Genomic DNA, 131,446 nt, shown 5'->3' with positions numbered 1-131,446 from the left:
ATTAGCTCAACAGTTGTCTGTTCACCTTGGCCATCTGGGCAACCAGCGTGTGCACAGCTGGTACACGGAAGGAGCTGGAAACACTGCACCAGAGGGATGGGACTGAAAGGGCTGTAAAGCAGAACAGTATGGGACACAGGCAGGAGCCAAGGGTCCCAAAACCAGGGATGCTGGGACCCAGTCAGAAAACAGGCCACCTTCACTGCTAAGGAAACAACCACCCCCTTGCCCCCATCCCAGTTACTGAAGTTCCACCTGACCATTGCAGGCAGATATGCAACAATAACACAAGCTGGAAATGTTTTAGGAGGCCTTGTTCAACTTGGATGTAAAGCCAAACCAGTGAGAAAAAGCCTGTTGTTTTCTTTCTTGACAAACATAAGAACGTCAAGTTGATAAAGAACACCAAAAATTTAACCAGAATCCATATACCCGTGTGACATTTCACAGCTATGAGCCTGACTTAGATATAAGATGGCACCAATCAATTTTCCCCACTCCCAAGAAGATAGGACAACGAACCAGCGGACAGGAGATTTTTGGAATCAGAACTGAGCAGCCAACTTTGTTAATATGTGAGAAAACAAAACCCACCTCACCCCCCTGAGGGTTCATACTGCAAATGGAAATAAATCTTCTGGAGACTAAGTAGGTCAGACTTAAGAACATCAGGGGTGCACAGACTCATTTTCAAATTACAGTAAGAGCACACTGCTAATACCCTGTGCTGTAACAAGTACCAGGTGAATCTGTTCACATGGAATTCACTGCAAGGCTAGAACTGACACTTTAGTTTTCTCTGCTTGCTCAGCCCCTGAAGCACAGATGTCCATCACAGGACCAGGGCCTCAACCAACATAAACCAAACCAGCTGTGCTGCTGGTGCACATCTGTATCCAGGAAGGACCTAAAGTCACAGCGCATTATGAGTTGGAAGGGACCTCGAAAGATCATCTAGTCCAACGTGCCCCCCCGCACCTCCAAGCAGGATCACCCAGACTATATCACGTAGGAAAAAGGTTAAGGTTAAACCCACCACTTCAACAACTATGCTCGGTGTTTCTGCTCAACCATATGTGATAATTTTCCCGAGTGGACCACGACCTCTGGCTAAGCTGCGAGGGGTGCTCCGTGAGCTGCCCCGCTGTGCGGAGAGCTACCTGCAAGCCCGAGTACCTCGCTAGAAAGGCAGGGGGCTTCAAAGCTGTGCGGGGCCCTTTTCCCACCCGCAAGCCAGGATCCAGAAGCGGAAAGAAACGTGGGAGCGCCTATAAACGCCGACGTCAGCTACAGCCGTGCTCGTGAAGCCTTTAACCGGTCTCAGGCTGGAGCGGGAGGTGTTTGGGCACCTGACCTCGCACGTACGGAGCCGCGGGGGCATTTCCCGAGAGGCAGCTCTGCTCAGGCCGAGCACGACCTACGTGTCGGAGCACCGAGCAGCTAACGCCGCCCGGAGGGACCCGCGGCACCGCAGGGGAGGGGCGGGGCCGCGCAGCCCCCCCAACCTACGGGACCCTCCAGGGACGCGGCACACCCCTCCCCGCCTCTTCCTTCTCCTCCTCCGGCGGGGCAGCTCGGCGGGAGGCCCGGCGTTACCCACAGCACCCCCCTCCCCTCGCCAGCAGGCCTGGGCCCGGCGGAGCAGCTGCGCACCTGCGCGGGCGCGCCGCGCCCCTGGCCAACGGCCGTAACGGTCCTAACGGCTCCGCCCCCCCTCCTCCTCCTCACGGGGCTCCGCAGCCGGCACCCGGCCCCGCAGGTACCTGATCCCCGCCGGCCACCCCGCCGAGCTGGCACTCGGCCTGGCCCAGCCGCCGCGTCCCGGAGCCAGGCGACGGGTGTGGGGGTGCAATCTTCTACCCCTCCCCACCCCGCGTCCCCAGCCGGTGCCCCGGGCACAGGGAGGCGGCAGGGACGGGCGTGCCCGCCCCTCAGGTGCCACCGCCCCGCCAAGCCACGCAGGCAGGCGCGGGAGAGGCCTGTCCCCGGCTCCCACCGCCCCGCGCAGCGGCCCAAGGCGGCCGGTCCCCCCCGCGCCATGCTGCGCCGCACTCACCCCGCCCGCTGCCCGCGCTCCATGCCCCCGGCAGGCGCCACCGGCAGGCGCCACTGCCAGCCCCCACCAGCCCCCCAACATGGTGCCGCCCGGCACCCTGCCCCCGACCCCGCAGCCAATAGGCAGCCGCCCCGCCTGCCCCGCTCCGCTCGCCGCCCAATGAGCCGGCTGCCTTTCCCTCCCCAACGAGACGCGGCCCGCCTACCGGTAGGCCGGCCACTGGCGCCCTCGGCCGCTCGCCTCCAATAGGAGCGGCGGAAAGAGCGCCGGCGCTCTTTCCGCCGCTCCTATTGGAGGTGAGCTGCCGAGGGCGCTAGCGGCTGGCCAATGGGCGGGCGCGAAACTTAACCCCGTCCTGCCTGGGCGGGAAGTGGGAAGAGGGAGAAGCCTGAGGGAAAGCCAAAGCCATCAGGGGGCACTGACAATATGGACAGGGGGCCAGGGGCAAAGGGCACAACGTTCCCGGGGGAGGGAAGTGGCTGCCACCAAGGCCAAGTGTTACACCACACACTCCTGCCCCGCTACACCTACCTGCAGCAGCTCCAACATGTCGGGGTGCTCCTCAAGTCCAGGCAGAGCATGGACAGGGCTTTGTGCGTCTGGCACAAACAACCTACGAAAGGAATCCGGGCCCTGTGCTTACACATCCCCCTCAAGGAAATCACGCTCCCAGCACTGGCAGAATTTGGCAGGCATGGCAGGGAGGGCAGCAGCAAAAGTTAGCGTGGCACCAGCTGCATCTTATCTCAGCTGAAGCCAGCCCAGAACAGCACTGAAACCTTCTGCAACATGCCAGGAGGGCACCCCTATTCCTGTCATGCACCCTCCATGACTACATCCCCGTCCTCCAGAGTTCCTCATTTCTGTTCTGCTTGCCATTCCCTACCAGGTTTTTTGGTCCCTTTTGCTTCCACTGACTTGTGGGATGAATCACACAAGATCCCCTCCTGCCTTTCTTCAGACCTCTTAAAGGCAGCTCCTGTGGCTCTTCACCCACCATCCACATCTCCCCTGACTGCACCTGGCATTTTACTGTGCAAATTGTGGCTCAAGACCAGATGCTACCATTTTCTTTTTTTTTTAATTCAGGTGGGTAAAAGGGAGAAGTCAGCCCCTGTGCGTACAGTCAGAAGACGGTGACCTACACAAACTACCCTATATCCCAAAACCACTCTGTATCCCAGGTGAGAGAGGCAAAGGAATCATAGAATGGTCTGGGTTGGAAGGGACCCCAAGGATCACAGAGTTCCAACGCCCCTGCCACAGGCAGAACCACCAACCTCCAGGCCTGGATCTACACAAGGTTGCCCAGGGCCCCATCCAGCCTGGCCTTGAACACCTCCAGGGATGGGGCACCTACCACCTCTCTGAGCAGCCCGTTCCAGCACCTCACCACTCTCTCTGTAAAAAACTTCACCCTAATAAGCAGATCTTGAGGTCAAATCAGAAACGGGGAGCAACAAATCTCAGTTAGCAGGGCAATGAGGAAGAGATTTCCACTGTGGGAGCCCACCGGGGAGGAAGTGAGCTGCTACAGGAATGCAGACATGGGACCAGCTGTGAGGAAAGAGGGGAGGTTGTGGAGAGATGCGCTGTGGTTATGTCCTGATCTGTCTGGCTTCCACCGATGCCCTCCTAAGGCAAAGCAAGTTTCTCTCTGTGGAGCTGGAAACCGATCTCTCGCAGAGCCACAGGTGGAATCCATACACAGGATACCTTCCTTGTGCAATGTTATTGCTAGAGGGAAAGATACCTAAATAAATGTATATATATTAATAGCACAGTTTCATTGTGAGGGACCACATTCTTTGCTAACTCCTCACCAAATTAAAATTTTAAACCCAACTACAATTACGGTTTCCATTATTAATTAGCACATTAATATTTAAGTGCAGAGCACTTGACTACAGCTATGGAGACATTAAGAGCTAGAAGCAGCCAAGTGGATTAGGAGGTTGCGGGCAAGCCACAGAACTGGGGATGGTGGATGGCAGATGGCAGGAGGAGACAGACAAGGTAGTCACGATGGGCCACCATCTTCTAAAGCTGACAGGCAGAAGAGCTCTTTTATCCTTTCCCACGGAGGCAACAGACTCCAGGAAGGTGAAGGAAAAAAAGAGCTGATGGAGCTGGGGCTGCCTACAGAAATCCACAGGTTGTGGGAACAAGGACTGTCTCAGGCTGGAGAACAAGGTCTGACTGGGGAAGAGCAGTCGAAGGGCCATCTCCAAAGCCAGGGCTGGTGTGGGAAGGAAGCCAGAGAGGCTGTTAAATAATTCTATCTGCTCCACAAAAATCTCTGTGTGCTCAGGAGGAGAAAGCTTTAAATCAACATACATACTGTCACCAGATGCTGCACAGATCTTTCTATTCAAAGAGGTGTGTGATCCAGGCAACAGACTCAAATCAGGTTTAGACAATACAAAAGAAATTCCTGAGTCAAGAACACCACTTAGACCCAGCGAAGCATGATAAGTGTCACTCTGCAGATGATACCTATATATAATAAAATTGTGTGCCAGTGGAAACACAGTAAGCTAGAGGACCAGAAGTAATTTCAGACAGGGTGACGCAGAGGTCAGGTATCAAGCGTTGGATGGAAACTCTCCAACTAAATAGGTGTTACCCCCAACTCTGCATTTCTTCTTGCTCAGCAGCAGTGAGCAGAACAGGTAGTGATGCCCTGACTTACCTTGGACAATGAGTTATGGGACACTGTCAAACCTGACTGGTGAAAGAACCTGAGATAGCAGGACTGGCTCAACACTTGTGGGCAGCAGAGATCAGACAGAGCCTGGGGAAGGACGGGGCAGATGCGTTCAGGAGCATTTAATGTTCAACCATATCTCTAAGTACCTTATCTACCTGTCTGTTAAACACACCCAGGGATGGTGACTCAACCCCCCTCCCTGAGCAGCCTGTTCCACATCCTGACAGGTCTTTCAGTGAAGAACTTTTTCCTAACATCTGATCTGACCCTGCCCTGGCACAGCTTGAGGCCATTTCCCCTTGTCCCATCTCCTGTCACCTGGCTGAAGAGACCATTGCCCACCTCTCTGCACCCTCCTGTCAGGTCACTGTAGGCAGTGATAAGGGCTCCCCTCAGCCACCTCTTCTCCAGGCTGAATACCCCCAGTTCCCTCAGCTGCTCCTCATAAGATCTGCCCTCCAGCCCCTTCCCCAGTCTCGTTGCCCTTCTCTGGACATGCTTAAGAACCTTGATGTCCTTTTTATAGTGAGGGCCCAGAACTGGACACAGCACTCGAGCTGTGGCCTCACCAATGCCTAGTACAGGGGCACAGCCACCTCCTTAGACCTAATGGCCATGCTATTTCTGATATAAGCAAGCACGGAAAGCGAGTGTGACACGTGATGACTCAGTCAAGGTGAGCTCAAGTGGGTTTGCTGACAACCCAAGGAGCAAGCAGGCCAAGCAGGGCTTGCCCCTCTCTCCTGGACCTGTCCAAAGGGACGGACAGGACGCTGCTTTGTAGAAGACTCACCATGCTCCCAAAAAGCCAGTGAGCCTCAAACTGCTTTGCAGTGTCTAAATTAAACACCTTGTCCTTACTTGCGGTGTCCAAGCCATACCAGCTCACGCTAAGCTGCCAGCTGAGTTCTGCATTGTCACTCCCACGTCTGCTCCAGGGGAAGAAAATTAAAAAAAAAAAAAGAGAGAAAAGAGAAGTAAAATCCAAGAGGGTCGGTGTGTGACGGTGCTTTGAGCTCCCTCGGGTGACTTTGCCTGGGGCAAATCGGGAAATGCAGTGCTGAGGGGAAGAGCTACAAGAAGAAACTGCACCCCGAAGCCCACGCCAAAGCAGTCACACACAAGAGAGTAAAAGAAATAATTATCTGTTAAGGAGCATTGGGCTTATTTGCACAGCTAGACCAGCACTGTTATAATTAAATACTGGGGATCCCCCCCTACCCCCAACTTGACATTTAACTGGAAAGACAAAAGCATACATTTAACACTTCTCTTCCTTAATCGCTTTTAAACATCGCTGCGAATTAAGCCGTGTTTATTGGCAACACGGCTGACACGCAGCACTAAGATGTCCCCTCTCCACCTCAGCAGGAGAGCTGATAAGGGAACGGCCCAAGCTGCTTTCACACTCGCTGTGTCCCCACCAGCACCCTTCTTCTATACACGTGTTACCTTTGAGAGACAGCGCCATGCCTGCTCCTGCCCCTTCTCCTGTGTGGGAGCTGCCGAATCGCAGCCTCATCTTGCAGCTCACTCCAGACCAGACCTTCTCCTGGAGATGGGGGGGGAAAGAAGAGTCCTGGTGCCTTGGGAGAACGCGCCAGAAAGCAGCTCTGTCAGAGGAGGTTTCACAAAGCTCAGATGTGGTTGGGGTGGGAGCACAATCACCACCTTCCACATCCTTCCCACCAGAGGCTCTGCCAGGCCAAGAAGGAGAACTCGGGGATCATGAAAATCTTGGCAGAGCTGCAGGCACCCCATCAGCCATTTTTGAGACAGGGCAGAGTGAGGATCCTGAACACAGGCTTGAGAGCCGACTCGGGGAACTCTTAAAGTCTTACAGGACAGCTACGGTTCTAGGGCTGAGATGCTTTCATGAAAAAGACTTCCCCTCCCTCTCCTGGTGAGGTGGGACATCACCCAATCGTACCTAACCTTTATTTAAAAGGAGTGACTGACGCTGTTTGCCCTCCCTGGCCATAGGTTGATGGACTTACAAATAACATCCTGATGGTTTCCCATCAGGGCTGCTGCAGAGCATGGGGCGAGTTTATCCGTCCCCTTTCATTCAGAAGGCAGCTATACCACCTTTTCTTGGCCATAAATTCAGGAGGTAACCAAAAGGAAAGCACCAGCCCCCAGGGCCAGGGTCAGCTTAGTATCTGCAGCTGGCAGATAGTAGCACATCTGGAGCACAAGCAGGAGGGTTTTTGGGCAGGGTGGGACACAGGGAGAGAGCAAGCCCAGCCATTTCGGGGCTCAACTATTCACAAGTTCAGTCTCTAATCCCATTTCCATGAGCGTTTCCAGCCTTGGAAGCTGGATCTCTCCGTAAGAAATTTTTTAAGTGTCTATAAATACTTTCCATCTCCAAGCTTTTTACAGACAGACGTGCTGTATCTGCACAGAAATCTCTTCACCAATTGCTGAGGTAGGGCTTGTTGCTTGAAAACAGAGCAACTGCATGGCCAGCTCACCGCTCCCCATGCAGCACAGCACAGGAAATACTGATCGGAGCAGAGATGAAAGCACGGAGCTCAAGGGAGGGCTCACGTGGCTAGTTAATTAAGTAAAACCACACTGCAGCTCGGCCACCATCCTGGACCTGTATCCATCATCTTGTAGAAGTGAGGGGGTTTCTTTAAAGCTCTTGATACATGAGAGCTTTAACTTCCTCTAGGATGGAAGGCATCTCCAAGGAGGCAGCAAGGGTCTAACAGTAAGACCGGTCCACCAGCATCATCCCTTCCGAACAGAGCGTTAACGTACCCAACCTTGCCACCCCCAAAACCAAAGGTCAGCTGCTCCTTGCAAACAGCTCCAGCCACTACTGAGTTAACACGACAGCTAATTCCTACTGCACATTCCGTCTCTGCGCAGCCCAGTCGGGCTCAGAAGCAGCTTTCCCTTCTGCAGACAATGCAAACAAAAGGGAATTAAACACGTTACCATCCTTGGGAGGAAATTCATTAGAGCAGGCACTCCTCGAGGTAAGCAGCATGCTTTCAGTGCTCAGGTTCACTGTGCTTCAGGCAGGAACAGGAGTGCTGTTCTCCTGCCATGGGCTCCCGTGGAATGCCTGGCTGTGCTCACATCACCAGAAGCCCCCTCAGTAGCCACGTACTTTAAAAAAAAAAAGCACAGCACATTCACAACCAGACAAACATTTTTCCTCTTACATTTTTAAACAACAGCCCAGAGTGGAAGGGAAATATTTAGCATCCTGACTTCACCTCCGTGTGAAGCGGCTCCTCCTAATGGTTCTAGCCATGCAGAAGAAAATCCTCTGGGATATAAATCCCATTACAGGTATGGTCTCCAGATCTCCCCTCATCACCCTCTTTTTGGCAAGTGAGCTTTTGTGGGTTTAGCGACAAGATTTAAGAAAAAATTAATTGTTTCTAATAAAAGAGATAGAAAAGATTTACCTGTCTCATTTGGACTTAGAAAAAAAATTAAACTTTTCACTGGAAAAATTAAAGTTTTCTGTAAGAGAAGGAAATCTAATTACTGGCCTACAGATCAGGAACAAGCATCTGCAAGACCTGCAGAGCTTCCCGCTACACGTCTCCACAGGGTGTCACTGTTATTTCAGGTTTGGGTCATTTTATGCTGGAATCAGCCCGATTTTCTCTCCATGTTATTTTTGAGAACCTGCTTCTGGGAGAGCTGCTGCCAGCTGGTTACAGAGCTCCCCCTTTCTCTCCCACAGCCAGCGTTAAAATGCTGTCCCTTCAAACGGGGAGACAAGCACAGGGTCCTGGTGGTCTGAGGACAACAGGGAGATTTGAAATGGGGTTGTGACTGACATTCACCACTCCAAATGTGATACCAGTTTGCTGGTGGGATTCCCAGTTCCTGCTGGGTGACCATCTTTCAGCAGGTGATACAGAAGTCCGAGGGCTTTCCTTGATGGATACATAGCCACAACCACGGGCACCTCTGCCACTTCAAGGCTGCTGCAACTCATTCTGTGTTTTAAAGCCATTTGAGAGCTGACCCAGAGGCAGCATAAGGCTGCTTTAAGTTGCCAAAAATTATTTTCCAGACACGTTACTAACATGGCTGTGCTGAAACAAGGTCCCACTGTGCTCTGGCAGCTGTGCGACACACAATATCCCCACCCACCTACATACTCCTGGCGACAGCACAAGCCAGCTTCGGTTCTTCACCTTCGGATGCTCTCTGAACCAGCACGCTCCCATTCTCAGTGGTCCAGCCTCTCTTCTGCAATACTTCTGCTTACACAACAGCTCTCCTCCTAACCTGTAATTTTGAGAGAGTGATTGGAGGCAGGGCTCAGTTGTACATCCAACAGGGATGAATCCTGGGTCAGAAAACTTCTGCAATTATTAACTACCCAGCATCTCAGCTCATGATGTTATTCTGAACTGGGGCGATTTCATATCAGCATTAAGCACATCATCCCAAAGAGCGTTTCACAGAATCACAGGAATGTAGGGGTTGGAAGGGACTTCCAGAGATCGAGTCCAACTCCCCTGCCAAAGCAGGGTCCCTAGGACAGGTTGCACAGGGAGGCGTCCACACAGGTCTGGATTATCTCCAGAGAAAGAGACTTCCACATCCCTTGGGCAGCCTGTCCCAGGGCTCCCTCACCGGGAAGAAGTTCTTCCACATATTGGTGCAGAACTTCCCGGGTTCCAACTTGAGGCCATTTCCCCTTGTCCTGTCTGAGAGACTGAGAAGAGGCTGGCCATTTCCCCTGTCCCCTACCCTTCAGATACTGATAAACACTGACCAGATCCCCTCTGTCTTCTCCAGGCTGAACGGCCCCAGGTCACTCAGCCTTTCCTGTAAGCAATACTCAAGGACACATTTGGGTAGGGACCCGCAACAAACAAGCAGCACTCCGCGTACCCAGCCCCACAGAGGACAAGCTCTGCCTCAGGCATCAGACAAGCAATGATGCTTTTCAGCAAAGCCCTCAGTTTAAATTGCCCACGCTGCCACACTTGTCACCATTTATCCTCCCAGCCCTATGCCAGCCCTCCTGTTGTGCCAATACAGTGGCCCTTAAGCACGGCAAACTGAATCACAGAATGGATCTTTGTTTTAAAAAAAAAAAAGTAATAAAAATCACCTGGGAACAAAGTCAGCCTGTACTTAACCCAGATTAACTATCCCACCTAACTTGCCAGGCGGCTGCATGGTAGTTTTGCCACCAGGAAGAAGCACAGGAGGAGCAGTGGTGGGAAGGAGGCATTGGCCACTCAGATCAGTGCTGCTGGCAATAGCGGCCTTCAGTCTGTCCCTTTGGAGTTCAACCTGCATTAAAGTAACAAAGAGACAAAACCCCAAATCTCCAAAAATACCCAGGGGTCTGACTGCCCATAGATTTCAGGGTTCTTGTGTTCCTCCTACACAACCAGCTTGCTATCTCTGACATACCTGTCCCAAGTTCTGCAAGCAGACAAGCTCAGAGGTTGGGAACAGGCAGCTGGACTCCTGATCTCCAATAATCCGTAAGCTCTGCATCTCTCAGCTGGTCACTCAAGAGATCACAGTTAGTCAGAAGCTGGTCAGTGTGTCCTCTGCTCAGTAGCCAACCTTCCCTGCTGTAGCCCTTTTCAAAGGCTCTTCTATAGGTCATCATCTTCTAAATGACGACTACATTTTCAATTTGAGGGATGCTGGAACAGTTGGGAGGTGATGGTGGCAGGTCACATAAGGGGACAACCTTGCATTGGACAGGTGACCTTATGGAGAGCTGGGCTCTGGGACCAACACCAACTATTCCCAGCACAGAAGCAGGAGAGAAGGACATTTCCTCTAGTCACAGCTCTCAGGAGGAAAGCGAGGAGGATCGCACATCCCAAAGAATCTCCTGCACAAGGCCACATCTTACAGACCTTCCCCAGAGCAGCCGTTGCCCTACAGGTTTGTCCTGGCTGGACTTAGGCAGCTGGTTCTTGCCGCTTCCCCCTCTGGCAGCAGAGCAGGGCACGAGCAGGCCTCCAGCCTCACAGCAAGCCCTGCTTGCTACCCGGTGGTCTGCAGGACATGAAAAGGCTTTGGAACAGCTATGCTCAATGATGGTAGAGAAGGAATATTGACTGGGGCCACTGTGGCTATTTCTTAAGTCTTTTAAAAAAGAAACATCATGTCAGCTATTCGGTATGGCCTTCGAAAATTCAAATATTGACAGAAGGAAGTTTTCCAAGCGACGCCAGCAGCTTCTGCAGTAGTAGAAACACACTGGGGTGTCAGATGTGGGCTGCAGCACAGACCAAGCCCACCAGCTCCACATTGGTGGGAGAACTACCAGCTGAGCTGAACTACAGCAGCACTTGGGCCTGCTGTCAGATGTGTGCTGGAGCAGGGGGGGCGGTGGGGGTTGAAAGATGGAAGGGGGAGGCTCTAGTGCCCTGAGGAACTACAGTCGCACTTGCCAAATCCTGCCTTTTACTGGGAAAGGGAGAGAGTGACTTCACTTTTTAGCTCCCCTTCCCCACTTCCCCTGCCCCAAACAGACAGATGTGGCTTCGCCTGAAAATTAATTACAGATGGAGGCTGAAAAAAGTTTAAAAAATACCCCAAACCCAAACCCCTCCACCACAAGGCTTTTTCCTCTACAGACTCGAGGATAGATGGGGCGACCTGGGAAAACTGGCAGATGGAAAACCCATTACAGATGTGAGGTTTGGAGAATAACGCCGAGGGACAATTTGTGAGCTGTAAATTTTAGGTTTGGGGGTATAAATGCATCGCTTAGCAACAAAACACAAATAGGAAACAAGAAGCCTCACGAGAGAGACACTCAAATATTTTAGAATCCCTATTTGAGGTGAAGGCTACGTTACCAGGGACCCAAGGAGCTGCTGTTCTCAGAGAGAAAGACAGTGAGGGCTTTAATCTCATTTCCAGACAGAAATCTATTTAATTTACTTTGGACAAGGACAAGAGTTGTTCCTTTTGCACGGCGCGTACCTGACAGGACCAGAGCACACGGTGTGTCTTTAAGCAATTTACTACCCAGGAAAGATGTCTAATTAATGTGGGGGGAATGTCTAATTGATTGCGGGGAAGCTGCTTTATTGGGGTGTACGGTCATTGCTACCCCATGCCCAACCCTTGCTACGTGGCCCGGTGTCTTTTTATGCCGCTGCATAAATCTTCTCCTAAAATTCCTGACATCTCAAAGGATGGGAGTGGCCTCCATCTCAGGGAGGGGGAATGGGGAGAGAAGGGTGAAAAAGAACAGCTCACCTGGAAACAAATGCTGGATGTTTTATACTATTTCTTCAACATAAAAAGACAAGGATAAAGGGGGGGGGGGTGATGGGGGGAAAGAAGAGAAGAAGGTCCTGACCTGTAGAAGGTCAACTGTTACCGCTTTTGCTTTTTTCTTTAATCCATTAAAAGCCTAGAAACACAAAGTCAAGTGAAGCACAAAGCTTCCGAACGAGCCCATGACCAGAGCCTCACCTCCTGAGCAAGGCGCCATGGGAACACAAAGGTGAGAAACAGCAACCCACAAGAAACCCAAACTCCCTTCAGAAGTTCTTCTAAAAGCCCATAAAGGTAGTTCTTCAAACACAAACAGACAAATGTACACACACATGTTTATATGCAGAAAAGCCAGCATCAGGGAGTTCATCGCCTTACTATGGGGCGTAAGCCCACAACGTTACACCCCTGGGGTATACTGAATCAGTAGGAGCCTGTTCCAGCCCTCTCCTCTATCACTGAACATGACATCATTCTCTTTCTTTCACGAGGGAGGTCCACATTATGGAAATGACCCAGACGTTCCCATTTGGATTTGCTGCCAGAGCTAAAAGGGATGGTCCAGGCCTGGGGTTGGGGTTTCCTCTCCCCGCACCCCCCCCCCAATCTGAAAAAGGCCCCGAGCACAACCAAATGGTTCTCGGAATAACTAACGCTTGCAAGAGTTAAAATCGGAAGGGAAGTTTCTTGGCAGCTTGAAACTTCAGGGCAGTAAAACCAGCTGTCTGTGTATATTCTTTGCCTTCAAAATGCATGTAAAAACTAGAAGGACATTGGGCGCAGCTTGCTTCAGGTGACGGCCAGAAATTAGGAGAGCGAGCAGTACTCAGAGAAAAAGCATCCTAAGACAAAATAGTTCATGGCTCACACGGTTGTTGTAATTTCAAAGATAAGAGGACAGAGATCCCAGTATCAAAGAGAACTGAAAACTCTGCCTAGAAATGCCACTGGTCGCAGTCTTTGGTACACTAACACCACCACATTGAAGGTTTGTCTTATTTTAAAAAAAAAAAAGTCCAGGATATGTGGATAATGATTATTCTTCACTTCACTATGTCACTGTCTCCTGTCCTCTCACCTTCAGGGTTTGCAGATAGGGTTTTTGAGCTTCCAAGTGCTTGTCTGAGCTTTGTACAGGAGGAGTTATTTTAGTGGGCAGAGTGATGGCTGACGTTAAAAAAAGAAGAATATCAGATATTCTTGTGAAGTCTCCTTCTCTGGAGATATCAAAAACCTACCCAGACAGACATGATGCAGTGCAACCTGCTGTAGGTGATTTAGCAGGGGCTTGGACTAGATGATCCCCAGAGGTCCCTTCCAACCTATGATCATGTAATTCCTTTAAGGAGGGCGCTTGGCTTTATTTGCTGTTCCAAAAAGGTGAGGTAACAACATACAGGCCACCTGAAACGGCAAGTGTGAAGAGCTACCATGACAAACACCACCAAAGATGGAAGATCTATCAGAACATTGCAGGCTAAGGCTAACTTAAAATGAGGGAAATGAGTATTTCTATACAGACCTCAGTGATTTTCTAATTCAGCTCCAGCAGCTGAAACGACCAGATGCAAATACCATGGACAAAATTCAAAGAACTGAATCCAACTGCGGTTCATCTCCAGGCATTAAGAGAGACTTAAAATCCAACCGAACACCATTTCGCAGGTGTGCTACGAAGATGGCTTAAGTCAGAGAAGAGCCTCTTCCTGCTCTCTATCTGTACACCTGCCTCAAAGCCAACGCTAAGCCGTTCCTGGAGGACAGGCTTTTGGGAAATGGCTTGATCTTTGGCCAACAGAGTCATGTAAGAAAAGCTCATATAGGAAAGATTTCAGATAGTTTTAGCTTGGCTTGGGACAAGAGCCGAGACCGTAACTGTGCTGATGGTAGAGACGCAGTGCGTTAGAGGCACAAGAGCTTGTGCTCCCCTTTCCCATCTCCCAATCTAAACCCACGTCAGCAAGAACTATCAAGAATTCTTTCCTCCATTGTACTTGTGAGATGTTTGTTGCTTTGCAGACCAAAGAAGCGAAGAGGCATCTCCCCAGTCCCCGAACTGAAGACAAGGTTATTAAATCATCTATCTCCTTTACCAGACTCAATTTTAAGAAAATGCCTATTGCAGACATCACTCGGCACGTTAGTGCCAGCGGATGGCCATAACAAACATGGACCCAGAAGCTCTCAGCTGGGTTTGGTGGTTTTTTTTCTACAATCAGTTCAAACTGGTTGGAAATATGGTAAATACGTGCCAGAAACCAGTGGTCTCATCCAAGCAGAGACTCCCTGCTGCTGCTAATGCTAATAACGCCACCAACCCGGGGGTAACGTGAGCTGGAAAGTTTTACAGAGTTCCCTCAGATAGCCAAAGGTATTCATCTCTCAGAATTAAAAGGCAAGAGAAAGCCAGGGATATTACACACACACACAAAAAAAAAAAGCCCTCTCATTTTCTCTATTTTCCTCTCTCCAAAATTTACATGGGTCATAATTACATGACACTAGCAAAGTAAAACTCATTATTCCACCTTTGCCAGCTGCTTTTCCTCGCGATGAAGTTTCCTTCTCCATCACGGCCCCACTGTGAGCCTGGCTTGCTGCAGCACTGCTGCCCAGCTTGGCACACAATTTTTAGGGGGAAGAGAGTGGCATAGAGAAGGCATAGTGAGAAATGAGCCACGCTTTGTTGGATTCTTTCCTGGATAAAGGTAGGAACTCATACCAAACCACACGTCCCTGCAGCCAAAAGCATTCCCATGGCCAGTGATGTGACTCCAGGTCACTTGTCAGAAGGAACTTAACAAAAGGGGGAAAACACCCCCCACCCCACCCCCCACACACCCCCACCCAAAACCTCTCGGAGTTTACTGATCCTGTTGAGTGAAAACAGGCTGCTAAAAACTCCACTCTAATTAGAGAGCATTTTAGCGTGGAAACTGAAATCTCATCAGATATTCCACTGGAAAACAGAAGGAATGGCTTCTCCAAGCGCGAGCCAGCGCTGCTGCTGCTCAGAGAGGCAGAGGCAGGGAGCAGCCAAGGGGCCGGACCTGCTTGCCCAGCCGAACAAGCCTCACTTTTTTTTTGGATGCTGCTGAAACCTTGGCTTTGATACGCGCTTCATGCAGAGGAGATAGATGTTGGGCTGAGGAGATCGCAGGGAAATGGAACGGGCAGAGATAGGAAGGGAAAGGGGCTGCTCTGTTCCCAAAACCCCGGCTCACCCCATCCCTCATGAAAAGGCTCCTTCAGCCAGGGCTATCTGTCAGCCTCCAATCTGCCTTTCAAGATTACGATGCCCTTTGATTTTATTCATTCCTGCTGGAGGTTTTGCTTAAATATAAACAGGAGAGCATTTCAGCAGGAATTGGGGGGGGGGAATTAAATAAATAAAAAAATTAAAAGAAATAAGAAATTCCCCAAACCTCCAGGCACATTTTAAAACACATTAAAAAGGACACAACAGTAACAGCTTCATACATACCACAGCTGCAGTGATTTGGAGCAAAAGTACGGAACACTGAATGCGCTAGTGTTTTGTCTTCAAATACAGCCTGGAGACTTCACCCTCAGCAAGCCCCCCACAACACCCAAATCTCCCCTCTTTCTCCCTTATGGAGATGAAGAAATTCAGCGGTTCACCACTTTTCCCACCTTCATTTCTGCTCCTCCACGTGCTGGGCAGGCTGAGCTCCCAGAGAGCGGAGGCTTTTGTGAGGTCCCCAGGACTCCAGGAAACACAGGCAGCTTTACATTAGGATTTACAACCAGTAGGTGAAGAACAACTCAAGAGGTGTTTTATTACTTGTGATGGGGGACTATCAAAGAAGCCACAGGGTACTTTGCCAACCGTTTGACGGTGGTTTTTTTAGTTCTTATTGGCAGTAGTCTTGGTTATTGCTCTGTTTTTCTTTTCCCTCCCACTCGCTTATCTTTCATCTTACAGCCTCCAACACCGACTTCATCACACAGCACTATACGTTGGGAATCAACCCCCACAAACGCTGAAGAGATCGCAGACACTAGAATAAGGCAGCAGCACGAGCTCCTGACACACGCACAGGCGGAGGCACCACTCCAGCACTTTATCACAACACCAGTTGTGCAAACAGAAAATGACACCCTGGTCTTGAAGTTCAGGGCTCCCAGGAACACGGAGCCAAGGATGCTCAGCTCAGTAGCACCTCTTTTCAGTTCTGCCCTGCCAGTATGAGGGCTACAGCGAGATGAAAGAGGGACCAGAGACAGGACCCTTTGGATGAGCACCCCACAATTGAGAAGTTACCCTCCTCTCCATAAAAGATGATGATGACCCGAAACAGAACCAACCATCAGTCGATGTGGGTTGGAAGGGACCTCCAGAGATCACCCTGTCCAACCCTTGCCAGAACAGGATCCCTCAAGCAGGCTGCACAGGGCAGTGTCCAGGATCACAGGGTTTGAATGTCTCCAGAGATGGAGACTCCCCATTCTCTCTAGGCAGCCTGGCCCACGAAAGAAGTTGCTCCTCATGGTTAGGTGGAATTTTCTCTATTCCACTCTGTGCCCATTGCCTCTTGTCCTGTCCCTGGGCACCACTGAACATAGACTGACCCATCCTCCTAACCCCAGCTCTCAGGGATTTATCAGCATTGAGAAGACCCCCCCTCAGTCTTTTCTGGGCTAAAAAGCCCCAAGTCACTCAGCCTTTCTTCACAAGAGAGATGTTCTAGTCCCCTCAGCATCTCCATAGCCCTCTTCTGTCTCCTCTCCAGTAGCCCTGTCTTTGACCAGGGGGCCCAGCACCCCATGGACTATTCCCAAGGAGGCCTGCCCCAGGCAGAGCAGAGGGGGAGCTATATTCCATTTTAACCTTAACGTACAGGCTTTTCTCTTTCCCCTGGTCGGGGAGGGATGTTGTCTGCCTGAAATCAGCTCTTGTGTGTATCTCAAGCTAACGGTAAAGGCAGAAGGCTCTTTGGCACACAGCTTCACATCTCCTGGTTTGAAATGTGGCCGAAGGATGAACAGCTTTTCCTTTGGTAAGCACAGAGCTCCAACAATGCATCCCACCTTGCAATTAATGGCAACAACTTGGTTTCCTGACGTGGAGAACAAAACGTGGGTAACAAGTCAGAGAGCACATGGAAGCTACACATTGTATTCCCGAGCTTTTAGTGTTTCACACCCTGACCCCTAAAAAAAACCTGCTCCTGCACTTGCACCGAGAGTGGCATGAGTACAATTCCCATGAGGGGCAACACTGTCTGCCCCTGGGACATGAAAACAAAGGGAGAGAGGTAGCATACACTGTTAATCGATGCTGGAGGACTGCGAAGCAAACAAACCTCTATTAATCTATTCTGCCTTCTAAGTACAGATGGTTTACTCTTTGTAGCACTATTTCAAGTCAGGCCCAGCTGTTGTAAATCAAGCTGAAATGCTCATTAAACTAAAAAAAAAAAAAGACAGAAGGATTTACTCCATCCCTTCAGCATTCCAGGCAGTTCGCGGGGCAGAGCACCCACCCTCCGCGGCATGCGCATGGCATACTTGACCCTGGCCACAACACACAGTTCAAGCAGCAGATCTCTTTGTCAATGGCTCCTCCTCAAGCCAAGGCAGAGACTTCCAGGCTTAGCCTCTCTGAAACACAGGGTGCAGCTGTACGTAAAACATACCCACTGTCTGTGCTGACAATGACCACGATTATCAAACTGTGCACACAGTTCTTGGCACAAGATTCTTTCTTTCCTTCCCCCCTTCTCCACTGAGAGCTATGAGGCATTTTGGATTCCAAAACTGAATTTAAAGAGCACTAAAACATTTTCCTTCGGGGTTTTTTTTTTTTCTTTTTGGTTGGGGAATTCCATCTCCAAGAATCCCTTGTATTTCTGAAGGTCCCCATTACACCTTTTCCAGAGGTTACACTGGTTGTAGTGACCTTTTGATTCTGTGCAGGCTGCTAGGCAAATGACCAGCGTATCCCAAACATTCACCTTGGCTTTCCAGTCCCACCATCACTTTCTGTATCTGCTCCTGTTTATTTTCTATTTCACAGTACCTCTTCTCAGGCTCCCAACCATATTAATTCGCTGCTACGACCCTTTCTATCACCAAATTGTTGAGAAACAGTGCTTTTATGTAATAAAACATGGAAAAACCCAGAAGGTAGAAAGCTGCGGTCCAGTATAAATTGTGATGGCACAATGCACCATGCTCATGCCAGGTAAAGCAACAAATTTTCATTTAACGCACCAAATAATTTATCCTTAGCCAGGAAGACACTCAGTCTGACATTCAAACAGCCGTCTCTGTACGTACCGAGAAGCTGCCAAGTCTCCATACTCAAATGATCTCATAGACTCTGGAAAAAAAAAAAAGAGAGAAAGGAAAACATTTTACCATACTGGCTCAATACACAGGGGCATAAAAGGATGGACTAAAGCATTTTGGTGGTTTGATTATGATCACGAAGCCACAAATGAAAAACTTAAACAGAGGTCCTGCTTGAGTTTTCTTGCCTGCTGTAGTGCTATCAATGAAGACTAACCACCCCAAAACACCTCCCTCCATTCTCACTCCTACTCCAAGCATCAGAGTTACAAAGAAAAGGTATGTAAACAAATTATCACCATCATTGGAGAAGTTAAAGCATCGTAAGGACAGCAACATTCTCCCTGGAATCATCAGAAAAGGGTGATTCGTTCTCATCTACACCACCTTTCCCCGTTGGTGTCAGTGGGGAATTGCTTGCTTAGGAAGGGAAAGGAGAACGGGGGGACGGCCCGGGCACCGGCGAACAAGTGAACATTGATCCGTGTGCTGCTACCTAGGAGAAATATCTGTGTGCAACCCCATTGGGCTTGGGTGTCATAGCAAGTGCAGCTAGTTACTGAGCTCAGCTCGGTTCCCAGCTGTGTACTGGACCTGAGCCTCTGCTCAGGGAAATTTCCGTGCTTCAATTAGGCTGCAAACGATGACAATTTTACCATCTGGAGACCTTTGGGGTCTCTAAAAACACTGTGGTGCCTTTCATCACGCGACTACACATGCAAAACCAGCTCTGAAAGAGCAGTCGAGGTATGTCTTATCCTGCTTGGAAGAGACAAAGCCGAGCTGAAATCCTGGGTTTAAATAAGCATGGAGAGATTTGGATTTCTCCTCTGCTAGTTGCTAGGTCAAGGCGGGTTGAGTTTCCAAACATGCCATGTGTGCGAGCTCCCAGCTGACCAGAGAGTTGCAAGCAGACCCCCGCAGCACCGGAAACGATGTCCCTGAAGTGTTAAAGCCAGGCACCAAATACGCGCCGCCCGTCGCAATAAACACAGGCACACATGTCACTTGCTTCAGCTCACATAGTGCACAAACCGCACGACAGGGAGAAATGACCGGGAATACCAGGGGAGGGATAACGTAGAGTTTCTTGAAGCCTTTACACACTGTTACCTACACAGTTTAACTTCGTGTGTCACCACTGCTTTTCATAAACAACGCGCCTTCAGGTGCAAGAACCAGCTCAGAAACTCTCTCCGCCTCCCTCACTCCACCTCAGCCTCCCGCCGCTAATCCCGTGCGGCAGAACCTCCAGCACACGATGAGATTCATCCTCACGATTGAGGCAGCACCAATACCGCCACAGTCTGTCTGTCTACGTGTGGGGACCAACGAGCACAGCCATGTACATACAGACCGAGCCGTGCTGGGCTCTCACACCAGGCTGCACGCCTGCAGGTAGCTCCCACTCGGCGTACAGCTCTTGAATCTCTCTCTCTAGTCCCCTCTGCATAAATCAAGCAGCAGGGAGGCTCAGAAACATGACGAATACGTTGGCTAGAATATCTCCTGCTGTAAAGACACGGGGAGGAAGGGGGATACTAAACTAACCTTGCCTTGGATGGAAAAGCAGCTGGAATTTAATGTTCTTGGAAGCCAGCCCTGGCTGTTCAGACATGGATCTGCCAGGGAAGTCCCCAGCGGAGGCATTGCTCATTCTCCAAAACTAAAATGTCAAGAGAAAGCACTGGAAATCATTAAGCACTCTGTTCAACATTGCTTCGACAATCTCAGGCTGGGTGGGGGGAGAGAAAGCCCCTCTCCCACAAACAAAACAGAACCAAATCCTCGGTGTTCATACATAAGGGGGGGATCTTCTGGAATCTGAAGTGGGATTTGGCTTAATCACATCAGTCTGAAATCGCACGACAGCAAGCCAGCCTTAAAGAGAAAGAAAAACAGGAAAAAAAGAGCAGAAAGCAGGGAAAGGATGAATAAACAGAAGCGCGGTGGGCCTGGGCTTTCAGGGACTTTGCTATTGCAGCCCACCTCACAGAACTGCCCCTACTCCACCTGCACAGGGCAAGCTGTGCTTGGCTGCTGTGAACTCAAAGCAGAAGAGAAATGGTGATCAAATAGATGGCAAAGAAAGCCTTACCCTGGGGAAGAGCTAGCAAAAGCTACATCCCACTGGCACGAGCTCCATTTGGAAACGCGTCACTGCTTTCCTCGAGTTCAGAGTAAGGAAAAGAACAGAAAGAGGAGGTCGCTGTGCCACCTGCTGCAAAAACGCAGCTCCAGAAAATGCCTGTGTGACAGTTTTGGTCCTACAGTGATTCAGACACACATACCAGCCGGCTATCATGGAAATGCAGCTGTAGAGTTTGTACGTCCCAGCGCTTCCAGGCTGAGGGAAGATCTTCTTATGGATGTGCCTTTCACAGAATCACAGAACATCAGTGGTTGGAGGGGACCTCTGGAGATCATCGAGTCCCACCCCCCTGCCAGAGCGGGATCACCTACAGTAGGTCACACAGGAAGACCCCAGGGAATGTCCTGCGGTGTGAAAGTGGGGATGGACCCACTTTCCAAACCCCTGACAGAAAGGCACTGTCAGGGCCAAATTCTGATGCTGTGCTGTGGAAATACAAACCATGGGAGCTGCCACCTTTCAGCAGAAATAGATGGGGCTCAGTCATGCCCATAGAAATAACTAAAAAAAAAACCCAAACCCAAAAACATTGGCCATTTTTGCAAAAAGAGGTCAACTTGGCATGTGGCAAGTCAAACTGGAGAGGCTTTTTCTGCAGACAGACTCAGAAACCCTAACGGAATAAGGTTCAGTACTTTACAAGTTGGGTAAACTGGTTGCTTACTGCTGGCTCATCCAATAGGTGCCAGAAACTATTTCTCTTCTTCTGTCTGACCTGTAAAGCATTTGGCAATCCTTTCGGGATGAAAGCTCTATCATTGGGAGGGAAAAATAATAAAAATCACTACTGGATTCAACCAAAGCATTAAATTCTCAGGAATCAACTGGGAATGTGCTCCATGTTAGCCAAATTGCCTTTGTTTTTTCAGTTAGGATTAGCAACATCTCTTACAATGCCAGAAAACGCAGAACCACAGAATCGCTGGGTTGGAAAAGACCTTTGAGATCAGAGTCCAACCGTTCCCATCCTCTACTAACCCATACCCCTGTGCACCTCATCTACCCATCCTTTAAATACATCCAGGGTCGGTGACTCAACCCCGTCCCTGGGCAGCCTGTGCCAGTGCCCAATAGCCCTTTAGGTGAAGGATTTTTTTCCTAATGCCTAATCTGATCCTCCCCTGGTACAGCTTGAGGCCGTTCCCCCTCATCCTATCTCCTATCACTTGGGTGAAGAGACCATCGCCCACCTCTCTACACCCTCCTGTCAGGTAACTGTAGGTGGTGATAAGGTCTCCCCCTCAGCCTCCTCCTCTCCAGGCTGAACACCCCCAGCTCCCTCAGCTGCTCCTCACAGGATCTGCCCTCCAGCCCCTTCACCAGCCTGGTTGTCCTTCTTCTGGACATGCTCCAAGACCTCGATGTCCTTCTTGTAGTGAGAAGGTAACATCATCCTCCTGAATGGTACTACTGAGGACCACTGCACATGGATGAAGTATTTATAGTCCATGAAGCGTTTATAGTCCAATGACAACAGAATAATGGACTTTATCCTATTCCCTGAACACCTGGAGAGGTTCTGCCCAAACAGCTGCTCCAGGGCAGACGGAAGGGGCAGGTTTTGAAGCAGGCTAGAAGAGTGCTCCTCTGCTTACCACTCTGCTGCAAAAGCACATCAATATGAAGCACAAGGTGCACGTGAATCCAGTAGCTGCTAATATGGAGCACCAAGTGGGGAACAAAAGGATCCCCAAAACCAGTTCTGAAGGTAAGTAGGCACAGCCACGCAACTTCCCTGAGGGCTGGGAAAGGGAAGAAGAGAAGTCTGAGGTACGAGAGAGGATTTCCTGAATTTGCTTAATGTTAATTAATGGACATGTGCCAGCAGAAGAGATATTGCTTTAAAAAAAGAGGTTTAAAAATTAAAAATCAACAAAATGGGAAACAGCCTTTGAGCATTGGGATGGGACACGTCTTCCCAGAGCAGGCTTCCAGCAGGAACAAGCCACACTTATTCCAATATCTAGCAACATATGTTGGATTTAAGTTGACAGCATTTATTATTTTTTTTAAATCTGCACAGCCCACTGCCCCCAAGGGACTGGTATAGCCATTTTCATCTAATGCAGCACCAGGTCACCAAGACAAACATATTCACAGGGATTTCCTGTCGAGAAGTCACTAATACATATTTTTACTGGGAGAAAAAGCTCGCTAGTGACATCAGCAGAACCCTGTTTCCATTTAAAATGAAGAGTGGGGTGACTTCAGTTTTAATGGCAATAAAAGCCTGCTGGCAGCATCACCTAATTGGGAAGCCACTTGGGTTTTGTTTCAAACAGTAATGCTTCTGATACTGTCGATACTTCTACAGATCCAGCTCCACTTCCACGCACGCCGATGGAACTCGCGTGGGTCTCCATTCCCATGACTTGACCTTTGTGCTACCACAATGAATGCGTCACAGCTTCAAGATTTTAGCCTGATCCTTTAGGGAAAATTAAAAGAACATTTTTTCCATCGCTTGTAATTATTACATACAAACTACTTGTTTATCCTTCGCACACTGAGTAATTTTCTAATGCTAACAAAGGAACCAGAGTCCAGCTTTGGAGAAGTCGCGTCAGTTAAACTTTAAACTTCCACCTTCAGAGCAGCTGGGACCCCCGTGATTTAGAGACAGAGGCTCACGGTTATTTGAAACCTCAAGTTCTTTGAGGTTCAGACATCATAACTTGAGAATTTTCATCTTATGAACTTGAATTTTGACATGAGATGACATGACACAAGGAAAGCCATAGCATAAAGAAATTCCGGGCTTCCCTGCGAGCTCCCTGAAAGTGGCAGATTCGGTAAGAGTGGTCTCATTCTAGCTGTGCATGCTGGCCCTTCTCTCTAGTACAGCTGGACTCAGTCTCTTGTACTGCTTACAAGCTAGGACCAATATGGAATTTTAACAAGTACCTTTTGAAGATGACATTTCCTCCAGTACTGAAGTGTCTCGGCGACTGCTCCTCAGACATGGCAGCCTAGAGCAGACTTTCAGCATCACCAACTGCTGTCTCGTGGTGCTGCAGACACCGAAGTGGAAGTGTAACGTCTTTTGCCATCTGATTAAGGCCCACAAACCGCACCCCGCCGCAGTTAAGGGCTTGTTCTCCACCATTCCTTTGAGAAGCTGTAAGAGCAGCTTTCCCTCCTTGGTGGTGTGAAACGCAACCTTTTCTTGCCGGACAGTGCAGGCACGTTTGTTCATGTGACAATCTTCTCTCAGCTTTGGATGTTTCTTCTCTACTTGTAGCATTCCAGGACACGGGGTAAAGAGCCTCCTCGAGTTTCACAGTGTGGGAGTAATGCATTTTTGACATAATAAAGTGAATTAGGAAGTAGATTTAAAAGAGTAACTTAACCTTAAAATACGGAGCACTGGGTGCCCAAATAGCTATTTAAAACGAACCATGAGAAATTAAAATTCATCTACTTAGCAACATTCAAAACAGCACTGACTTAATCCAATTTGTTCCTCACTTGCCGGCAGCGTGTTTTTCCCTTAATCCAACTGCCTCTTCCATTTTCAGTGCCAATCCTTGACACTGCGGGGATAAAAACACAGAATTGAGATCCTCAGAGCATTCAATGTCATTATCTAACTAGAAGTGACAGGCAGAACAATATACTCAAGTGCCCATGCTTAACTGAAGGACTTGAGGAGCTGAAGGTGAACAAGTCTGACGCATCACGAACGCCTCCTTCGAAAGCGCTTCACACGCGCGCAGCAGGAGGGAAAGAAACCCCAGTTATTTTCTTGGTTACATCCAGCACTGAAAAAGAAACACTTCATTTAGGTAACACAAAGGCCCAAGTTCGAAAAAGTAATAAACAGGTAAGCCTCGCATGATTCACTCCCTCCTTTGGCTCTTGAAAAAGACCAGTAATACGGGGGGAGGAGTTAAGAGGTTTGTCTACTTTTTTTTTTTAATACTTGGACACAATCGATCTCCTTACCTCTCTGATTCAATCAAGCTACTGTACTCATAGTTTTCCTGGCCACTTTTACACCAACAAAATGGCAAGAGAAGCAGCTGCTTCCCCCTTGAGAGACTGGCAGAGGACTTAACAGAGCAGTAGGCGCTCTCACAATTATCCAAATGCATTATTAATCTTAAGTAAACCACTGTTGGGTAGCATTATCTGATGTGCTCTTGGAAAGCCTTCAGCTCAGTAAGCTTTGCCCAGAGACTTTTCTTAGAGTGGTTTTGATATTATAAGCTCCTGTGAGTGCAAAAGATCGTTGTGCCTGCATGAAGCTCCGCTGCAATCCCTGGGGCTCCGCTTCCATAGTCGCCTATCTGCAGCCCTGGCAGTACCAGGATTTAAATGATTTAGCTTTCCTGATGTTTTTGTTGCTCTGAGAGACACAGCAAGGCCACCAATGGGCTTTACCTCCACAAATCATCAGTGCCAAAGAGCTATGATTTGAATCAGGATAACGGATATAACTTCTGCCAGAAACACTGGAGCAGATGTGCTCTGACAAGTTCTCGCTTGATTAGTTTATGTGTTTAGGACCCACTGGGAAACGCCCTGGATATAATCGCAGCAGAGCTGGCGTCACCTCCAGCCTGGCACTGTCACCAACGCACACTGAACACAACACTTACTACTTCTCTGCTGTGCCTCAGTTTCCCAGCTGCAACGCAAAGACAGGGCAATGCTGGTTTCCTCCGTACGGCACTCAGACTGATGGATGAATTCCAAGGTACGAGCAGACGTGTTAACTGCTTGCCAGCATTAAGAAGAGGGCAATGAGGCACCGCCATGCTCCTGCAGAACAGCTTCTCCTAAAAAAAAAATATCTTAAAGCCATCAAGTCCCCTAACCTGATAGCTCTTGCATGGCCAAACATGACTGGAAGAGCAGCAGCACAAGGAATACAATTTAAAAACAAGATGCTGTGTAGTTACTCTTGGCTACCGTGGTAGCATGCGCACTGTGTCACTGCGTGATGGCTAGCAGAGATCCTCAGAGAGCTGAATGGCTAATACGTTTATCCTGGAATAGTTTCCTTATCCCAACACCTCACAAGTTAAACACAAAGCTGCGTGCAATAACCTCACACGTAGATGTTACGCATAGTATTCTGACTCCTAGAAGTAAGTAATAACACAGAGATGTCTCTGACAAGACGTAAACCAAGATTTAACACAAAGCCTGGGGCGCATTTCACACTGGCTCCAGGTCGGTGTGTTCGTGCCACACTGGTTCTGCTCTTCATCATCTTCTGTGGACAGCTTCGACTCCCTTTTGAAAAACAGTCTTTTTAGAATGGAGACTGAAAGCACCACATCTCCCCTCCCTCCACCCGCTCCCCAAACACACTATGGGATTTGTGAAAAGGTAAGCTTCATCCAGAGGGTTCCATGATCAGCCTTGCTTCCAGCTGACAGTCCCAAACCTCTCCAACAGCGCTGGAGGCGTACAGTATAGGACACGTTGGGAATGGAGTCTCATTTCTCTGTGGCTGTGGTATTACTATAAGCAAGACTCCAGATTGAGCTAAAACTGAGCAAGGAAATGGAGAACATGATCCTTGTGTTCTGGCAGGCACTTTTCTAGTGCATATCAAAGAGGTGCAGTACTAAAGACGGCAAATTGGCACAGGAGCAGCATCTCTCCAGCCATTATACCTGTAAGAGTTCAGGACTTGATCTGATGGCCATGAAGCACCTTGATGGACACAAACTCCTCACACAGGTGCAAAGACCAAATCCTTTCTAAAAGGACCATGATGATTCTTGAGCCATCCAACGGCTATGCAGTCCTTAAGAGATCCATTCTGCAATGGACAGTGGGGCTGCTGAGAGCTCCTTTCTAACGCCTTGTGCTGTCAAGTGAAGGCTTCTGGGTCAAAACAAGATTAGAGGTGGCATTGGTATGTGTTACTTCCTTAATTACTATTTAATCTTACCTGAGAAGCCCCTGCAGCTCCCAGCTGTGGTCACCACAGTGATCCAGATGACTGAAATAGCCAACAGTAAGTAGTAAGCTTCTGGAGGGGGGTTATTTTAAACATACATTTGAGTCTAGGCGGCATATTTTTGAACTTTATGTTTTGAGAGAAGTGTTTTCATTAATACACATTTTGACATATTACATCAAGGAAACAGATTAGCAGAAACATTTTCAGTATTTCAGCCATCATCACGTTGGATAAAACAAAGCTTTCAACCCATGAGCCAGTCAGTAACTGTCCCAAGTTACTTACCTTGCTGAAGTTCACCCCTCATCTGCACGCTGTATGTTTACTCTTTCCTCCAAAGCCTCTGACACAAGTACCGGAGAGAGGGTATGAGAACAAAAGCAGCACTGGGGACACATTATGACTTTCAGGCTGGTGGGGAATGGATTGCTGAGGTGAGAGAAACTACCTACACACAGTGTTTTGGATACATAGTCAGAAGTTTGTAAAATACTTGCTAATTGGACCATCTTGTTGTGAATAGACTTAGACAGGAGTGTGTGCTCATTAATGAGCACACTTCTGTTCCTGCACTGGGAGCTCAGGATTTGGATGTGCTCTTCCCAGTTCCATCACATAACGCTGCTGGGCTGTTCACAAACCCATAAATTCTCCTCTGAGCCACTGCTTTGGGATTGCTCCCATACGAGGCAGTGGCCCCCTCTTCTCCTGCTTCTCCCTCCATTTCCATTCCTCTTTGCCCACAGAACGAGCTGCTTTCTCCACTCCTGACAGCCGTTCTAAAACATTAAAAGACCTTCTGCAGAGTCAGGTAGTGAGCAACACAGGCCACAGTGTCCCCTCAGCTGTAACACACATCTTCAACAAGCAATGAATTAGCTGAATGTTTAGCTATGGTATTTGACCTTAGCACAAGCTGGCGCCTTATCCCTTCTCCACAACGAACACAAAGTTATTTCCCTACCTGAAAAGCCAATGAAAGATGTGTTAGCGTTATGCTGCTGTACGAGGTCGGTCTCCAGCTTGAAAGATGGCTCAGACTCATTTTGGTACTCAAACCCCAACCTCTGCATGCTTTTTTAATCTGATAAAAATCCCCCTTCATTTTCCCCTGTGCAGATCCCCTTTGGGCAGGCCCTTCTGAGTACCGCAGAGTAAGAACTGCAGCATCTGACATGCTGGAACATTTATCCAGGTACCTGACACACTTTATCATGTTACGTGTGTTATATACGAGCTGCTGCAAAGACATTTAGTAGAGGCAAATGTTGCACAGCAGCAATTCACAGCCTCTTGCACCACTGCAGGGAGACAAGCAGAAGGTTTTATTTTGTTCCTGCAGCTTGTCCTCCAGGACCAGATGGAACCTGTGCAGCAACAGACACTTCCCTCGTAAGGATGTGCATTTCAATAGTGATGCTCAATTAAAGTAAAATAAATAAAACTTTACTCACAGGTTAGAAGCATGGATTCGATCTTCACTCTGTTATAAAATGTTATCTCCCCAAGATATCAAGGCATCAGTTCACACAGAACAGTATCAACTGGATATCATCGGCTTCACTTTTTTCACAGAATCACATTGGAAAAGACCTTTAAGATCACCAAGTCCAGCTTTTGTTACCCAATATTCTCATTCACAAAACTTCCTACAAAGAAAGGGAAAAAAGACCATCTCCTCTTTTCAGTTTGCTTATTTCAGCATCTGTGCTTTGGTTTCTGTCTCTCCCACGGATGTGAAGCCCCCTCCCCCTCCCTGTGGCTCCTTCAGATGCAAAAAAGGAAAAAAACCAAAGAGAGATGACGTTACAAAACCAAGGAAGCTCTAAGTTCATCCTTCTCACAGTTTCAGACGGAGCAGTCAGGTGACGGCCTCACTAGCACCTGGTGAAGGACAGGAGGAAGCATCACCGCATCGAAAATCACTGCGGTTGGGAAGCAAGGAAGAGATGAGCTCTGTCTTCTCAGGCTGTGCACTGGAGGCCCTCACCTGTAAGGACCAGCCCAAGAGACAAAAACATACGGAAAGAGGCCAAAGGGGTGCTTGATGTGTTCCTTGATTTGGAGATGGTGGGCAGGGGGGGAATTGTTTAAGGAATTCTCGCTTCAGCCATTTCTACCAGGCACACAGAACGATGCTACAGCCCCAAAGCACTTAAAAGCAAGGCAGTATGTGCAGAGAGAAGTCACAGATAAACAACAGGGCCAACAGAGGAGACAGCCACGCCTGGAATCACCACTGTTGTGGTGAAGAGTTGAAATAGGGGAGGAAAAGCCTTTTCTCAGATGAGGCATCCAAACCAAGAATCACTGTACTCTGTGCCTGAGAGCACAGAGTCAGCATTCAAGTCATAATAAAGCAGCTCAGCAGAAAATCTGCGTGCCAAAACTGATGAGTAACAAAAGAGATTCGGAAATGAACAAGAAAATGGAAATACAAAATTGCCAGCTAATTTATTCTCTGTCTCTTAATACTACTGAGCACAAAGCAACTCCTTAAACTCAGTAATCTGGAAATCAGAAAAAGGAAGGGCACAAAAATCTACTTTATTCCTTCTCTCTCTGTAAATATACTTGAAATTTATTATTCCAGCAAAGGAGAAAAATGAAAAAATAAAATAGAAAAAAACCAGAGGAGCACAAGGCTCAAAACCCAACAAGCATTTAACAACCTGACCTCACAGCATCTCCCAGTGAGGGCTGCATAATCCTGGTCAGTAAAGCTTAGCAGAATTAAAGAGGCATGTGAAGTACAGAAGCCACCCTGAACAGAAAGCTATTGCAGGACAAGGCTTCACACACAATTCCTTTGCTCTTCGTTTGGAGTTTATTGCCCATGTAGCTAGTCTGTAAATTACAAACCAATCTGCCTGACTGCTGCTTTCAGGGAGTTTAATTTATCACACCACTAAGTACAGAGACAACAGGAAAGAGCAGAGGAAACTACCATGGAAAGAAAAAACCTGCATCATTTAACAGAGCGATGTCTAAACCCAAACATAAATCTCTTCTGTGAGCTGCGTTTCCCCGCTAGCTTTGGGACTGACTGTACCAGCAGCCTGTTTACACGCCTCATTGCAGAGGTTCAGCGAAGAGAGCAGCAGAAATTCCAGCTGATCTCAGCACCCCTCTGAAAGGGGAGTCCCAACTCCAGGTCAGGCAACCAGGCTGTGGTACCCGTGCAGTTTGTTTTTTAAATGAGAAAGTAAAACTTCAGACACGGGACGTCTTTAAAATCTTTTATTTCAGTAGGAAAGACTTTTGAAACCTTTACTGAAATTCATTGAAACGAGCTTCTGCAAACACACAATTTTCACACGCACACACAGAATAAAGTATTGAAAAAAAACCAAACCAACCCAAACTTGAAGAAAAAAAAGACCAGAGGACAACCAAACTGCACGTCACTCAATGAGATCATAGTGCAATCGCTCCAGCACTGCAACACCTCACACCAGCAGCGAATATTACAAATGGCTTGAGTCTACTGCCTGACAACCTGGATCCCCCCTTTCCAGTGATGGTTGGTCCTTATGGGATTATTTTAAGACACAGGTACGATTTCCTGCTGCTCCTGTACACGAGGAGCTTGAAGTGCCTGTCAACAAGGTACTCCCAAACCCTTTTTGTCCCTGTGCAGTTAACCAATTCATACGCTGCTTTTTAGTTTCAGCTGCAAACCAGCTTTGGAATGGTAAGAAATTCCTTTAGGAAACAGGGGTGAAGGTCAAAACATCCCCAAATAAAGAGAAATAATGAGCTGATCAGACACACGAGGGGAAACAGAGCATTTATGACACGTTAGTCGTCCAAGAGCAAGACTGGGCCGTACCCGTGCCGCGATCCACAGGAGCCTGCGGTTCGTTACATCTTTCCTCTTAGCAAGGTGGCTTCAGGAAAACCTGTGGCTCCGTGCTGCAGCAGGCACCGCAAAACCAAAGCGCTGCCTTCTCCCCTTTGACCTGACCCTTCTATTGTCTTGGAGGATTCTTAGAAAGCATAGGATTCATTTTCAAATTATCCTTCTATTTCCAACCTCTAAATCTCTAAACACCAAACTATATGGCTTTACAAGGATGTGTTCCAGGAAAACTAATATTTAATCGCTTAAGAACAACACATTTTTTCTTTCATTTCCTCTTCCAAAGCTAACGAAGTCTTGCTACTAAAACAATCTCTAGCAGTTGCTTCATGAGGGACAGTACTCTTTATGTAGTGTTGGCATTATAAATACAACATACAACACCGAGCTTAGGTGATATTAAGATTTATCCGAGCCGCTTCTTTCCCCCAACAGGTTTTTTCCCCTGTAGTATTTATTTTACAGTAACTTAAAGCTTGTAAGAAAAGAATCTCCTCGTAAGAATGTTCTGCAATCTTTACATCTAGGTGGGAGAGGCAAAAGCAAGCTCCTTTCTAATAACAGGAGCTCTAGAGTTCATGTCACCTAGACCATGGCTTGGGCCACCCTTCTGAACTCCTGCTTCATCTATTTAGAGACACACCAAGATAAATTAAATTTTCAGGGAGTTTGAGCTGCGTCTGATAAAAGCCCAACAAGCCCGAGCTACCAAATATCTCTGCATTTCTCCTGAGAGGCTATTCAAATACAGGCAAAATACTAAAGCAACTCAAGCCACGGCTTTTACTTTGACCCAAACAAGTAACTTCTGCAGAAAGGTAATGGCGGTATGGAATGTCACCCCACCCCCTGGTATGTCAAGGGGACACTGTGCAAGCCTCTCATTGTGACGCGCTCAGCACTGAACTAGAGGAATTGGTCTTCGAGTTAACAATAAGGCACTGACAAAAGTCCTCCTGAAACAAACCCAAGCACTCACCTCTTGATGCATTACAGATCTGACTGGTGGGTGTAAAAAATGAAAAGATAGACCTCTACAAATTCACTATCCACTTGTACAGATTCTTTTAACAACAACTTTCTCAGGCCAAACCACCTTATGCAGAAGCCACATCTAGAGAAGAACAATAAAAAAAAAAAAAGGCAATACTTAAATTACAAAACTGTTAAAAAGTTGTCCTTGTTGGGAGAATAAGCAATTAACTGATGTGATTATTACCAGCCCCGCTGTCCTGGTGCTTGCAGTAGGCACTGTGCTACAGCCAGCCTCAGAAAAGACTGAGCTACTAATGCTGGGGAGTGAGCATACCCAGAAACAGGACAAAGACTGAATAAAAATGCCATTGAGAACCAGAAGAAACAACATCTCTTGATTTATCTCATCTTGATTCAGACAAGATTTGTTACATTTCACCCAAACCACAAGATCAGCTTGCCTTTTATCAAAAGGGACTTCAACCCCTCAAGTGCCTCAGCAGCCCCTCAAAAAATGCAATTACTTCTGCTGGAAGGGAAAGCATTTCCTTTTAACATTTGTTACGTCTGAGATTAATAAAGGAGGATTATTGTTGAAAAATGTACAGATGCAAGTAGAGGAGGTTGATGTTGTAAGAAAAATTAGATGTATTTACTCCTAATGAGGAAAGGATAGCTAATAGAATCCTGCTGTGGCTCTTCATGCTGTCTTTTGCTCCCAAGATGTTTCCAAATACGCATACTTTATAAATGCTTCACTTCGGGGAAGTTGAAGAACTCTGCAGTTGTGTTTTGAGGGGGAAAGTTAATCAGCTCATCCCCCCAAAAAGACACCGGTTCTGCACGCAGGTGGCTGAAGCCTCTGCGTAACTCGGGGGGCTGCTTCGCGCGCCAGCTGCAGAGCTGACACGTAACATCTGCAGTGATGGCATTTTCCTTTTCAGATCTCACGTGGGACAGCATTTCCACGGGGAATTTGAGAGAGCTAACAGTAACACAAAGTGCTAAGGTTCATTAATTAAGTAATTATGTGCTTTCATTTAGCATTTGTAGCACCCAAATACTGAATCGTAACAGCCTGAGTACTATTCCTCCGACACGGAACGCCTGCAAAATGAAATACGTGTCTGGGATGAGCTGCATCTACTCTAATTTTTGGCAGTTTTCAAAACTGAACTCCCCGTTTGCTTTCTAAGAACATCAGAAGAGAAAAACTAGTTTGGATCAAGTTAAAAAGACAGAAACTGGCAGTGAGCATTCAATCATGGGTGCAACGTTAGGTGTTTCTAATGCATTGCACGGATTTCATCAACCCAGCGTTCCTGGTGGCTCGGTCTTTTCCCAAGGCTGGGATCTTGGTTAGCAGGCAGGAGGGAAGGAACAGTTACGTGCCAAGTCTCACTATGAAGATCTACTCAGAATGTTTTTTGCTCACGCGCCTCCAAATAAGAGAGCGGTAAGGGGCACCTTCAGTTTAAAAAAAATCAAAACATTAAGCAATCGAGTGACAAATACTAGCTGAAGCATTTCAGCAGTTATTAATGAGATAAAGAATAGGAGCAATACAATCAAAATCAAACTGCCAACTCCGAAGTAAGTCTGGATGACAGTCTTACCTGAATATCATGAGCTCGTTGCTGCTGTCCTCCTCTCTGCACCCAGATTTTGGTTTTCCTTACATAACATCACTATGCTTCTTTACAGTCTATTTGACTTATCGGACTCTTCCCAAAGCTTAGCTGAGGCAGCTTCCCCATCAGGGAACAAGATCTCTACCTCTGCCTGAGCACCATTTCTCTCCAAACACGTAAGATTTCAGTATTTCTGTGCTGCCCTGTGGACTATGTGGCTAAATAGGAGATAAACAATAGGAAAGTACTGAACTCCTCATTGTAACAAGTGCTAATAATGTTTTTAGCAGTATTTTGGCTACACATTTTAAGAAACTCCTCCCCCAATATTAAATCTCTCCCATGAAAAACAGCAAATCCAAGGGTAGAAAAACAAGGAAGAGCAGGAGGCCTACAAACAAAGAAAGTTGGTAACAGCACCAATCCACTAAATTATGATTTGTGAACTGTTTTCCCCACCATCTTCCTACCATAAAAACTTAACTCAAACCATCTGGAAAAATAAAAAAACCCCAGTTAGAAATGACATCATCTGACCTGGCTCTGTCTTTAGCAAAGCTGTGTGATGTCAGGCTGTGGCTCCCAGCTGCATGTTTCCTTTTGCTAACAGAAGAACAGATACAGTTATGTTGCAACGAACCTATAGTAGCTTATTTAAAAATTCAAAATCCACACACTATTCCCCACAACCCCTAAAAACATACACACGTTGTTAAAATACACTTAGTGGGTGAGAAGACAGACACAGTAATTTTTAAAACAAAACCCCACCCCCCCACACACAAAAAAACCCCCAAACCTAAAGTTGTGCAAATCTAGTACAGTAACACTGCTGGCCACGAAGACGTTGTCTTTACTATGCACCCAACCCGGGTAACCTTGGGAGATGCACGAATGGCAGAGGGATTCAGCACAAGCCAACCCCTTCCCAAAATACGTGATTTCAGGATCAGAACAGACTTTTTGCTCCCCATCAAAGTGACAACAAATAAATTGCCATGGGACACGACTTCCCAGGGTGCTCCTGGTGTAACTCTGACTGAAGCATCCTTCTACTACAAGAGACAATTCACAAGAACAGTTCTTGGAAACATGAACCCGCCTATTGCTCTTTACGTCACCATGTGGTTGGGGTTCTTGTGTTTTATTCTGGTTTCTTACAGCGAGATTGGATTATCCTCCTTCTTTTGCCCCACCACCCCCCCCCAAATTAATTATTTCCATTAAGAGGTTAATTTGAGTCTGGAAAACACCCCAAAAAGTGAATTTATAGGCTTCTACTCAGATGCAATAAACAAACTGTACATTTTCAAAATAATCACTACTGGTAGAAACCTTTATTAGATAGTCAGAGAACTCTGCCACAGACTGGTAGTAGGTAGCTTGTTTCTTTTTAAAAAGGAGTATTCATGGTGGAATCTGCAAGCGTATTTACGGCCACTAAACCACAATGTCAATGGAACAGTAACTACTTTTCACAGACTTCAAAGTTCTGGTATCGGAGTCATATTTTGGACAATGTTTCCTTGCTTTACAAAGATCGTATTTTTTGAAGAGTAAAGAAAGACTCATCATCCAGGAAACTGTATCTAGGTAACATCAAGGAAACCCAAATAAAGCAAGAATCAAAGTCTTCAGCAAAAAACACACATATAAAGCATGGCTCCCTTTTACAAGCATAATGGTTTTCTCTGCGTGTAATTTCAGTGACCAAGAATTATCCCTGTCAAGGATGAAGTTTTGATAGTCCCACACTTTTTCTCTCCTTAGGTTATCCTACCTTCTAAATAAATTACTTATTTGCCCAAAGATCAAAAGAGCTTCTGTATGGAAGGTCTGCTTTAGGCCATGTTATCAATACCACACAACGTCAACTACTTTGACCAAGACAGATACTAAAAATCAATTATTGCCAAATGAGAACATGAAGGCTTGAAATTGTGCCTCTAACTTTTTAAAACGTAGATCTTAAGTGATATTATGAAACACCATACACTAACAGTGGTCCCTAACTGAGAATTAACAGCTACCCAGAGATGTAAAGTATCTCAGTGAGCTATACCCCAGGTGCTGGGTTGGTTTTGTCACTCAACCTTTGTATGCAGGAGAGCAACAGGTGGAGAAACAAATGGGAAGGAAGAAAACTCCCAGCTCTGACCCAACAGTGCTTTCAGGTTTGCCTCTTCCACACACGTACCCCGACCACCCAAGATGCATGAACTACGTTTTTAACCAGGAATCAGGTAACGACGCACCAAAACTATTTTTGGTGGGTGAGTGCTCAGCCTCTGTGCCGCTCGTAGGGAATGTGGCTCCCATACAGTACTAAGGTTTGCAAACTTACTGCTGTTTTAAAGTTGCAGTTGTTACATTTCTTATACCTGTAGGTCTGAGAGGAATGACACTGCTCCAGGCTAAGCGCGCCTGAGACAAGCTCCCCGTTGAGAATGCCTGGTATAGTCTAAACAACATCTCTAGAACGTGTAGTACCTCTTCTACCCAGTTCATACACAGCTTTTGATACAACTCTTCACCACCGGTTTACTTGTTTTCTTAAGAATGCCTAAAAAGGTGAATTGTTTTCAAAATTAGTATAAAGTTAAAAGAAATTCAAACTAGCTACAAACTATTTAACTCAAGCACAGCACCGCCAGAAGGTTCACACACACTATTTGGTGTTTCATGTTGGGTTTTCCTTTCACTCTTTAAGGCAGTGGTTTCCACAGGTCAGTTCAGAGAAGATAACGAAACACGGTCCATGGCAATTCATGTTGCAACTCCATTTTTAATTTGGGGGATTCTATCCCCAACAACTAGTGGTTTTGTTCAGGGCTCCGGAGTTCAGAGATTGAGTTGACGGGCTCTGTTCTGGCACAAAGTACAGCTGGCACATTTTGTTTTCATCTGGACCTTGTTCTCAGTTATGAGATGTTTCAAACTGTTCCTTTGTTTGTTTTGAACGAGCCTATTTATTCGAAGGTCATCAAGTTGGCAGGAACCTGAAAACAAAAATATAAATGATAGCAGATTTTACTTTGCATAGCAGCTACTTATTCCACAGACTAGCCACTGGTTTAAATGCAGATCATCACCAGTTCTCCTCTCTCAAAAAGGAGGGGAGGAATGCAGCTGCCATTCAGCAATACAAACATACTTAGAGTTGTAGAAAACCCAGGTATACCCAAAATATTAAACTGGTTTATAATTTTATTATATGGCCATAGATCATCTTAATTTTGATGACATTTAAGATTAAGTTGTCAGCAAACCAACTTTAACATGATAAATCTCAGTACCAAGCTACACAAGCAGAACCTTCTCACTTGAGTCCCAGCTAGAGCATTCTTGGCACACAGGTGAGTGATTGATGTCAGCCCTCTAGTATTTTTAAGACTAATTTAAAAAAAACGAGGTATAAACACTTTCCTGGGATTTTCCCGTAGGAAACCTGAATGCCTGCTGCAGACATCACTCCCTTTCATGAAGATTAAAGCTCGTTTGCTTTACATTAGTTTATATCCCCATTTTCTCTCCATCAGGAATTTGTCTGACAGCAACATCTCGTGTTTACTCAGGTTATTAAAGAGCCACTACATTCCTGATGACTCTCAATAAATACCCACTTTGGTCACATCTGAAGCAAGGATTTCTTGCTTTGCACTTACCGCTTCAGTGTAGAAGCAAGAATGATCAACCGGGCTAAAGTTCCACCATCAAATTTCAAAATATCTATTAAAACAGTTCCCAATCTTATTCAGCTGGGTGGGTGCCTAGACCCTATAGAAAGTGCATTTAAACATCCAGCTGTTCTTAGCACACAGTTAACAAGCAAACACCATCTTTCTTTTTAACCAGTACCACAAGGCATCTCTCCAGGGAAAGCACTGTTCTGGAGTCGGATCATCATCAACAGGAAAATTTTACAGGGTTTTATTTATTTATTTTAAAACTCATTTGGTAAACCAACCTTTGTAACCTGATGTTTTTGTGTAGTGCTGCTTCTCCTGTGGGAGCAACCACGCTGTGAGAACCCAGAAAGTGCAGCTACACAACGGGGCAATACGCAACAATTAACGGGTGCTAACATTATTAAGGGGTTTTAACCTTTTAGCCATAGTTTTTCTTCATTAATCCTCCCTGCCTATTTCCCACCCCCCCTTTAAAGTCTCCTATGCCCATTTTCACTTTGCTGCCCTGTGTTCTACAGGAGACCCCACCAAGATCCTCAAGCCTGCTGCTTTTGCACAAGCTGGGGGCTGAATGCTTTAGGCGAATTTGTATGAGATTGTTAAGCCACATAGAGCAAAAGCTGTTCTCAGAGGGCAGAGTTTTCTGGCCTGCCTGACAGCCAACGCTCCCTTCCAAACTCTTTAGTGCTATTTGTGCTCCTATTCCCACCTTCTACAGCCAGGAACACGATCTCTTCTCCTTTGCACAGTCTCAGATACTTTCGAGGGAGCTTCTGCCACCCTGTTGACTCCTTAGATTTCTCTCAGAAGCAGAAATGAACAAGAGAGCCCAGAAGTATCTGGAAAAATCCTTTTGTTTTTCTCTTGAAATTCAATAGTGCTTTTACTGTACAAACACCAGGAACAAATGTGCAAAGGAAAAAGGAGATTTCAGGAAGACAAAGTAGTAACTTAAAAAGGATTTTTAATGAAAAAGTCAAGTAAGAATTTATTTGGGAAACGAATTTCATAGGAGTTGGAGTAGTCTTACCCTCCTTTTTGATCCATGGAAAATTCTACCTTTGCTTTCACAGTCTATTAAATGTACCCAGGACTATGCTATTTTTTTATATATATCAGAAATACACACAAACCTCAGCAAACATACATGCCCAAGCCCTGACTAAACAGCACTACGGCAGAGTTATCTGGGATGGAGAGCGAATGCTACAGTTTACAGCTTTTTATGTAACTACAAACCAACCTTTTTTAAATGGCCAATAACAAAAATACTGCCACTTGGACAAGTATTTTAAGAGCATTTCTTCCATTTCCCCAATTGCTTTAAAGTGGCCTCAAGATAGCCCCAAATCTTTCTTTGCTACCACAGCGGCTCTGAGCTGTTCACAAAGAGACCAAGGGGAAGGCGAAGGCACATCAATACGCACACGAAATCTCTGTATAGGCTGCTCAGTGCAGGTTGCTCTTCACGCAGAGTGACCAGGTACAGCTCCACACCCTGAAGATCTATCAGTTCTGGGCTTTTAACAGCTCATATCCCTTTCTAACACCTTGCTCTCACCTGTTGTCTGTTGCTTTGGCAGGCAGCACTCAGGTGTTTAAACCACAGCATTGCATTCATTCTGTTTCCAGCTTGGAATTTATATGAATTTCCTAAGAAAGAAAGGTAGAGAAAAAAAAAAACCTGATAAACACAAAAAATTCTACAGACTTAAACCTACCCACATTCAAATAAAACTCTAATTTTTTAATAGCAGTATGTTTATGTAACTTCACACTTTGTCTAGCATAAGTGCAACTTATTTGTATGACCTAGTGTGAGAGAAGTCCCAGCTTGCCTGCCTTCCTTTCCAACATTCTAGATTTCAACTAAGAAAGAGCAAAACAGTTTTCAGAGCCATGCAACAAAAATGTTTGGGTTTTTTTTTGCGTTGCTGTTATTGCAATTTGTTTGTGATAGAATTTCATCATTTTCTAACGAAGTGCAAAATAGCACTGAAATGCACTCTAGAAAGCTGCATTCCAAAGTGCTTGAAAATTGTTCCTAAACATGTTTATGTATTTCAGGCTAGTATTTTCAGTGCCTGGCATTACTTGGTGCTTGTTTGGGTTCAGAAAGGCCATGTACTACAGAACATTTCAGATTGCTGTTGCCAAGTTTAAGCTGATAAGCATTTACAATTTACGTGACTCTGTTGAGGGTGCTAAAGTAGATGCCTGGAAATAAAATGTACTAAGACTTGAAGTAGACAAAGGAATAAACAATACAGAGCTCCTTCATCAGGACTGATGATGATGTTCTGCCTACCTAGTATGAAGTGCTATGGAAAATGAAATTTTTTCACAGTCTACACTGAAACCAGGGTGTTATGATGGAGTAACACAAATCAAAGATTCTCTTCAAAATAGTCAAGACCTCTTGGCTGTTTGTTGTGTCCCCCCCCCCAGTAATAATGCTACATTTGAACAGATGGTTTAGTTTGGGTTTTGTTTTTCATTTGGAGAGGAGAGGGGACTGGTCGAGCCCCTAGTGTCTGCTGAATATTGAACTTCTTGTTGTATTGTTACTTCTATTTTCACGTATGTCAAAATGCCTCTGAGTGTTCTAAATATAGTTTAGAAGACTGCAGATGAATACTTCCCATAAAAATCACAAGTGGGTTTGTTAAGAGTGTGAAGAGCTCTTACAACTTAATGAAAACTCTAAGGATTCCCCACTGTCAATTGTTCCCACACCATTCCAAAGGCAAACACGACATGGAGAGCACAGTAGCATCCTTCCAATTTAATTTAGTTACTTAGGAATACCTCAGCAAAGCAAATGGTTATTCTGGGAATCACTGCCCTCTCGGTGCTAGCGTTGCTTACCCTTCTCAGAATCAGTCAATAAGAAGAGATCTGGATGCTCAGGGTCATCAGCCATCATCACCATCCAGCCCACCACTGATACACTCTTACTCGGCGTGGATTTGAACTGAAAACACAATCAAAGAATTAAACTAAAGCAAGCACTTCATAAAATTAAGGAGGTTTAAGAATTTTATATGGCATTGGTGAAAACAGAACGTACCACAATGAACGATATTCAAAACAACTGAAAAGGAACATCACAATCCCCCAAAACGTGTCAGCAGACACCTAAACTGCACTGTATGACAACACCACAGTACTGCACACATGTACACAGACTACAGTTCATAAAAGGGCATTAAATGCACAGCTGGTCCCTCTGCCGTTAGCAAAGAGAAGCATTAAACTTGTCTGTGCCATGATTATTCAAAGGGAACATGCGTCAATTATTATAATAGCTGGTAATTACAGCTAACAAGTCTTGTGGATGAGATAACACAGTTGTGTAATTAAATATTATGACCCGATGAATGAAGTGGATCCAACAAGGGTGTAGATTCAATAAACAAGTGAACATAACGTGTTCATTTACTGACAAGGTATTAAAAATGATGGGTCTTCCCTGTTCAAGGTGTACCTCACACACTGATATGTAACCCAGGCCTCTTCCAAGCACAGTACCAGTCTCTGCTACACTAGCCCCTCTTCTGACAGCTCCCTGGTATCATGCTTGGTCCCTGTATTCACCTGGCCAGTATTATTATCTACTTCTCAGGCTTCTTCCTCTTACTACCTGGTTACTCGCCATCAAAACCCAACTCTCTTCCAAACCACAAGCTTCCTTCTCCCTAATCTCCTTCCTTATCTATTAGTAGACCCTCACTATTCCCCCTCGTTACTTGCTCAGGCAGTCCCATTCACTCCCCACACCCAATTCATTCCATTTCTCTCCAGCCTTGAGGTGCCAGCTCTCCTTTTCCCACATTCATCGGTCCCCATCAATCCTAGCACTGGTGCCCTCTGCAGCACTTCACTTCCCTGCCCAGAAGGTCCAACTCTGCTATACACTGCTCCTTATCAGAGGTGCCCTTCTCCTGTCTTGTGAGATCCCTATTCTAACTTCTTTATTAGCACAGTTTGACCTCTGTTTAATTACATTAATTATTAAAAACCACAGATCTAGAACAATCTTGGGAACCTTTTAGAGACATTACACTGATCTATAGTTCTCAAATACTTCTGTTCTTCATACTAACAGCACATAGCTCGTTTACCACTTAAAGCATCAAGTGCCTTTTGCCTCATTTTGGAAATACTGCTTTGCCATTAAAATTTAGTTAACATTTGGTTCAGCAAAAGAAGTGTTACTGCTAATAAATCGGAGTGTGTCACAAGCAAAACAGTTTACAGGAATATTGATTATCTGGGAAAATATAATTACATTACAAATAAAATTCCAGTGCAAGCCCAATGCCAATTATACCAATCTGTGCCACAGATTAACTGGAGACCTTGCACATCCAGATAATTTTGAGTGCCTTGGACTTGTGCAACACGTTACAGTTTAAACCTCTGCTTAAAACACATTCAAACTCTAAATGAACAAATGTTAGACCAACATTTGAAACAAAAAAAAAGTATTTTAACTAAGTTGAAAGTAATTGAAGAGGCTGGTCTCTGTATTTCATACAATTCTGAAGGCATCATCTGTGTACTGCCCTCTCTATGTCACTATAGCTACGCTCAGGACCCATTCCATCACAAGTTCCTACCAGTACTGTCCAGCTGACATTTCTGTAACGTCAGTGGAAATATAAAAGCCTGGAAACTTTGAAGCGATGCTTGTACAGATAGCTTAAGTATAAAAGCAATGATGTCTGTTCTTAAGAAGGACCTCTCTGCCAAACTTCAAACTGGATGCCCCTTTTTTGATATTACTATGGATAAAACTGTGGGAAAAGATCATTCCTCAGTGTATGCGGTTCTACAGGTCTTAAGTAACCCTACTGCCTTTGGGAGGTAGACAGATTTGGCAACATCTCATTAACAGTAAGTGAAGTAACCCATAAAACAACATTTCATTGCAGTGAGTGCCGGATAATGTAACTTCTGTCCAACAGAAACTAAAATTTCTTTGAAGGTTCCAGTCAGCAATGAAAACATTAAGGAGTTCTTTCTTGAAAGAAGGAATAAAGACAAGGAAAGGGAATAAAATCAAGATACAGCTCATGAATTCTTATAAACAAAGTATGTATATACTCAGGACTTGCTATGGACCCACTGAAGGCATTGCCTCAAAAAATATGATAACAAAACTTATGCTTAAAAGGGACCTGCAAAACACAAACTTCCAAGGAGCCCTACAAGCATTAATAGGCCCTTTTCACAGAGGGAGAAATTTGAGTCATGGTTTCGATCAGTTACAGATCAACAGTGTACCTCTTGAGCTGCACTCACTTCTCGAGTCTCATGAAAACGGCACATTTGCCCTTTTGTACCTTGATTACACAGGCACACAATGCGTGAAGTCACGATGCCACCAACCCTGCCAGGCCTCGCTGGCTTCTCGTTCTATACAAAACAATTTGTTGATTACGATACTTCTCCAAAAAGTAAAGAGCTCCACACAAGGGAAGCGCTTCCTGCCAGCGTCAATCAGTCATCACTTGAAACACGCGTCAGTTCTCCATCCCCGTGCATGGCTGGATTTGTATTCCATGTTTATACAGTCCCCCAGGGCAGCTCCTTCCCCGCTGATGCATGGAGCCTTGCTAGCAGCAAGCCTGCTTTGTTAACATGAAGGGAATGAAAGCTTCATTGTGATTTCATGTTCCTGGTTACTCCTCTTGGCTGTTTTTTTTTTTCATACAGCCCACTGAAATGACACTCCTATTATACACAGAATATCCTATTATACATGGCTCTGGCACAAGGCTTCATGTAACTAATTTCTTGGTTTGTTTTTCTGAGCTCAAAGGCATTCATACATAAAGCTTTGAATCAAAAAATCTGAATCAGTCGGTAAACAGACCTTTCACTCCAACCTTTTGGCGCTTACAGATCTCTGCCTCATCTCCTGCTGACAGCTTTCTAATATTCAAATCGCTTTCTCAGGGGATGAACATACTTCCTACAATGACAGCATTCTTCATCCGAGTACTTCAAGGAAAGTGCCTGAGCAAAAACTCCCAAGTTTTCTGGAGCACCAATAAATGGGACTAATTCTGACTATAACATGCAATGGAAGGCCTGGAATGAACAAGGGCTCATGCACGAGCATAAGGGCTCAAAAAAGTCACTGTTGCTTTTCCAAGTACCCACAAACATGGAAAAATCTCTCATGCATGCTATGTTGTCACAAAATTGGCATGATTTCACCAGTCCAATCACCATAAACAAGTTTTTATGGGTATACTCAGAGTGTTCAGAGCAATTGCTTCCTTTAAGACTGGTTTTAAGTTAGCTAGTTTTACTATTATCCTTTTCTAAAAGGTGCAAGTGCTATGATTTTATCACAGAGTCTTGTTTGTGGGTACCATTTCAGCATAGGTGATAAAGCCTCAAGCATTCCATGCACATTCCTCTCAGCTTCTCCTGTACCACACCCCTCGGCTCTGAAGGTCACAGTTGTAAGAACTGAAACCTGGTTTCCTATTAAAATACAAGGCTTGTTATATTTCCTAGTCTGTCTTAGTTGATGCAGCATAAGAAAATTTGCCACATCGAGGTATCTACAGCATCCTCTTCCTTTGGATTAGAGTCACAGCTACAACACGCACTACTCTGGAAACACTCCTTTGCCTTTGACTATAGGCATAAGAAGAGGAGCTGGCTTGCCCTTGGCTAAAAAGGGACATTTCTTGCCCTTTTTGCTGGATTACACTGGGATTTTTATGAGGTAATTTTCCAAAGAGGTTGGCTATTATAAGCCTGGAAGAGCTTTGAGTGTCGGCACGTTCCAAGTCTTCAGTCTCAGCTGCCTGAAGCAATAGCAGCAGCAGAACAGTCACAAGCATGCCTGTAATCAAGACACATTTGCCACGAGAGCTCCCGCCAGGAAACTTTCCATAGCAGATTGACTTTTTCATTGCCAGCGTTCCTTCACATGTCACAGAGGCCTCAAGAAAGGAAGCTGAAAAGACAGACGTTGACATGGCTCCAGAAGATGCTTGGAATATTTTACTTAAGTGAGTCTCAAATGTATCAATACTTGAAAAAGGAACCCACACCGAAGTAGACAGCATCATCCTTTTTATCCACTTAATCTGGACAGTAACAAACCAAACCTAGATCTAACCTCAAAGCTCTCTAATTTTGCAGAGCGGACCTCTTGGGAATATCACCGGGCAGCATTTGTGCAGTGAAGATATGTACACTCATGCACCAGCTATCTGCAGACAGTTGACTATCTACAGTTTATCATCTTGATCAGCTTTCTGAAAAATACAACCAAACAGGAATGGATGCTTTGTACAATAACCCTGCAGTGAAATGGATGGAAAGGGAAGCAGCAGCTAGGCTCAGAGAATGACACAGGCACAACTAGCTGAACAAAGCTACCGATCACCTGTATTAGGCTGCTTAACAAATGAGAGGCTTCACCCAACCTCAGACTCCCACAGCACCTCCCAGGTTATTGTCCACCTTAATTTCAGCATGAAGATAATATTCTCTGTTGGAACCACCTGTGGAGCATAACTATGTGTGCTTTCACTCTGAACTATTTGTTTAAAGAAAAGACATTATTTTAACTGTGACTGCAGCTGGGAAATCAAATCAGAGACCTGAGCTTCTGTCCTGGTTTTATTCTACAATTGAGTGTCATTACTATTATTTCAATTATTGCAGAATCACAGAATGTTAGGCGTTGGAAGGGACCTTGAAAGATCGAGTCCAACCCCCCTGCCAGAACAGGATCATCCAGACTAAATCACACAGGAACACATCCAGGTGGGGTTTGAATGCCTCCAGAGGAGACTCCACAGCCTCTCTGGGCAGCCTGTCCCAAGGCTCTGTCACCCTCACAGGGAAAAAGTTCCTCCTTACATTCCCATGGAACTTTCTCTGCTCCAGCTTCCACCCACTGCCCCTTGTCCTATCTCTGCTGTCACTCAGAAGAGCCTGGCTCCAGCCTCCTATTAAACTGGTTTTATCTCAACCTCCAAGGTTTTCTCACTCTTACCCCTCTGATTCTCTCCCCCATCCCACCAGGTGAAGAATGAGTGAGCAGCTCTGTGGTGTTTAGCTGCTGGCTGGGGTTAAAACACATTGACTTTGTACCATGCTTTGCACCCCCCACCAGAACTTGGTATGTTTGCTGCCCTGAAAAGCTGAAAGCAAGACATCAGCTGCCTATAGACAAATCCAAGGTTGTGCTGGGTAGTTCAGGCCATTTCCACAGAGCCAACTGTTAAGAAAATAAATCAGCTCTGCTTTTTCACAACTCCTCCTCCATCCCCCTTTCCTGGGAACTGCATTGCTCAAACTCCACTCAGTATTATTTGCGAGCCATAATGCTGGTGGGGTTCAGGTTGGCCATCCTGCCAGGATCATGGATGTGAACATCTCCTAGCCTCTACCTGCAGATTTTGTTACCTGTCTGCTGGCACATCCTCAGACAAATAAACACAAGGATGCAAGACACATTTTAGCTTCTTAGGCACCAGTGTCTGTTCACTAGCAGTTTAGCTGTAGGTACCAGCACGTTGGGGATTTGGGGAACACTGAAAGTCAATTCAATAGGTTCAGAAAGCAGTTTCTGAAAGAGCAATCTAAACAGATGTGGTTGCATCTCAAGCAAACATGAAGGCTTTTGCATTAACAGAGGCTCAAGAGGATCAGATACAAGACTTGTTTACATTTGTTACCTTTTTACTTCATTTACTTCTCCTAAAGGGCAAGACCATTTCAGTGATGAAAACTGTTATCTGAAGGAAACTCATAAGCAATTGGACCACAAAAATTCAAGATACTTAATTTCCAAACAAGAATATTACCAGCTATGCAATTTTTCCAACTTCCCTAAATCCGTATGTTGGATTGTTTAGAAGTATTTATACACAGCACTGAAAAGCTTCGGACTGAATAGGTACAAATATGGTAAAGTCTTCCATCATTCAGTACTTTGACAGCAGACAAGAGAGACTTACAAATGCATATTCCATCCCTAAAATAAAACAAAACTCCATTTTGGCATAAAGCCTAAAGGCATCATCGTGTCAGTAACAGGAGGACAGAGTGTGACGTTACAGAAAGATTATTTTCCATTTCTTAACGTTTCCAGAAAAAAAAAAAAGAAACCAAGCAGCCATGGTAGTGACATAATGCCAGACAAGCTCTCCTGGTTCTCTCTTCTGCTTTAATACTTCACATTTCTGCTCATAACAGCTTGTAAAGTCTGCTCCTTCCAGCTACCGTTACTTTTAATGAGACTCCTTCTGTAAGGTTTGCACTGATACCAGAGGCACACACATCCAAACACAGACTCTTCTCTGAAGACACCCAGGAGACAGGGTGCTTGGCTAACAGCCCCTTGGCCTGGGCTAGTACTGGCTTAACTAGCAAGATAAATTAAGTAGGCGGAATTTCAATTTCACCTCAGCAAGCAAAGCCAGGAGGGATGAGGTAGAGAGACGCTGGCAAAGAAGCTATGCAAATATTTCTATATTTAATTAGCTATTATTAAGCTACTCTAAGTACTAGAATACTATTTAATAACAAACTACTTTCAACAAAAGTGCAAAATGCTTTTTTTTTTTGGTAGATTATGACATTATATACAAACCTTCCAGGCAGCAAATTCAACTATCCATAATATCTAGGAGTCTACCAATCCGAAGTCTCAGGCTTCAAAACTCTACCATCTAAAGATTAAAACATTAACTTAAAAAAACCAGTATTTTGTACCAGAAAGATCTAAGATAGCCCCTTACAAAGATTCTAGGAGTGCACCTCAGTCTGTGAAATTACATAAGCTTAATGCAAAGTAAACGTTCTTCACTGAGTTGTCATAAATCAAATGGAAACACTGGCCAAGGCAACTCTGAGTAACGGTCCTGAGTAGTGAATAAACTCAGAAAAACATCCAAGTATCTCAAATTCTACCCAGTTTCCTACATAGAATCTCCATCAGCATCCTCTTCCATTAAAATTAACCAGTGAAAACAGGAGCTACACACACCATAACATCCCTGCAACTTCTACAGAAAATTCTTTTATTACTTTCCCACATAAGGAAAGAATTTTTAGCTTCTTTCAAATTAAGTTGCAGCAGATAAAAGGAAAGCCAGCATCACATGATATGTAGGTCTAACACACAAAGAGTTCTGTACTCCGCTGTATATAACGGACTAGGATCAGATGAGCAGTCTAACTTTACCACACGCACAAAATCAGTACACGTTTAATGACACATGTAGTGACTTCTCAGTCTTCCTACATCTACACTTGTTTGGATTTCCAGTAGCAAACAAACAGTTGCAAGACTCAGATCATCAAAAGATATGACTTCTACCTTAGAAAAGCTGTCAGATCCAATGACATAGTTCCCTTCCCTATAGACCCACAGTTTCCAGGAGAGCCACAGTTTGTATGGTGCAGCATACAAACGCATATGGTATTTCCATTAGGGCATATCCACACGAAGTGACCGACTGACTGGGAGAGGATAGTGCTGACTAGAAATCATGTGAGTCCTAAACTACTCTCAGTGCTTACATCAGGAAATCACATTTTAATTTTGGCAGATGAGACTCGAAGACGCCTGTTTTACATACATGTTTTCTCTCTGTAGCCTTCAGAGATTTTGCAGCATAGTAAAAGAGTTGGGTTCCACACAGCGCTACCCAGTATTTTGTCCAAGATGCTACCTAGAGAGAAAAGAAGCAGGGGGGAAAAAAGTCAGCAGTAAGTGAAATGTTTCATAACCAGGCATCATTCTGCAAGAATATGACTGCACTACTTGTCCAGCCAAGTCACCAGCCATGTTTCCAAAGCCGCTGTTTCTAGTTATTTGTGTAGTCTGTGAGCATATTAAAAATCTAGAGAGCTGCAAGAACACATGCCTTCCCTCAGTAACCTGAGAAAAAATTTTAACATCTTATTCTATACTTTCTGCAACCTGTAGTGAACCATATTAGAGTACATTTGCTCTTCTTCCATTTTACGTACTGCCAAAAGGTATCCCCCTGGTATCATTAGTATCTATTTTGATTTATAATCAAGCATTTGCAATGCAAACACTAGGATTGATCCATTGATAAATCTTTAGGATCCACTCACCATTCAGGAATACAGAACATGCTCCTCATGTTTATCAGGAATTGTAAGAAATTTTTTATAGTGCTACACTTCTCTTCTACTCCTTGGATTACAGGTATAGCTTTATAAACTAAATAAATCTACCCAACAGAAGATTATAATACCTAGCAGTGACCCTAAACCTTAATAAGCAGGGCAGAGATGATCTCACACACTTGAGTTAGTTGCATGGTGGCCACTTTATTGTATATATAACTGAGTACAGGAAGAAGGCAAGAAAATGAATTAAAAATCTTACTGTAGGCTTTTTGCCTTCTTTCAACAAAGTCTTCCTCCTGAGAACACCTTGAATAGTAACTGCTCCTGGATACAAATGGACAGCCAAATCTTCAGATTCTAGGGAGCTGAAAGGAGCATGAGAAGATTTGTGTGAAAAGAATATTTCTCCTAAAGCAGTTTTCCAATCATTACCACAACCTAGTGCAAACATCTGCATTTTAATTTAGAAACATCAACTTTTTATTTATTGGACTTCATTGCGGAAAAAGACTTTGGCTGTTACAACAAAGTGCTGTTGTGGAATTTACACTCACAAGCAGAAAAATTAATTAGCCAAGCAGATAATCCTTAATTAAAAAAAAAAAATTAAAATTCAAGACACAACTGAAATACAAGAACAATTAACAACATTGATACTGTTGCTGTATGTGTTAAAACTTCTCCTTCAGCCCTTGCAAGAAAGATTGATTAGGTTTTTTTGTTAGAAACGCTGAAATCATTAGCACATCAAAACCAAAGCACAGCTCAAACATGCATATTATTTACAATATCTGAAAGCAAGAAGGGTGGGAAGGAGCAGTAATAAAGTGTAGAAACCCAAACCACAGCTTTAAGGTGTTTTAATGCATCTGGTGCTCTACTAATCATCTCCCCTGCGTAGGATCTAAAAGCAATGGGATAAACCAAATGCCAGGTACAGCACTGTGAAAAGAAAACTTTGTTTCGTAAGCCAGTCAGCTTTGTAATTTCAATAAAGCATTCCAAATCAAGAAATAGAAGCTATAACATAAGTTCTGTAAATTTCAAATCAGAGCATATAGCTAAATTGCTGAACCCAGCAGCTTTCTAGAAAAGCCAAGAAAACAGACAGTGTCTGAAATAAAGTAAGCTAGGACTTGCTGTTTTATCCATCCTAACATTCATCAACGTTCAAAGTAAACTGGAAATCTAGCAAACATTTTCGTGGCAGCACCTACTGAGAATGATATGAAGACAATTTTGGACACTGATTGATGTGAACATGAGTTAAATTCAGTGAGATGATGCTGGCTTCTTAACATGAGAAGAGTTTCATAGCTAATGGCCATCGCTTTCCCAATTACAGGGCCACACAGCTGGAGACAACGCTTGTATTTTAACTAATCAGAATAATCAGTTATATTACTATGTCAGCTGGCAAATAATACTACACATAATGAATCTAGGCCAATTTAAAGTGTTACTCCCTTTAGCTATGTTTCTTATTTCAGGGAAGAAGGAAAAAGAATTCCAGTACTGAACTACCATCTTGAATGCCTTCCATCAGCACAGGAAGCAGCTTTGCTGTCCACATGAGAACTACCGACACTGCTTCACAGTGATGGGTGGTTAGAAAGCTACGTCTGGTAAAACATCTTTAAGCCTTGAGATAAAGATCCAACGGATCAGAATTTGGATTTGCAGACCAGAATGAACAAAAAGCCCTTACGGTGATACAGAAGAAGTCACAGAAGAGGAAAGCTTTAAGTCTGAAGAAAAAGGTCTCTACCTTTATTTTGACACATAAGTTAGAAAGGTAATATCAGAAAACACCCACTTAATTATTAAACCAAACCAAACCACCAACACCAGAGGGAGAGCGTGACACCTCTGTGCAGTGGGAATTGTACCTGCTGGCCTTCATGTGGCCTCGATAGCCATTTCGTGACACTCTTGTCCCCGGACCGAGAGAATGGTACAACCTGTTCCTGTTGGATTCCATTATAAATTGTATGTATTACATATACTTTTATTCACACAAACAGCACGACTGCTAAAACAGCACAGCACTTTTATCTTGGTGTGCCTATCACAGAGCCAATTCTTTCACATAAGAAACAAAGGATGATTTTACTCAGAAAAATGCATGCAGAGGTAGGTAGCACGGAGTTTTATGTCTTCAGATGTTCTGTCAGAACTCGTAATACTGAGGCGTTTTATTGGCACTGAACAATAACACATTCCTAGAGCAAAGCCTGTGGTTAGTTCTTAGAGATTAAATCAATGTAAAGGAACCACCTTAATAAAAACTACAGGTCTTTAAGTTCTGGCTGCTGATGTTACTACCAAAATTGTTTTCAGATCCTATGAATATGTGCACAGATACAAGCTGCTGGGCTGAATCAAAAACGCTATCAAAATCAGGCTGACACCACTTAAAGACTGTTGTATTAAGTAACAGTGAAGTAAGCTAAGCAGCATTTCAATTCTCCAGTTCACACAAGCTTTAAACTTTATGTAAAAGCTTCATGTTTTAGAGTCCGTAGCCAGGACTTGTGTCATTAGAATATTTGATACAATTCCTTCTGCTACCTAGGGAATCTGTGTGTGGAGTATTACTTCCTGTTAGGCATATTTTGCAGACTTAAGCCCTCCCACCCAAAGATCCTGTTCCTAAACCACCAGGGAATACCGAATTCCCACTCAAACTGCATTGGAAGTAGCCATTAATAACACTACAATTATCCTAATTCTGCCAGTAGCTGTTAATTCCAGACAACTAATGCTTCTCCTTCACTTAAAAACTCTTTGTGAAGAATGGAAACAGACCAAAACTAGACAGGCACCTTAAACATCTCAAATGTTTTAACATGTGCACTTTAGTTTATTACCCACTACATTCCAAAAGAGGCTTCATCATCTGATCAACCAAGGAACAGACACAAGGTTGCCACATATCTCTAGGAATTTCACACGTGTTTTGAATGTCTCTCAGGAACCCAATTCCTCTCCCTGGAAGCAGGCAAGAGAACTCACCCTCAGAAGCATACAACTCAAATCGCACGGGCAAGTTTAGGGCAAGCAGAGTTTGGAGCAGTAATCTTCTGACATAACTGAGGTGGAGCAAATCTTTTACTGGGGCGAGTCTGGGCCAGCCAGTTCTCCGTGCAAAAGGGATGAAAAGCTTCTGCTTTGTCTCAGAAGTCTGCACAACTCTGGAGTGTGTCACCACTCTCTAAAAACATGAGCTTAAGCCTGAACCTTAGTAAAAATTTTCAATTTCTTAGGCTACTTAAGGCAAAACACACTGTTCACCACTTTGTCTAAGGTTTTGCCACATAACTTTTTGGCTTTGAGGAGTAACCTGAACTTGAATAGCTCCATAATGCAAGAGAGAAGGAATATTGAACGTTGCATCACAAAGCACACAGAAGTTGGAGATGTTCTTTCTGACCCTATTTTCTTTCTATGTTTATATGCAATGGTTTTCATTCTTACCTAATGGAACTGTATAAGGGTGTTTACACGTGTATGGAACAATATTTATAGCATGAGCTATCAAAGAGTTCACATTTGGCACTGAGGTAGTGTCAAAGACTTCTTCCAACAAATAACAAAACTTCAACTGCTTCAGTGAACTGAAGCGGAACGTAAGGTTTGCAGCAACAGCTTCCAATGCAAAGTTCTCTGACACAAATATCTACCAAACACATCTTTGTAGTGTGGTAGAGTCAGTCATCCATAGTGACTCTGAAGCTGAATTACCCCAAATTGAGTTACAGGGGCAAACTACACAGTGTATGGTGCATCTTACTACTGTGGAAAGATGACATTTCTACTTTTTGCTACATTAGACTATAGCTGTTAGCATTTTCCCATGTTCTCAAATACAACATGGGAGAGGACTGAAATGGTGATGCCACCTGAGCATTTGCAGGCATTTTTATAAAGAGCAAGATACTCATTCTGAACCACAAAATCAGACTTCAGCAAGGGACATTACTGTGTTTTCCCAAATAACAAGAAGTGAAGAGCAGATGGGTAGGTGGTGACAATGTCAACAGCAAAAGCAAATGGACCAAGAATGAATAAAATGTCTCAGGGAAAGTGGAGATGAAAACTAGGTAAGTCACATGAAGAACATTCACAGGATATGCAAATATATAACTAGGAAAATCATTTGGGGTTTAATGGTACCCTGGTTGAGCTATTTAGAAGAATACATGCAATGGCTGAGCATCCAGTTAGACAAAAGCTGTATGAACTACTAGTAAGCAGAACCTACATCTCTACTGCTTTAGCTTACTACGGTTTATTAATATTCTTACATATAATCACTAAAAGAAAGCATCATTGTCAGGACTGAGTGAGAGAGTGCAAGTAGCAATGTCTGAATAGAGAAATGCAGTTTGTACATGGCACTTTCTTACCTTTCAAATGCTGGCCACGAAGTCTCTTCACTGAGTTCAGAACCATCACTGCTACCTTGAAAAAGATAAGGATGAATGTCAATTTATTTCATCACCTATTTCAATTATGTCTGTTTCTCTTCCAAATAGTCAAGTTTAAACATGTAATACTTCATTAAAATATCACAACAAATATACTTGGTGATTTCCTTCAGGAATTTCACATAAACTGTTGCAGAGATTTGAGGAGATTGAGTCTAGAGGACCAATAATAAAGGTATTTTCAAAATTTAAAGAACATTCTAAATGTAAATTTGTCTGATCAACACAAAACAAGCACTTAAGGAATTATTTAAATAAGTGACCTTCCTTTTTATGAGATCATGTATGGTCATGACAAAGAGGTGTAATGTCACAATAGCACAAACCCATTGTGAATCTACAAGGCATTAGAAGGTTTTGCTGATTTGAGAATCTCTTACACTTATTATATGAGATCACAACAGTGTTTCTTCTCTGTTTCACAAAGTAATCCAATATGACTTTATGACTTCAAATACTTCACTTTAAACACTAAAAGTAGAGGAAGATCACAAAATCCAAGTATCTGATGCACCAATGCATGGCAGGTCCAGAAATAACATACTAAACAGTGAATCCTATCACCTTGGAAATTAGTATTTAAATACAGACACAAGGTAGTGTAACCTGTATTGTTCTTAAAAATCAGTAAACAAATCCATCAGTACACAAACACTGTTAACAGAACTCAGTAACATCTGATACTAACTGTACTACAAACAACATTCAAGCTGTTGTCTTGCTAGCTCTTCCCCTTTCAGACCAGAGCAGCTCCCCATCCCAGCTATCCACTTCAAGCCAACATGTGTTTTTGGCTCCTTAGCGCTAAAAGCCCACCTTTTGGCACACCAGCCCGACAGCTTGTTTGCTCTGCCTCCTACACACCCATATACAAAAGGAAGAATTGATTTACAATGCTTTTAAGACAAGCTGGAAAGAAAAAAAAAGAAAAAATCTAAATCAATACACCTTACTTAAAGGTTCCTGCAGAGAAGCAAAGCTGAAAAATGGGAACACGCTCCCGGGAATTTTACACAGAAAACCAGTAGGGAACAGTGCTACCCTGAAAAGCACAGATAATTTGTACAAAGGTAAGTCTGGGTATCAACTGAGTAAATACAGAGTAAAGATGGATGCAATAAAAATTCACACACAGCAGGAGTAATTCCAGCTAAGAGCCATGAAAATCTCAGCACGAGCTGAAGTTCTCTCTGTACAAAATCCAAGACAAAATGCATGTCTTTATCTGCTGGCTGATTCAGCTTGGACGCCTCTTTTCTAACCATTAGCTCACTCTCCTCATTAAAACAATCTCTCAGGCATACTAGATGATTCGGTCTCAGGTTATTCCTGAACCTTTCCTCATGGAAGGTCCTAGCCTGGTTCACACTGACATTACAGGAAAAGGGATTTGCATAGTACAGGAAAGCTGAGACACATGCAAACCCGATGTTCTGGTGGAGCTCTTTGCTCCTAAGGCAAGCAGAAAAGTCTGCAAGAAGGTCCCGGGAATTTTACACAGAAAACCAGTAGGGAACAGTGCTACCCTGAAGAGCACAGATAATCTGTACAAAGGTAAGTCTGGGTATCAACTGAGTAAATATAGAGTAAAGATGGATGCAATAAAAATTCACACACAGCAGGATTAATTCCAGCTAGGAGCCATGAAAATCTCTAGTCACAGAGATCAGCAGGTGACTAGTTATTTTCTAGAACTGTCTTTAAGATTTTACTACTTACATTCTCATATCAACGATCCTTAAGCATACAACAGCTTAGAAGGTTACAGCAGCAAGTAGCTTATCCATAAAAGAACAACAACTTCTACTTCTGTGACCTACACTTCCTCTGTAGCTGCGAGGACACCTTATGGAAGAGCTACAGTGACTACAGTTGAGTTAGTGTTCTGACTTCATGGGTCTGTCTGCACGAATTTGATCTACCAGCAGTCATTCTGGCATCACAAGGCAGGTGAGTAAAACATGATTAAGAAATTACTCAGAAGTTCTCTTCAGCAGTTTAGATCTGACCTGCACCGCAGAGAAGAGAATGTGTGGATTGAACTCCACATTGTCTATGCACTTTTTATACAGGAATACTGCCTGACAGATTGTGAAGTATCTCAGGCAAAACTGGAGCAAGCAGTTGGAGTAACCTATCCAGATGGAGCCTGCTGTTACAGAAGTCCTTGCAAAATCCCCAAACAAAGCATATAATTTCCTGGAAGAAACAACCATCACTTAAGATTTTCAGCAAATTCTATATCCATACCACAGTGGAAAGCTCCAATGATTTATTTCATCCAAACAAAACCACAGCTGCACTCTCTGCAAGGCAATATGCAAAATCTCTTCAAATAAAGTAGCAGCATGGTTTGGGGACTAAGAGACAGAATCAGATTTAACAGAAGGTATTTTGGGTAAAACATCCTAGTCTTTTGAGGAAGACTGTTTATATTAGACTAGATCATAGTAAGATCTTAAAGTTCTGAAATACTTTTAGCAGGTGGAATGACAGGCAGGTTTCAAGTATGATTTTTCAGCACTGTGATTTCTCAAGGAGGGGAATTCAGCATTCTGGACTGTTACAAAGACAAGAGTGGATTTTTTGAGCCATCCAAACACCAAGAAGCCCAAATGAGAAGATGGCACGAACAGGAAATGAACAACTGCACTCACATCAGAGTAAGGCACAGACTGCATTAATCTAAACACATCTAACAGTCCAGAATGGCAGATCCAGGATGTTTCTGCAGCAGCCTGATCCAGACCTGTCCAAATCAGGCAACTCTCCTATTTGTTCATTTAGCTTACTTAGGAATTTTGCAGTAATTCTGGCTGGAAGAGACTTTGGGAGGTCACTTGGTGCAACATATAACTCAAAGCTAACTCGGCAACCAAATTGCTGAGGGCCTCATGTAGCCATGTTCAAAGACATGGTATCTACAATCTCTCTGAGCAACCTGTGAAAAAAAGGTATCTCCCAGCACATAATTGAATTTTTCCTGGTTAGTGTGCTCTGCAAAAGGGTGGAGTAATTCCCACTTGCCCTCATCACCCAGCCAACGCTGAAGTAAGATACTATTAGGAAGTCTTATTTAAGTCCTAATTACTGCACAGATTGAGCTTTGCATTAACAAGAAACACAGCTTCAATATGACCAGAGCTCAACTGGACTCAGGCCTGCATGAGACGCGCACATAATTGGAACCCACTAACAATAGCATATGAAGTATTTTTTTAATATTTAAAATAGGTTGATATGCAAAAACTTTATCTGTAATGACATTTTGATGGCAACTATATTAGCTTTACTAAGAAGGCTGTATTTCAAACTCTGCTAAGTACTCTACAGAAAGACTTAAAAGCTAGCGTGGGTTTTTTTTAAATGCAAAACTCTAGAACAAGAGAGATGAAACACCATCATTCAGAGAGTGTTATTCCTTGGTACAGTATCAGTACAGTCAGAAGAGTTAAATGAATTTGAGGGATTCATAAACAAAAAGTTCATCTACAGAGAAATTGCCAATTACACCTTTAAATGCAATGGTAATTGCAAAAAAAAGTGGGCCAAACATCACAGCTGTTGATTTGTTGATGCTTATATAAGGTTTTTAAAAACTGTAACAAAAGCCTGGTAAAGGTTGAATTTTGGGATCTGACTAGCCCTCTGACATCTATAGGTTCTAAAAAACTCTGTGAGATTTTTTGCACTACAGAAGTGCTGAATACTAAGACACCCCCCAACCCTTCCTCTCCCAAAAAGCAGAATTCACATGACATCCCCCCACCCCAAAACAACACAAGTGAAAGGAACAGTTTTTAACTTACTAGAAGTTAAGATGCTGAGCCAAATTCTGTTTAAACATAAAGTGCACTATTTGACTATCACCTCAACTGGAAATATTTCATTCATTCATGACTTTAAAAATATATCACCTTCTTAAATTCTTCTCAAGTATGTACTCAATATTTGAGTTTTTCCAACAACCTCAAGCAGGTCTTCAGGTTAAATTTAATAATAAACCCTAGGTAGTATAAATCCTTTCTATTAAGTAACATTCCATGCAAGTTTTGGGTTGATGTAAGAAGCCACTTGACATAAACCACTTGACACAAACCACTATCTTCCTGGCTTTCTCTATTGCTGCTAAAATTCATTTTTGGGGGGTACAGGATTAAAATAAAATCAAATCAGTGCTGTGTTTACTACCTACCAGGAAGGCTTTTTTTTTTTTTTTTTTGTTCTCAGAATAACAGCAATTGGCAAAGGGTTTGTTTTTTTTTTTTCACCAGCCCTAATGATGTTTGTCTGAGAAGTTTCTGAATTGTTCATACAGAGCTCTAGTGGCACAGCTGAAGATGTCTGTAGATGTGCATATCAAGCCACACAAGCCCTGTGAGGGTAGGTTCCTCGTTATATGATAGGGAATGCCTGTGCTATTGCATACCCAACTCCCCCCAGGTCACAGCATCCACTCGCTGCCTAAAGTCTGAGGATATTGAACATTCAACACAGGCTTCCTTTATCCAGAAGTAAGTCCCCAAAGTTAAACAGGTGTTAATATAAACAAACCAACCCCAAAGAGTTTAAGACGTATTCAGACGAAAAATTCTTTCCCCTTCTCAAATCTGCAGCTGACACTCTCTTGGCTCCAGTTACACAGAGTTTCCAGAGCTCCAGTAACTATAGCTCACAACTGGCCTGACAGAGTCTGAAATTCTAATGAGAAAACAGAAACAAAATGGCTTGGACACTTGAACATCAATTGCTGTAGCTCAGTACACCCCAGCTAACATCACAGAGATGGACCTCAAGCCCTAAAAGTTATCTTATGCTTTTCTGACATCTATGACCATGCTGAAAATCCTCATGTGTATTTCAGTTCACTGCTATTTAACTATTGCACAATAAAGGTTAAATGGCTCCATTTTGGCTTGCTAATTAACCAAACAACAATGGTGTAAAGACTGGCAAGCAACTCAAGCAATATGCTGCCAGAGAATCAACCCGAACATCTAATGCCATTGCTGGTAACAAGTTTAATTGCAAAAAGCTCACAACAGCAAGTAACCAAAGGGATCAAGATGGGCTTTTGTACAGCTGCACTAATCACAAAAAACCCCAGAGCATGTGTCCTAGACCAAACAGTGCTAATAAGGATTGAGGAAGAAATGGAGTATCAAAATTCCTGTATATCCATCTCCTCCTCTCAAATCCAGCCATCTAGGCAGGCATTTTTAACCTAAAGCATTATATAGCTCTTGTATGAACTTATCCCTAAAGCAGTAGTTCACAATAGCAAAATGGGGCATTCACATTTAGAGCAGGTGCCACCTATATAACTCATTTAAATGGCGTATTAAAAAAACCCAAAACTCTTCTGCCTGAAACCCTAGCCGAACTTCTGCTCTTCTGACACAGACCGCTGCTGACTCAGAGTCCTAAATACCTGAATAGTATGTTACAAGGTAAAGAATCAAACAAACATTGACTATTTAGGGCCCTCCCCTACTGTTTAAAGCTGCCAAAAAAACTGGAAGTAAATGCACACACTGTACACCTACACCTATACTTCATTTATGTAAAGAGGAGTTCTACAAGGGATTATATTTAAGTGCATCAAGATGGTGACTCTATGGAGAAATTCACTAAAATGCTGATATTCTTGTATGCATTTTATGCCAGTTTTGGCTTGAAAATGTTTTGTTTTTACAAAGGCACTTTCTTACACTGATTAAACTGATTTAAAATACCTTTCTTTGACTCTGCAGCATTAATTTCTGATTGCATTAGAATAAAGGCTCAAGTTACTCCGAAGTGATTGGAACACACAAATGAAGGTAAATGTTCAAGAGCCTTAGTTTTTCCAGGAGCTTTCATCAATAACGTTGTAGATTAGGAAAAGTCATTGGGGGGGGAGATATAGCTTGAGAAAGAAAACACTCCAAAGTTTAGAACACAATTTGCACCCAATCCTGTACAAACATAATCCATAAAACATGTTTTCTTTGAATTTTTAAACACTTAAAATTACATTTTTAATTTCAGCAGAGTATTTCTGTTTATGCTTCAGCATCTGAAGTGGTGTACATGTGAGACTGCACCCTTAAAAAATAAAACACCTCCTAAAGCAAATTGACTTTGCACCCCGTACATTAGATGGTGCAAGAGAAGGAAAGCAATAGAGATGCAATAAATGAAAAGAAGGGTCTGTCTTACACTGTCCCTTTGTCTCTACAGAATTATTGGGACTATTAGACACTGTAAACAAATTCATCTACAGAAAAGAAATTTGGTAGTGTGTAGCTGAGTGACAAAGCGTTAGAGATGGTAGAAACCCAAAACTTCTGAGAACATCAATGAAGGTGAGTAAACATCTCTGTAGAGATACTTAAGAGTGTGCTTAAGCAAGAAAAGAATACTTCAGAACTATACAAAGATCAGGGAGTGTCAGAAAGACTTTTAAGAATACGCAGTTTAAGACTAAAAGGAAGTTTCATCATATATCTGAGTTTAACCACACACTAAGCAAGAGCATCTTAATTTATCCTACTTTTTGGTGAGGAGGTGACAGCAGGCAAATACATGCAGGAGAACAGCTGCTCAGAGTGCACAAATGGTGCCTTCAACCCAGCCAAGAGCAATGCTTACACCTCAGAAGGGCAAACTCACTCTTTTGAAAGACTATAAAGTGACCTCCTCAAAATGGAGGGATTGCAGAACCAAGCTATAACAGCTTCAAGTAGTAGGGATTCATGAGGCCTCATTAAAAAATAAATGCACAAACGCACATGGATCCATGTAAAGCATCACAACAGTACAGTGCCACACACAAACATCCTACAGACATGGTTGTTATGTTTGCTGTAAGGGCCGATTATATCATCTTCCAACATGAAGAAATGGAAAGGTCTGAACACCTCTGAGCCCTCAAAATGTTGGAGTGATTTAAAGTAGTATTAAAGTGATCTTTAAGGTGCTGACACATCAAAAACGCTGTCCATGTTCTGAAAAGGAATAATTTATCCCAGAAGTTAAGTTCTATATGGGTTTGTATCAAAGAAAAGGTAGTCCTGTCTCTAGAGCAACAGGTTTAAACCCACATTTATGGGCAAGGTGAGGAATAACACTCTTTTCAGTACACACATTCAGAAGAAGTTTTCTTGACTGTCTTTTGAAGTCCTGTTGTAGAATACTGTAAACCTCCGCTCTGCTGCAGTGACTGTACTGTTTCCAAGTACTGAGTAAATAGACTACTTCAAACATGATGGAGGAACTTAGCAGCTTCAATCAACTTCCTGAAATCCTGCTGAAGCAGCAGTACAGAATGCCAAACAACTTACATTTCCAATAATTCTTCAGTAATAGATACTGCAAGCCTCCAGACCTTACTCTTTCCCTCTATATGTATTTCTAGTACCTCTCCTAGTCTTTGTATCACTGAAACTTTCACAATCAAGCAGCAGCAAAGCCAACAGTGACAGTGGGCTGTCAAAACAGTGGTAAATCTAAAATATCAGAGTATAGGGAGGCTGGAGATGGAAGAGAACAGCAGAGGGGAAGTTCTAACCACAAATCCCGATCTTACAAACTGTCTAAGGTTGCTGTTTTACAAGTGATTTATAAAAGTCTTCTAAAACGGCAATTTTGTCCCAAATCGTAAGAGAGACAACGTCAAATCGATAAGGTCGTGCCTGAGCTACGCATGGGAACAGAGTTGAAAAATTCAAGATGTAACAAAGTGAAAAACCCCTGTATTCACCCAAATGTGTAGAAGGTGACTGGTTCTCAACTGTAGCTCATGAAAAAACTGTCTGCCAGCTCTGATAAACTTTTCTTGCGAGGCTCTAAACAGAGGTAAATAATTTACCTGGGAAAAAAAGATCGACTGTAGAGAAGTTTCTTAGGTCCTTAGACTGAAAACATCACTAGAACACAGGCACTGAGAAAAGGGCAATGCTACACCTCAGAGGTGACAGAAGCCTGGATTTTCTTTCCCTAAATCCAGTGTAATGCTGAGAGGACTGCACCTGAAAGGGAGTAGGTGCATAAGGAGCTTTAACCTCTTGTGGTGCACAATCCCTGAGAAGGCAGCAAAGTCTGACCCCGCCTGACTGTGCTTCTCTCCACCGAGGTTAGCAAAAAAATAAAAATCACACCTGCTTTTTAAAAGTGTGTTATCCAAAGTAATGCACAGCACTACCAAAAAAGAAACCTTGTCACCATAAATGCGTAAAACCTGAACACCAAACTCTACTGAGCTAGTAATTTTGAGAAAAAGGACTGAGAGAGGTCCCACTTCTCTCAGGCGGACAGATCAGAGAGGCAGTTGTGCTGCCCACCCTCCAATTCAAGGATCTGTGCCATAACAGGAAAAAAAGAGCAACAGCTGTAATGTGAGAAGCTCAGGAAGCAGAAGTTCTCAGAGCACCCTAAATATTTTAAGATAAATAACCTACCAAAATGACGTAGATTCTAACATTTTGAAGTATCTGCAAGTTAAATTTCTATCTACTCCTGACAAAAGTAAGTATTTAGAAATGATGCTCTAAAAGACTGTCGGCAATTTACAGTTCTGTCGATTTGATGTGGCATTTTACATAGAATTTGTACCACAGACATTTTACTTCAGATTGATTTGGGAGTGGGGCGGGGGAGTGTGGGGAAGAGAATATGAAGTGCTGCCCTGAACATCCCTTCACCCTCATTCAAGGCAGAAGAGGAATAACAGCAGCTGTATCATTAAAAGTGGTGTAAAAAAATCTGCTAGTAGTTCCTGTTGTACAAATTATGCTGCCCTTCTCCACCTGCATTTCCCAAATTTTTTTCTAAAATATTATTTTTACCTTAGAATAGTACCACTGCTCAAACAATTGCCAAGTAATGATGCTAGTATCTTTATTAAAAGACCATGTCCTGCACAGCTATATTTGAAGTTCCTACCTATTGAAATTCCACTAGAAAGGGTGGAACTTTCTGCCTGACCCCGGGATGGAACGTGGGGCTCCATCACGCTGTCATCCAGTAGGTGCCTTGGTCCCGCGTTGGGGAATGTTGCGCTTTTAAATTCAGTCGTATTCATTTTGTGTATGAAACTAGAAATGAAAGAGGATAAAAATTGTTACAACATTATTTGTGATATGTCTCAAAAGCTGCTGCTTTAACATCCTGCACACAGCGCACTGTGAATGCCAAACAAAACCATGGCTCCAGTACTAAGCGATAACTGTACTACGTACAGGAATTGCTTGTCTTAAAACTGCACAGCACCCTTGCAGCAAAGAGAAAGTCAGGAGTACTTTAAAAAAATACATTCAATATCCTAAAGATATTTTTGTCTTATTGTACCACGCACATAACTGAATTTCATCCCAGTTCATAAAAGGTAAACTTACACAGAATCACAAGGCTGGAAAAGACCTTTGAAGATCATCAAGTCCAACCATTCCCATCCTAAGATAAACCATATCCCTAAGTACCTCATCTACCCTTTTTTTTGAACACATCCAGGGATGGTGACTCAACCCCCTCTGAGCAGCCTGTTCCAGGCCCTCACAACTCCTTCATTAAAAAATTTATTTCTAATATCCAATCTGTCCCTGCCCTGGCACAGCTTCATGCCATTTCCCCTTGTCATATCTCCTGTCACCTGGCTGAAGAGACCATCGCCCACCTCTCTACAACCTCCCTTCAGGTAGTTGTAGGTGGTGATAAGGTCTCCCCTCAGCCTCCTCTTCTCCAGGCTAAACATCCCCAGCTCCCTCAGCTGCTCCTCAGAGGATTTGCCCTCCAGCCCCTTCACCAGCCTGGCTGCCCTTCTCTGCACTCACTCCAAGACCTCAATGTCCTTCTTATGGTTAGGAGCCCAGAACTGGACCCAGCACTCGAGGTGTGGCCTCACCAATGCCAAGTACAGAGGCACAATTACTTCCCCAGACCTACTGGCCACACTGTTTTTGATACAAGCCAGAATGCCATTGTTCTTCCTGGCTGCCTGGGCACACTGCTGGCTCATATTCAGCCTGCAGTCAACCAACACCCCCAGGTCCTTCTCTTCCTGACAGTTCTCCAGCCAGTCTCCCCCAAGCCCGTAGCGCTGCATGGGGTTGTTATGTCCCATGTGCAGCACTCTACATTTGGCCTTGTTAAACTTCATCCCAGTGGTCTCAGCCCATCGGTCCACTCTGTTCAGATCCCTCTGAAGAGCCTCCCTACCGTCAGGCAGGTCGACACTTCCTCTCATCTTAGTCTCATCTGCAAACTTACTTCTCCCAGTACTAAGAATTCTATCAGCTCATGATCACTATGCCCCAGGCATCCTCCAACCTTCACATCCCCCACTAGGCCTTCTCTGTTGACAAACAAGTCCAGCAGGGTACCTTCCCTGGTGGGTTCATTCACCAGCTGGGTCAGTAAGTTGTCTTCCAAACACTCCAGGAACCTGCTAGACTGCTTCCCCCCTGCTTTGTTGTACCTCCAGGAGACATCCAGTAAGTTGAAGTCCCCAATAAGGAGGAGGGCTGGTGATGGCCAGACTTCTCCCAGTTGTTTAAAAAACAATTCATCAGCTTCCTCCTCCTGGTCAGGTGGTCTATAGCAGACTCCCATCACTATATCTCCCTGATTTTGTTCTCTGATTTCTACCCAGAGACACTCAACCCTGTCTTCACCATACTCCAGCTCCAGGCTGTCAAAGCACACTCTGACATATAGGGCTACCCCACCTCCTCTCCTACCCCGCCTGCCATGCCTGTATAGTTTGTAACCAGCAATTGCAGCACTCCAGTCATGTGAATTATCCCACCATGTTTCTGTGATGGCAATCACATCATAGTCTCTTTTAGATACAAGGACTTTTAATTCCTCTTGTTTGTTACCCATGCTGCATGCATTGGTGTAGATGAACTTCATCTGGTCCTGTCCCCACAGCCCACTGAGAAGAGGCTGGCCATTTCCCTGTTTGCCACACTTCAGATGCTAACACTGATGAGATCCCCTCTCAGTCTTCTCTTCTCAAGGCTGAACAGTCCCAGGTCACTCAGCCTTTCCTCACAGGGGAGATGTTCCAGGCCCTTAATCACCGTCATAGCCCTTCTTTAGACTCTCTCCAGGAGATCCCTGTCTTTCTTATACCAGGAAGCCCAGAACTGGACACAATACTCCAGGTGGGGCCTGACCAGGACAGAGTAGAAATACAAACTGAAGAGTTACACTGGCATTTAGTTGCTACAAGAAATAGCTTTGCCATTCACAGAGAGCCCAGTCTATCTGACTGGCTAGTCCTACTGTACCAGCCACACAGACTTCCTACTTTGACTAATTTTCCTTGGTTGGAACACCACCATCCTAGATCTGAGCTTACTCTCCCGCCACAAGCTGTTCTGCAAGTGAGGCATTCTGTATCATGCTACGTTTTCCAAGCAAAGCTTCTGCACAGAAAGACGTGATACATCACAAAGCTTAGGGTTTCAGGTTAAATAAAGTGCTGACTTGTATCCCAGACTGTGACACTTCCTATGTCCATGCGGTATCAGGTTCCTAGGCGAAGGGGGTGTCTGTGGTAGCAAGGCTCCTTCGGCTGCCACATTTTTCCGTCCACTCTGGGGAGATGCTCCAACCTCAGAGCCTGGGAACAGAGACAGACATTGCTCTTGAGTAACTTAAGAATTACTTTCTAGGAAAGCTGTGGAAGAGTTGCACAAAACTTCCTAAACTCAAACTGTGAGAAACAACCTGTAATAAAACTCATTGATGTACTCAGACTGGTAATTAAAAATACGTACTCTAGGGTTTTTTTGCACAGGATTAAAAAAAATAAAAATCACCACACATTTCAAAGAGACAATCTAGCTAGAAATATTTTCTAAGTCCTACAGGTTGCTGCCTTAGCCATACTGACATTAAACAGGTCCCATTCATTCGACGTTTTGAAACTCCTACCTTCAGCTACTTTTGGCATTGATCAAAAATAATGTACATTTTTGGAAGCATAAAAAGTTTACAAGAAGGCCTTTCTGTCTAGGTGCAACAAAGAATGAATATTTAATCGCTCTTCACCCCAAATGACACTAACAAGTTAGTGCCACAATATATACAAGAGCCTAAAGAACTGACTCGGTTCCTTGAAAGAATTTCTACCTTCAGACTTTTTATTACAAATAAACAGTGTTTATACTTCACAGTTTATTAGCCTCAGGCAAATATTTTCCACATTTGCAACTCAAAAATAATGCATTTGACAACCTGAAGTCTTCTCACATTTATTATGCATTTACCTACTAAATCTTCTCTGGAAGCAGCAGAGTGCGGGGTGCTGGTCCCTGGTTCTATCTTTAATGAAAGTCTGCATTAAAGAAGCATTAAAGATTACTTTATCAGAAAATCGAAGCATATAAAAGTTAACTTTTTGAAAAAGAATTTTTTAAATTCACAATCGAAAGCTGCTTGTTTCTACAATTTCAAGAAACACTACAAAGTTAATACAAACTGTGCCAAGTTATCTTTAGCAGGAAAAAAGTGACATGCTAGGTCATAATGCAGTGAGTCAGTCTATTGCTTTGGTTCATATAGACCAGGGCAGGTTTGCATACCACACTCAGGATCAGACTCAGCAGCAAAGCCTCGGCTACAGACCAGCACAGAACCTCTTCCGCATCAGTGTGCCGGACGCAGCTGGCACAGCCAGCTGTAAGCTGCCACCAGCTGCCACTTTCACCCTCTGGGACAGCAAAAGTTCTGTCCGAGCTGCTAACAAACTGTGGCAGAGTCACATGGAGGAAGAAGCAGGGGAAGAGAGCACTGCTCTGTGCTGGCACTCTCGCCCAAGGAAAACGTGGCCATGTACAAGCCAGGACATACATGGCCCTGGGACTGCTAGCAGATACATGAACCTTGGTGACGGTACCACTACCCAAGTGTCAGAACTAGGAAGAATAATAAGTGTACAACTGCTACCCCACCTTAGCTAACACATTTATACTCGCTACACTCCAGAACTCAACTTTTTTTATAAAGTGCACTAGCGTGCAAGGCCAAGTCTTTTGTCTTTACTGGTCCAAAAGCCAAAATCCTTCTTTTGCCATTTGGAAAATACATTATCAACTTGACTTCATCCATAACTCAAGCTTTTGTTATAACAGGCACTTTGTAATGCCATTTCCAACAGCTCTGCAAAGAGGGCAGGCTCCAGGAGCAGAGCGCTCCCGGCAGACAAAGCAGTTCTTGCCCACACAGTTTGCAGAACTAAAATCTTTGAAATCAGCAGGCTGGAAAAGCACCTACTTAATTTTTGGGAAGAAAAAGTTTTAAGGTTGGCAGCTCCTCTGCCTCCCATCCCTGAGCAATTTAACAGTGACTAATTACAACTTTAAAATTTAATTTTTTAAAAGAAAATCCTTTAGGAAGAAAAAAAACCCCATGTATTCAAGTCAGAACAGCAATGGCTGTTCTCTCATTTCAGCCTTTCTACAGGCACCTCAGGGGATAAAACGTAAATAGCCACTTATAGCTGGAATAGTTCTTCACAATTCTCTCCTTCCCAGCAAAAGAGTTCCGTTTGGAGATGTAGAGACCCACAGGTGTGAGGACAGACTTTCTGAACAGAGCCGTGTTTCTGCAGCACACACAACTGTCTTCATTCCCCTGCTACCAAAAAATGGGTTGTACAGGACAGAGACACTGTAGGTCCTTCAGCAATAAAACTGCCGCTAGTAGCAAGTCCTACCTAGTGAAGGCAGAGGAAGGCCGAGTGTGGGATTCGTGGAAACAATATGCCACTAAAAAGCTGCCACCGAAGTTAAGGATGGGTTTGGTTTTGGCTTTTTTCCTTCATGTGTTTGACCACAAAGGTTTATTGTCAAAACCCGGCTACAGAACATTTCAGCAAAGAGGTAAAGCCGGATGCTTGCACTGGAGCACACAGAGAACAATTTACAATTCCTAAGGATTTTAACATGTGAGGGGAAGTCGAGCATCCGAGCCCTCATTAACAGTTCTTTCCAAAAAATTAAGGGTCCTCATTTGCTGCCTCAGTAAATCCAAGTTGGGGCTACTAAATGGCAACCTGTATTCGTTCCTCTAGCCTGCATACCCCTCCCACCACTTGAATGTAGCTACACAAGCAACCAATTCAATACAAGTGAGGTGACAGACTTCCAGGGCGGGCAGGATGGGAATGGGTGGGGAATCTCCTCAAGGAGATCAGCCAGTGAACAGAAACTTTCTTCATATGCAACAGATTTGCTTTAGGGTTTTTTTTCCTATCCTCAGGGCTTGTTCCTGTATCGCGCCGGATATTTCCATCCCCCAGTTTTGCTGGGTGCCAAACCACTTAATACAGCAGTAATCTTTTAATTAAGGAAGTAGAAACCTCTTTCCAGGTGGTATACTGGGAGGAACAGGCAGGGTCACAGATGGGCAATATCTTGCCTCTCAAAAATGACATGTTTATAGTTTACTCACACAGTGTAATGTAATCAAAGAGAACAACATAAATTGAAAGTGAAATTTATCTATGAAAGAAAAAGCCTTAATGCACCTTCAGGAAGAGCTTGGGACTGGATGCACAGATGACGCTGTTCTGACAAAAAAATGACATAATCTATAATCAATCCCAAGACTAGTCATATTGACTGAACAGTGTTATGAGCCAAAAGTACCAGGTCTTCACTGGTGAACACTCAAAAGATGTTTTCAGATGAACTCAGCAGATCAATTGGGCCTGAACGCTAGGTCTGGATGCAGTGAGGCACGGAAAAGGAAGGAGATACGACATCTAGCATGCTGATAACTGTTAGGAGATCAGGACCCTGCTGTAACCTCAATACTTAAAACTGGTGCATCTGAGACACAAACCCCCTGTTACAAGTGAAATCTTAAGAGCTACAGGTTTGTATTCTAAAAGATATTGTGTAATTACAGTCAGTTATAACATTTAATACTTACTTGTAATTGTCATCTTCTACAAACTTTTGTAGTTCTTCTATGTACTGCACTGAGTTTAGGTATTTTTGGACATGAGGCAACAGAGGAATATCTGGAGAACAGATGACATTCATTATCACCCCACCATTCATTGGGAAGCAAAATTATTTTCCAGAAGCTATTTAAACAGAATCAGATCTCTTGCCTTGAGCGAAATGGAGGTACAAAACTGCAGTCCCTACTGATGCTGCAGTTCTGGCCTTCACAGCAATTCTCATGCATTGACATTCCCCACACCTGTAAAGCCAGGTACGTATTCCCCCAGAGCTGCTCTGCTTATCACAGAATACGGAGGGAAAAGTGAGAGCATGCCCCTGGCCAAACTGAAGGCCTGAACCTGGAGGGCTGTATCCGAGGACTCCTTCACAGCCCACATTCTCATATTGACCTTTCAAGTGTGGCCACAGGACTCTATTAGAACTTGAAGAGGATTGTGAGGGAGACCACCTCCTTTGAAGAAAAAAAAAATACACGATCTGATCTATGATCCAAACTATAAATGTCCAAATGACAAGTTGAATGTATTTTATGGTCTCCAGTAAAAGTACTACTCCAAAAAGAATCTACTATTTTTAGAATCCATAGCCGAAAAATTATGAGAGAGGAATATAAGTTTATAACGTGCTAGTAAAACTACTGTTAGGTATGAGGTATTCCACATTATTATCAGAAACTATGTACTGCAAAAATGTGTGATGTAAGCAAAAGGAACATTTTATTCTGTCTCCTCACACTGATGCTCTGACATAACCAACAATACCAGAATAAACTGTGATTTCTGGGCTGTGTGCAGGCTGAGGGACAGTGTTAGTGGCATTCAAAGACGCCTGCCCTTACTTACAGAATCACAAGGTTGGAAAAGACCTTTGAAGATCATCAAGTCCAACCAAATCCCATCCTAAGATAAACCATATCCCTAAGTACCTCATCTACCCTTTTTTTGAACACATCCAGGGATGGTGACTCAACCCCCTCTGGGCAGCCTGTTCCAGGCCCTCATAACTCTTTCAGTAAAAAATTTATTTCTAATATCCAATCTAAACCTGCCCTGGCACAGCTTCATGCCATTTCCCCTTGTCCTATCTCCTGTCATGTGGCTGAAGAGACCATCGCCCACCTCTCTACAACCTCCCTTCAGGTAGTTGTAGGTGGTGATAAGGTCTCCCCTCAGCCTCCTCTTCTCCAGGCTAAACATCCCCAGCTCCCTCAGCTGCTCCTCAGAGGATTTGCCCTCCAGCCCCTTCACCAGCCTGGCTGCCCTTCTCTGCACTTGCTCCAGGAGGACCTCAAAGTCCTTCTTATAGTGGGGAGCCCAGAACTGCACACAGCACTTGAGGAGTGGCCTCACCAATGCTGATTACAGGGGCACAATTACCTCCCCAGACCTACTGGCCATACTGTTTTTGATACAAGCCAAGATGCCATTGTCCTTCCTGGCTGCCTGGGCACACTGCTGGCTCATATTCAGCCTGCAGCCAACCAACACCCCCAGGTCCTTCTCTGCCTAACAGTTCTCCAGCCAGTCTTCCCCAAGCCTGTAGTGCTGCATGGGGTTGTTATGTCCCATGTGCAGCACTCTACACTTGGCCATGTTAAAGTTCATTACATTGCATTACAGAAGAGAAATATCAAAGCTCTTAAAGCTGTTCTCTAGTAGTGCAGCAGTTACACACCAGCTTACCATATTCACACGACTGCTGTAAATCTGAGATAATTCGAAGGATGTTGTTCATTAAATTTGTTCTTTGCTCGCTTTCCAGAATGCTCCCTGTTGATGGGTAGGCAGAGTCAATATACGTCAAGTCTGACAGATAAATACCTGAAATAAGATTAAATTAAACAGTTCCTTTATTTAGTGTCTCACATGTAGCAAAACACACTCACAAACAGTATTCTGAAGAATTTTTGCTTTCATTGACTAACGTACGCACAGGTTGACAACAGCCTTGCCTCAGAATAATATTTTGGATTTACCTATTAAATCATTTCAACAAGGTCTCCAAGAGCCTTCAGACCTCAGAGTAGATCAGTAATAAGGCCTGGACTTACAAAAGGACCTCACTGGGCCACCCTTGTCTGGTATCGAATCTGTACACTCCTCAATTGCTTCATCCTTAATCTTGTCAACCTTACCTCAGCTGGACTGGCAGCTGCTGAGGGCTCGAGCACGTTTCTGTGTACAAGGTTTCACTCTGCACAACAAATCACAGGGGGAGGCAGAGAAGATCCTTCCTCCCGCATCACACACTGTGCATAGTAGCTGACTTTGTTGTGAACAAAGATATATTTAGATATAACTATCGTTATATCTAAATCTAGAAATAATTACAAGGACACACACAACTGCTCATCAGCCTGATTTTCTGCCGTATCACCAATTAATTACTCCCTTGACAAATATGAAAAATACAAAACACACAGTGCTAAAATACACACCAAAAGTCCTTATGAGTTTAGGAAATGTACTACTGCCTTCCTCCAACTAAGCAATTAAACATTATTTTTTGTTGTTACTTTTTTATAACTCTCTAAGCTGAGCAGAAACTCAAACTGAACTTGAAGCAACACAGGAAAAGTAAAGTAGGCAACATCACTTGGACTGAAATGCAGTACAAGTCCTGCATTTCACATTAATCACAACTCCAATGGTCTGACAGCCTTAAAGGTAACTATCTCAATCTTCCAGCTGTGCTCTTCCCCACCACCATTGTAACCTTACTACTCCTCTAATCCCCCAGTGGCATAGAGGGAAAAATTCTCCCTTTACATACTAATGCTGCAGATAAACCACTTAATTTAATTCTGAATGCAACTCTCTTGAACTTCTCCCAAAGACTAATCATTTTTGTCTCAGCTAAGTGAAGCACATCTTGACCAGGTCTGCTATTGAAATGAATTGCTCTTCATCCCCAGCATCTCCCACAAGATAGCCAAATAAATAAAAAAAAGAACACAAACTTAAATAATATTTTAAAGAAACTTATTTCAGCAACAAGGAATTTCTAATAAACTATATTTTGCTTCACCTCTCAGCCTCATATAACCAAAATCATAACAAGAAGTTTGCCTTTACAGGTGGAAGACTATTAATACAACCTCACAAGAACAGCAGTCGTGTTTGTATAGCACCTACCCAGTACAGTCCTCAAATGCGAGTTGGGAAACTCTGGGCATCACTCCAAAATCAACACGTACACACGCGTGTGCACACACACACAGAAACAAATTAAAATACTTGTGGTTGAAAGGTGACATATAAAAAAAAATGAATAAAAAGGTATTACATATGACCTGATATACTACTCAATTTTCTATTCTGCTAGAATCAGTTTATTAAGAACCAGAAAGGTTCATCGGAAACATCAGGCAGTCATGTTTAATTGCCACGCTATCTAGGTTACATAAGCTGTCCCAAACCTAACTTTGCTAAGCAATGTCCAAAGAGGCCTTAGAAATCCCAAACCTCCTCAAGTCTTCCACTGACAGAAGTAAATCATGCCTACTGATTACAATTAAGGAAATTTCCTATGAACAGGCCCCTGCGATAATATGTATGGTTTAAAAAAGCCAGGTATTTGCAGGATTACCTTTCTGAATTACTTGCTCAATTAAGTACCGATTTTTTTCTTTTAGCTCAATCAAGAACTCTTCAGAGCGAGCTGTGCCTGAAACTTCCCTGCGGTGCATCTCTAGGGAGTCTAAATTCATTTTAAAGCACACTAGGGTAATTCTTTATTTAAGTGTAATTGGCACATCCTTTGTGAAGAAACCAAAAAGTCCAATGAAAGCAAACTGAATGAGCTTAAGTGCCGACTATGGACAGAACTGAACCCTGTACTCTGCTTTCCTCCCTGAGCACCATGGCTGTGGCTATCGCTACTTCTCACACCGCTGAGACGTTATCAAATATTCTGATGCCTACCCAAGCCCATCACACACACTGCTTTAACGCTTTCCACATGTATCAGAGACTCGGCACATTTAACAACTGGAGCTGTTTCTTATTAAGTAAACGTCAAGAATTGAACACGACATTCTGTCGAACATTCTTCTACACTATAAATGGTTCATTTTTCCTGTTGTACCCAGCCAGGCTGCCCCTTTTATTCCCAGCAACACAAATCGAGGTTTTTATCAGCCTGAAAGAATCTTTCTTCTAAATGAAGCCCAGTACTGTAATAACTTGAAAGACATCTTTAGGCAGCGTAGTAAAAATGTTTGATTTGTAACTGCCTGCTGAACTCTTGCACAGTCTGTTGCCATATGGTACCCTCCCTTCTGCTGGCAAACAATCTTTCCTTGTTTCTAACTTCTCAACCTCCCTCCCCCCTCCTTTTCTGGAGGGTATGGATAGGAAATCCGAAGGAGGAGTTTCTTCTGCTCTCAGTGTGTTCGTGGTGACATCATAGGTGGGCTGAACGTCTAAGTCGAGTGTGTGTTTGTTTAAAAAAAACTGTCCAAAAGTGATGTATATGGAATCTGGGTCAGCTGTGGCTGGTTAGTGCACTTCTGCATGCGAGAGTAAAACACTGCAGTTCCAAAAAACATTTCTTTCTCTCTTCTGGAATAAACCATACTGGAACACTGCTCTTTTTTTTTGTTTTTAAATGAATAGTTAGCTTGGTTATCGTATGGAGAAACCGAATTCCTCAATACATCCTGGACCTAACAGAAAAAGACAAAAGCCGTTTGCAACTCCAACTGCAGATTAACGATCCGCAGCATCGGGTGATATAGGAAGGAAAAGCAACTTGCTCTCTGGATTTTCCATCTACCACAGAAGCAAAACAGCCAGAAGATTTTTTTTTCCCCTTGGTAAGTTTTAAAGCTATTCTTACTTGCAAGTTTAAATTCTGAGCTATTTGCGAATTCTGCATACATACAACACGACAAACGACTGCAAGGAAACAAATCTCTCTCAGCCTGAGAGAAGTTTGACAACTAAAATATAAAACTCATTTTGTGGCATTTGGTAGACTTCGGAGACTTGGAAAGGATTAAAGAGGGCTCTGCATAAAAGCAGAGACTAACTTGTTCCAGTTGTAAGGATGAACAGTTTCAGTTGTTTAGCTACAAATCTTCGGCAGATCTTGTTAGCCACAGTTACACAAAATTAGTGCTACCAGGTTCTTTGCTAAGCATGTCATTCGGGTATTGTGAATGTATTAATGTGAAATTCTGATCCTAACAGAAAGGAAAAGCCAAAAATCCTATTGATTTCAGGGAAGCTGGATTTCACCCAACACCAAAGCACAGACCGAGCATTACTAGAAATAGAAAATGGATCCCTCAATAAAACCACTGTAAAAAGTCCCAAGTAAATCAATGCTCATCTGTAAGTAGCAATCGCTGTATATGATTTCAATTACATTTTTTATTTATGGTACCCCTGAGCAGTGGAAGCAGTCCGAGTTGTACACCCAACCAAGAAACCAGAGTCATACATTAACTCTGAATATAATCTAGTTTGTAGCACAAACAATCGTGCAGCCAAAAACCCAAAGACATTGCTGCAGCAGGCACTAACCCCTTCCTTTAACAGTCAGTAGAACGATGGGGAAATTAGCTGTATCTCCATTGAGCAGCAGCTTGTTTCTAAACGAAGATTCATTTCACAAACATGAAATGCAACATACAGGGGAACACTTCAGCAGAAAAGAGAGGGGTTTGTCTCGGCTGATTGGGTGAGGGAGGGAAGGGGTGCAGTTGCAAGTCAAGGATTAAATCACAAAAGTTGTTTACAAACAGAACATGAAAGATAAACCTAAAAGCCAAGACAAAATTGCTAATATGTATTTTTCTACTTTTTTTTGCCTTCCTTCATGCTTCCTTGGAAATTAAAATACAGTAACTGCTCCAGAACAATGGAAAAGATTTTAAGCCACCCATTTGTGTTAACAAACTCTGTGACATGTCCTCCACATTCAGAGAGAATGAAGTGGGCGATGCTAGACGAGACAAAGCGTTACAGAAAGCAAGCTTAATTTGCATTTAGTTGCTACAGGAGGAAAAAAAAATATGAAGCAGTCTTGGCAAAAAAGAAAGATGGATCCTTTCCAAGTTCTTGAGCCCTTTTTCTTACTATCATTTTGTGCTTCTTTACATGTTAAAGAGAACAAATCTAATAAACAACAACAAAACCCCATTTGAAGCCTACTTGTGTGCTTTGGACACCAGTCTCCATTCATTCATTATTAGCCAAGGTTTTGATTTACACTGCTTAGAACAATTTCTAAATCTCTCACAACTGAAAACAGCTGAGTCAATAATTTTAAAGCAATAACTGGCCATATGCAAGGTTTTAACTCTCTTGCTGTCTTCCAAATAAGCATTTCAAAATTTGAACTCTAATTTTAGACAAATACTGGAATACTAACATTACGCTGGTGCCACAAGAATGATCTGATGTACAATGGAAAAATGCGTCACTTAAAATTTTCAAGGAGTCCATTTCAAAGAGTTGAAATTCTGAATCTTTACACCTGCTTTATCGGGTTCTCATTATTGGTTTACTGGGCTTAGGTATTGTTTGTGTCATGACCTATTAGTCTGGTCCTTCAAATTTATACGTCGGTAAGTAAAACACCCTGTTAAAACACTCATCTAGATACTGAAGGCACGAAGCATCTGTTTTACAGAGAATTCTGGAGCCCCTAAACACCACATTTCCAAAGGTAAAACATACCACTCCATTGTAGCTGCCTTTCGAAATGGAGCAATGGAGCAAACAAATGCAATGGCTGCAAACAAATGTGAAGGAACTTTCACCAGAAAAACAGCACCAAAAAAACCAGCACCAAAAAATCTGGTTATGTTATGATATTTCGCTATGTCTTCAGAATATCTAGCATGAAGAGGTTCATTAATCTCTTCTGAAGAGAATTAAAAATGATGGATTCTTAGAAAAAGTGATAAATTTTCAATGATTACTTGAAAACCCCCTGAAGATTTTTACATCGCCTTTCCTAAAAGGCATCAGATTTCCATTAATCTCAAGAGAAGCAAAATTCTGTGACTCAATTCATCATGTATCTGACTAACAAAACCCAAGAACGTGTTATTCCTGGATCCCAGTCAATACAATTGAAAGCAATCATGTTATTTCAGCACAAATAGCGACTTGCCAGAAAAGCATTTGTTTATATAAGGGAAAGTAGCTTACCGAAGTACAGAGATACATCAAAAACTCACGTGAAAACTTCTCCTGTAAGAGCATTTTGCCCACATCAGTATTTATTCTAATGTTTTGGTTTGAAAAAAATAATCTGCTTTTAAGCTTCAAAAAAAAGCACCAAAAAATTGTCACTTATTCTGTGTAGAAACAGGGGAGCACATATGGTTTTATTGATTTTATCTGCCCTGACAAAGCCTAACAGAAAACAAAGTACTTCTAGTATCAGTAACAGATCTTTTGGATTAACTGGCATCACATTCAGAGAATCTTTACTCCCAGTATTATCGTTTACTTTCTCTTCCTGTTTCACACACTGTAAGTGGAGGTTTGTAAGAGAGGGGGTACTGTTGGAATTTATCGTTTGACCATATTCTTTTAATAAATATCCTGATTTATGTACTGATATGGGCACCCTACAATCACATTTACATGCAACACTTCGATTACACTCAGTTGTAACAACCTACACTGCCCGGGAGAAGCAATTTCTTGTCGGCTCCAAAAGACTAGATTCTAATTTGTGTGGTGGGTCTCTGAATTCCACATCCTGCTGAACATGAGTCACAGCAATACAACAAAGAACAAATAGTTTGCTGTGCAGAAAGCTTTAAAAAGTGCCAAATATATATGGGCTTCCACACTTCTTCACACCTGCAACCCTAGTTTGTAGGCAGTACACTATTTTTTGGGGTAACGCAGCCCATGCCAGCATAGTTCCTCAGTGAAAGTTAAAAATAGTAGCTATTAGTTGATTTTGCTCTTTTAAATTGGATTTTTGTTCTCTTAAGCACTTCCTAAAGTAGTAAACCAAGGAGTAATTTTGGAAAAAGAAAGTGAGAAGAGAAGGAACAGTATTAAACGTAAAAGTGTACTGCAGCCCCATCCACGGCTCTGAGTATTTCTGACAGGATGATGAAGTTTGTGTTGCTATGAATAGTTGCACATTTTCTCCTGCAGAAGCAATGAAAATCAGCATGCCAGAACATACGTAACGCAGCTTCTACAGAAGTCAGAGACCCAAAACTGGGTGACACAAACACCAAACGAAGCGACAATCTCATCTAATTTAGAAAGCATGACAGTTCATTAAGAGTTAAATAACATTTTAAAGCAATAGTATGTGTAATCACAATCTCCCTCGCTTATTTTCCAAGGGCTGCATCCCAGTATTCTGGCAGCCCCAATCACCACAAGAGACTCTAGACATGCAGGAAGCTTTGGCTTGAGACTCTGGTTCTCTCTAAGCTGACCCCGAAGCTTCAACAGCTTTATCTTCTAACAGTTATGACACTACCTAAACACGGGAATCTGACATAACAGTGTCTGATTAAAAACCCTAAAACTATTTCCCGACTCTAGTACTTGTCATTTTTAGGTCTTACATGTTAGGCTATCATTCTGGATAAACAGTTTATGTTTTTTTAAGCTGCTTGCCCAGAACATCAGGAAATTTCTGAAACGGTATTTTCATTTCCTTCTAAACTGATTAAAACTCCAGGTAAATATTTTAGTCAGAACCTATTTTTGTGTAGCAAGATAAGCATTAAGCTGCTCAAACATGCCAAGTGACATCATAAGACATTAAATTTCCATGGAAGCATACATGATCCCTACCAGGTGGGTTCTCAGAAGGAACCCATCCCTGCTTATCCAAATGTCTCAGTTTGAAATAATTCAAATGTCTCATGTTAGAGTTCTGTGGCGTAATCTGATGCAGCTGTTGCGTTTGGTTCTGCTATATTAGACCACAATTCATTTTATGGTGTGACAGCACACAGACAGACACAGAACCTTAACAACTAAGTGTAGAAGTTCACTTTGAACACATAGAATAGCAAAAGAAATGCTGAAAGGCGTCACATCCATTGTCAGAAAGCGAGCTTTGCTGCAGAGCATTTGGCTTTCAACAATTCACTTTTTAACGTATTTCAGGGGAAAAATGTGCTATTGTGGGGAAAACCCCCAGCCATTCATTACTTCACTAACTGTACAGTCTTTCAAAACTACCAGGAACTGAAGTGTATTTCACCTTTTTAGCATGTGAAGTAGCTATTATATACTGTGAAAATAATAAAATATCAAACTCGTTCCATCCTTAACCATGTGTTGTGAAGGCACTTCCCGTGCATCTGCAAACACTGAACATAAAAGCATTGAAAAATAATTTCAGAGATGTATGTGAAGAGGTTTCAAACTTCAGGCAATTAGTTCAGCTCAGCCTGGTCCAGTCAGAAACCACACACAGCCCTGTTTCCCATGTGTTTACTATTATTCATGTGAAAATTTAACCTAATGAACTTCCAACTCTGAGCAGTGTATAAGTGATTAATATTTCAAATGTCTGAAGTTACCAAAGAAAAATACACTATCAGCTCTACAGAGAAGTGATACTTTTTCCTACTTTATTTTAAAGCAGGAGTTATACCTTCAGCGGTGAAACATTAACAAAGCTTTTAACCAAAATCTGTTTCTTACAACAAATTATTCACTAGTAGACACCAAAATACTTATTACTACATCCTAGCAGTGCAGCATATAGAAATGAGTTTTAAAATATAAACATTCCCAAACTTTTATGTATTCCATTTTTACAGGGTAAAAAGTGATTCTGAGGATGTGTTACAAGGAGTTTTCTTTCCTTCCCAGAAGCAAGGCTTGCAATACCACTGTCACCCAAACAAAAAAATTATCTTTTAGGCAAGAATGGAACATTTGATCCATATAATTCCCAACTATGTGAGCAGCATGAAGTTTGTAACCCCTGCTCCAGGTGAAGTCAAATCCAAAGACTCTGAGGTTGAGCAGACATTATTGACAGTGATAAGTAGCAGTGACCTGACACAAAAGCCACATGATCATTTGTAGGATTTGCAGGCACAGCATTTAAATTAAATTGCTCCGGTTTTACTTTCTCTTTGTAACTACACAAAAGCCACCGTACCAGGCCTTGTAAAGCCACAAACAGTAATTTGGAATGGAAGGACAGACCAACAGTGGAGATAAGAGTGACCTTCTTGACAAAGCAAGTAAAACATGAAAAATTAGAGTTTTTTCCTGATTTAAGTGATGCTTTCGTTTATAATCTGAAGTATTTTTAAAAGTTAAAAATCCCAAGGTCTCTAAACATTCTTGATTTTTATCACTGCATTTTAATTCTTTACACAATAAAGAAATACATTATTTTCTTCAGAAGGTGAACAAAACCCTCAGTGGGGTATTTGCATGGCTAGACAGCTGATGCTTCAACGCTAGTTGGATAAAAATGTTCTCAAAGATACAAAAATAGTGCCATGGCACTTTTGAATATTCATCTCAAAAGGCAACCAGGTCAGGACACGCTTGCAGAGCAAACAGCATTACAGGCTTTCCTTGCAAATTTAAAAGTTACTTGACTATGTCCCTTTTAATGTTTAATACAACTGTTTTAAGCTCATCTCCAGCCTAACACTCATGACCAAAATAGCAGTAGACCTGTGTGTATTTTTCAAGTCTGCTATATCTGTGTATATATACATTGGAAAAATGTGTGTATATATGAAGAGGTGTATTTATAGTACTTTAAAAAATATACATCTCTCTACACATATCTAAAACTAACAGAGGGCTAGAAAGGCTTTTTCTAATGCAAATCCCCAAATTTATATAAATATCCTTGGAAGTGCTATCACTGCCTCCTAACTTCCCTTCCATGAAGGTAATGTGCAGGCACCCTCTATGTTCTGCAACCTATTGTGTTTAACTGCAGCGAGTACAGAACTAAGCAGTCAAATTTATAATGAAAGTGTAATACATCATCTAAGCAGAACAGTGTTTCAGAAAGTTTATCCATTACAACAAACTTTCCTACTAAATTCAATACCTAAATTTTAAGGGTTTCTGCTCAAACCAGAAAGCTCTTCTTTGAAGTTCACGTAATGGAACTTAACTTCAAGTAACAGGTCCCAAAGGCTTGTCTATGTAAACACAAGCATGGCAAACTCACTGGTTTAGGCAGTTTAACATGTACAGAAGCCATAGTTACGGCTCTAATTTAATTATTTTCTATCTGTTCCATAGTCTCTTCTGACAGTCATCACACCTGCTTCAAAATGAAGATATTTAAGTGGACTTTGGGTGTACTGTTGTTCCTGCTATTATCTATTGGGCGCTGTACAGAACAATCCACACCTAATAAAACATCCCAGCGGAGGCACCCTCGTTCAGCAGATGGTGGAGAGGAAGGGAAGAAATGCGGTTACACATTCTTGGTCCCAGAACAGAAGATCACAGGGCCAATTTGTGTGAATACTAATGCACCAGGTACTGGTAACCGAAAAGATGAAGTCACAAGGATGGACATAGAGAACTTGAAGGATGTCCTCTCCAAGCAAAAGCGGGAGATTGACATTTTGCAGTTGGTAGTGGATGTGGATGGAAACATTGTGAATGAAGTAAAATTACTGAGGAAAGAAAGTCGTAACATGAACTCTCGGGTGACCCAACTCTACATGCAACTCTTGCATGAGATAATTCGGAAACGTGATAACTCACTTGAGCTTTCCCAACTGGAAAACAAGGTCCTTAATGTTACAACTGAAATGTTGAAGATGGCAACAAAATACAAGGAGCTTGAAGTAAAATACGCAGCACTAACTGATCTTGTAAATAATCAGTCTGTGACTATCTCGCTGCTGGAAGAGCAGTGCTTGAGAATGTTCTCACGACAGGACACCCATGGGTCTCCCCCTCTTGTTCAAGTCGTGCCACAGCACATTCCCAACAGCCAGCCATACACTCCCGTTCTGCTGGGGGGGAACGAGATACAGCGAGACCCCGGTTATCCTAGAGACAGGGATGTAAGGCCACCACCTGACCCAGCTACTTCTCCTACAAAGAGTCCTTTCAGAGTACCACCACTGGCTCTAATTAATGAGGGTAAGTTGCTTATCACTATTTATCTACCCTGAGATTTCTCCATTTCAGAAGAAAACTGTCCTGGTTATAGAAATAGAATGAAAAAATAGATGGAAGTATCCAGTACTCTTGCCCCTGACTCTCATTTCCTCTCTTCACCTGACTCCCCTAAGGAAAGCATCAGTTTGCTAAATTCTAATTCTTCAAGCTCTGGCTGCATAAGATGAATTTGTTGAAATAGCCAATACTCAAATTCTGAAGAATTTACACCTTTGAGTCCCAAATTGTTGGGGTTTATCTCCAGCTGGGTTTGAGTTCCAGAAATGAAGACTCATTAGCATATAGTGCCTAGTATTTAGCCCTGTTTCTTTGAAGATGACTACAAGCTGTGTGTTACAGTAACCAGCAGTAGTAAAAGAAGCTCATTTATCTCAAATTAAATAATTTCAAGTAGCGGTCTTTTATACCAACACACAAACACATGCCCAAAGTTCATCCTGCTAGAAGAACTCTACTCCTCCTATGCTGAGCTGCTCTAAAATGAACATCTAAAGCCACTAACAGTCATGCAGTAAGTCTCTAAGTGTTTGGTGGAAATATTCAAGAGATAAAGATAAGTTAGAAAGGATAATAGAATCAAGGCTAGACCAAATTAGATGCATTCAGCTTTGAAAATTTAAAATAAGTAACTGCAGGCCCAGTAATTTGATGTCAGAAGGGGATGGCAAGTTAAACAAGTGCAATATTACAAGAATAAATTCAAGAAACTGTATCACATGCTGCATTCTTCAGGTCATCAGATAAATTCATTTATCACTAGAAACAACACCAGTGAGAAGAAAATTAACTACCCCTTAGGTGCCCTGAATTCTAGCATGATTCTCAATTTATTAAAATTTTGAGAAAACGGTGATTAAAAAAAATTCAGGATTCCGAGAAACAAGTTTCTCTCAGACATCCATCCAGGAGCCTGTTCTCGGCTTTTGCCAGCTTGCACAGCAAAAGGGTTCCTTGAGGTCACGACTTTTGTATTCTGGTTGTCGGGTTGTATGTTTTTCTTTTTGGTTTGGGTTTTTTCTTTCAAGTTGCTTTTAGTCACAGTCCAAAGTTCACCTTGGCTCCATGAGAGGACAAACATGTATTTGTGACTGATCTGCAGCATTACAAGCAACTAGCTGCTTACGTCAAGTACAACTATATTTATTCAGGGGCTGCAGAAAACTCAGGCACAAGCCCAAGTAAAATGCCAGATGCCACGAGCATTTGAGTTGCACACCATGACACGACCAAAACAGCCAATTAAAAGCATTATGTTAATGCCTGGTCAGACAGCAAAAGTATCATTCTAAATAATGGAGTCTTCCCAAAAGACTCACACTTTGAAGTTTCTTCATAAATGCCTCTCTCAATATCCGCCTGCTGTACCTACAAAACGAAGCTACAGCACTAAATAGTTCCCTCTAAATTATCCACCATGGTTTTCACTACCTCCTTTAGACCCAAAAGTTCAGAGTTTGAACCCATCTTTGAAAAGGATCACAAAGATGACTCAGGAATTTTACTTTAACATTATTTAACTTCCTTTATTTAATACTAGATTGAGTTGGAAGCTTAAGTGTTTCTTGCAGCCTTGGGAAAACGAGGGTTCAGAATTGCTACAGGTGGTAGAGCATCAATTATCAAACCCAAAACTTCTAAACTGCAGCACAACGCCAGGTCATCTGATTTTTAACTTAAGGTAAGCATATTTAATGCTGCATACACCAAAACTGTGTGTCATAAAAAACCCCAACAAACTTTCCAGTTAAAAGATAATGACTATTTAGAATGCATAAAGGTATCAAAAAAGACCAATGAAACCCAAACAGTCCCAATCTAGAAACAGGCCTGTCAGAGACTTGGCTATGACAGAATGAACATCTGGATGAACAAGTAGGAGATTTCTCCAACCATGTCTGAAGGAGTCGTACCTAAAATACTCATGTGCAGCAGCAGTTTACAGAACACTCAATCTGCATCTTCCTGCTGTGGCTGGAAAGTAAAATTCAAAACATACATAGGGAACAGAAGGATGAGACTACATTTTCTGAGGACTATTTTGATTAATTTGCATTAGAATTGCTTTCAAACTTGAAGAAGAGTATTCCCAGGAATTCCAGTTTTCACAATCATCTTACTCCTTGGAACCCAAGTGTTCCCAAATTTTACTGCCACTATGTTGCAGAAAGTAGCTTAACGCACACAGGGTACTTAAAAAAAAATCTCACACACACACCCCCACACCCACACCCACCTCTGCCACTTTGCTGCTAATACCTCTCAGGGAACAATGTAACTTTTTTTTTAATGATATGTCCAAATTGATTTAGGAATTTTCCTCTGCTATTGCCCAAAAAGTCCCCTGGATGAAGCTTACACAAGCATAGCTTTTATATCCTCTGCTCAAGATAACATTTAGCATCTTAAAATAGGTTTCAGTCATCATTTTATTAAGCATCCAACTTTAAATATTTCACTTTCCTTCTTTACTACAACTAATTTCCAACAGAGTATGTTCTATACTAAATTGTACATCAAAACACAAATTTAGAAGTGGAATATCTAACAGATTTTTTCAAAGTATTTCAACTTGCATCTGTCTTGGCAACTCAGCATACACAGACTGCAAGAAAAGACTTAGATAGGCATGAAATGCTTATTACTTACATCAATAAGATTTTTAAACAGAATAATTATGCTTTTTTCATTAGCCAGAGCACCCCCTCACACCAGCACTTTGGGGAATCTTACACTGTTTCACAAATCTCAGCATTTCCACTGAACAAGAAATGGATCACTCCTTATACAAAGAATTTACTTCTCAAAAAAGATTCAAGGCTGTGAGTCAAAAAGTTATGGGATTTGTTTGACTTACACTGAGAGCAGAAGTCTGTCACCTTCACTACAACGTTAACATAAACACATAGGCAAACCTGAGCATCAAAAAGCAAACCAATTTGCACCCTGTGACCTTGATGCCAGCTGAGTGATCAATGTATATTACATGAACAGAGTAGAGTGGTACAATTTGGGCTGCCCTAAGAGCTACTTAATATCACTCCAAACATCTGCATGGGAAAATGACTTTTTTCTCCAGTGGGAACCAAGTTAAGTAATACACAGCAGATCTAATAGAGCTATTCTTAGTATTCATTGAACATCACAAATAATACTACTTGTCTGTTCACACTTTTTCCAACACAATACTTACTTTATCATAATACTTCTACAACACTTTCCTTGTTCACTTCTACAGCACCCAAATTTATTTTAGACAGTCTGAGGAAAAGGAATGAGACCCAACTTAGCCCAGGAAATTATTTATCCCTTGGATGAAGTTTGCAATGCGCACAACCTAAGTGGGAATTTTAATTGTGAACATGAAAAAAAGCACTCATATACCAAAGCTACAGCACAAAAATGCTGGAAGAGTGACCAAAACCTTGCCAAATACCAACAGTGCAGTACTCAACAGCACTTACAACGACAGCTCAACATCTGTAGCATTCTGGGTAGCAGTGGCACAGTGCAAAGCTCCAAGCAGTCACCTTCATTAGATATGCAAGCTTTCTGCACTCTAATATGAAATGCTTTATGGATTTCTTGCTAAATACAGACTTATCCAACTGACAACAATCACTTAAAAATCTAAATTTTTGTCACCCAACCTTAATCTACAGTGAAGGTCACTTTCACTCAGCCTCGAGTTTTGATTAAATAACCTCAAAAACTGTCTCCTACACTTCTTTGCAAATTACGGTCTTCTGCAGCTGACAAATTTCCTCTGAACACCCAAGTAGATTGAAGAAAATGAGCCTTCTAAAACGCAAAGCAAGCTGTAGGTAATGTGCTTTCAGGTTTACTGAGTGTGAGGTTTCAAATACATTTAGGGCATGCACAACTAACTATCCATCAGAACGTATCTGGCTTTTCATTAGTAAGTGACCAGTCTCTAAATGAACTGAAGTAGTGACACATGAACATAAAACCTTTTTCTAAAAGTTAGAAAAAAAAATTCTAACCAAAAATTGAAAGTCAAAGTTTTCAAAGATATAAAGGCTGCACACTTCTTACAGAATGACCCAATGCTATTCTACAAGTAGCTGTAAAGCCACTATTCACATGGCCTAAAATAGAGCTCTCAAGCAGCCCTGAAAAAAAATGTGCGAGCCCTTGCAGCTGCTCAAAAGTCCTTTCCCACTGCCTGTGCATTGTATTCATCAGTATCCATCTACACGTATCACACCAGGATGACACATGAAATGTAAAGACTCCTATCCACAGCTAACAGGCTGCTTCCAGGACTCGGTAAGCACGTAAAGACCAAAAAACCAAGTTACACTGCAGAAGGACACTCCTTCACTAAATCCCACTACATGTTTCTTACAGCAACTCTCTGAGTATTCAAGGGTGTGTGGGGGCCGTCTGGGTGTCTGGGGTTGTTTTCTTTTAAACTTCCACCAGTTTCAAGTGAACCCACTAGGCCAAGGATATAAATGGATGTCTACCTTTTGTAAAGGCAGTACAGGAGAAAATAGCTAATGAAAACCATAAGGTGCTGCTTGAGTATAAATTTTAACATCGTAGACAAAGGTCAAAATTGGGTGTTGGTAGCTAAACTCTATTATCTGTTTAGCAAAATGAAGCTTTTGTTTATTTATATATACACTATTAATCTAAGAAAGTAACTTTTTACATCATTTTCCACAGTAGTTTTACCTTAACTGAATTACTGACTTTCCATTACCATTACAAAACTGCTCCTGAACAATGTGTGCAGCAGAGCCAAGCTTGAATGCTCACAGTATTTCTTTTCAAAAAGGTCCATTCAGAGACTGCCAACAAGCCAAGGAAGCTGGGCACTCCAACAGCGGGATTTATATGATCAAACCCGAAAATAGTAACGAGCCGATGCAACTATGGTGTGAGAACAGCCTGGACCCCGGAGGATGGGCAGTTATTCAGAAGAGGACAGATGGATCTGTCAATTTTTTCAGGAACTGGGACAGTTACAAGGTAAATTCTGCAACGCAGAAAATCAGCTGCTTTGTTTCAGTGTGGCAGTGACTTTGTCACAATCAAGAATGTTTCAAATGCAATTCTTCATTGCAAATGGTTGTGCTGGGTGATAAACACGGAAGGGTTGGAAACGGACAGCTGCATGATTATTAGGCAGGGGTAATTAATTTTATGAACAAAGATAACTGAAAAGAGTGGCTGTCCCTCAGAGGCATATTTCAGTGGGAATGTCCTATTTCAGTCCCTGTGTTACTGACCGTTGCACAAAGGAAGTTCTTGTCCGAAACAGCCTTTGTAATGTGCAGCACAACTGGCCAGGCATGTTATTCTAGACAGTGAGTGGGAAGTAGTTTATTACAAAGACCTAACTAAACACATGATTTTTATTAATACGTTGAGAACTAGAGTAAGCACTTTAGAAGGTTAATTGTCTCCTTTATGAATAAGCTCTCTCAGCCAATGAGTCATTCATTTAAGCACAGTTAATAGATGCACAGGATCAGGGCCTCAAAAACATCCCTTCTAATGAACTACAGGAAATAATTTCTACGTTTGAAATTAGGTAAGATATCTGGAGATGTAGGGCTGGTGAAGGGAAACACATTCTCGTGTGTTACTGTGATGTTATGCACTAGGAGGCATAACACCTAGGATGGCAAACACACTTCTCTGGAATAATTACATGTTGGACAGGAAATCTGAAAATCCATTTCGTTGGGTTTGGGGTTTTTTAATTACTATTGATAATAATAGCAGCAGCTATTCATACAGGATGGCTTCATACAGCAGCTGGCTCCATACATAGAGGACACGTAGGTTGGTTCCCTATGATGCTGTGCTCACTTTGAATGTGTTTACAAGTGCCACACACAATGTACCTGAGGAAAGAGCTGAGCCACATTTAACACTGATGGGAACCTGAAAATAGTATCAAGTACAGTCAAGACAACAAGATTACTATGAAGATTTTTCACTTTTTGCTTTCTTGGAATTTAATGATTGGTATGCTGATTAGCATATTCCTTAGTAGCAGTTATTCAAAGTCTTTGCTTCCCAGAAATGTAGGTGGTTGGGTTTTGGTTAGGGTTTTTGTTCTGTTTTTCAGTAAGGCATTATGGAGTGCCTTACAGTAACCGTAAACATTGTGAACATAATGCAAAGAAAACACAAAACACCAAACAAACAATAACTGGTGTCTAATAATGGCTCAAGCTTGGGCAAAATTACCCCCCAAGAGGCTTTGCATTAAGGTGCAGTGGCTGAAAACAGTATTCCTATTATCTAGCTTCACCTTTTAACTAACCCAGTTACCTCTGTGACTGGGTTTTAATTAAAGCCTGAACTGCTCACAACAGAGGTATCTCCCACACCCACATTTCTACTTCTTTCCTGATCTCTGTGTAGCTGCACAGCTACAGCGCTGATGCAAGGGAAGCACTGCAAACGTGGCCATGAGCCAGGAGAAAAGATCAGTACCATTTTTGGCAGCAGCATGATGCTAGATCAACTTAAGCCACTTGTGAAACTGCATCTTGAGTTAGGAATCTAGACTGCTTACTGGAGAGAGACATCCCAGAAAGTGATTCCAAGCAGGACATCAACTGTAGGTCCCACATCATCACCAGCCTGAAGAGGGTGGGAAGATCTCAAACTATTATGGGAAGCATAATTGCAGTGTGACATGCTGCAACACCACATTTGAACAGCACTGGTTTACAGGAGACAGCAGACACGAACTATCACTTCACAGCTACCACACTGGTAGCCTGTGACTGAAAGATGTCTCTATTTCATTTCTGATAAATATAGTAAAGAACACAGACGAATTATGTGATTAAAAACCAACACTACATGCATTAAAAAGGAAATAAGAAGTTATTTACCGTGAACACCCACCGAGACTGTTGATCCATAAATACCTTTTCTGACCTGAAAATACACCCCCTTAAATTTCACAGAATCACAGAATTGTACTGGCTAGAAGGCACCTCAAGAGATTGAGTCCAACCCCCATCTTACAGATGCCCCATGCTTTATCAAGATACATAATTGTTTCTGTTTCTCTAGTCTCTCTCTCTCTTTACTTTAAAAAAAGGACATCACAGAAAACAGCTAGCTTTGCCACCTTTACTGATTCTGACAGTACCTCATGCAGCCAGCAGTCCAACTGATTAAATGGCCAAGTGTGGGAAAATAAAGCATTTGTTCAGACATCTAAGGGCTTTCGGTATCCCAGTTCCACTGCTTCATAATATTCCTGCTCATTAGCATTTTGACAAACAAGAAAAACTAAGCTAACATCACCTTCTGATCTTTTTTGTGCAGAAAGGGTTTGGAAACATTGATGGAGAGTACTGGCTGGGACTAGAAAATATTTACATGCTCACCAATCAGGATAATTACAGACTCTTGATTGAGTTAGAGGACTGGAGCAATAAGAAAGTCTATGCAGAGTACAGCAGTTTCCGCCTGGAGCCCGAAAGCGAATTCTACAAGCTACGCTTAGGAACATACCAAGGAAACGCAGGCGATTCCATGATATGGCATAATGGAAAGCAATTTACAACACTGGACAGAGACAGGGATATGTATTCAGGTAAGGATGCCAGAATGCATGTAAAAAGTGAATACGACGGTTTCCATTAGTGACACTACCTTTAAAAACAGAATGAAAAAAAAAAGTAAATTCTGACAAGACAACTCTATTGAAAGGTGCTTCCAATCGATAGTGATAAAGATCACATTGACAGCCCCTGCACCACTCAGAAACTCAGATTCTATTACCCTCATGGCAGGCACCCTTGAGCAAGCTTTCTATTTAGCTCAGTGACATCAATACAACTTCCATGTGACTCTCGGCAGCCAGAATACCCGTCCAGGTGATCCAGCTTAGTGCTCTGGCCATGTAACAGTAACCAACCCTCTGAACAACACATAAGAAATGCTGCTGCACACAGCCATAGTTATGCCCCAAGGCAGATCACACTGCTTCGTTCTCTTGAAAAGATGGCTTTTTTGTTCATTTCCGTGCTCTTCCTCCAGCCTCCCCCTTAAAACCTTAGCTGTAAAAGAAAGGTTGGGGAGTGTAATACTTCAGCTGCTTTTCCTCAGCTACCAATAACCAAAAAGCTGGAAAAAACTTGCGAACTCTTAAATGAGTCTGTAACAGTAGATGCACAAATTACAAGCAACTCTACGGACCTGTGGCCCTGCGCTACTTGGGACTGTATCTGCTCACATTGTTTCCATCCAAGTATTTCTAAACAGCACATAATCCGAGTGCCTCGGATGTTAGCTGAGAGACAAACGCTGCTGGTAGCCTGAGAAGAGTTGATCTCCTTGGTTTTCAGCTGCCACGTTAAACACTGTGTCAATAATTGCCTCTCCAGCCACTGGCAGCTGTTACCACATCTACCATTTTAAAAAAGCAACTGGTATGACCACAACAGGCTGCGAAATACTTCAAAGTTCCCTCTAAGAATAAGCTAGAGCATGAAAGCCTTTGCTAATCTCTGTTTCATAGAATCACAGACTGGTCTGGGTTGGAAGGAACACCAAGCATCACAGACCTCCAACCCCCTGCCACAGGCAGGGCCACCAACCTCCAGGACTGGATCTACACAAGGTTTCCCAGGGCCCCAGACAATCTGGCCTTGAACATCCCCAGGGATGGGGTGCACCTACCACCTCTCTGGGCAGCCTGTTACAGCCCCTCACCACTCTGTGTAAAGAACTTCCCCCTAATATCCAATACAAACCTTTCCCCCTTTAGCTTTAATCCATCTCCCCTTGTCCTGCCATTGTCTGCCCTTTCAAAAAGTTCATTCCCCTCCTGCTTCTCCTCTTCAAGGTTGAAGCTCACCCATTTCTTTCTGTCCTGCAGGAAACTGTGCTCATTTCCACAAAGGCGGCTGGTGGTACAACGCGTGCGCCCACTCTAACCTTAACGGGGTGTGGTACAGAGGAGGTCACTACAGGAGCAAGTATCAGGATGGAATCTTTTGGGCAGAGTACCGGGGAGGTTCCTACTCTTTGAAAGCAGTTCAAATGATGATCAGACCTATAGACTGAGGAGGAAAAATCCCAACACTGCTCAAGTGATCACGTAGAAACTTCTCAGCGCTCAAGTTCCAGAAAAAAATAAAATATTTCTTTTTAATCATTATTTTGCACAGTCTGTCCTGCAAAAAGCAGGTCTACAGTTTTCCTGTCTTGTTTATTTTACCCTGCCATGTTGCCTTTTTTTTTTTAGAAACCTTTTCTACTGTGATAGACGGTGTTTTTTCAGACACACATTCACAAAAGCAGATGTTTGTGCTTGCAAAGCATATTTATCTTTGTTCAAGTCCAACATACTTTATGTCACTAAAGCTGGTCAAAAATTCCAGATATAGGACAAGACATAAGCTTTGTCCCTTAAAAAGCTTATTTTTTTTTCAGGTTGGCTCAATGCATAAGTGTAAATATGTGAAATGACATTGTCTTGCTTTAATGTGAAAATGGATTCGTTATTTAACACTTTATTTAAAAATGTTGGTATTACTTTCAATGAAAATCCAACTTCACGTTACTGTTTAAGATTGACTCCAAGAAGCTACAAAAAAACTCCAGAAGACATTCCAGCTTTACCAGCAATGTGCTTTTTGCAGCAATTAATTATTTCAAAATGAAACAGTGACTTAAACAGAATATGGTGTAGAGAATTCCTTAGGGTCTGCATATCTTAACTTCTGTAAAACATGTAGGCAGAATGTTCCTAACATAAGAAAAAATAAATAACAGTATGAAATTATTGATAAACTTAAGACAACCAAATTGTTTGGTACTTTTTATTTTTCCTTTCAAGCTCCACCCTCAGCCATCCTAATTAAAGAGAAGTAATTCCTGATGCTATGAGCTTCAATAGCAAAATAAGAAGTCCCGATATTAAAATCGTGACTTGACACTTGGACACTCCCTTCCCCTGCTCCAATTAGGAGCAAAAGGTCTGCACAAGTGCTCACACACACTAATTTAGGGAAGGACCAAGCCTCTGAATGTTAGAGGTTTTCCTCCAAGACAGCTTTCTGCTGACAGAGCCAACAGAAATCAGCTCTGAGTGCATTCTCCCTGCCACCCCAAACTTGGACCACTCTTGTGACACACACACACATTTTCCTTCCCCTGCGTTTATACAACTTTTTGATACAATTTTAAGTTTTCTACCTTCTAGATACCAGATTTCTACTGGATTTAATATGTAATTTAAGAAATTTATTAGAAAATAGCTTCCAACTTTTAATAAAAGCCACACAAAATGCTATATCAAAATAGAATACATCAGATATCGGAAACAATAAAATGTTTGCTGACAATACCAGAGTCTCCAAAACTAAAGCTGCCGTCTAGTATATACAGTTATTTAACAATCTTACTTAGCCACACAGCTTACCCGACTTGATATTACACAACACCTAAAAATACACTGCTCAGAGCTGTAACTGATGTATTTGTTTGGCACCTCCTATGTGCATTCAGGATTTTAAGGAGCTTGGCCCCTATTAAACATAAGAAATCCTAACAGCTGAAAGAACAATCTAGTATTGTTATGTTAAACGAGTCGCTATGTTCAACTAGTCAATACAAATTGCTATGCAAACTCTTGCTTGTCATTCAGAGGAGAGAAAACAGGAAGATGCTTTCAAAACACAGTTCTCTGGAGTAGATAAAGTTTCACTGGTAAGGAACGGCTGCAAGGGGTTGTAGCTCAATCTTTGTTCAGAAAGCAAAGCCAGAAATTTTCAACAAGGTTTCACTGGGGATGGGTGGGTAGGTGGGCGGGCAGTCAGGCTCAGCATACTCTGTTCCCAAATCCCAAGAATTTTAACTGACAGAAAAGTTTCTGGTAATTCTCAACTTGTTCTTCATACAAGGCATATTTGTTACAAGTATCTGAGACCTCATTGAGCATTCTAGAAAATGCTTTTTAATCGCACACACATAAAATTCAGACTCTGCCTATAGTCTGTTCTTTTCTTCTACAGTAGCTGAATAGAACAGCACTTCAGGCAAATTTAAAAGCTGAAGATACCCTCAAAAACGTACCTTTAATGAACGCTTCTGAAGCTTTAGTTCATTCAAACACAGATATTCTCTGCTTGGAAGAGTTCTTACCTTACCACAAGAATCTCTTACCTGCTACAAAACCAGGGTTTGCTTATCAAGTGCAGTCTAAGGTGTACTTGCAGAAATCCCTAAGGAAAGTTAGCCTGCACTCAGCCTTTACATTCAAAATCTTATATATTAAGACATCTAAAAAGTGATTCTACCCCAATTTATAGCTGCAGGATGATAACAATGTGATTTCATAACATACCCCCACGAAGCTCAGACTGGACAAATGCTGAGCTCTGAAAGGAATTCTTTCAAATTGTTGCGTTAAGATTATGAGGAGAGAAAAGCACAGTGTTCCTTTTTCAGGTGGGTTCATAGTCTGTACTACAATCTACTGCTTTCAAACACTTGTATCACATCCTAGCTTTTGGATTGCATTTTCTGACAAGGAGCTGAAAGCACTCTCAGCTTTTTGGAGGAGTTTTTCAGAAGAGGCTGCAGCCTCCCTCAAGCCAATTTTACCAAACATTCAGAAGCATTTTCTTGGAAGGACGTAGCTTTTGCCATTCCCATACTCAGTCCAAATTTAACCAAGCAGACCTTGAAAAAGTTTAACCTGTACTAAACCCGAAACATGTTTTTCACATGTATTTCCAAAGTCTATTGCAAGCTTTATCACTCAAGTAGCTGAATATTCATCAGATGAATACTTCAATAACTTGTTTTCAGCTTTTCTGTTTCTGGATATAATTCCTGAAAGACAGCTATAAGAAAATGTTTCACCAGGTAGCACTGCTTACTTAAATAAAAATTTTTCTTCTCAAGATATGGCTCAATTGTTTAATTGTGCAATCTCAAATTAATCAGAACTCCATGATAAGAGTCCCTTTGATAATGGGTTTTTATTCTAATGTGAAATAGATCATCACATATACAACTCCCATCTGCTTTGGCTATTTTAAGCAGTCAATACAACAGTGATGACATATCCCGCATCATGTCACAAGAGCCTAACACTGGTGTTGCACAGCTCTAGGCACTCACAATTAAGCTAGGGAACCCACCGACCATCAAGCAATCTGTACTTCTGTGGCTCCATCCCCATTGCAAACACACACACAAAAAAAGCATTTAAGCTTCATATTACAATGCTGAGACGGTCATGAACAATGCTCCAATGTTCAATATTTGATTGCACAAGGCTAAACCTAGTAACCTCTGAAGGGTAAAACATTCATCCTGCAAATGGCAGCTGAAATACCTTCATACGCTCACATTCCAAAAGAGGGTCCTTCCCGGCCAGTGCCAAGATTTCTCCAGAGGGGTAAATATAACTGCAGCAGGCTTGATTCTCTGCACTCTTCCACTGAGGTTTGGGGGAGCACAGCAACTGCAGGATCTCCTGACCCCCATCCCACCCCTTCATTTACCATGAGAGGAAATGGACCATAGGATTAATCCCCATCCGTGGTACAAGCCATGGTCACAATTTTCAACCACAAACCTTTTGGAAGGCTTTTCTATGTATTTTAAACCAGGAGCAGCACTAGTCCCATATATGATTTTACATCAGAAGTAACAGCAGAAAAAGATCCTTTTAGGAATTATAACCCAGAAACTTAAAACAGCAAGTAAAACAAGCAACTTAAGTTCCTTCTGTTCTGTATGACTCTCAACATTAGTAAAAATACCCTGAGAAGTAAATTGTAGAAGTAATCCTCCTGCAAACCTACGCAGCTCCTAGGGGAGATTAAAGCCTTGATCAAATCAGAAAAACTGGACTCAACAGCCAGTCTTCCAAGATAGATCCAGATTGGTCACAACTGTAGTTCCAAGGCAATTTTGTTCTTTTGCCACTTATTTAAACCTTACAAAATTAATTTGAGAGAGAATGCACCAGTGGGCATTTGCTATTCCTTTCGAGAATTAAATCAGGCTTGAGGATGTTCTTCACATCATTAGTAAGAATTGATATCGTATGAAACCAGGTCACATCACATTCTTTAACTACAGTGGGTCACAGCAAAGAGCATTTCTTCCTTTCTAAGTAGAAAAGAAAAACACATCTCCCATGCAAACTTGAGTCAAGCACAAGGCTTATTATAATGCAATACTGAGAGAAGTTGCTAATTCATTGAGGAAGAAAACTTAAAACACTGGTTTCTAACATTTCACCTGTTGGTAGTTTTGGATTAATAATGCAGTAGTAAGGCAGCATTTGTAAAGTGTCAGAGAAATACATCAAAGCATAAAGACTTGTCTGTACAGCCATAAGTATCAGAAGGCCACAGTAGCAAAGGTCAGATTGTCATGACTGTTTTTAGAGAAAACCCAACAGCAGGTTGGCTTGGGACTTTTATAATCAGCAAGAAAACAATTTGAGCCTGACTTCACACTTCAAAAATCATGGTGTGTTGGTAAAAAGCACCTGGAAAGACTGAAGCCACATTTCAGTACAAAATGACATTTAATGACATTACATTATGCTTGGCTTCTTTTTGGCCCCTTTTAATTCAAACCTAGTTTTAAAAGCTATGTCAACAAACAGGGAGGCCTGTGATTGTGTGCCACACCAGCAATTTCCACACACACTCACTTTGGTTCTTCCATTCTGGGTACAAACAATTACTAACAACTGAGTGCTTGAAAACACAGGAAATTAACAACTGCTAAGATCTGTTTGGATCTGATGGATGTTTCTGGGAGGGATGTAACAGGGAAATAAAAAAATTAAGACAAAATGAAGAACTCTGTGGGAGTACTTGTCATTAAAGTAATTGTTTCTCTACAGCAAAGTGTTTTTTTTCCTATTGAAGTATAACGCATTTCAATCTGCCCTATCGCACATAGCTAGAATGTATGCACTTTGGAGGCACCACTCGGTTCTAACATCAGTGATGGTACTGTTGCTCCTATCACACTATGAACTGACTGAAATAGTGTCATGAGGGGCACACAGATGACAGCATAAAGATTTCTAATCCTAAGAAAGTCAACAGCCTAGCTGAAAGTATCGAGCTTGAGGAACCAATATATTGCTGTTTAATCAGCCTTAGTGACCACAAATAATTTTGAAGTTAGGTGTAAGAGCAGTTCGTATCTGCAAAAATATCAGCTACTTAGTCCAGAAAAGGAAAAATAAAATCCAGTAAACACTTCCTTACTGTCATGTGACCACTGACATCTTATACAATCTAATACAAGGAGATACCAAAGAAAAGCTACTTTTAAAAAGCGGCCCACTGATCACTTTAGGCAAACTAAACTGAGACATTAAGTAACACCAGATTAGCTTGGCAACTAACCCAATACCTATTAAACACATTTATCTATTATTCAAATACAGAGGAAGATCAATTATTCCTAATTATACTACAAAGCTGAGTCAGCTGTAACAACACAGTTTCTCTTGTCACCTTAGGATAACGGAATGCAGCTATATCTCCAGATTTCAGTATGCTCCAAACCCAAAGGTCTGCATTTATCTAATCTCAGGCGTTGGTGATTTATACCCTCTCATACATTAAAAGCCATCGTTACTATAATGGTGAAGTATTTAGCTCTAAGATTGCTAGCAGACCTAACAGTTTAAGTATTTCTCCAGAAGTCAGGCAGTGTATCTATGCAACACATGGGAAAATAATTTCCTAGAAAACTGACACTCTATGTAAAACCTGAAGTGTTTGTGAGGTTTAGCAGGTATTTTCTTTCTGAACCTAGTAAAGTTATTTCTTGCCATATACAGAGTACCCAGAATCAACCAGATTCTTTACTGAAGTATTGAAATTGTTTTGTGAATGTTTCAGAGACGGTGTTTAGTTTGTGTAATCACCGGAGAGGTACGTTTGTCATTAGAATTTCCCACTAGAAATACTTCCACTTACCTAGATAGGGAATACAAGGAGTCATCTTCAAGCTGCTGATATAGTCTCTAAGTCTTTTGTAATTATCTTCTTTACTCATAACATACTCCAACTTTTCAAAGGTGGCTTTATCCTTCCGACTCAATAACTAAAGGGGAAAAAAAGGCAAAACCAGATGAGCTTGTTTGATTATGATGATTTCTCTTTTATAAGCATGGACTTTCACTGCTTCCCCCACTGCTGCTGTTATTAGTTGGGTTTTTTAATACCACTGGTCCAAAATGACAGCATTTACTCCTTAAGGATGAGTGCTTGTAGAGTTTACAGAGAAATGCAGCTATCTTGGCTGTTTAAACTAGCCTTTAAAAAAACAATTAACCGGGTAAAACTTCAGTGTCTTAGGGGATCCTTCTGAAATAACACAAGTTATCAAAAGACTAATCTAGCTAACACACATCAGAATTTCATGTGCTGTCCACATCAACAATACTTACAACTAGTCATTCATTCACTGATTATCTGTAAGTGAACATCTCTGATACACACTGAAAAAGTTTTATACTACTACAGCTTTGCAAAAACCCAAATTGAAAACATATGTTCTTATTCCTGATTTAAGAGCCATCTCAACAAGTAATTTTCCAAATTGCAAAACCTCTTAAGCTAAAGTACAATTTTAAGAACCATGAATGCAGATATACACACAGACATGCACTGGAAGGTCTGGAAAAGTGCAAGGGTTTCATCCGGCTCTCTTTATGGGAGGCATTATGGACTTGAACACAGGCTGGGTTTACTCTCCCGCCAACAAGCAGTTTTACTGGCTCTTAGTATTCCAGGAACATCCACTTCCAATACAAAACTTAAGTCACAGATCTCTTTTGTTGTTCATTCCTCCTCCCTTGCCCCCACCTCTTCCCTTTGACAGAATTAACAGCAACTAGGTTCTTTTTGTAAGATTGGGAAAGTTAGTTAAGATATTGTTTTTTTAAAAAAAAAAATCTAGCTGAACTTCTGCTGCAAAACCACATTAAATGCTTAATCTGCATTCAGGATTTAAAGAAGGGTATAAGATGTTCCTGCTACCCCAGTGTCACAGTAAGGTAAGATACTCAATAGTGCAAACATTGCAAGGGTCAGATCGTTCCTTTTCCAGTTGTGGATCCACCTCTGTGAACATGATAGACATGAACGTCCCTTCTGTAAAGCTGTAGACGCAGTACTGAAACAACGTGAGCTTCCGTGAGGGTAGCTAATGCCCCACCACAGGGAGCAGGGCCTTGCAGAAGAAAGTAACTTTTTAAACAGTGGCATCCTTCCTGAGATGTATCGGTCTCTGACGTTCCCACAATTACTTTACATCTTCAGCTTTGGTTCCAATATTCAGATGAACAGCATCCCATGTTCATTAAAACTGCAGACATCTGCCAGTTCCAGGACAAGGAAAACAGCAGACAGGCATGACTTCTTCCCAACCACCGGACCATGACATTCATCTTTTGATGTTTTTCTCCTCAAAGATGGTTCCAGTTCAAAAAGCCTGGACTAGCTTGCTTTTAATAATATTCTAAAATATTTTGCTGACATTTGGTGTCTGAAGGACCCTTGTAGTTTTGCAGATGGGAAGACAAGACTAAGAGGTATAGTAACAGCCTAAATTCAGACTTGAATGAAATGAATCGTGCTGCTCTCAAAACGTGCTGATTTGCACAGTCTTGTTCGAGTCAGAGAGACCATTTCAGGCTCTTTGAATAACACCTAAACAAGCTGACCCTGTATGACTTTCCCTCACAATGCACTTCACATCATGCCTCCTCTTCCTGCATTAATATGGAGAAGTACAGAGAATCTGACAATATTAAAAGCACTTCAGTTTTTGAGCTGCCTTTTTTTTTTTCTAAAGAACTTTTATACCTTTGTATCCTAGGCTCAACTGATGAAAAGAACAGTAGAGACATGCACATCTGCAGAAATACCAAAAGCTCAGGCTGATGGCTTCCAGTAGCAGAGAAGGATTCAGAGCCCTCCAGACTGCTCCTTCCTTTCTAAGTGCAGTGTGCCAGCACTGAAGACTACCTTTTTGAGATGCAAGAAAGGAGAGACGAGGTTTCCATGTGCAGAGTAGAGCAAGATCCCCTCACTTAACTTCAGATATCTGAGGATAACTTGTTTACACTGCCCAAGTCCTAGCTGGTCAGCTGCTTCTCTCCTTTTACGTGCAGGATGTCTAGAATATTCTGTTCTAAGTACTCTCTTAGAAAGGTTCATAATTCTTTTAAACTTTAGAGCATGGAGAATCACACATTAAGAGCATTTATTATTCTCCAGAGTTCAGAGGAGTGCAGCCAATGAGCAAGACAAATTTCAGACATACTGATAGAATACATGAAGTCCATCTTTAAGAACATTAGATTACCATGCAAATATTTAATGGCTTCTTTCAACTCAAGATTCCAACCATAGAAAGCCACTTCTTTTTAGGGAGTGAACATACTTGCAGCTATTCTCCTGACTTTGTAAGTCAAATTGCTTGTGCGTTGCTACAAGCTATCTCTGAAATGGAGAAGAAATCCTTCCTTACTGTTGGTTGCGGCAGGTTACTGTATTACAGGCTCGAATGACTTGGTGATTCAAACCATGGCTTGGCAGGCTCTCTCATGTGTCTTTCCTCAGCTTTAATTTACAGAAAATCAAAGGCTTATAAGTACTTCAAGAATTTATAGACTGAACATCCAAGAGGAAGACATCCCAATTAGCTTGTGACAGACAAGGGGCAATGGCTGCAAGTTGGAGCACAGGAAGCTCCGCACCAACATGGAGAAGAACTTTTACCCAGTGAGGGTGAGGGAGCCCTGGGACAGGCTGCCCAGGGGGTGTGGAGTCTCCGTCTCTGGAGATATTCCAGCCCTGTCTGGACGCCGACCTGTGCAGTATGAGCTGGGGAGCTGCTTTGGCAGGGGGTTGGACTCAATGATCTCTTGAGGTCCCTTCCAACCCCTGTGATTGTGTGATTGCTAGGAGCTACCGGCAACCTGAACTCACAAAGGCTTACACAGGTGATGCAGAGCACAGACTCGCTCAGGACTGTATGAGAAATTAAACACTCACAAAAATGTGGGAGATGTTACCTGGCAGTTCAGAGGTTGGACTGAGGGGCAATCTTTAAAAACTGATGTGTATGCCAACAGCACACACCTAATCCTCCCAAGTGTAAGCTAGGACTTATGGTTGGCCCAGTAAGTAGAACCTGGGGACTCCCAGTTCAGAATGGCATCGTCATGGTGGTAACTAATATGCTTATGTTAATATGTGGTTATAGTTGACATTTGTTTTCAGTCATGCAAACACAAGAATCAATCTGGCATCATGGTTATATGAAACATCAATTCTTCACCATAAGAAAAACTAGGAAAACAGAAGTTCTCCTCAAAGCCATTTTCAAGTGTTAGTTTCATTGAAATTTCTTTTGGGACATTTTGGTATTTTGGAACAATGTCTTAATTGTGAATTCACAAAATGTGCACAGAATTCATGATGAGTATCTTGGCAGGAATGAATTACGTTCAAATTTTGGTAACATTTATCAACTGAACAACATTACCCTTCATTTAACAGACAAAGAAACACTTTTTGTAACATGCGAGGACGTGTTGACATGCCTCACAAAGTTTTTAGCTCTTTTTAACAGTCTACTTACACAGAACCTTCACACAGGAGTATTTCAGGCACCTGATTATTTCTATTACACTTGAAAATGTCACAGTTCATCTGTTTATACAGCTGGATAACTACACAATGTATGGTTGAATCAAGCAGAGTGTTTTCTGAGCTCCAAGGTTTCAATGAGCTAAAGTCACTCCTAATATTCTTCTAATCAAGGATACAGCTACATAAAAATAGTAGTAATTCCAGTCAAAAACCAGATGTCAAATAAAAGTGTTTCCAAAGAACACCACTCTTCCATAACTGCACAAAAGCAGGCCTACAAATACACCACATTGTTCTAAGTATGAAAATAATTCTGAAAACTGAGGAAAATTTCTAGGTTTAGTTATCAAACTACAAATCTCTATGGCAACCAAATCAAGAGTTTCTGGACATCTGCTCTCCATAGCAAAAAAAAAAAAAAATTCCAACAGTATAAACCCCTAAACAATTAAAGTATGAGCCACTTTGGCATTCACAATTTTCCAGCAACTAAATGCAAAATAGCTTCTGGCCAAATTAGAAGCCTCTACATTTAGCAGAATCTGCAGGAAACTTTTTCAAAGGAAAAATATTTTTATGCCAGAATGGAAAAAAAAATTCAACAAGAAGCCGTAGACTTAAGAGGCACTAAAACCATTAGGCACATGGTACAAGAAGGTTAAAAGTAGCTGTAATAAATTACTGCATCCTTAAAAACACACTGCAGAATGTTGTATTCCTCTAAGGATAAATGCAAAACCCCTCCATTGTCCTGCTGCTCACTTACCGCCCATGTTTTAGTCAGCCTAAAGATGGGAGCGCTCTGTAAGCCTGACACAACTGCCATCAGAGCATGCAGATTATTCAGCTCATACAGTTTCTGAGGACAAAAAAAAATAATACAATAACAATTAACAACATTACAAGTGCTGTCAGTAATGAAGACAGAATAAATAAAAATCTACATATGAACTAATTTTGCGTGTTCTTACATGAAGTTAATTACCGTGAACTGCTGTGCACCTATATCACTTCTCTGGTACCTCCTGATTTTTCATTCCTGCAGCTATAAGGTTTAGGATTAGACTATACCAGCTGTTCCATACTCTCAGGACTTTTATCAGAAGCGTCAGAAATTTTCTGATATTCAAACCCACAAAATTCTTCATCAATGATGATGCTCCCTCTGTAAACTTGCGGAGGAAGAGTCCATCTGCCCGAGGGTAGGGAGTCTCTACAGAGGGATCTGGACAGGCTGGGTGACTGCAGGCTGAATATGAGCCAGCAGTGTGCCCAGGTGGCCAAGGAGGACAACAGCATCCTGACTTCTATCAGACACAGCATGGCCAGCAGGGCCAGGGCAGGGATTGTGCCCCTTGTACTAGCATTGCTGAGGCCACACCTCAAGTGTTGGGTCCAGTTCTGGGCCCCTCACCGTAAGGACATTGAGGTCCTGGAGTGTGTCCAGAGAAGGGAAACCAGGCTGGGGAAGGGGCTGGAGGGCAAATCCTCTGAGGAACAGCTGAGGGAGCTGGGGCTGTTCAGCCTGGAGAAGAGGAGGCTAAGGGGAGCCCTTATCACTGCCTACAGTGACCTGAAAGGAGGGTGTAGAAAGGTGGGTGTTGGTCTCTTCAGCCAAGCAATGGGTGATAGGATGAGGGGAAATGGGCTCAAGCTGCACCAGGGCAGGGTCAGATTAGGCATTAGGAAAAAGTTCTTCACTGAAAGCGTTATCAGGCACTGGAACAGGCTGCCCAGGGAGGGGGTTGAGTCACCGACCCTGGGTGTGTTTAACAGACGGGTAGATGAGGTGCTCAGGGGTATGTGTTAGGAAAGGACAGGAACGGTTTGACTCGATCTCAAAGGTCTTTTCCAACCTTGTGATTCTGTGATCCTATGAAAATTCCCTTCACAGTATTCAACAGAATTTTAAAACTTAACATGCCAAAACACATCACCCAGTTGTGAATGATGTAATCATGGCAGTACTTAACATTGTGAATGTATTTGGCACTGCAGGTTTATGTATCTATCAAAGCTGCATCAAAGCACTCCAAAAACATTGCTGCAGGATGAAAATGAGCAGGTAAGTCACATACCTGGAAAATCTCCCTGGCTGAAAGAGAACTTTTTGGGCTATGATGACTAAGACTAAGCCGTGCAAAGGAACAGTGAAATCAAAATTGAACATCAGGATAAACATATTTTCTTAAAAACTCTACAAAATACTGCACATAAGTGCATTTTCTTCTGTATTTGGAACTTCCCTTCTACTTCTTTCCCTCTGAGATAACAGGACAAAAAAGTCAGATTCTGAATAAATGCTGGATATGAGAGGAGATCTTAGATTCAGCAGGCCAAAAGTGATACAGCAAGGATAGTTTTCTGGCTAATAGTTTTGGAACAGGGGAAATTATTCTTTCTCCACTTCAGGCTCTGGTAGAAAACTAATAGCCTCTGATCAAGTCCTCCCATGCATTACACCAAAGTGCCACACTTAATGCTTACTGACAGGTCACCCTAATAGTAATTTCAGTCTGGGTGCCCCGAGTCTCATGATTCTAGCATGTGTACTGCCAAACTAGCATCCTTCCAAACCTACTGAAGAAGCGTTTCCCCCTCCTACTCCTCTTTCGAGAGGATTCTTTAGTAGGAGTGTGTAAAGGGCAATTGGGATTTTGTGGGAGATGTGTGTGAGGTGGATATTTGTCATACCCACAGTCCTACTATTCTTCCAAACAGTACTGCTGGTCTTTGTCCCTCCTCTTGTACAATAACCCCCTTTTTCCCCCCCCATACTCATTGCCCAAACAAGGTAGAGTTCATTGTCCCAAAGGACAACATAGCTGATTAAAAATTATAATCTAGCTGCTGCTAGCATTGAAACAGAAGTCATAACCAATCAGGGCAGTCTGGGAACTTCGGGGGAATGCCATGATGAAGTCCAATTAGTTCATGCATAAAGCAATACAGCATGAGATAGCATTAGAGGACGCTTAGCTATACAATGGATAGTTGGCAGCACAAAGAATTCACTGTAGAGAGGATTTACAGCTTCTCTGAAGAAAAGTTAATTAGTGCGACCTCTGGCACCAAGCTGCCTTGATAATAGCTTTGGTGTAAACATAAAATCCTTCTAACAGCACTAGCTGTAGTAACATCACATGAGCAGCCATATGTAAGCAAAGCCAACACAATAGATACAGTAAATTAACATATATTAAAAACACCCCATATGTAGTTCCTCACTTTTTGCAATTGTGGCTTTTGTAACTTGCAGGTAAGCAAAGCTCAACGAATTGTTGGAGCACATCACTGTCCAAAACCAGCAGCATTTCAGCAGACATTGCTGTCAGCAGCCCACCGATGAACTCGGGCACATTCGGGGTGTTGGGCCAAAAATTCAAGTTAAATTCCACAGAATGCACTTGGAAAAGTAATTAACAAAAATTTTACATCTTTTTCTGCGGCTAAGCTGAGGTGGTCACAGAAGTTAGCTGTCAGCCACTGTCTGACAGCAAAACCCCTCTCCATGTCTACAAAAATGTCCCTCTCTTCACATTACAGCGATAAAGTTTCATTGTGTTTGAAGGGCCAGGGCTCTGGGTCACCTACACACATTTATTATGAACATCATTCCTTAAAGGCTTTCAGGAAGCTATCACAGGATGAGGGTTCTGAAATGTTTTGGGTTTTTTAGTTGAGGCATATATTTGAAACAATACTTATTAAGTTGATGTTACTCATGCCACAGTTGAAACAGCAGATCTTGTCCTTCCAATAGTAAAAGCAAACAAGCTATTGCTGTTCTGACTGATACTGTTAGAACTGTTTCTACACACGGCATTTTGGTTTAACTAACATTAAAAACACATCTGGTAAGTTATATTATCTAATAAACAATATTTGAAATAAGGTATCTTTGCTTTTTTTTTTTTTTTTCTTCCTCTTTTAAACAAAGGCTTCCAGTTCAGGGCTTTGGTCTGTTGCTATTTCTGACAACTTTGTTACATGCAGAAGCCAAGCTGTTATTCACATCAACAGACCCAACCACAGCTAAATGAGGTATCAGATAAATATTTACCCATGTGTATTTTTGACCAGCTTAAGTATAACAACTTTCATCACGGTGAATCCCACCCCCCCCCCATCCAAATTCTTACCTTCGCAGTTTTAATATAGTGGCTCAAAACCTCAGCTCTTATTTTTAAAGTCTGTGCATGTAGAATCTCTCTCACAACCCAGAAGCTCACCTGAAAAGAAGAAATTTGCCTTTTTAAAATACAGAGCTTCACCATTACACCTTTAATATTTTTATTTCATAAATAATATACCAAAAGTCACACAGCATTCAACTTCCACCTATAAAGTTGAATACACACTAGAAGATGAAAATGCTCATACTATAAAATCCCAAGCAACATAACCCAGCTACTAATAGAAAGCTTTCTTAGAAGTATTTTGCTCTGTTACTCTGCTCATTCTTACCCAAGACACCCTTCAGCATTACATCATCAAGTAGCTGCTTAAATCAAATCACTAAATACAACTTATACCTAGAATAAAATCTTTTATCCTTTTACTCTCCTCACCTTCCCCAATTCATAACTGGTAGCCACAAACTCAATTTTGGTGGAGAGCACATGTTCCAGTGCCTGCTTCTCTCACCAAGTGTGTAGGTGAATACAACTTGTCTTTGTAACAGCTGTCACATCAGTAATGAGGAAACACACTGCCAGCATCTCTCAAAAAAACCCCAGAATCAGTTATGCAGAGGCTATGCAAACAGACTTGTTTTCAGCCAAAATGGAGGTTCTCCCACGAAAATAAAATCATGATGAAATTTTATTAAGAGAGCCTACAAAATGAAGGAATACAGAAACTAAAACTGAGTTATATCCTGTGGTTTTACATTTCGACAGATTCAAAGGTGCACTATCCAATTCTCAAATGAGTTGAACAGCTCCAACTACAGTTCACCAACACTGAAACACAAGCCTTCCCAATAAAAACAATCATCAGATCAGTGTCACCTGAACAAAATTGGAACACAAGGTGTCATGGTTTGCCCAAGCCAAGAGACAAGCACCATGCAGCCAACTCTAAGAGGGTGTAGGGAGGAACTCAGGGGGCGGGGAAGGGGGAGGGAAAGGAAAATAAAAAAAAGCCCAAAGTCTCACTGTTTACTGGGAGAGCAGAGAGGGAGAGAGAACAGTAACAGGGCTTTATAGCAAAATACACAGAACTGGTGATACGCGATGCAGTGTCTCACCGAACCCTATGGCTCAGAGCCATCCCGAAGCCAGACTGTCCCCAAACTGCACATCCTGGAGCTGTGTGCTCCTTCCCAGCAGCCCCCCTTACACCGAGCATGACATCATTGGCATGGAATAGCCCCTTTGGCCTGTCCTCCCCCAGCTCGCTGGGTGCCCCCAAACTTCTCATTAGCAGAGCAGCATCAACAACTGAAAGTCCTTGACTGCTGGGCAACAACTAAAGTCTCCCATGGGTTACCAGCACTGCTCTCATCCCAGCTCCCAAACACCGCATTCCACCGGCTGCTAGAAAGAAAATTAACTCCCCCCTAGCCGAATCCAGGACACAAGGTAGGCAGCCTCTGCTATAACCCCGAGTTCATAGCTTGTACTCTTTATTGCTCGCTACACCAATTGCTTGCTAATATACAGCAGCTACCATACTGACTTGTTAAGTGTTAGGACTAACTTCTCTGCTATGTAAAAATCACTGTTATATTCAGTATGGTGTGAAGGAAGATGGTTGCATTTTATAGTTACATGAATGCCTCATAAAAACCCTAGTTTGAAAGGGTTTTGTTATCATGTCTGACTTGGAATCTTCTCTCCTCTGCTTGCCCCACACCCTCTGCCCCCACATACTTTGGCACAAAGAAGAATAACAGAAAATAAACACCTTCGTGACTGCAATGAAACAGTAGCAAAGAATTAGAAAACAGTAACAAATACTTAGTCACTGAGAGTTAGTAAATAAGTATTAGCAAGACAGAGCTCGACTGCTCTTTACAAACCTGCTGAAAACAGTCTATGAAGAAATGTATGATCTTGTATGTAAGAATCTTTTAACCCACCACGACACTTTGATTTTTAAGTGATGTTAAACTACTTGTAAACAAACACTGCATGTGTATTTAGGTTCCTGCCCACAAAGCCAATTATTAAAGAAAAAAAAAAAGAGGTATCTCATTTAATGTATTTCACTTTGTACAGTATGACATCACTTCATGCAGAATAGCACGAGAACACCCACATCTCCAAACTGATTACGTTTTCAGTGAAGTCACAGTGATCTGATGAGAACTGGGACATCAAAACACAGCAGCTCTTTGGAACCAGAAAATGAAAGAATTTAAAAAAAAAAAAAACCCACCCACAAAACCCGCACAAACATCTTGCATGACAACTGCTTTCCTATGGTCTGCTTCTCTAAGGCTGTATTAGCCAGGAAAGAATTAGACATGGAGCTCAGTTTTCTGTTTCCTTTTTTTTTTTTTTAAAGCAAATTACCTCCAGATAAATTGTGTTACCCTGACAAATATAAAAATGGGTTCTTGGCCAACAGCATTACTATAAAATAAATACTTAATACATAAATGCTAAGCTATTTGAGACTACTTCAACATATTGTTAAACTTCAGTTTGATGCTGTGTTGCAGTTACACAAGTTGAGCGAACCAACCTTACCCTTGACCAACGACCAAGTTTGAGGAGATGTTTTCCCTCTGGAGATCAGGGGAATTTAAGTTTTTTAAATAGATTTTCCTATCATAAAGAATTGTGTAGAGACAACACATGTAATGCTGTGCCTTAAAACCCCAAATATCTTCAGTCTCCAGTTACAGGAGGCTGTTTACAGTAGGCTAGACTATGAAACACTTGCTCAAAATACAGAGCAATGCTCATTTTACTAAGGATGAAAAAACAATTCGCCATGTTGGCCCAGCATTCTGTGAAAGTTTATTAGTGTCTCAGTGACATAAGCACTGTGCCGCACAAGTACTCGTGTTTATTCAAGGAAGCCTGGTTTCCATCCTGGTCCCAGCCAGACTGAGTCTCAACACTTCCAGGCTCTTACAGGAAAAACAAAGCAGAACGAAATGCAAGACTTTCTTCAAAGCTTAGACAGAATAGCTGGATCCAGCCATCCAGTCCAGTGATGGAGTAAGCAGGAGATAAAGAACTAAATACACTTAATCATTTCCAACTCCAACCACCTCCACTCTTCTTTGATGTGTTTTTGTTGGCATTGACATCGGTCTTCAGCTTGGCTTGTCTATTCACTGGTATCTTTAGACAGCACCATAATCTAATCTATTCCAAATACTGTAAAATAAACAATTTAAATAAAACATTTTCTTTCAATAGGCTGTTAAATTTTATCCAGGTTCGTTCTTCACCTAAGTCATACATATTTGTTTCATACCTATTTGGTGGTTATTTTGCTTCGTGCCCTCTCTTGCTGCATTTAAATACTATTTCTCACTCTGTCCCACCGCTATCACTCAGATGACCCACAGCCCTGGGCATCAATGCTTTTGGTACCAGTTCGAGACACCATTTAACTGCTGACATGTGCATTTGTGTAACCATATTCTTCCCTACTAACATTAACCTAGAACAACCATGCTTCACTTCGGAACATAGCTTGTCTCAATTAAAAAGCTTAAGCTTTTTAAACAATCCCATGTTTGCTCTAACTGAAGCACTGATTTTATTATGCTGGTCCTTTTAAGTTCATAGCCACTGGTTCCAAAACTAATTTTGTTTTCTGTGCTAGTTAGGCAATTCTGAGGCTCACTCTTCAATAGAGTTTCTGGACTATTCCTCAAAAATGTTCCAATATGCCACAGAAAATGCACATACTGTAAAACGGACAGTGTTGACCTTGCATCGTTACAGCTAAGGAGAATCCCCCACCATTTTTTGGTTTGCAAACTGCTATCTTCCCCACATTGTTTTTTAATTTCTGATAACCCACATAAAAATTTCCTATCTCAATTCACTGCAACTCAGCAACACCACAACATTCAAGACAAACTTCTCCTACATAATGTGTGTGTTTGGTTTAAAAAAACCAAAGCAAACCAGTTTGAGATTTGTAAATTAAATTTGCCTTTTTTCAAGTAGGATCTTTTGCTTTGAAATTGTCAACTGGATTCAGTAAGTCAGAACAAGTTTCTCTAATATTTTTAACTCTGTACCAAAGTTCCACTCCCACTTAAATAAAAACCTCAAGAGGTTTTTAATAGGGGCAATCGTATCACCATGAGAGCTACAGCTGCCTTTACATAAACTATGAAAGGTTATCACACCAATGACATTTTCCAAAGGTAGCAAACAATAGTTTAATAAGGAGGCCAACTGGATCCTTTTGCCCTCTGACACATTTACCAGCCACAGCAGGAGTATGCAAGTACACAACTAACTTTCAGAAGAAAGCTGAAAATGCAGACATCGAGAGTCTTTTTAAAAAATATGTAAAGAATGTACATATTTAACATAGTAGATGGTGTTCATCTCTGGAGTACCACATAGAAACGTATGCTTCAAGAATAAAAGAGTCCTGGCATGGAATGATGCAATTGATTTCCCTTCCCTGAACTCGATCTGTTTTTACAGGCACGCATATAATTATCACATAACTGATGTTGGAAATACACTACTTCATTCTCAGTGGACTGCAATCAATTGCACATAATCATTACCGTCTCCAAAACAGTATCAGCATATCAATTTGCTGTGAAGCAGCTGTTACTGATTTAATAGTCTCTTTACTTACAAAGTGAGAGCTGTTCATGGTTTTCTTTTGGCAAGTTGGGGGCAAAAAAGGAGAGAGATGCATAATTTAAACCCAGCAAAATTTCAAAGCTTAGCAAAAGTTTGATGAAAAGTATTTGTGCCCGATGAAGCCAGAAGTCACAATGATTTCCCTGATTACTTAATTTAAGTCTAAGCATCAGAAACCCCCAGGTAAGTGGGGCAGGTGCCCAGCAGTATCTACACTTACCTAAGCAAGCCTCTGGGCTACAACCAAATGCTGAGAAAGCAAACCAGGCAAAGATGATGAAAATCACTTCACCACGCTGCCTTATTCCCAGCTGCCACTGCCTATCCCACAGGAATTCTTGGGTTTCGCTGCCTGAAAGTATGGCGAGTCCAGATATGACACTATTGGAATAAGCCCTCTGTGACGACACATTTGGAACCACAGGCCCACATCACATCAAAAGTTACCCTAAGTGCTGTCTCAGTCAAAATTTGAGGTACAAACATGAGCAATAAGGACCTGCAACTGAAACAATACCTGCCCTTTTCCCCTCCCCAAACCCACTAAACTAAGTCAATGCTGTTAACTTCTCCTGGTGCCAGGATAAAGGCTGACAGAAGCTTCTTGGAAGAGTTTTTTGCAACTGGTATGTCCCTCAGCCACCAAAGTTGCACACAGCAGTTTCCCAGAAAATTGGTTAGAGGCAAACCCACCCACCATCGGGGCAGACATTAAACTGGTTTCCTCTCTATTACTTATTCTTTGGCTCTTCAAGGCAGAGTGCCTCCTACAGGCTACTACAACTCCTATATCAATGTTTTTCAAATGACAACCTAGAACTGCCTTCAAATTTCTGCCTTTAAGACAGTCTGAGGGACAGCCTAAGCACTGCAACATCCACATGCAGTGGTGCTAAAAGTGTGGAAAGACAAGTGTGTCTACTTGTCTCGTTCCAGGTGATTTAATGGTGAACTGCAATGGCTTCAAGTACTTAAACAGGGTTGGATATTGTGAACAGTATCTCTGAAATGACAGTCATGTTTGCACACAGCTGATTGCTTATTCCTGTGAACAAGGTTTTCCCCCCCTTCCTTCTTGCTGCCAAGCACATTTGACCAATTCTTTAATATATCTGAAGTTGATTTTCCAGTTAGCCACATGCAGTACTGTATCCAGTTCTGGGCTGGAGACAGGGATCTCCTGGAGGGAGTCCAGCAGAGGCTACGAAGATGACTAAAGGACTGGAGCATCTCCCCCATGAGGAAAGGCTGAGTGAGCTGGGGCTGTTCAGCCTTGAGAAAAGAAGCCTGAGAGGGGATCTGATCAGTGTTGATCAATATCTGAAGGGTGGGGGACAGGGGGAAATGGCCAGCCTCATCTCAGTGGGCTGTTGGGACAGGAGAAGGGACAATGGTCTCAAGTTGGAGTACACCAATATGCAGAAGAACTTCTTCCCAATGAGGGACCCCTGGGACAGGCTGCCCAGGGGGTGTGGAGTCTCCTTCTCTGTAGAGATTGCAGCCCCAACTGGACACCAACCTGTGTGACCTGTCCTAGGGACCCTGCTTTGGCAGGCGGTTGGACTCGATGAGGCTCTGGAGCTCCTTTCCAACCCCTACAGCTCTGTGATTCTCTAATTCCTGCAGTTCTTTAATACATTATACAGTAACAGATGAGAAGTGAGGTTCTTGATGAGAAACACTGCCTAACGTGGCCCTCACTACAAAAAAAAATTATAAAACCAGATTATTCAGCAAAACAAGTGTGTTTCTTTGAAGAGATAACATACACAAAGAAGCAAGACAGCACATGTTGGAATCACAGGCACATCAGTGAGAAGAGTGTAAAAGTAGCCTCAGGCTGGATAGATAGTCCATTAGAGAGGCAACTTCAAAAGTTAGATCAGGAAAATTTAAACTAAATGCAACCAAAAAACCCCCAAACACAAAGAAACAAACGAAACTCCCCAATAACAAACCCACTTCCCCTAAGTTTCAAATTTTTTGTTCAGTCAAGAAGGGAATCAGACAAGAGGCCAAAATCCACACTCAAAGCATTTTGGTCATCAGAAGGTTAACAATATTTTAAGTGTTGTCAATGAGAAGTAATAGGATTTGGCCATATCCTGAATGTGAGCAATAATGAAAAGTGAGAAAGTACACTGTAAGTGATAGAAAAAAGTTGAAAAGGTTAGAGGTTTATTTTGAGTTTTGGATGATTAACAAAGATGTCTTCTGTACCCTGTCTCAGATCGACAGACAAGTCTGGAATAGAGCTTGTAAGTTTGAGACATTATGAAACATTTACAAGAGGAAAGATGAGAGCAACAGAATTACTTCATCTGAAATAAAAAAAAAAGATGGCACTACATTAAAATAATTAAAGTTTTCATAGAACCATAGACTGGTTTGGATGGGAAGGTGCTCAAAGTCCATCTAGTTCCACACCCACCAGCCCAGGGTGCCCAAACTCCCATCCAACCCTGCCTTGAACCCTGCCATGGATCCAGGGACAGCCCCAGCTTCTCTGGGCAACCTGTGCCAGGGCCTCCCCCCTCCCCAGGAAGGATTTCCTCTTCCCAGCTCCTCTCCAGCTGCCCTCCTGCAGCTGAAGGCCGCTCCTCTGGGCCTGGCCCTCCCTGCCCTTGGCACCAGCCTCTCTCCAGATTTCCTGGAGCCCCTTCAAGGACTGGGAAGGGGCTCTAAAGTCTACCCAGAGTCCCTCTCCAAGCTGAACCAGCTCAACTGTCACAGCCTGTCCCCACAGCAGAGATGCTCCAGCCCTCCCATTATCTTTTGAGACATGGCTAACTACATAGCTGGAGTCCTACAGGTTTAATTGTAGCGAAAGCTAAAATTATGACCTTATTTTAAAAGTTGATTTTACCTGGAGAAGTATTAGTAAAAAAGCCATAGATCTCAAGCTACCTAAGATTTTGTTGAACAGAGAGACAGAGAACAAGTTTTATATAGAAAAATTGTTCAGAATTTTTAAAGTTTGCCCAGAATCACCTTAAAAGGTGACCATATTGACAAAAGGCTTATATTTCTAGGAACAAAACCATTTATGTGGAGCAAAAGACACTTAACTAATACAAAGAATTTGCATCTAATTACTATTCCAGAAATCCTGCATGGTAAGCCTTTAACCTGTAATTCTCAATCTGTCTGCATGTGAAGGACAGTGTTCACAGAGGAAAAAAAAATCCAATTAATTTTTTTGCTGTTTCATCAATAACTTCTATTTACAACAAAACCAGAGCTATTTCTTCAGTACTGTCGTGGTCTTTCCATCTATCCTGAAGACATGGAACCCCTTATAGCAGATAGTTTAAGTTTTCAAGTAACCAGCTGTGATTAGTAATAAAAGTGATGGGCCAGAACACTTAATTCCCCAGATATTTTAGAGAAGTACGTGTAATGACACTGGAAAAAAATAACTCACATGATTGAATCTTCTAGTGAATGCAACAGCATTTGGTGCAGAACTGTATTTTTCTTTTTTATTCCATCCACAGCTTGCCAGCTCCTGGAAGAACAAGGATGAAAACTCGTATTAAAATCAGTGCATAACACATGGTATGTTTTCAGTTGTTTTTAACAATTCAGCTCTTATTAGAAACTAGTGAAATAATTCAAGATCCATTCCACAGAAAATCCTGCTTTAAATTTAAATCTGAGCTAGGCTGAGCAGCACGTTCTTTTGTTTTAAATGCTTTCTGAAGATACTTACAGTCTACTTAGAAGATAACAGCTCATTAACTCAAGCTAGACATCCCATTATTTTAATTTGGTATGATGCATTAAAAAAAATACCATTATTTGCAGCAACAATAAAAGAAACATTATTTCCAGTTTTCCTTTCCAAAGGAGACAATTTTTTTTCAGCGCTTAGGAGGAATAGTTTTGTGGAGTAAAAGGGAGCAAGGGAACCTGCTTAAAAAATTTTAAAAATAAGTCACATAGTTCCTCTGCTCAAGTCACCCTAAAACCCGTGGGCCTCAACGGTCTAACAAAAGCACAATGCCTCTCACTTGTCTGTAAAACTTAGTATTTCTACATCATCTAGGGCCACAAAGATTATTAGAGGGCTAGAACACCTCTCCTGTGAAGACAGGCTGAGAGAGTTTGGATTATTCAGCCTGGAGAAGAGAAGGCTCCAGGGAGATCTTACAGTGGCCTTCTAGTGCCCAAAAGAGCCTACAAGAAGGCTGGGGAGGCACTTATTAGATGGGCAGATAGTGACAGGACAAGGGGGGAATGTTTCTAATTGGAAAGGGGTAGATTTAGATTGGATATCAGGAAAAAATTCTTCACTACAAGGGTGGTGAGGCCCTGGCACAGGTTGCCCAGGGAAGTGGTGGCTGCCCCCTCCCTGGAGGTGTTCAAGGCCGGGTTGGATGGGGCCTTGAGCAGCCTGGACTGATGAGAGGTGTCCCTACCCCTGGCAGAGGGTTGGGACTTGATGATCTTTAAGGTCCCTTCCAACCATAACCATTCTATGATCTACCTTATTTACTACCACTTTAAAAACTACCAAAAGGACCTCTTCTAGTCATACATTTTAGCATACAGAACAGATACAAATATAGAGAGCATACAGCACACGGCCTATTTCACAGCACTACCAAGAAAAATAATCAATACAGAGACAGTTAATTATTAAAGTGGAATAACAAAGTACAGCATTTATTTTTATTTATTCATGCTTTCTTTCCACATCTTCCATTCTGAAGCACTCCAGTTTATCAGCACATTGAAAACTACTTACTGAAACCAGTATCACATTGTACACGTAACTACCTTTAACACAGGTAAGATGACTCTACGTGCAACCAGTAATTGTGCCACTTAAGACAGCCATCATTTAAAAGAACTTTGTACCTGGATATCCAGAGCTCTTAATTCTCCTTTTTATTTAGGGGGTGGTGGTAAATTTCTTCATGTCTTTTCAACTAACATCCCAAAACTACTCAAGAGTCTCTTGTGCCAGTCAAGAGAGAACTTGAACTCTTCCACTTGAATTTTGTGGCATGGTGGTATTTGTTAAAGACAGCTCTGAGATGCTCCTACTCACAGGCACTGGAAAGAACATGGAGTCTCCAGCTTTGTATTCAGGGATGTTCCTTCAAATTTCACTAGGAAGTTCTGACACCAAAATCTAACCCAGAAAATAACAGCATGTTCAGCACAGAAATGCACATGCCCATCTCCTTATATCTGCACTTCAATGGCCACAAATAAGACAACCACACAGCCTTGAGAAGGAAGCCACCCAAGAGACACTTGTTTGCATTCTCTATCACTCAGCATCTTCCAGTGTAATAACCACTCTGCACCTAGGTGAATACAAAGTGATTCAGCCTTGCTGGCATCTGATGTTTACACTTCCTTAACAACTGGAAAAAAATCTAGCTGCCATCTCAGGTTTTGAGAAAGCATGGCAATTTCTTAACAATGCAGGGCATGCCCTTATACTATTTCAATTCTCATCACTGAATAAAAACGATTCCGGGCAGCAGTTACCCATTGCTCTGGCTTACAAGGTACAGACATCCCAGACAGACCTGCCTTAGCCAGCCCTGAGGCTTGTGGCACTGATGTGATTAACGACAGAAACGGTAATTTTTAAGTAGAAAACATTACTGAGAATCTTTAGGCTGCATGAAACTAACAGTACTAATGTTAAGGTCAAATTTATATTTAGACATTCCAAATTATATGTCTACTGTCTGTTGGGGATAGATGTAAGATCTGACTCTCAGACTGTGAACAGTTTATATGTATACTTATTATCTCAAAGGAGGGGTCTTCCTGTTTTGACAAGAGACTTAGCCAACTGAGGCCTTTGCACTTCAGGAAAATCTTGTTGAGAATTTCCCTATCTGAAAGGAAAGGTATGGCAGAAAAATATTTGTTTCAGTAAATAAGATGGAAATCTATACTCTGAAGCATCAGAAATAGCTCCTGAAACATATGCTTAGCGGATTGTCTTAAGACTGTTACTGCACGTCTGGGCCTGAAGCTGGCTAGGAAGTGTACATAGTCATCTTCACCTTGAAATGAAATGTGTTTTTGTGCAGTCTCACAAAAAGGTAAAGACTTCATTGTACATTACATGTATGTTATGTGACCTTCACATAACTCCTGAATTTCTAGTTCAGTCAAGAATACAGAGTAGCCCACCAAGGCTGACTGAAAACACAAGTTAAAAAAAAACAAAAAAATATTTCTCAATATTACTGCAGCGTTTTAGCATTTTCCCCACCAATAAAGCTAAAGAGATAGTGTGTTGTATAAAGGCAACATACCCTGGTCTTGCAGCCAAAGGTAATTAGAATCACCACATTTTGTTCCAGAGTATAGGTGTTCCCAGGGAAAAGGCAGGGCTGCAGGTATACAGCCCTGCCTACACACGCTTCATGCTCATCGCAGAAGCAACAGACAAAGCAGCCCCACTAATTGCTAGTGGCAACAAGTTTGAGAATCCTTTAGCTCTATCCCCTTTCTTGAACAAATGCACATAGTGCTGGATAATGCAAAGCCAAAGGTCCTGCTCCTGACTGGAAAGATACACATTAAAACCCTTTGACAGGCTGAGGCACAGTTACACAGGTCCTCAGGGCCAGTGCTATCAGTTCAGTCTTTGGCAGCTTAGGCCAGCATCCACACTGCCGTTTAGAGACAGACACAGGAGAGGCACAGGCTTCTGAGACTTCAAAAAGCCTTTTTTCCACCTCCCTTTAGCTACTGTAAGAATATGAGTATTTTATTATTTCAACTTGAACCTCTCGTACCTCCTGCATCCCACTGGCAACACCTCTCCCCCATACAACCAGCTTTCTTTTCACTAGAAACTAAAATGCAAGTGGCTTCCCTCTGCCGCCTATCCACAGTTTCTCAGTGTAGCCATCTCATCTTCCCCACCTCTAGAACCTGCTTGCCCAAAATCATTGCCCTTGACACAGCTCATCCCTCTGCCCTAAGATACCATCAACAGAAGAGAAGCCACCAAGGTTTTTGCCTTCCATACATTTGGTCCAGGGTAAGTATGAAACAGCCCTGAGGAGCACAGACCTGCCCCTGCACACAACATTGCAATAAAGCACCCTAATACGCTGAACTGGAATTCAGAAACTGTTCCTGTACTTCTATAAAAATACTCCTTTCTTCGCTAATTGAGGAAACCGTGCTGCCTGTGCCATTACTGATTCAGACACGTGTCTTTGCTCTTCCTCTAGAACTACACTTTCTCCACCACAAGTTTCAAATTCGAAGTATTCTCAAGGATTATTTCCATAGCCTGCCAGTCAACTCAAGCACAGAAGCCACATTACAACAACTACCAATTTCTTGATTTGTGCAATTTATTTAAAATTACATGTGAGACTGACAGATTTAGAATCAAGCATACAAAAGCTAAACTTTCCTCACAACTCATTTTGGTTTTCATTCCTTTTTGAATTGACAGAATTTTATTTTCCTTAAAATACTACAGGAACACTTAAATTCTAACCTGTACTACTGGGCAGAATGAGAGACTGTGCTTCTCATTAACATCTTTATCTAAAGGTCAAAGTGCAAGTTTCAAGTACAGGACAAGTTGAGATGAATAGTTAATAAGCAAATTAATTTTTTTTTACTGCCTAGCCTAGTGAAGCAGATGAGATGAAGTTAAAAGCAATAATCCAATAAAGATTTTTCAATGTGAGTACATATGAGTAAATAGTTTTGGAGAATGAGTTAAAATATGTAAAACAAGTAATCAGATTTTCCAATAAAAGCAAGCTAATGTGTTCTGCAAGGGGACACCTGGCATTTAGTTAACATTAATGCAGCTACCAGCAGCAAAACTGAGCAAGTCTATGACTACTCTTTTGCTTTATAATCATTGCTCTCTGGAAAGCCACAACCACTGAAAGAGAGAAGAACCAACAGACCGCCTGTCATTCACGGGAAACGGAGAAATCGTATGATGACTTGGGGATCCCCATCTTTCACTGTTTCCCAAAAATGAAACTGCAAACTGTCTGCTTTCATACAGAGAGGTTTGTATAGCAGAGGTGTGTTCTTTATCACCTCATTTCTTCTACTGCAGCCCACTAGTTATTAATTAAAGAAACAGTCATGTCTTCTACTGTCTTTCCTCAAAAGACACTTACAGGCATTTTTAGCTATAAGAAAGGTGGTTTCCTGTATCACTTGCAGCAATATAGTCTGCTTAAAGCTCAGGCAGAGGATTATGTCACTGTGTGCTGTCTAAGCCGTAGGAAATATTCAAGTCCATTCTCGTGGCTCACCTTAAATGCAAGCAACCCACCGTACCTTAACCCTGAGGTAGAGGGAAATGGCTGCAGTGGTATGTAAGCATGTGCTATGAGTACATTTAGTGACTTTGATGCTAAAAGAAACATTACTAGGTATTGCTGGGGGGAAAAATGTTGTCTTTCGTTCTGATTTTGTTAAGATAACCAAGATTAAATCCTGATGTTGCTTTTATAAAACAAGCCTACAATGGATAATGAAGATGATGCAACACAATTTAAATAGTCAAGAAAATGATGACATTTAAAATAATACTGTTCACATGCTTCCTGAAGACAGTGACAATTCATCTCTTGTTACTTTAAAAATTAAGCATCTTGGAATACATCCCACAGAACCCTTATTTAGGAAAACAAATGAAAATACATTAAAGGCTAAAAATGTTAATTCATATACCACTCTCAAGACCTGGGGAAGCAGATGGATTCACAGCCTGTATAACAAAAGATTTGATGGTGAATTACAACAGTCTAGGATAAACACAGAGTTTTTAAGTGCTGGCACACTGGGAAAGATGTTATTGTTCATCATCCACTATGATCTCTCAAGGTCCCTTCCAACCCCTACAATTCTGTGATTCTATGATCCAGGCAAGGGCTGTGAAATTTCGTTCTAAACAGCGTATCTACTAGCACCCATAACAGAAACTCAACCTCTATCAGCACCTTTTTGTCACTCAATAAAGCCTCGGTTTAGAAGCCCTTTTATGCAGGTGAAATCAGCTGAACAATGTTTTGTTCTAATTATAAACTCAACAGTGCTTCAGTGCATGGGGCAAGGTACGAATAAAGATTTACAACTTGAATTAACAGCTGGATATGGCCCACACAGCCTGGTAGATACTTCAAATAAACTCAGAAACCTACAACACTTCATTACTCTGCTGTAAAGACACCTTTAGGCAAACCAAGTATTCCACACCTGTTTTCCCCATCTGCAAAACAGAAGGAAAGAATTTTAATTGTGTCTAGCTGCTTCTGCCCTGAGAGTTAATCTGTATGCGCCTTTTCCATAGGGGATTAACAGAATTGAGAGGCACATCTGATACAAGGTGACAGACCTCTGTCTACCTGTGAAGGAGCACTGATGGACAAACAATACTTGCACCCTGAGTGTCTGCAATTGCTTCTGTGCACTTCAGAAGTCTCAAATAGGCTTCCCTTCCTCCTACGGGTATTTTCCAGTGAAACAATCACATGGGCTTTTTTCCTACGCAGCACATGCACATTTCTTAAAAGGAATTACTTTTTAGACATATTCACCTACTTTCTCAGTTTTCCTATTAGAGAAGTTTCGCTATTTTGTTCTGCTTTTCCCCTTTGTGGTTTGCAATAATGTCTTAGACCAGCTAACAAAATTAACATGCTTTCTTGACTTTTTTTTCCTCTCCTCTCCCAGAAACTGTCCCTAGGTCTGCTCACACAACTTAATCTGAGATACAGGAGGTAGCATTAAAAGAGCAACAAATTGCTAGGTATGGAGTACTGGATCACTGCCATTGCATTTAACTTGCTTGCTTCCTTGTGTTTGTTACACAGCTGACTACTCACCCTGTGCAGTGCTGGAAGCAGATTGCAAAGAATAAACTATCATCAAGCTCAAGCAGTGGAATTTCTTTACCAGCAGATCGTTAGGAGAAGTCCAAACTGGTTGGACTGGTGTCTTGATGTTTCTAATGCCCAGTCCTTTGAAGCTCAGTGTCACAAGAGATGAGACACTGCATAAAAGCACCTAGTGCTTATTCAACTTCCACACTCAGAGCAGGGAGAACCCTACATACACATGTGAAGAAAATATTTACAGTAACCAGGTAAACCGGAAAAGCATGACAAAAAAAATAAAAAAGATGTTCTACTAGAAGATCAGGATAAATATATTCTTACTATTAAAAAGACCCAGAAAAAAAATAATTCAGAAATATCAAACAGGAGGGTCTTTTAAAAAACCCACACATCCAAAGTGAAGGAAAAAACCCAAAAAAACTCCCCACAAATCCACCTGAGTTAGTATTGCCAAAATCATAAAAGCTAAATCATTACAATGTTTTCAAGTACACAGCAAGTTGTAATAAAGTAGACAATAAGCTGAGAAATAAACCTTCAAAAGTGCAAAACTATGCCCACAGGAAAATGCTATTCATAAAGAAATAAAGATAAACAAATGAATAATTTATTATAGTCACTATGAAGACACTCAAGTCATCAGTTCAACTCCAGCTGCAACCAGGAAGGAGTATGACATTACATAAAAACAAAACATGGTTCATTTCTTATCGCAGCATATCCACAGATCACACCTATCTTGAATACAACATGCAGTTACAGCCATTTTTCTTTTTCCAAAAAAAGATATGAACCAGTTAGAGAAACACCAGACAGGATGAGGTACGGCATGAAGCATCAGGAGCTCAAACCTAAAGTATTATGATCAGAATAGTCAAGATGTTTATCATTCACAAACATTAAAACCCAGATACTTCATCCCTAGCTGAACATATTTAAATACCAAAACTTCATTCCTCAAACTGTTAGTTCGAGCTATTTATTAGTTATAAAACCATTTGCTTCAGAGCTGGGACAGAAATTCAGATTTATTGACATACTTCACAATTCCAGGATTTATACACTGGCATAACTTTTCTTTCATTTAAATCTGAAAACAAAACCAACAGACTACTTACTTCTGGCTGAATTGCTTTAAACACCGGGACATCCATTAGTGTTATCTGACCCTGAAATTAAAAAAAAAAAGTTAAGCTCAAAGTTAACCTGGCATTCCATTAAGTTGCTCTGCTGCATGAGAACTGTATTTGTTCTGTTTTCTTTTATTATGTGACTTTCATATGGCAGCTAATTTCAGAGGTTTTGATTCCTACTACAGAGCCATGCAGCAAAACCAGAGAATAAAGTTCTCCAAACTTTACATTTAATAAAATAAACAAATTATGAGATATTGTTCTCAGGAGCATAACCCTGCACTTTACATATGCAAGTCAGAGCTTGAACTCAGAAACATTATTAAAAAAGCTATCCAGGAACACAAGGAACTAATTTCTGCCGCTTGAGTGCAGTTTCTCTTCAAACTCTAAATCTTAGCCTAGGTGTTACACAGTTCTACTGAGACACCCCTAAAATTTTCCAGTCAATTCTTGAACCACGTCTGAATAACCAAGCTGAGCTCATTTGCACAGCACCAGCTGAAATTAAATACAGCCATTTCACTTCCAGCAAGTGAGAAGCAACAAGTACATTTTCATCCTGGGATCTGTTTAGCTTTGAAAAGGGTGAAGAAAAACTCACAGTCAAACCAGGCTTTGGATTTCAAAACATATTCACAGAGCAATCAATTTAGGATTGCTGTGTCCCTATGTATCCAAAAGAAAGAGTATGTAGGTATCCCAGAAATGCCAGTGCCATCCTCTGAATTACATCTCACAAATATCCTTTTAACAATGAATCCGGAGACCTTGTTCAGTCTCCTCAGATGCGGGTTGCCCAGCTTTATTCACCATTTTCAGGGAAATGGGGATCCCCCATTTATATGCTCTGAAGCTTTGTGACTCTCACAAATTGCAGTTTCCACTGAATGCGTCTGTTGCACAGCAAAATAGCCTCTCGGATCAAGTCAACCTTGCAGAACAATTGTAACTAGGATGCTCTGGTTGAAAGAGAGCAGCTGCAAAGCAATGCACCTGCTCTAATGACATGAGAAGTCATGAGTTTTGCCAAAGAGGACAATATCCACATTTTGTAGCAGATCTCCTTGACCTCTATATCTCTTTTTAGGCATGAATTCTGGCAATCTAACACAACCATTAAAAAGCAATTATATCCTTCAGTTCCAGTTTCTATAACTGACACAATGGACAATCATCTGGTATCTTGCTGTACAATATCACAGATGTATAACCAGCCCTTTATGAATTCCCACTTCAGAAACTTTCTGACCTGGCCAGTGTTTTAGTTGGCTGTTCCCAATTCCAAACAATGACGGTTTTAAGCTATAGTAGTTTTTCCAGTCTTGGATTAAAGCGAGAATGAATCAGACCAATTTAATGAATCCACATATACAACTACAAAGTAAGACAATATACACTCAAACATGCACATCTGAACACCTGTGTAACAGTAAATCCCATCCAAAAACTTTTACATAAACAAGACATTCATTGTCCTGTAACAAACACTGACATGAGGTATGAAGGATGTGATTTGTACCTGCTATTCATTAACACTCATAAGCTATTTAAATGCCAACTTTAAAAATTCATCTCCAAACTACCATTTTAAAACAGGATTTAACAACCAACAGATCAGGTGCAGCATCTGCCTCAACAACACACACTATGCCACACCTTAAAAGCATAAAACAATTCAAGGATCTTGGACAGACATCCCCCCTATGTTTGTTTTAAGCAGCAGTGATTAGTAACGAAAAATCAGGAATATTGTAGGCCAAAATGCATTTTGCCTTTAACATAAATTTCTCGACTGCCTTGCACCCATAGCAACTACAATAAAATATATAATAAACTTGTTTTAAAATACAAAAGTTGTCTTTCAAATGGATAGCAGCCTCACTAACTGAAGCCATTCTATTTTTTTATTATGATGCCTATGGAAAAAAAGACTACTTCTTGAGGGACTATAAAAATTGTTTCTTTTCCTAAAATTACAAGATTGTTTTAAGCAATTTAAACTTTTTTTTTTGTTGAAGTTGATCAAGGTCAGAAATGCAGAAGTCTTCACATGAAACCTTTTTTCAAGAGGGGTAGTTTTATCTTGCCCCAAAAAGTACCAAGACCAACAAGGCATTCCTAGCCAGGGAAGAGGACCCAGGCAACATAAACCATTTCAAGAGTGGCTAATCAAACTTCACTTTTGGAGGATTTTGAACACACGTACAGTAATTTTTCAGGCTATTTCACTCCCACTACCTAACCTGAATGGGTTATCTGGAAGGGACAAGGACCCTTGGACAGTGAGAGGAGTATGACCTCGCCAGAAGCTACAACATGCTTGACAGTGCTCTGCTACGGATGATGAAGAGCACAGTCAGATCTCTATACTGCACATAGAAGAGTGTTAGAAACTTCAGAACATTGTAGGTGTCAGTCTGTGTCACGTTACACTGTACCGGGGTAAGTAAATACACTTTCATCTTGGCAATTTAACAGTGTGCTCTCTTATTAGGCTATTTTGAAATAAAAAATAGGCAAAGCCTGTCTTAACTGGGGCAGGGATGGACATCCAACAAGCAGGGGGAACAAAGTTTTTCTCCAAAAGCATGATAATTAAGAAGGGGGCAGGGAAAATTGGGCTCACTTCTGGAGTCAAAATGAACTTGAAGTTAATAATCAAGATGCGTTCAGAGAACACTTATCCTAAAAGAAGCCGAGGTGCAAGTTTGTTGGTTTATACATCAAAGTTTCAGATGATAAATGCTGCCCTTATAGGGACACCCTTTTCTTAGGCATTCTCAAATTATCTCAAAGAATGTCTGTACCACTGGATAGGACAAACTCGCCTGGTATTTGGGGACACTGTCTATTTTTAGCCCCCACTCACAAGGAAGGAGCAAATCCATCCCAGTTCCGTAAACCATCTATCCACATATCTATCCATGGCTGTGCAGGCACAAGCACTGAAGAATTACACTTCCTTACTCACAGAGAACACTCAAGATACAAAGGGACAAATGAAAAGTGGGATTCATTTCTTTCACCCAACCCAATCCTGACAACAGAGCAGCCACACATTACAGCAAGAGTTAACTCTTGCTTTGGATTTCCAAGGCAAAGAACCAAGTGCTGAAACACAACCCACCCAACTCAATCTCTAGCCTCCTGTTTGTCTGCCAAGCTCTCTCAGATGCACATTATTTTCTGGGTAAATACATGGCTGAGAATGTATAGCTGTGCTTCCCAATAGAAGAAATTAAGACAATTGCTTAGGGTAGGGAAGGTGAAATCAAAAGAATCCACGCTTCAATCAAATTTGAATATAGGGTATATTAAAACATCCCTACAAGAGACAGGGACACTTCAGTAGTTACTAACACTTCAGTGCAAACCCTCCTCATTAAACCAAGATGACAACAACAGTACAATAGAAGTGAGCCAGGAAACTGATTCACTGCTCACACAGAAGAAAGAACGCTTAAAAATAAGTGTTGTCTTCCTTCACAGTGCTCCCAAAAACTTGTCACCTTAACCCACCTGAATTTTCTAAGCTACATTAGAACATTACTTGCTTCACGAGTGACTCCTGAACCAATACTTCAAGACAGAATCAACACTAGCTACTTATGAAACAAGGACTGTTATTGAAACTTCACAGCACACTTCACATACCAAAACACCACACATTTTAAACAGGGAATGGCATACAATACAGGGAGGGAGGGGGAGCAGACATGGGACACCACATACGACTCTAAATTGCAGTAAAGAACATTACAATATGTGTTAAAAAAACAATTAAGAACTAAAAAAGACCCATTAAGTTTTAACATAAATACTTATTTCTTCTAGTATCATACGCTTGAGTTTTCTTGCTCTCACTGTTCTGACTCCTGAATACCTAAGCTGAGAGATAAGAAGCCATTTGGGTTTGTAGGTGTGACTGTCTCACATAAGAGTTCATAATTACTTTCAAAAACATTTTTTTAACATGTTAACCTATTCATAAGTCTAACACTTAAATGAATTTTACCATTTTAAGGGTGCTTGCTCATTACTAAGTAAAAAATAAAGGGAACAAAAAGGCTGGCATTCTAATGAATAGCTCCAGAAAAGGCAAAACTTAAAAAAATATTTGAGATTTTTGTTAGACGCCATTGCTCGACTCTTACAAAAAAGTAACTTCTACTATGAGCACATCATGGGTCATTTAAACTCTGATAAACAAGCCACTAATTTTGGTTTCTACAGCAAAGAGATACAATGCACTGACTTTTCTCATTCCAGCTCCGCAACCCAGCCAATACAAATTCCTGGATAGCTCCCTCTCCTAAATGTGGTTAAATGTTTTAATATTCAGTCCAAAAATTGTAAGTGTTCACATCAGTTTGTTATACAAAGCAAGCCAACCATAACCTCTCTGTTCTTTGAGTTGTCAGCTGCATATATTTAGAAAAAATAAAAATCACATGTGCAACACTAACCCTTAAACTTATTCTTACTCATTTAAATAAGCATCCCCATCACACAGACAAGAAAACTTGGTATTTTCTACCTTTTCAGGCATTTATTGAGTTCATCTATATGTATTAAAGATCTACTTCATTGCCTGCGCTATTAAAGATCTAAATGGAAGTTCCGTGGTTTGTTTACCCTAGATAACAATTCTAGCATATGATTAGAGGAGGTATGTTTTTAATGTATGACTAATATACTTCGCTATCCTCAACCACTTGAGGAACCCTATAAGAGAAAACCATCTTTTAAAAAGGGTGAATGACCCAAGATGGGGCACAATAGTTGAAAGGTAACTTTTTACTCCCCAGCATGGGACCTTTTGTGTGTAGTTGAAAGACCTTGCCTGGGGACAGTGCCCATGAAAATATTTTAGCTCTTCTGTGTGTTGAGATGTTGGACTTGTAAACTTACTAACACACAGCTTTGTACACAGATAGAGTGATTTAGATGTACTCCTCTCATGCAAGGCTGTCAGGCTAGAATTTTACAACCAGATGATTAAGAACCACATCTCACTGTGCTTCTTTGGGGAATACCAGAGAAGTTCGATGAAGTGAAATTATAAAATATTCCCCAATTCCTTTTCTCTGTGAAGGCACATGGATCACCCTCCTTCCATTAAAACCTACAACTTAAGAACCTGTAGCTGCAGTTAACACCACATCATAAAGCTCTTCTCCATGCCCCTGTGTGAAAATTCACATTTGACCTAGACTATAATCCCACCTTTCCAGTCCCTAGACCTCCTCAAGCATGAGCTCCTTCTGGCAGGCTACTTGCTGTACTACAAGCTTTCCTGCTGTGTACTTACCGTGGAGGACAGCGCGCTTCCCACAGAGCACCTGGACAGAGACTCTCATTGTAAGAAGAGACACTTAGTTCTCTTTCTGAGAAGAAAAAATAAAATACCTACACTTTGGTTATTAAAGAATATTGCCATAATCTGATTTTCCTTGAAGCCATGTTGGTCAAGCAGCACTTCATAAATTGTTCCTTAATCTGAATTTTTAGAAGGAATTATATTTAAGCCTTCCAACTTGGCTTAGCAGTGTCTCTCCAGGCTGCCAGAATAATTTTCCCTCACTGAAAAAAATAGCTAAGCCTTTATTAAGCACTGCATCAGTAGGAGAATAATTCTACTGTCCAAAATGAATGCTGGGGGATTAAAGTTCCTGTGTTGAAACTCTTACTTGTTTTCTCACAAAGTCTCCTCCAGAACCTATCATTAATAGTTCCTCCACATGCTATAACAAAGTTGCTTCTTTGTGCTCTCCTTGGGAACATACTTAGTCCTCAGCATTCTTCTGTACCATAAAGCTAACTCACAAGCAGAAGTTCTTGTTCATCAAAAGCTCCTTGGGCCTAGTACTTTGCTTTATTCAAGCTGCTCTCAGATGCAGCAGACAGACTTGCCTCTAACTCCCTAATCCATCGGCAACCAGCCCGAGGTGAGGCCAAAACCAACATTACTGCCAGGAACCGCGTAGCACAGCTCACACCAGCAGCTGCTCAGGAACTTACAGAGGGGACTGTGAATCCGCCAGAGTCCCACAACAAACAAAGTTCTCCTGGGGGGCCATGACACAACATGGACATGATGATGACGCCTCAGGCCAGTTTATTTTTATTCTGTTCAAAAATGGGCAAAAACTGTGTGTGTTGAACCCCACTCTCCTGAAAACACATTACTACACACACAATACAGTTCGAGAACCCTGGAGAACTGCTTCCCTCACACACACACGCTCACCTCTTTCAGATACAGGTAACTTGGCATTTAACAGTCATAGGAACATCTCTGAGGAAAATTCCTTGTCTTGCCTAAACAGTTTTAATGAATTATTTCTGTACTGCTTTCAAATTAAGCAATATTCTTTTTTCCAACATGTATTTGACAAAGCTTAAATGGAATCAAAAAGAAAAAAAATACACATCCTCATGTGAACTTAGTTTATAGCGCTTTCAGAGATGAGGGCAAAGAATAAAGAATCCTTCTTAGATAACTAGGTGGGGGGAAAAAAAAGCAATGGATTTATACAGCTGCACTTCCCTTAATTCTACCTCAAATATTTACACCACCGCGGTGAAGTTGAAATATAAAATGGAAAAGTGAGTCAAAAAGTAATAAACAGTTAAATAATTAAACAGTAGCAGCCTAAGGAATAAGAATTTACTGTAAAGCAAGAAAAATATTTCTTCAACCTGAGGTTCGCCAGCATCTTAATTTGGAGCTCGTGTCCCCAAAGCATTTTCCTTTTTTCTTTCAGCCTCACCACCACTCCCCCTTTCTGCTGCCACTGCACCACTAACATACCCCTCCTCCACAAATTGTGCCCTGTACACTCAAAACCACACTTCTCCCTTCAACCAAAATGGACAGCATTCACTGCACCTCTGTCTGCCCTGCGCACACTGAGTGGCTCCACTGGCAGGGCCAGACACCAGCGGGTAATACTGGCACCAACTTGTTCTGTGGCTTTTCACCGTTTAATAAAGAAGTGAGCAGTGATCAGCCTAAATGCAGGTATTTAAAAAACAGAGACAGTCTCCTTATTAGTTACAGCTAGAAAGCTGCCCATATAATCCTTAGCAGGAAAAAAAAAAGCATGTCCTACTTCATACTCATTGAATAGTATTTTTTTTCCTCCTAAAAATTTATGAAACATGCAGGCATTCAAGCCATCCCCTGGAAACTTTGTTTTCCTAAGCTGCAGGGGGGATAAAGCAAACTATAAATTCACAACAGCAGCAGCTACACCTCAAGAGCTCACCTGCTTCAACTATAACTGGGTCCTTTCTCAAGCAGCCTTCAACCTCACAAAGAACTTGAAACACCCTGTTGGTAACAACACTGTAACTGCTCTATTCCAGATACATTACAATACCAATTTCTGTTCCCGTGCAAACCAGACCCCTTGAAGGGCTGGTGTAATTCTGCTGAAAGTTAGTATAAGCCCAAACAAAGGGCCATTACATGAAATGGCACACTGACTGTGTGTCCAGGACAGCATTAGATGGCTGCAAAAGGGAAGAATATGGAAATAAAATCACCAAGAAGATTTATGCTTGTGCTTCTCTTTGGCTTGGTAAGCAGCTTGTTGAAAATACAGGATTACAGGCAGTAGCTTTTGTAGTCCAACTTGTCTCTTACTCCACTGACTGCAGTTTTGAAATAACAATGCTGTCTCTAATGCAGTGGGACTTAAGACATGTGCAATGTCTCACACCAGTACTGAAACTACTACCATGAATCCTATTCCCAGTACCTAATTTAATTTTCCTTCAAATATTTGCTCTTCTTTCTCCAGGATAGTTGTAATTGTCCCAACAGCTACCTGTTTTGATCAAGGTGCAATATAACATACAAAGCACAGGATAAGACTTCCAAGTGCTGACGTTGATTTTATAAGTTAACTCACAGAATCACAAGGTTGGAAAAGACCTTTGAAGATCATCAAATCCAACCAATACCATCCTAAGATAAACCATATCCCTAAGTACCTCATCTACCTTTTTTTTAAAACACATCCAGGGAAGGTGACTCAATTCCCTCCCTGGGCAGCCTGCTCCAGGCCCTGACAACTCTTTCAGAAATTTTTTTTTTTTCTAATGTCTAAGCTGACCCTGCCCTGGCACAGCTTCATGCCATTTCCCCTTGTCCCATCTCCTGTCACCTGGCTGAAGAGACCATCGCCCACCTCTCTAACTCCCACACTACCCATGCATGGCAATTCTTCCTCATTTGAGGCCAAGGTTTCCTAACCATTAATTAGACAGCTGTCTGTCTAGCTCTCGTGCAGCAACTTGCTTTTATCGCTGTTTTACTGACTTTATCACATTCTCCTTCCGTAAATAAAGTACTTGCACAGCCCACAAATTGCTTCCTCAGTTTACAACTGCAGGGTTTCTTTTTTTTCTTTTAAAACAGCATTCGTTCTGCAGTTGGTGATAGAACTCAGCCTTCGCTACGTCACAGACATCAGTAGTCTGCGCTGCATCCGTTTTACAACAGCTATCACTGAACATACTCTGAAAAAGCAAATTGGTGGCATATCTGTGTCCAGTCTGAGGGTTACATACCCACTACAACAACAAAAGCCTTACTAACAGAGTTCTGCATTCTCAACAGTGCTGGTATCCTCAAGAGCTTGGCCACACTGCTCCATGCTGGTAGTCTTCACATTAACAAAGAAATCCAGGTAAAGACTTGTTACTTCTCTCTTATGGTAGGACTAAAACCAGGAAGAATAAGGAAATGGCCAATAGAACAAAAACAAGCTTAAGGGTCAAAGGCATTATTCTTCCAACATACCTAAGTTTTTGGCAAATTTACTTATTTCTACAACCTCTAAAAGGGAGAAGACTCAGAGTAAAGAGGTTTTTATTTTGGAGAATTGAGAAGACAGCAAAACTGTATCAGATAGTATAAAAGTACAAACACAGGCTCATAAAAAATGTGAAATCCTAATTTAAAGGTAACATACCTGAATCACTTAAAGTCTGTCATCTTAACATCTATAAGTAGGATTAAAAACACACTAAATAAAATTGCCCAGTATTTTGATTACATATTTTTACTAATTTGTTCTTGATTTCACAGAATATCCAACTCATTCTGCATCACCGCACCCAAAAGAAGAAAACACTCCCTGGATATAAGAATTAAAAGAGTTTAAAATTAAGACACCTCCCATTGCAACTAAAACATGCATGCCAGAATTAAGCTGCATCACGTAGATTTAAGAATCTCTGGGTCTGTGTTACATGTAAGAGTGCGAAAAATGCCTGGACAGCGTAACTCAAAAAGGTCACTGAACATGAAACAGAATATAGACAGTGAACTACAGTGCAGGAGGCATTTTCTTCAAACCCATGGACAACAGAAGTTAGGTAAAAAACATACAGAAATGGACATGCAAAGGAAAAGATACCAAGAAGATTAATATGGAGTAACAGAAATGACTTGAACTGCTTACTGCATATTCTTCTGGGGTAACCTTTAGAACATCAAACACCACTGCATCAAAGCTCTTCTTCAGTTCAGCCGAACCTTTGTCACTCAAGGACTCAGAGCTGCTACTCTTCTGCAGAAACAAACAGAAACACTGATGATATTTTGGATCTCTTTCTTTGTTTGTTTTTACAGTCCCAAAAGCAAATTTCCTATTCAAACAGCACTGTTCACAGAATTCTTCTATTGGGCAAATTACCCCTTAAAAGTCAACCACAGGATATACTTGCTCCTAACAGAGACCTGTAAAATCAGAGGCTCCCAAGCTGCCTTCAATGGATTTCAAAGGTGTTCCTCAAAACACAACAGCTGCATTTCAACACATAATTTAGTATCAATTCTGTTGACAGAAAAGTTAATAGTAACAATAATTAAAAAAAAAAAAAGTGTCACACAATTTCAGACAGAAAAAATAACTCTACTGCAAGGAAAAAGACAAGGGCTGCTGCAAAGGAACAGTTAACATCAAATAACAATACCAATTTCTTCCAGTGCCTCTTAGAGGCATTAAAACAGGAAAATTGCACTGCTCCTGATGATGACACTCAATATAAACAATCACAGGGTTTTTTTAAATGCTATTAATTCACCTGTGGAAGAAATAGCAGATCCTAGATTATTCTTCTATGGATCTTTACCTACAACGTGTTTAGGTTCCCCGCAAAATACAACAACGCATGTAAAAATAACACTTTGTATGAAATTATCTTCATATTGTTTTCATGTTTCATACAAAGACAATACATCTGTGTTATGTATTATGCGTTATCCTCTGGTATATTCCAAACCTAGTCTATGATCAGGCATTACAAGAAAGAAGGGGTTTTTGCATCCAGAGATATGTTCCATTCCCATCTGAAGCCCAGGCATACTTATTTCAGAAATACACAATTTTGAGTGCTCCAGCTCTGCTGTGAAACACACCCTCAGCACAACCAAGGCCTACCTAATCTTATGTTGGACACTCACCTATCCTCAACCACCCTGCCCTAACTACCTTCACAGGGGGATACATCCTGGAAAGCCAAAAAGATCACACTCTGGCCTATGTAATGAAAGCACTTTCTGACAGTACATGTAATTTTACTGCTAACATTGAAAGCTTTCAAGACTATGTGTATGGGGCATGTATACAACATGCACATGAACAAGCACCTCACCAGATCATGTCTGGTGGAAACCAAATTTCAGCACTGTCCCACTGTACTTACAGTAACACTTGCATCATGCCTGCTGATGCCAAGGCAGGAGGGAAGACAGCACACAGTCACTGGTGCTGGTGACTAGTTCTTACTGTGCTAATGTCTTCTCCTGAAAACCTAACAAGGCAGTATTTTTGGGCTACACCATATATTTGGACTTTGGCTTCCCACTTGCAGAAACAAAAAGATTTAACCTCCTTGAGAATTCAGCCAGCTGAAATAAACTCGTCTGGTTCTAGGCACTTTGTTACAATGACACAAAGAAATACACACTCATTTAATAATCATGGCTGGGTTTTGTTCAATTCTTCTAATAGCACCACCTCACTGAAAGCCAATTTTGAAACACCACCAAAACCTCCAAACCAGACAGGCATTTTCAGTAACCAACATGCATACAGAAACATTTAGGTTGCAAGACTTCCCTCCTCCTAGTCAAGATAGGAACACACACCCACCCCACCTGCTGAAAGTAGATTCATGTAACTCTGCCAAAATATAATTTACTCCATTTTAATCAGACACCATATAAACATCCAAGACTATCTTGCTGAGTAAAGAAAGAGAGAGCTTTCCTCCACAAATTTTTTTTAGTCGCATGCCAACAAATGGTCAATTAATGATTCATAATACATGAGAAGGAAAGTACAAGAATCTGTATAAAAACAAACAATTGTCTTCCAGTTTTGTTTAAATCTTGACAGTATTTGTGAAACTGTGCTGAAGATTATTTGATTCCTTTTGACAACACAACTCTCCAATTTTCCTTTTACCTTGCCTCTGCTATTTCCCATTTCCATATGCACATGCAGCTCAGGTACCAAAACATGTGTTTAAATATATAAATAAAAACAATCCTCTCTGGTCCAAAGATTCAATCATGGAAGCAACTGTTTTCAGGACTTTGTGGCTCTCATCATTACTGACTCTGTAGTATTATTGAATATCTTGTTCTTTAAACAAAAGACAAATGAAGAATGAAAGGTGGGAAGGAGACAAAAACACACGAAAACCCGTTTCCCACTGTGACAAAAGCAATACAAATAATATACACCAGCTGTAAAGTAGCTGCCTCCGCTGAGTGGAAAGCTTAGGGTAGTATTGTACATCCATACACGCCAAAGGGTGTATTTTAGTCATGCTAGATACAGACAAACAATAGATCTTGAAAGACTGCTCAATATACACTGAAGGCAGAATTTCAGTCTCCTCCACCACAGTACTACAAGGTGTTAACACACACAGAAAATCACCAACAACAGCTCAGAGAGTGATTTATAAGAGTTGGGGGGAGTGGGAGGGAAGCAAACCAACCCTCCACCTCCTCCACAAACCAGGTCCTGCAAGCCCTACAACACTTCTAATAAGTTAGGAATTAGTCATAACTCTCAAAAGCTCCATAATCCTAGAAAAAAGAACTCAAAAATTCTGGTACTAACTTCGCTCTGCTCAGTCTCGTCCTGAGCAAGTAGATGACAAATGGAAAACTATATTAACTACAAATTAAGAGGCATCAGCAGAAGCTTCATTGATACACATGCTCTTCACTCAGTAGCTGTTTCATTCTAGAGGGCAGTAACTTTGGAGAGCAAGATGGGATCCATACCAGTGCCTGAATGTAGCCCAAGACACAAAAGGAACAGCCTTATTCCAGCACTACTGTGTCAGATCACTCTTGACACACAGAAGTGCCTGTCAAAGAAGAGAACATTTCCCACAGGCCTTGCCAGCCCAGCTTATTGCACTAAGAGCATCTATTATTGTTGAAACTTGAGAAGAAAAGCTTTCTTGTCTAGATGTATTGGAAGAGAACATTAAAAAGCCAGCTTTGGCTATGGCAAGGCTATAAATGCTAGCTTGTGCTTTACTTTAGTATACAAAGGTGAAAACCTGAAGTTATTCATATCTAAACAGGCACAGAAAACCAACACAGAAAACAAGATTCTGTCATATCAGATCTGTTAAAAGAAACAAATTAAATTAAAAAAAAAAAGTACCAGAATGTGAGTACTTACAGCCTTAAGTATGTGATAACCGAGTTTTGTAACCCTTACCTCTGAAGCAGTAGCTGCGATATTAACACTGCTTGACTGTCCGTTCATTAGGTCCATCCTGCCCACACCATTAATCTTCTGCCCTACATTTACAGCAGCAGGATCATCTCCAAGGCAACTGAATAACCATTCCTACAAAGAGCAAAAAATAATTGCAAACAATTTTATTCACTTGTTTTAAGCAAGATTCAGCATCTAAAACCCGTAACAAATATACACCATTTACAGGTCCAAAACTTAGATTCAAACACATATTCTAACATTACCTACTTGAAAACAACATGAACTATTGACAGTTCCATCACCTAACAGCAGCACAGACTTGTATATTGTTTTCCATACTATTTTCTATACACCAGGTATCAACATGTAGATGTATGCATTAACCCTAACAAAGCTAGGCCTGCAACATCAGTTCTAGTGAGATTCGATTCATCTGATTACCAACTTTAAAAAGTATATTCCTGGTGTTGACTGCATTAGATAACTTTTACAAGAAATTATCCAATAATTTCTTTATATGCCTATTCACCACCTTCAACTGAAAATTACCACATTAAAAACAATTTAAGAGTACCAGTGGAATTTACGCTTTTCTCCACAAATTACCCTAATTGTTATGAGGAAAAAGACCCCACCACACACACATACAGAGGAAAACACACAGTAACTTTCAATGCATGTTTGCAAGAATGCTATCACTTTTCAATTCTACAGAGAAAAGGCTGCAAAGAAATTGAAGCCTTTGGCTTCCACTACAAACACAGTACGGCTACACAATACCTAAGTGTCACAGAGAGTGTAAAAACTGGTTTGTGCTTCAATTCCCTGAGATATTAGTGCCCTCTAGTGCAAAAGCGATTATAAATCAGGTTTCACAGCTCTACGTTCATAAGTGTGACTGCTTCTAAAGTTGCTATTATTTAT

At 42.0% G+C, this 131,446-nt stretch overlaps 2 protein-coding genes across 5 annotated transcripts; one reads left to right on the top strand and one right to left on the bottom strand.

Moving 5' to 3' along the window:
- Positions 1–35,677: 35,677 nt before the first annotated feature.
- RALGPS2 (Ral GEF with PH domain and SH3 binding motif 2) lies at positions 35,678–130,591 on the bottom strand (the record flags this gene model as incomplete). Of its 4 annotated transcripts, none has more annotated exons than XM_084265900.1 (19): positions 35,678–35,868; positions 38,120–38,211; positions 39,427–39,532; positions 47,184–47,276; positions 47,966–48,071; positions 49,596–49,673; positions 52,116–52,170; positions 61,122–61,273; positions 63,669–63,804; positions 64,454–64,521; positions 67,122–67,212; positions 68,842–68,979; positions 94,263–94,389; positions 98,716–98,808; positions 102,092–102,181; positions 110,175–110,258; positions 117,735–117,785; positions 127,229–127,336; positions 130,520–130,591. In XM_084265900.1, the coding sequence occupies 19 exons, from the start codon at positions 130,574–130,576 to the stop codon at positions 35,839–35,841; spliced, it is 1,755 nt and encodes a 584-aa protein (XP_084122026.1). In that variant the 3' UTR covers positions 35,678–35,838. The 4 variants fall into 4 exon arrangements, with proteins under 4 accessions (XP_084122026.1, XP_084122024.1, XP_084122023.1 ...); XM_084265898.1 differs by having other exon boundaries at positions 127,229–127,357; positions 130,520–130,576; XM_084265897.1 differs by having other exon boundaries at positions 61,038–61,273; positions 130,520–130,576.
- ANGPTL1 (angiopoietin like 1) lies at positions 78,363–88,356 on the top strand (the record flags this gene model as incomplete). The annotated part of the gene is made up of 4 exons (XM_084265905.1): positions 78,363–79,248; positions 84,089–84,282; positions 86,611–86,881; positions 88,169–88,356. Exons 1-4 carry the CDS (start codon positions 78,423–78,425, stop codon positions 88,354–88,356), a joined length of 1,479 nt encoding a protein of 492 aa, XP_084122031.1. The 5' UTR covers positions 78,363–78,422.
- Positions 130,592–131,446: the final 855 nt, after the last annotated feature.

Source organism: Gallinula chloropus, assembly GCF_964237585.1.
Source record: "Gallinula chloropus genome assembly, chromosome: 6".
Classification (NCBI taxonomy): domain Eukaryota; kingdom Metazoa; phylum Chordata; class Aves; order Gruiformes; family Rallidae; genus Gallinula; species Gallinula chloropus.
This window is presented reverse-complemented; position numbering and strand designations above follow the sequence as displayed.